This window comes from Halichoeres trimaculatus, unplaced genomic scaffold (genome assembly GCF_033239565.1).
Source record: "Halichoeres trimaculatus isolate MK-OKI-2021-1 unplaced genomic scaffold, fHalTri1.1 fHalTri1_scaffold_19, whole genome shotgun sequence".
In the NCBI taxonomy this organism is placed as follows: Eukaryota; Metazoa; Chordata; class Actinopteri; order Labriformes; family Labridae; genus Halichoeres; species Halichoeres trimaculatus.
This window is the reverse complement of record NW_027437197.1, coordinates 12058751-12202929: the sequence shown is the minus strand read 5'-3', so window position 1 is coordinate 12202929 and position 144179 is coordinate 12058751. Positions and strand designations below refer to the sequence as shown.

The 144179-nt window shown below is 40.5% G+C and overlaps 1 protein-coding gene across 3 annotated transcripts; it reads left to right on the top strand.

Moving 5' to 3' along the window:
* Positions 1-27630: 27630 nt before the first annotated feature.
* On the top strand, positions 27631-133811 carry LOC141807958 (neuropilin-2-like). Of its 3 annotated transcripts, XM_074694168.1 has the most exons (18): positions 27637-28647; positions 43117-43297; positions 57830-58011; positions 66840-67067; positions 71362-71517; positions 71604-71773; positions 77397-77552; positions 88172-88316; positions 92053-92228; positions 92969-93142; positions 94501-94645; positions 106921-106995; positions 107750-107914; positions 113323-113591; positions 113690-113786; positions 116579-116611; positions 127449-127511; positions 130360-133811. In XM_074694168.1, exons 1-18 carry the CDS (start codon positions 28572-28574, stop codon positions 130683-130685), a joined length of 2817 nt encoding a protein of 938 aa, XP_074550269.1. In that variant the 5' UTR covers positions 27637-28571; the 3' UTR covers positions 130686-133811. The 3 variants fall into 3 exon arrangements, with proteins under 3 accessions (XP_074550270.1, XP_074550271.1, XP_074550269.1); XM_074694169.1 differs by lacking the exons at positions 127449-127511; positions 130360-133811 and adding an exon at positions 120755-127039 and having other exon boundaries at positions 27631-28647; XM_074694170.1 differs by lacking the exon at positions 116579-116611 and having other exon boundaries at positions 27636-28647.
* Positions 133812-144179: the final 10368 nt, after the last annotated feature.

The window sequence follows — 144179 nt, the reverse complement described above, 5'->3', positions numbered from 1 at the left end:
GGGGGGATAACCCGCTCCGAAAACGGTGCCCCCCCCACAAAACAAAAAAAAAAGACAGATTGCACAAGATCTCTCTTCCGATCTTATAGTTCAAGCAGCACTTTGATAGTTTCTTGCTGCTGTCCTCTAGTGTCTGTATTAGTATGCTTAGCACTGAAGAAGATCCAAGATGACTCATTAGTTGAATCATTGCAAGTTGAAAACGTTTGACTTTTCAGTGCAGTATTTAAACTCTGTTTTGTCACACTGCTGAACTGCGAGCACTTCCTGAATGGTGTATATTTGTGCTGTTTCCAGTAGTGTTTCTGAATCATTTATATGAACTCTGCAGAATGTAACAATACAGATCTGTTGTCCTTGCATGTAACTTTCTTGTTATCGTGAAATAATCATATTATTTTCTGCACGGATGTGACAGATCCTTAAATGCAATTTAAAGTGGGGTTTAAAAACCGTTTTGAACCTTTCTCCCAAAGTTAAAAAGTAAAAAAGACATAAGAAAGAACAACCTGTTAATATAATTTGCCATATTTACAGTAAACAGAATTTACAAATCAGATATCTTAGTGTTGATGTTTTCTAAGTTGGAGGATGACTGAAAATGCGTGTGTATTGTTGAAGCAAATTGCCCTGAACAAAGACATGTTTTTTTCACATTTGGTTTGCACTTTTATGTGTAACTGTGGGAATTTCTTTTTTCTTCTCTGCTTAGCGTGTTTGTTAAAATCACCTAATTAACAGTAATTTACTTTCTGTTGTTGCAGATGTGTACACTGGGAGAGCAGTATGAACGCAGAAAGCGATTAAAGCAAAACCAAAGCAAGAGGACATATAAATAGCTTGAAATTAAACCAAAGAAAAAAGAAGAAAGAACTTTCTGCTGCTGGCCGTCTCACTCTGATGTTGTAAAGGATATTGATTCTGTGAAAGTTTTCTGTTGGTGTTTTTAGGTCATTAAAAGTTTGGGGTCAACTTAAAAGCAGTGACCGCAGCTTTTTCTTCAAATAGTGTGGGCGGACAGATTTAACCTCCCTTTGCTTTACTTTCACCATAAAGGTCTTTGCTGTCTCCATCATAAAGACTCGTTACAGAGCAGCGCATCACCCATTACTGGCTTGACATTGTTAACCTGTTGCCACGTGGTAAAATTGGTATTTTAGTCACAGGAGAAAAATATGCCAATTAATTACCAAACCTTTTTGTGCACAAAACACCTTGTCAATGCTATTTCTTCTCTTTGTCTTTGTTTGAGTTGTTTTGTCTTTGTTCTCTGTGGTTTGTAATGTCTCTTTTATTTTTGCTGTGGAATTATCTGTTTTTTTTTTCACATTCATACTAGACTTCCTCTTCATCAGTAGTCTCTGGAAAAAAAAATAAAAGAACACAGAGTCCATGAGCAAAGACCTGTGGCGCTCATTTATTTGTTTATACTTCTTTATTGAGATACAAACCACTGGTGGAGTCCAATCACCCTTTTTCATGCTGCTTGCATCAGTGTTCAGATCTGTGGTAGTATTTGGTTACAGTTTCTCAGAGGAAGACGGAAATTCATTTTAAAAAGAGATTCAACTTTGTTTTCCTCCTTAATTTGCTGCTATTGTCTGAGTTTTATTACTTCTGCCTTTTTTCTACTCCCCCCACATGCATACTCACGAACAAAACATTTAAACCATTGGATCGATAACAGGTTTACAAAGTAAAACTGACTTTAATTTAACTACTATGACTGTAATACAGGGAAGTATTGTTTCCACCTGCTGCAAAAGGACTCAGACTTAGTAGCTAGCTTGCCTTTAAGCTTTTATCCCAATGTATGGCTTTATTTCAGAGAAAATTCCAGATGTAAGCGTGTTACTTTAGGTAAATTTTACATGCTTTTAAATTGTAAAAAAAAAAAAAAAAATGATAAAAACAAAACAAAACAAAAAACTTATCAGAATATTCTGGCATATTTATATAAAAAAAAAAACTGAACTAAGTTTGTCCCCTCTGTGTTTTGACAGCTGCTGTACACTTAATATTGATTGACATGTTTAACAGAAGGACTTAAGTTTACAAGGTCAATTTTGAAACCACAACACCAGGAGCTGACACAGACACATTCTGGTAATCAAGTTAAAAAAAGATGATTGTTTTGGAAACATTAAAGCCAAGTGAATCACAGCTGCGAATAATGATATCGTGGACGGCTGATTAAGTAAACTGCAGATACTCCACCATTTAAAAATCTTCTGCTGGCAGGGTCCAGGACTGAGCTTCCTCAGTCATGCTCCATCTCTGTCTCCTGGATCCTGTCTGCTCACAGCAGGTGGGGCTCTTCCAATGTGGCGTTGGTGTCTGATGTTAGCTCCGTTAGTCATGTCTGTGAATAGCATGATGCTACTCTGTCCTCTGGTATTCCCTCTGTTGCTGGGTTAGCACAGCTAGCTCGTCCATCTTATTGGAAATAGATCTTATGTTCCCACAACAATGGATGGAAGGACAGGTCCATGTCGTCACTTTTTAGCTCACACCTGCGAACCAGCATGTTGTCCTCACCTCCTTCTCCTCACCTTGTGGGGAAGACATCAGGCCTTACACCAGTTAGCATTGACATGCTACAGGCTGCTAACAGCTGAGTTCACATGTAAACAATGCAGCCATGGTTACATGTAGGATCTCCAGACAAACACAGGTGAAAAAGTAGTAAAATATTGCTGAAACCACAAAAAGTTTGGTGTCCATGACCAACAAATGAGCCATACAAAGTAATGATCCACTCCAAATACAAAGATGACGAAAAAGAGATGAAAAAATTACAAGAAACGGACAAAGAAGGGAGAGCTGCTGCAAAAGGCAGCCATAGCCAACAGGGCGGTGCCTAGCAACCTAAAAAAAACTAAGATAAAGTTAAGCAGGAGAATTTCCTTGAAATGTCCAATGGTGGTATGGGCCCTGTGTCATCATGTAATCCTTACCTGAGTATGGAGCAGAGTGTTTTCAGATGAACTGAGCCGCACTGCAAAAGACTGCCAAAAGCTCTTTGAAAGACGCACATTTTTCCCTTTTATTTTAAGGAAGGCGTCTTCTTCTTTCATTCTTGAAGAGTGAAGCATGGAAGAAGTGCTTGATGCTACTCTATTGTGTAGTTTTTTCAACTGAAGAGATAGATGCAGGTAAATAAATCCATATAGTCCTTTCTGTCCTAACATTTACTTAGGACAGAAATGGTGGATATGTGCTCCATCAGATTGTAAGTTTGTGGGCACGCATACCTAATACCACTCCTGAAAAAGTCAGTTCCCCGTGGACCACCTTAGCAAATAAATTCTGGACGCGCTGCTGTTTTCAGACCTTCCACCTACTGCTTGATTAAGCTTCATCCACATTCTCAACCATTTCTAGGTTTTAAACAATTGTCATTACTTTTTTTCATGGGCTGTTCCCCCTTCATGCAACTAGATTTACTGGTTACTGGCTGTTTTAAAAATAAAATCTGACAGTATTTGTGTAATACAAACATTGTTTTTTGCTTGTGTGGTTGTAGCGACACATAAAACATAAAATCTTACTAATCTATAAATGCACCAGAGTGTGTGCTTGTTGTTTGTAAGTGGGTGTTAATTGAAGAGCACTTCTCATTAATTTGACACTCACACATGTGTGTGGAACAAGAGAAAGAAAGGGAGATGGAAGCAGGTCATTATAATACAGTGTGAAAGGAGAAGGGAGGTTGTAAAGGACAGAGAGACAGAGAGAGCAGGAGAAGTGCAGAGGAACACAGCTTTACAACAATTACTGCGCCTTTGAAAAAGCTTTTCCTTCAAAGCCGTTTGATATTGAAATGAAATGCGGGAGGTTGTTGGAAAATTAGCTTAACAATACATTAACTGACACACACTCACACACTCTTTATCACCTGTGGAGGGCTTTTTCCCTCTTTCCCAATCCAGTTATTCCAAGTAAATTGACTCAGATTCACTAGCTATCAAATAAATTCATATAAAAAACAATCTACTCAAAATTTGTCCTGAAAATTATGTTTTTCCACTGAAACTAATGCTTAAATTTAATCACTTTGTTTGGTTGGGTTTATTGACCTATCACTTTCATTCAGACAGCTTGATCAAGAGCCTTTTTTGGCCATTTTTCATCCTTCCTTATGTTAAAGCAGCAGTATAAGAGGTGACACCAAGTTTTGGCGCAACCCCCAACTTTAGTTCATAGTGGCTGGATGTTCACTACCATGGAAGAGTTTTCTCATCTCATTGTGTGGACTCACCAGCACAGAGCAAATCCCCAGAGAAATGTAAGATATAGAAGCCTTTTAGAATTTAAAGGTGACCATCTTAAGGGGTTGTAACTGCACCTGTTGTAATGAAAACTTTGAAGGCAAAAAAAGGTCAGAGCTGAGGCCACACTCTGTTGGAGAGGCACACTGTTAACATTTCTAAGCAGAGCATACCATAATTGTGCACTTGTTTCTTAGGATTGAGCGCTGTTTGGATTCTCAAGGAAGATTAGAAGCTTGTGGGTAACAGGGCGAGGTCCTGGTTAGTTTGGGTGTGGAGAGCAGGAGAGAGGGATCCTTCGGCTGCTTGAGTAAAAGATTTCATTTTGCCACAGTTGGCAGGCTCACTGTGCTGCATCTGCAGTTATACAAACTTTCCAGCTGTCATCAGATTTAATAGACTTTGGTTGATCTTTACTGTCTTGACAGCGTTGGGTTTTCAGCCAGTTTGGCCCCTGACTGCCACCCAAAGAAGACTTTTGAGGGTTTTTTTGCCTTGAAGCCACTACGAGTAGTTATGCTAACATCTGATACTGCAGCGAAATGAGCTGTGTGCTCTGTCCAGCACGACTCATAGAGACACAAGAAATAACCTTAAGTGCCTATATTTATTTGACTTGTGGTGGATTCACTTTAGCTTTTACATTTCTATCATAGTGCACCAAAAAGATGTTGTATGAATAAATTGAATTATGCCATAATGCTATGTATTATGCTTTGTGTGTTAAGACTGTATGTCTATACAACTACATAAAGAATATAAATTTTTTAAAGATGTATTTCTTTCTTTTTTAATGTATTTTAGTGTAAAACCTGAAAAAAGTTTTTAATTAAGTTATGCAAATATACAAAATTAGTTTTCTTGACCCTTGAGGAGTTTATGCTAGCGAAACGTCATCATTATTATTAGCAGTGAGCAGGTTGGATAATCGTCTTCCCACTGGCAATATTAAGTATTATTTATTAAGGGGGTATTTTTTTAGATTGCATACCAGTGGGGTATGAGGCCTCAAGCCTCTGGCGCTCTTACTTTACAGGTTTTTGGCTGAAAAAAAAAAGGTAAACCCTGGGTTAGCTTGTACTTGGCAGCACCAGTTCTTCTGTTTAAGGGTTTAGCTGCACAAACCATATCAAGAGTTTATGTGGGAACAAGACAGTGAAAGAGACTACATCTCGGCATGCCAAGGATCAGAAGAAGAAGGTGTTGATGAAGAAAAAAAAGCCACCTTGGATTTCAAAAAGAATGTTACTGAAGTTTCCATGAAGAAGCTTTTAGGGGGCATTTAATTTCTGACACCAGAAAGTGTGGATTGTAAATTTTGCTTGGATTAACATTGCTACAGAAAATGTGGTCAAATGGAACAATATGTCTTGAAGTTTGCAATGTTTTAGCTTTGGGCAGTGCTCAATCGGGGCACGAGACCTCAGAGACTGATATTCAAAGTACTTCAGTCTTCTCTTACCACATGGTTTGTGTGTTTGTGTGCTTAAGAGTCACAACCCATTAGTCTTGATTGATTGGGGCAGCAGCAGGGGGTCACACCAAGATAACAATGTTTAATAGAGAGTCTTAGGTACAGTTGTCTGCATAAGCTTGTGTTTCTGCTTTTTTTGGAATAATCCCAAAAAAAAGAGAAAGTCTTGTTTGTTTTCTTATATTTGTCTTTGCATTTGTTTATGTGTCTCTGTACTTATTCTTTTATTTATTTTTTCCTTGCTCCCTTGGCTTTCTTTTAAAGCACATTCATCAAAGTAAATCTTGGTGCTGACTGTCTGGACCACTGGTCTGGCAACCTTCTGTTTGACTGTATGGTCCACTGATTGACTGGCTAACTGACCAGCTGAAAGACAATGCGACCAATAACACCCCCTTGTAGGAGCAATTCTTCACTGACCATTTGTCTTTTGTCTGTTTTATTACACTGCCATAAAACTCTGGAGTGAGAGGAGAACCCTAAAAAGATGAAGCAGTAAACAGAGAAGCTGAGTGTGTGCCTCTCTGTGTGTATGTGTGTGTGTGTGCGTTAGAGAGTGAGAGCGATGCTTCATTAAATCCTTTGTATTTCATCCTGTGCCTTGTTCTAAGGCTATCCAGGGCTATAAAGAAGAGAGAGAGGCAGATTGAAAAGAGAAAAACATAAAAGATTGAGCTACAGTGGGCTTTTCCCCTCTCATCGACTCAATGCATCTTCCCTTTCCCATCTTCTCCCCTCTTTCTTGTCAATAAATCTGCAAAATACATCCTTATCTCAGGAAAATGCATTTCTCATGAGACAAAGAATAGGCTGAAAGATGAGGGAACTGAAATTGAAAAAAAAGGCACTCAAGATGCAAGTCAAGAAAACTTTAATTATGAACATTTTATGTAGACTGCAGTGATTTGAAGTCTCAACACTTTGGATGAAATGACTCTGATTGGCAACCAAAGATCAAACTTCATATCACTGTCATGTAATCTTTTACTGTACTGTTCCTTTACTGTTTCAGCACTGTAAACCACATCCACACCTTTTTTTTGAGCCTACTTTTTGATTAAATGTTTTATAAGCAAAGGGGGGAAAATCCTGAACCTTCAATTTCTTTTGTCTCATTAAAACCCCAAATCAGAACCTGAAGGAAGGAAAGGGGTCATGTTCTAAGAAAACAGAAAAAAAAACAGCTTTTAAATTAGAGAAAAATTGCCCCTTGTATTTTCTGAAAGGTGTTGCCGGAGGTATGACTCCATACAGACATCCACTGGTTCCATCAAAAAGACAAACTCAAAAAAACTTGGGATGTTTGATACCACTTTTTTTCCAGACCAGTACGAGTACTCCATCTTGAGTTCTCGCCAATACCGAGTACTAATACTAGTAGTTTTGATACATAAAATTTAAATTCACAGTGACAGATCATTTTGATCAAAGACTGCACAGTCCCTCTGCCATTATGTCCAAACTAACACACAAACAACTCTCTCTGAGTTTATGATTTAAAAAAAAAAATAGCAGAAAAGCAAAATAAAAGGAACAACCATCAAAGTTTAAGTATTTTTTTTTTTAATAAACAGAAGTGCAAAATAAAAGAGTTTAACCGTTCTCTCTTCCTGGTTCATTCATGTCTAAACAGGGCCTGACGCACATTTGCTGTGGTGTCAAACCGCACAAGTAGCGCCAACTACTGGCGAGGAGGACTTGCTCGACATAAGATTTATTTGCCTTGAGTATTGGCTGCTGGTATCAGCTGGCTTCACGAGTACAGATACCTGGAAAAACAGGCCAGTATCAGCCCGATGCTCGCTACAGATACCAGTACTTGCCCATCCTTAAAAAACCCCTAAAAGTTTCTCTATTAATTTTTTGTTTGTTCCAACAACATGTCCTTGTTGTTTGGGCTGTCATTTTGTATTGTGGACAGACAAAACTTAAGTTGTTTTAAATTCAAAGAAAATCAGTCCTGGCTGTTCCTGACACAAATCCCTTTCAGTGCTTGGTGTGTACTTAAACATATACATCTTAAAGATGAACACTTATGAAAGAGCAGTACAGTGGTGTTCCTGTTCTTGTTATTGTTCTTGTTCAGTCATGACGCTTGCAGCATGTCAGCAGTATCTGACAATGTTTGAGTCTTTGACCCAGATTTAAGCCTGACAGATGAATCATCAGACGCGATCATTCATACTGCCTGTTGGCAATTTAAAGATGACCTGACAGTGGTGCATGTTACACTCCCATGGTCAGGTTTTATCTGTGTTTTCTTTATTGTCTGCGCTCACACAGTGCACGTGTTTTCTTTAATGTGCTCACTGAAGCTTCAATGATAGCATTAAAAGGACACAAGAGTGTCCTCATATGTATGTGTGTGTGTGTGTGTGTGTGTGTGTGTGTGTGTGTGTGTGTGTATGTGTGTGTCTTTTCTTTTCCATGTCATCCAGGCCATTCAGTGCCACATGACAACCTTACCCACTAGTAAAAGTGTGTGTGTGTGTGTGTGTGTGTGTGTGTGTGTGCATGAGCCTGTGTCTGTTTGTTCAGTTGCTGTTAACACACTTTAGTAGGTCTGGGAAATGAAACAGCTGCTGACCCCCACATCTCTTCTACGCATCTCAGACGCTGTCCATCAGCCAACACTCCTCAATCAATTAGCGTTCAGTAATATCTCCTTGTGTGTGTGTGTGTGGGGAGGGGGGTGGTGGGGGGGTGGAGGATGCGGTCAACCATCTCATTGAAGCAGCAGCTTCCAAATCAAATTTGTGGGCCAGAGGAGGAACTGCTCATTTCCCATTCTCATCTTTCTGTACACACACACACATACACACACACACACACACACACACACACACACACACACACACACACACACACACACACACACACACACACACACACACAGAAACACTGTCATCGTGTTGAGTGAAGAGAAGTAATTTCCAAATGTTCATGTACACTTGCATGCACAGACTTAGAATAGTTTTACCTGCATTAACACTGCAAAACACACACACAGAAACACACACATGCACACACACACGCACGATGGGACCTAAATTTAGTTGTTTCCTCAAAGTAGATTATTATGGTAATTTGAGGACTCCAGGTGCTAAGTCTAACAGCTGCAGGAAATGGGATTTTACTTGTCGCAATTCCAATCCTCAATCCATCGACTCACCCTCCATCTCTCCACCCATCTATCTGTCCATCTCTCCACCCATCCTTCCCATATTCCATATTCGCAACCTTTCCCAAATCACAATGATGATCTGTTGCCCACCTACTGACCCACCCAACCATCCATCCATCCATCCGCCCATGAATCCATACATCCATCCGTCTAGCGTTCCTCCGTCTACTTCTCCTTCCAGTCAGATAGACAGCTAGAAATCCATCTGTCTATCCCTACCTCTTTACCACAGTGAGAAAATAGGATTTTCTCCAGAAAGCAACTGTGTACTCCTCCCTTCCCCTCAATCCTCCATCCATTCACATGTTCCTTTATCTCTGCCAGACAGCAAAAATAGGATTTTCCCTGGAAGTAACTCCAATTATTATATCACTCCCCCCCTTCTGGCCTTGGCTCCCTCTTCCTCCCTGTTTCCTATAAATAGATGTGTAAATCTAAATTTGTTTCACTGTAGATCCCGCCTTAATTCACATCATCAAAGTGGTAATCCCTAAGTTTGTCATTTTTAAATTCTGGTTTCTGTAGGTGGAGTTATTTTCACTTCTGCAATTACAGCTTGGGCTGACTTCCCACTCCTGCTTGTATTTATTCTAAACAAACACAGCACTTCCTGTATACCACAGCATAAACCACCATTGTTTTATTCCACATTGAATAAAGTAACACTGACGTAACGATACGTATATGCACACTGAGTTGAGGAACTGTGGCACCCTGGTTACTGCAGAAGATAGTAATATTTCCTACCAGCTCTTGTCTTTACCTTCTAATTTTGGACTGGTAGCTAAGCAACATTTCATAAGTTACAACTAATTGTAAAATTATATCTAACAGGAAGCACATCACTTCTTAATCATGAGCCAGTTGTCATAGCATCACAAGGTGCAAAAGTTTATCCAAGATTGTTTTTCTGGCAGGTCTGCAGAGTCTTTAAATAAAGACACCTTTTGCATTAAAGTGATTCTCCGGGATGGAACAAGTTGGGTCCTATTACAAGGTTTAGGGCAGAAATTACCCCTACAGCAGTGTTTTTGTGCAGCAGAAGCACAGGGCGCTTGCACCAAACACCCCCTCCCTGCTCCTCTGCCGCTTTCCTCTGCACCCAGACGGGGCCATATTTTACTTGACCAAAAACACAAATAAACGGACTCCCACCAAAAAAATCTAATATCAGTCTGCATTCACACTTTATTGAGAGAATTTTCAGCGCATTACTTTCACACAAAAACACCGCTAAATAAGGTTCTAGTTCTCATCGTGTCTCTTCGTCCTGGCAGACTACCTGCGTTTGTTTATATCTGGCACGCCGCGCGTGTGGACTGATACACTAAGTGGCAAGCGCCTCGTAGCACGCTGTGGCTCTGCAGCGGAGGTAGCGCCATTTTATGACACGATGAGAACTAGAGCCTTATTTAGCTGTGTTTTGTGTGAAAGTAACACGCTGAAAATTCTCTAAATAAAGCGTGAATGCAGACAGATATCAGATTTTTTGGGTGGGAGTCCGTTTATCTGTGTTTTTGGTCAAGTAAAAAATGGCCCCGTCTGAGTGCAAAGGAAACCGGCAGAGGAGCAGGGAGGGGGTGTTTGGTGCGCGTCCTGGGCTTCTGCTGCACAAAAACACTGCTGTAGGAGTAATTTCTGCCCTAGACCTTGTGATAGGACCCGACTTGTTCCATCCCGGAGTATCACATTAAACTACTCTGTGTTATCAGCATATGTAACACAAGAGATGGCTGTTTTTAATTAATAAGATGAGACAAGATTCACTTTATTGATCCCAGATTGTGGGAAAAAAAAAAAAAAATTCGTTCTTTACAGCAGCTTACAGCAAGAGACAAATGCAACAATGTACTTGGAGAGTTAAAAATATTACAGATTGAAATAATATTAAAGGTAAAAAGATTAAAACCAAGCCAAAAAATCAAATATAGTAAATATATAATCTATGGACAACACCTACATATGCATAGACAAGATATTTCAGAAACATTGCAACAGGATGCTAAAATACATATATAGTGTGTGCCACTGTGATACCATGAGGTAAAAGCTGCAGAGACAACACAAACCAATAAAATACAGACAATGAAGTATTTTTGCACAGAAATGATTGAGATGTTTGGACTATCAGTAACAGCTACTTAAAACAGAGCTGGTGTTAAACAGTCACATCGCAAATGGGATTCATTAAGCCTTGCATGGCTCCATGATAATCCTTTTCTCTGCAGATAAAAGTCTTAATAAAAACCATTCTCATGAGGCTATTCTCCTTGCCAGCTCTCCAAAGATTTGCAAGCCCTGAAACATCCACAATAACATAACCTTGGTGATCACATGACCCCTATGATGTACTTTTCAGATGCTGAAACCTTATGTCTGGTGGCAAAGAACATGCTTTAACACAAGAAGAGGTGGAGACATCAAAACAGAATAGTTAAAGTAGACTCATTAGGTGTTATTCCTTCAGGTTTCAGTGTTGATGCTGGAGGGGCGGTCAAAAAGGAGCTTAAAACAAGATAATGACTATAACCATTTTTAATGTTTGTCCTCTGGATCATCAGCAAAACTTTAGTGTTTCCTCTCAAGAAAAGTAAGAAAGACTTTAACAAGCCAACAAACTTTTTGGGGGGTTAAGAGGAACACCTGATATTATTTGTGCTGCATTCATTCACGTCAAAACTTTGCTGCCACAGAAGCAAAGTGCAAGCACAAATTCCTGGGTATAAATCTCTGAATGTAACCTTGCGAAAAGTGAGATGTAGGATTAAATGGTGGTGTTAAAACTTGCCTGAACTGTAAAATTGTATCCACTAGTATTATAAACTGCTGCGCTGTGTTTCGGCCTCTGATAAACCCTTAACCTCATGGCTATATTACCAAACTGGACTTTCTGCTAGTATTTAATCTTCTCCCTGGTACCTTCAGCAACACTCCCAGACTAACACAGGCCCACTGTTTTTTTTTTTCTTCTACTTTTTTTCAGTGCATTATTTTTCAATCTTAATATTGTAGAGTCCAATATTCCTCTCAATCTCCTTCACTCCTACACGGCAAGGCCATTTCTCCATCCCTCCATTCTGCCAACCTTCCATCATGCCTCACTCCTGAAACCGTCAATCCTTCCCTCCAATCCTATAAGTATGGTTGCATAAAGGTCAAAATATTTTCCATTTCAGTCCCCTATAGGAGACTGAAATGTCACCCATACTGTGTGTGAGCTTTAGAAAAGCCTGAAAAATTAGCTGCGTGAAGACTGCGGGCTCAGTTGAAGTCCTCTTTGTGTGTGTTTGAGTGTTTCTCCCTTCTCTTTTATCCATTTCCCAGGTTACCAATGCGTGATCTTTGAAATCAACCACAAGTCTTCAGGTACATAAAACAAGCTTAAAATAATTTCTAGGTTCAATTACTACATTGAAACCTAGCTGTGGGCTAAACCTGATTCTGTTTGTGTGTGTGTGTGTTTGCTTGTGAGTAATTGACTATTGTTTCCTTTAGTACAAGCTAAGACAACAGCCAGATCACTTCAAGGTGTTTACAGTCGGCATTAGCATACAGGGGGGTACTGGGGGAGTATCGAAGGAACAAATCTTTCACTTGTTGTAGGATACAAGGACAAAAGAAAAGGAAGAAAAGGGAGGGAAAGAACTGGGTTATAAAACATAACTATTGCCAGTCAAATTTCTGAAAGAAGTCAGAAAGAAGTCATCATATCATATCATACCATACCATATGGAAAATGTGTCAAGAGTGGGTTAAGGGAGATATAGCTTTTATCATGTGACTGGTTCAAAAATGGAAGAGAGACAAAGTAACAGGATGAGTGAAAGCAGCTGGGTTTAAAAAGAAATTTTAAAAAGACTCTGTCAAGATCCCATTTCTTTATTTGACTGCAGACAACCCCATGTCGTCTTCCATGTTAAGTGCACCTAACAACCCATAATCTGCGTTTGATGATGTCCAGATGAATTACGTAAACTCAGGTGGGTTTTAAATGCCAAAAAGTCCAAGATGATGTGCTTATCTAGGTTTAAGAGGGCAGTGAAAGATGATCGTCACAATTTATTAGAACAAATGCCCCAACTTTCAGAGTCCTTGTGAGGCCTTTCTAAGGCCCCGTTTACATGACGCTGAAAACAGTCAATTCCGCAAACATTTCGTTGCGTTTTGGCCTTCCGTTTAGATGAGACCACGTTGCGTTTTCAGTGACAATGCAATCTTTTGAAAATGCTCCCCAGAGTGGAAAGGTTTGAATCCGCTCCTCCGTGAAATGCTGACGTCACCGCATGCCCACTAGCAGTTTCAGGTGAAGACTCCATGCGCAGCCTCATTTCCAATTGAGCCATTCCGGTCCAGTAGGTGGCGGTAATGCGCGTCATGGTTGGATTGCCGACCGTCTCACACAACAAAATGGTAGAAAAAGAAATAACAGAAGAAGTGACTTGTCCTCCTGTAGTCGTATGAACGCGGATCGTTTTCACGCCGTCCTCATGTAAACGCGGGTGGCTTTTGGAAACGCAAAGGAAGAATCTTTGCGGGAGTCTCAGTGTAAACGGGGCCTAAGTGGTTTCGAAAAAGTCTAATTTCTAGATAGATGCCTGATCAAAATATGCATTTTAGAATAAGATTATCAAGGCCAAAGTAGGTTCACTAAATTTTATTTCTCACCCTTCTGGTCAAGTTGGGCAGGATTAATTTGTGGCACATACTCCCTATAACAACGCCAGGCCGCAGAATGTTCTTGGTGAAGTACAGGTTAAATAAGAAAGAAGAACAGTGAAGTATTTGTATATCTGTGTTTTTCTTCGTACTGATAAAAATTCAAAAGCTGTCATCAATTTAAATCTCTGTTGCTCTAATCTTTAGAAGCACTACTCCATGACTTTCTTAGTGTGTAATCAGCATCATTTCCTGATTCTAGATACTCTTCTCTCCACCTCACCTTATCCAACACAAGAGACTTCATGTTGTGAGGGACATGTGTGAACATGCAGCTCTGGAAAAATCTGAGAAATTGTCTGAGATGATGAAAAAAAACAAACAAAAAAACTAAATCTTAATGGCAGCACCTGCAGCCGAATAACTTGTAGCACTATTGTCGCACTAACCAGGTTTTTCTTCTGTCTGAATTCTTGCTTGTGTTGTACGTCGCTTTGGATAAAAGCGTCTACTAAATGAAACTGTGAACTGTAGATGGGTGTTTAGAGAGGTTTGGGGAGAGGGAGACTTACAAATAGAGAAGTAAGGGGCTAAAGGGATGTAAACAATAATGAAAAAACAAGATGATTATAGAGCAATAGAGTCAAGGAAAAGCTTTATACTGTTACATCACACACACACTCACAAGCCTAAACACACACACACACACAGTGATGCAGTCGCTGTTATCAGCCCTCTAAGGGGTCACAAGCGACTTTATCAGTGTTAGGTTTTGTGACCCGTGGTCTTATCAGTGATCAGAGATCAGCCCGTCTCTGCATTTGTGTGAGTGTGTCTTTGTGTGAGAGCGCTGGTGTCGTCTGTGCCATTAAGCCATCACTGATAATCCTATCAGTTTGTGTCATCTCAGACAACATGAGATCCCCCCGCCAAGAAAAACACTGATAATGTTCTTTCCACAGCCTCAAGGATCCACTCCCCCTATCACGCTCACACTCATCTCCCTAAGGCTGATGTTTGTGATATGGTCATCCCGCAGAAAACAATGTGGAGATGTTCTCCTTCCTGTCACCAAAAGTTGTGTGTGTCTTAATGACTGTACAACATACTAGTGACCAGTGACCCGTGTGTATCTGTGCTCCCACTGTTCCAGCTGAGTGACCTGCCCATAAACAGGTCTGTCTTTTGTTCCTCTTTAACAATACCTCCATACATATGACTGTACTGTCTGCAATTCAAAGGTAGCGGATCGTGAAAACTGTGTGCCTGTGTGCATGTGACTGTGATTCCCATGCTCAAAAGTACAGTTAGTCCCAATTACTTACTTTCTATTGGTGGTGCCTGAAATAGAGAAGAATGGAGCGACTAATGAACTGGTCTGAAGTTAGAATAATAAAGGAATGAAGACAACAGAGGAAGGGGTGAAAGGGGGAGTGGGGTAGAAAGCTGTGAAGGGGGTTTTCTCCCCTCACCCTCTTTCTTTTCACTGTAAGCTGTCTTCTCTCACCAGACAGTGACTGATGGTACTAAACAAAACACCTCAGCTGTCACACCCAAACCATGTAAGTGTAAAATGTCAAAACAGTGAATACAAATCCCCCAAATCACACTTTGTTTGCCAGGGTTGTCACCCATGCATTATCCAGGCAAATAATTATGCTAGTATTTATACTTATTTTCAGCTTTTTAAGGTCATTCTAAAAGCTTTATAGTGGAGTCTACATGGCATAAAGTTTAACTAATTATCAAAGCCTGCCTTTAGTCAGGGGATAGCACAGTGAATAGAGCAGGAAACTGTTTTTGTTAAGTTGAAATGATGCTTTTTGTGCTCTTGGTGGGGACTACACTTGATGTCACAATTTGAGCAGATCTTGTCCCATCGGTTCATTTTCTCTAGGCACTTCTTTAATCAAATTAGAGCTGAAACAATTCCTCGAATGATTCGAGGTACGCGATTTCAAAAAATACTTGAGTGATTTTCTCCGCCTCGAGGAATCGTTTAATTTTTAAAAAGATCAAAGAGTGGCAAGAAGAGCTGAGGCCATATTAAGAGATTTTTCAGACCCCTCAAGCTACCTCTTATACAAAATAGCAACTAGCAACAAATGTAGCTTCTTTTCTGGAGTTTGGAGACTAATGGGTCATTCTACAAAACGGGTACCATTTGGGTCCACAACATTTGATGAGATGTACAAGGCACAAAAAATGTGTCAAAGTGTTTTAACAAATTTTGGAACTACCAAAGCAAGTGCTCTTATTGACATGCTGTATCAGAAAATTCTATTTCTTAAAGAGAAATATTTTCATTTGAAAAATAACTGCTCTTTAACTAAACAAAAATGTATTTTATCAGATTACTCGATTAATCGATGGGATTTTCAGTAGAATACTCAAATTCTAAAATATTCAATAGCTGCAGCCCTAGAGCAAATCATTCAGAGGAGCCTGCAGTTTCATTTCTCCAACGCACATTTACATTACGATTTGAAGCATTCCCCATGCTTAGTATTAACAACTAAGACGTCAACACAATGTTTCTCATAAGATATGAAAAAGTATAATACCACTTCTTTAAAGAGTAGCTATGTATCAAGAGCATGTCTACCTGCAGTTTTCTGTTTCCATTTGAGAGCACTAAGCGGAGTGACTAACAGGAGTGATTGATGCAGTTAAGTGACTTTGGGAGGAATTTGATGAGAGTGTAGGAGAACTTACAGTTTCACCTGTGCAGCTCTGTACATTTTCACACCCCTCACAACGGGCCTGACCTTTACTGTGTGCTGGGAAAGCAACAAAATTGAACACTCCTGTTGTGAAATTTTAAGAAGCACTTTGAGTCCACTGAACAAATTGCCTATATGTCCCATAATTCCCCAAGACATGATAGTCAAACAGAGTGAAAATGGTCTCTTGAAAGTGCAGAGTATTTCTACCAGTAATAGCCATATTAAAAAAGCACACTGAATATAAAGCTGCAGATAGGATCAGTTGTAAACAGTCGTCAAAGTCAAAGAGTGTCATATAGGGACAACCTGAGAACAGAGCTCAGACATTGTTTGCCATGTAGATTGGTTAATGGTTATTCATCCCCAGCTAAACTCAATCTAACTATAAATCTGTATTTATATCATACAGCAATTCCTAAGTTAGTACATAAGTTCACAAGTTTTGGTATTTTTATGTGGAGACTGTAAATGTGCTAATTGAAGTGCTGGGTAGTGGGTGGAGCATGGGCATGTCCAGACTTATTTTACTCAGACAGCTGGTCTTTTGCAGGGCTGGCATGAATTCATGAGCATACAAACACACAAGCACATCTCAACATACCAGAATAAGATAAAAATTTAATTTACCTAAGTAGTTCAATTCAGAATTTGAAACTCATTGTATATAGATTCAGTGCACATAGGGTGAAAGATTTCAAACATTCGATTATTTCAATTGAGTGAACCCAGCCATTGGGAAGCACTTCATGCTTCTCTCAGATGACTGGTGATGGGAAGTTTGTCTCTTTTCAGAGAGCTGGTCATTTTGACTCGACTCCCAAAGAAAAGCCTGCCCTTTCGGCTCCTAATTTGGTATTATTTGTGGCATCCTGTTTTTGCCTAATCTGGTAAATATGAATGGTTTGTGTCTTGATAAACCCTCCTGCATTCAGTGTTTTCATGAGAAGCCTGATAACTGTCTTGTTTTGTGTATTTTCTCCATTACACAAGCAGGCATTCTTAATTTTGTTGAATATTTTAATCAATCTCCTTTGCACAAATAAATTAATTTAAAAAATACTGCATACAAACCCACAAAACAGAACTAGGACAGAAACAGAAATAATCTCAGTATTTAGACAGTCTGTTGTCTTTTAACCGCAGCCAGATGCTTTCATGTGACTGGCTACAATGCTGTCAATCAAAACAAAGTTCTGTTAAAAGCTGGAAGCCAGGGCCCTGTTCTACGAAGCAGGATTACTGCCTAGCGAGGTAGCTTTGAGGATACGTTCCGGATTCCCTGTTCAACGACACGGGATCACTCCTCAGCGAGGCGAGTCTCCATGGCAACATACGCTGAACGGCTAACCTGCTCCGGGGCAGGTTAGGTTCCAGATTGAACTCGCGGACTATAAAAACCCCGCCCACTGACCAATGAGCCCTCACGAAAAAATGGCTTGTCCGTTCTTAGAGGATCCCGTGGACATCGGAGCGCGCATTGTCCAAGGAGCACTCCGGCGCGCGAGAGTTTTCAGGGACCGCACTGACCCACTCTCTTATTCGGATGACCACCTTTATGAAAAGTACCGGTTTTCCAGGGAGGGGTTGGTAGTACGTGACACTTTCTACAGGTAATTAAAGGAAATGAAGAACTCTCATTGCTGTGATAAGATCTTCAATGCCAACACTTCTGTTCCATGACAACATTTTATTGCCCGTCTTAAAATTGTGACAGGAATTCATGTAGGGCTCATGTGGGCTACATATCACACAAAAAATGTGAACACGATAGGAATGAACAAATGAATAAATTCATCTAAGAAATAAATTAGATATGTTGCATGTTACAGTAAAAGTGCATGGTGAACAGTGCTATTTCAGGATAATGGCACAAAAGATTTTTTTTGCACTACACTTACGCATTTAGACTGTCAGCAATTTTCTGCCTGCACTCTTTCCGTGCTTTAACAGCGGCGACGGTGTTGCTTTTAACATTAATTACATGTTTCACCTCGTCGTACTTCCTCATGATCACCTCCTGCTCCTCCTGTGTGAAGTATGCGGTCCTTCTCTCTCCGGCCTGCTCTGACGCTCCAGACTGCTCCATGTTTGCGATTGGTCAGATGCAGCGGGCTCCGCCTTATATACGTGCATGCGGTCATTGCCTAGCTGGATCAACTTATGAGCTTGATAACCAGCGTCGTCAAACCGTGTAGCGAGACCGCCGGCTACCGCGCTCAGTTCAGCGAGGTAGCTCCAAGGCTATCTCGCAAGGCTGAACTTGCTTCGTAGAACAGGGCCCAGCTCTCACATGATGGGCTTTTCTGAATTTACTACAAAGCACCGTCTCTTAAAGCCACAGCTTTTGAGCATGACATATCACTGGTATGATCACCAGCACTGTTTCATCAGTGACAAACATCCATAACCAGTCTGTGGTCTGTATTGCTGTTAGATCTAGCTAAATAAAAGTCCCATTCCAGGTACTTTGGAAAAGCCAAAAAAGAAGGTGCAAGTATCTCGAGTTGAGTGCGGTCGAGTTGAGCTGACTGTGCAGTGGCAATGAGGCATAAGCTGCTAAATGCTGCTGCTGTGCTACCAGCTGAACCAAACACCCAGGGAGGACATCCTTATCGTCTAACACAGAGAGACAGAGAGAGGAGACAGGGAGGAGGGCGAGAGAAAAATGATGTTAAAAGAGAGCAGTTAACAAGAATGTCAAACAGAGGGGAGACGAGTAAAAGGTGCAGGATGAAAGAGGATGAAACCCAAGAGGAAGAAAGGGAACGTATAAGAGAGGAGGAGTAAAGAAAAACAGAACAGAGAGTGTGAGAAGGAAAACAGTGAAGAGATAAGGAAAAAACGGTGGAAATAAAGTTATTTAACGGAGCAGACATTTTTCACAGACTGCCCGGCCCTGAAAGTGTGCTGTGATCCCTGGACACTGCTTATTTGTGCAGTATGTGTCTATGTATCACTGAACGTCTGTGCCTGTATATGTGTGGCGTGTGTGTGTGTGAGAGTGTGTGCGTATTTGTCTCCCTCTATCACCTTTGTGTCCTTGCTAATAGCTGAGTGGACTCCCTGCAGTCTCTACAAGCTGTACTGTGATTATCACCACTTAGTTGTGCGCCACACAGAGACACACTTTCACACATGGTCATAGTATGAAGTGTCCACACACACACGCACACACACAAAAAATACTGTTTTCAGGAGTGTATACATATAAGGTACAGGAAATTGTTGATGCACATCCAGGGAAAAAACGAGTTTGTACATGTGTGTTGATATTGTTTGTGTCCCCTCTTTCTGTTTGTGTGCTTCATGACACATTCATGTGGGTATGTGTCTGCAAAAGTGTGCATCACTGCATGTGTGTAAATCTTCACAGATCTCAGTGTCTATATCTGTACTCTGCCATGTGTGCATGTGTGTGTCCCTGCAGCATGCCTCAGCCCCGCTCCTGCACTAAATGAGCATGTCAGTGCAGTCCATGTTAACTGTTGACACACTAATTTACTGTGGCTTCCCGTAAGACCTGCTCAGTAATATGGCTTATTGATGAGGCCACAGGGAGAGTGCGTGTGTGTGTGTGCGCATGTGTGTTTTTGTATTACAGAGTGTTTTCAGTGCTGGTGTGCCCACACTGAAGATGAAATATCTTCCACACAGCGGATAAATATGGCCAGTCCGTGGGTGATGTATGCACACATAAATATTTATTCTCCGAGTGTAAATGTGTCTGTTTGTGAGTCGCTTTGATAGCTGTGGGTCAGCTGCAGGATGAGATGTGTAAATAGGGTATTATGAAGGATGTTTTTTTGTTTTCCAAGACATTTCGAACTGCATATGCAATTCATTTAGGATATTCCATCTTGGGAGGAGTGGAAACATGATCTGTGAGAAAAACTTAAGCAGGAAATTGGAAAAACTGCAGAAACACTGCACCCCTGGAGTCCAGAGGTGCTAGAGGCTTGATGATGCACATTCACAAAAAAAGCAAAAAAAGCAATCATCCAATAACAATAATGAGCTTCCTCAACTTCAAACTAAGAAATCTTTGAACTCCGACATACAAACCCTGATTCACAGCCTCACACACACACACGTATGGATGTGAATGAGGAGTGGTTGATGGACACAGAGCTGCTGGTCCCTCTGAGATCACCACATTCTCCATGTGCTATTAACCTCCATGACTGATGGAGGGAGGTATGCAGGGGTAAAGTTTTAATCAGGAAGAGTGGGAGAAATCTCTGTTGGGCGGTAACATTTTGGTGACTCTTTTGGATTACTTTGGATGTATTAACATTACTGACCTTTTGCCGCCTGACGGCACACAATCAGACTCTGTTAGCGCCGCAGCATAGTAACCCACAAGGAGATTAAGGATTGGAAATAAAACTAAGAACTGATCTGTAGTGTGCGAGAGGTGTTGAAACAGAAACATTAGCACAGAGCTGGAAAAGTGTGGCTATAGTATTTCATTGACTTTCAGGTTTTAATTTGAAAGAGTTGCATACACTGCAAAAACTGAAATCTTATCAAGTGTTTTTGTCTTATTTTCAGCAAAAATGATCTTACCATACTTGATATGAGCCACATTCACCTGATCAGTCCAGAAAAAATGTCTTGTTTCAAGTTATTTCAAGACAAAAGATAAGGTCTGAATTGCCTGTGACAAGTAAAAAAACAATCTGCCAATGGAACAAGAAACATTAATATGAAAATTTGCTTGATACTAGAATAATGTCTTAATGCAGGTAACTTTTGTCTACTTCCGTTTGCAGATTTTATTTGACTTGTTACAAGCAATTTAGAGCTCATCTTAGTATTTAAATAACTTGAAACAAGACATTGTCTGGACTGATCAGCTGAATGTGGCTCATATCAAGTTGTTTTACTGAAAACAAGACAAAAACACTTCATAAGATTTCAGTATTTTGCAGTTTACAAAGCGGCCTTTTACACCTTTACAAGTTTACAGTGGTGCAACCTGTTTTTCAAAGATTCATTTTTAAGGGCTTTCGACACTCCAGGTATATTTGGGTAGTTACAAATAGACATCTGTTGGATTTTTTAAGGGTTTATTATTTACAACCTCAATGATAACCTTTTGACATGACCAACATAGTTAAATATGCATCTGCAGTACTGTAAATTACAGGAGTCCTTGCAATTATTGTGACATGCTAATAAATGAGGCAACGGGGATCAGTTTTTGTCAGCCAGAGAGACTATTTTTTAATTGTTTTTCTTTGTAAGTGGAGGTGAGGCACAACTCAGGTCATGTAAGGCCTTTATTTGTTTTTCCTATAGCCTCAACTGACCTTGTTTCCAGGGACCTTTAATTTTTTTCTGCTTTGAGAAGTAACTGTTTTTTTTGTTTGTTTGTTTGTTTTTTTTTTCTATTAGGAAAAACAGTTTTTTTTTTACATTACACACAACTTTCAGTATCCATCAGACTTTCTACCATAGGTATTTGTCCATGTTGTTGTGATTTTTTTCTATTATTCTACTTTATTTTTTCCCTACTTTTCCCTTATTTTCCTTTTGGGATTCAGGAAAGACTAGTGCAGAAAGTCTGAGTGACCATTTTTTTCCCTTTTTTCCCCTTTTTTCACCCCTTATTGGTCGTTTCACTATACACTATAGCATGAACCACAGGACCAGGGAGCTCACTACTTCTAGATTAAACAAGAAAGAAATGAAAACCAATATGCAGAGGGTTTCTCTTAACAATTCATAACTAAAGTCAGTTTAAGTCTGGTCTTACATGTTTTACATACTCAGTCCATTTAGACCACATTATATTAAACTTGTTGTACTCTGAGGGGAAATGTTATCTTTTCCATGATATAGATCCCATGAACAATTTCCATCCATTCCTCTAAGATGGGTGGATCTACTTTTAACCATTTTCTCGTCATGGCTTTTTTACTAGCTGCCAATAGTAAACCAAGTAGTTTTTTATTATTCACATGAGAAGTAACTGATTTTAAAACAATGAAGAAATAGACACTTGTGCATGGGGAGGGTCTCAAGGCAGTTGGTTTGCATTGCTGAACTCCCAAAAGAGAATCTCACTTTGCCCCTGGAGGGAAGTAAATAGCCAAAGTCAGTGGAGTGAAAGTGAAAGAGAGAGTGGGAAGAGCACACACGGATAAATAAATAATTACACAAAATGGATAAGATAATCCAGTAAAATAATTCATCAAACTGACAGAAAATGAGTGCGATTGAGGATGCAGTGCGTTGGCAATGTGTGGACAGGACCAGACGTGCATGTCGACAGGCCAGCAGACAAGTTCTTCCCCTGACGCAGAGCAAGGATCACCTTACCCTCTGCTGGTTTCACAGCTCTGTTGCAACACACACACATAGAAACACACACATACTCAAGAATGTTTTCATGTGAGTTCACTTATCTTGTACTTCTCTCCACGCAAAGTCTGAACCCAGCAGCATTAGGTAGAGCTTCAAATAAAGAGATAAAACTGTTTTGGCACACAGGCAGTGAGTATTGAGTAACAGCAGAGGCACAGTATTGATTGAATATAGAAATAAGAATAAACGTTTTCAGACTGCTCCTCCTGGAAGGCATTCAAAGTGTTGCGCTCGGTGGTTCACTGGAAAGGAGTCAGAAATAATCTGTGTCAGGAATAAAAACCAGAGTGAGGGAGAAGTTCAAACTGTGGCTGCTTGCTTAGCTCCACACAGCGGGCGAAGCTCCACAGGAAGTTGTTGAAAATGTCAGATTGTTGTTTGGGACAGTAACAGAAATGGTTAGATTCAAGTAGTGTCTGAAAAATGGATTTTTCCAACCAAATGTTAAAACAAATGCCTGAATGAGAAGGAATGCTCAAGACTTTTATCGCTCAAAAAAGTTAAATTTTATGAAATGAATTACAAGATCTATCATTTGCTTCAGCTGTTTGTGTTGGCTAATTAATACATCTGTAAGCAGATGCAATGTTTTCAGCACTTTCAGTAGACTATATAAAGTCCTGCATGGGGATGGGTACCTTGAAATGATAGAGCACCGATGCCTGGTACCTGGCAACTGGTACCAATACTCAAAGGTACCAATTTTCGGTACTTTTTTATGTGTTAAAATATGAATTTGTTGTATAATAAAATGTAATTTTTGCAGTTTAACATATAATTTCTTCAATATATAACCTTGCAATGCTGTGTTCATGTCCAGCATGGAAAATCGCCTACTCTTCCACTACCTCACAGTCACAAGGATGCATTTAGGTATTTTGCGAGAATTGGTACCTGGTATCCGGTACTTTTGACAGAATTTGGTCGGTACTTATAAAAGCACCTAATTTGGTACCCATCCCTGCAAGCTCAGGTTAGGTTTCAAATGACTGAAGGCAGAAAACATGTCATCTATTGGACTGCCAGACGTCACTATTTCACAAAGTGCTATAGTTGTTTATATAAATTAGATTACCTAGGGCAAACTGATTAATTGTCATAAAAGATCTTATTACAAAGGAAGATGTTAGAATTCCTTTGAAATCTTGATTAAAACACCATTAAATTAGTATTTTCTATGTGCTGGTACTGTAGATGGGGTCCACTTAGCAATATGACTCAGATCATGTAAAGAAAGTCCAACCATTACATAAATATCAGTGTATGTTATGTTTAGATTTTTTTGCCTATATTCAAAACAACTTGACCTTTGCCCTGTATATTGATGTAATTTCCTAAATTTTTGCATTTCACTATAATAGGATTCCAAGCAACAAATGCTAACCACTATCCAGTTGACAGAGTGGATTTTGTTATTTCTGCTCAGTGTTCCCCTTCACGAGCTAACACTGTGTATGGTGATGAGGTAAATATATATCCTGTGTACCATCGGTCTTGTCATTATGCAGTAAAACACTGTGAAAGTAGAGACTTGACTTTCCACACAGTCTTTTTCTGATTAAACTTCAGAAGTTTGTGAAATACTGGTGTTCAGTTAGAAAAACTCTGGATGGTGAGCGATGCAGACTGCAGCTGTCCGTGAGTCAGTGGTATCCTCTGATTCAGAGATCCTGTTGTTACCAAGTCCAACTTGTGACAGTGAGTAGTTTTCCCAGTCAGTTGGAATGAGCTCACAGTTTAAACACCTGCACCAGCAGGTAACACAGGATCTCCCCTGCTCTCCAGTGGGCACAGAAGTTCCTCTGCTTCTCTTTTCTGATCAGCTTACAAACGTTTGAGCAAGCTGCTCAGTGAGCTGCAGGCAGAAGAACACAAGTGCATCTGTAAGTGGGGCAGAATCAAATGGGGTTTCTGGCTGCCAAGTATATAAAGTGTACACTGACATTAGAGTTGGGGTTGGACTTTCATAAAGTGAGCTGAATTATGTGGTGAGTCTGAGCCTGTCTTCAGCTGTCAAATAGTTGTGGCTCCCTCTGATTTTTTAAAAGGATCTCTCTGATTGGCGTTTCATGTGTGCAATTCATTTTCTTTTACCTGGTGAAACCTTTCTTTAAAAAAATATTTAAATTATTGACAAATAAAAATGTTCTATGCATTCCAAGTCATACAAACCTAGAAGGCTGTCTGCTGTGTAGTTGAAACAGTGTGACTTTCTGCAAGCCCAAACAGCTTCTCTATCTTTTTTCCTAAAACGGATCTTCAGTGATGTCAGTGGTGACTTCTGGGAAACCCAGTCCGCTGCTTGGCAAGTAGAAAAGGTGTCATGGATTAGCATATCCTAGTTTCACAACATACTGTGGCAAGTAATACAGAAGAATGTGCGAAGGGGAAGTCCAGAAGGCTTGAGTCCATGTGGTGGGTTGGTGTGAATTCAGAATGATCCGCAGAGGTTACCACTTACTTTTTCTGTCCAGTCTTCCTGCCAATTTGTGGACTCTAAGATTTGAGAAAGTTTTTTTTCGCACTTCGCCAGCTCTGTTCCCTCGTGAAACCAGAACTTGAACTTTTGTTCTATTTCCATTATCAGATAAATGGATTGAATATCTTTCTGTTGATAAAGTGTATGAGAACGAATTCTGACATCTTCCTAATTTTTCATGGTCAAAATATATTTTTTTAGGCTGAGTGAATTATTTTCAGCATGTTTTAGATGGATTCATGTTGAAGGCAACGTCTAGCGTCAGTGGAATGAAACAGGACCAGAGGAGTGGAGGGGATAGAGAGATGGGTTACAGGGGTCATACGACAAGAGGGGACCCAGGGAATAGGTAGGGTGACAACTGCACTCTGTCTCTGACACACATGTAGAGACCTGTCATGGAAAAAGAACTCAATACCTCCAGACCTCCAGAGATGTTAAAAAACATCTGAGTGACAGTTTAACGGTGTGTATGTGTGAGGGCATGTGTGTCACATGTCACTTTCCAGAACTGAGACCAGTGAGTCATCTGCGTAGTTGTAAGCGCACTGGCAATTTACTGTAAAAGTAAAAGTGATCAGGAGCCACTGTGATTCACGACTAGTGACTTAGCTCTCACAAAAATCTTTGTTTAGAAAATTTATGGGGCTAAAAATAATGACGCATGATATAAAAAGAAACATCAGCATTTGTGTGACTTTTTTCCCCTGTCATAAAACCAAAAAGAGGTTTCAAAGGGGTTTTCTTCCCACGAGATAACTGAGTGCACAATGCAACTTTTACAGAGTGGTCAATGGGGAGTTCGGCTGTGTCATTATGGGCTGGATGTGTGTGTGAATGTGTGCAGGGTGTGTCTTGGGAAGGCACTGAGCGAGCCAGGGTTTGGTTAGCTGTTCAGACCACGAGCTTTGGTGTTGCTAAAGCCCTAAAACACACAACCCACTAACTTCCACCTTGTTTTATGCTACCATGGGAGAAAAGTGAGAGTGAAGGAGGACAAATTAAAACAAGAGTGCATTCGTGTTGTGGTGATAAAAAGATGGGTTTAAGAGTTAAGTCAATTTAAAAGGTTTTTTTTGTGGTGCTGAAAACAAGTGAAAACTGGTCCCGATCACATAACGGAATCTGATGCTAACTGATCGTTCAAAAATAGCCATATTGGGCACCGATACTGGTCAGTGTATTGGAGTGTGTGTGGGTGTGTGTGTATTTATTCCCCTTGGTTGAATTCCGTCTATCACTGTACTTTGGTTCTACAATGTTTCACTCTGGTCTGCATGTTCCAGGAAGTGCGCAACACTGTGTAAATTTAGCATTTATTGGCTCGACCACTGTTACCAGATTGGCTCTACAATCCAAGAAGATCATTGTTTCCCACTGAAAAAGACTATTGTCTCAAATATTAATAAACAAGGAAAATTAGGTTTATCTGGAGACTCATGATGTAGGGGCTCCTCAGATTTAATTTGATTAATTTATACGTGCATATGTTCATTGTTTCCGCAGTCCTGCTTTTAACAAGCAGCAGGTTCTTTTTACAGCTCCCAGTACTACTATAAAGAACATAAAACTGAGGTGTGGGCCCCTTCTTTGTCTGTCTTTTCCCCACCGTGTTCTTTTTTTCCCCTTTTTTCCAGCAAAAAAGTAAGTGATAATATAGTGATGAGATATAAAGGGTAAATAAATACTGATAAAAAAGAAACTACGAAAGCGCTCAGAGAGTGCAGACCTCCACCAAGCATAATGTGCTTGTCACCAACACTTTAGTCCTACTTTAATGTTATACTCCCTTTCAGCAGACTGTCTGCTACAATTTGGTGTCAGTTGCAGGTTTGTATAATGATTTGTTACCTGGCAGTGTTGAAAATGATGATGAGCCAGTACATATTTCATATTCCAGATCTTAGTATCCAGAATATTGGATCATACTTTTACATCCGTCAGAAATTATGGTGGCTTTGTCTTGTATTGTTTTTCAAAGCAATCTTACCATTTATCATTGAGTTATATACACATATGGTGAAAACGGTCCTATTTCACAATTATAAAGAATCCTTAAAAAAAAGGGGGCAGATGGTGATCCCAATCACCTCCAAAATTTAATCATTTCTTCCTTATCCCATTTTGAACTTTTACTGAAGATTTCATCAAGATCCGTTTGTTAGTTTATCAGTTATGTTGTTCACAGACGAACTCTCACAAAAACACAACCTCCTTGGTGGAGGTAATAAAAAAACGAGAAGGAAATTTAGGAAATAAGGAGAGAGGCGCTTTTTTTAAACGAATCAGATGGATAGAGTTGGAAAGGTAAAAGAGGGAAAGGCAAAGAGAGAGGGAGAAGGGTGTGAGCGGGAGATGAAACTGCTCTTTAATCAGTGAGGGGGCTCTACGGAGGCGGGCCGAGGTGCCTACTGTAATCCGATACACGCTCGCGCGGTCGGCGTGCACGCACACGGAGACAGGGGACTGAGTGAGCAGTCCTGCTTGCTGCCACAAACCCGGCGGAGATCGGAGGGGAAAGAGCGCTGCCGGTGCTGCTGGGAAAGGGAATGAGAGAGAGCAAGAGAGACAGCGTCCAAGAGTGAGAGAGAGAGAAGGCACACGGACACAGCAAAGCGCGTTTCTGCAAAGAACCCACAGTTTGCAAGAGGAGAGCGGAGCGGCTGCACGTTTATTTTCTGTTGAGCAGTTTTACGCACGCCGGAACTGCCTCATCTGGGGGATCTTGTGTTATATTTTGCACAAGAGCACACTTTTCGGGGACAGTTACCAACACTAAGAGGAGAGTCGACTGGAAAATATTTTTCTGCTCTTTATCATTTGTGCTTTTGATGCGCAAAATTGAGGAGCGAGCCAGACAACGAGCTTTTCCATGTTTTTTTTAGAGACAAGGAAGACTCTCTTCTTACTTTTTATATAGAATTTGTAAAAGTTGGTGGTTATCGGCGCATGTGATCGCCATCTCTTAGTTGCTCCAGCTGGGGATTTTCGCTGTTTGTTCAATCAAACCTTGTTGGTCACGGAGTGTGTCACCCAGGTCTATAGACCCACGCGCGTTGTAACTGACAGGATCTATCGAGTGTGCGCACCGCAATGGATTCCGAGGTTTTAATATTGTGTTAAGAATAAAAATTGGGCTTACTGTCAGAAGAGGTTTCCCAGTTTGGTTTACTAAAACTTAGCAGCTTGAGTGAAAACAGTTTAATAAGTGAAATATTCCTGGAAAGCGCGGTGAGCGCAACCCGGCGTTCTTCAGTGGATAATCGGCACTACTCGTGTCGCGCCTCTGAGAAATAACGGACTGTGAAAGAGAAGAGGAAAAGTTGACTTTGGACTGCGCCTTGTTGTCAAATATAAAACAATAATACAGAGGAGGAGGAGAAGTGTTTTTTCTTCACATCGGAGGGGAAAGATGGATTTATTCGTATGGCTCTGTGGATCTTTACTGGCTTTACTTTTACCTTCAGCAGTCAAAACAGAGGAGGGAGGTAAGTTTGACACTTCTCAGTCACTCTGTCACACGTAGGTGATGAATTTAAATCAATGCTATTGGAGGAAATGTTTTTCAAATCAAGACAACGTGGGTCTTTTGGAGATGGGGAATCCCCGTTACTCAACGCGCGTGAAAATTCAATTTTATGGAAACAATAACCTTTACGCATATCGAGGCTGCGCGGATTACCACACTCAAATGATGCATTACTGCCGAGGGACACTGATTAGCTGAATTTAAGTACAATTACCAGGGAGAATCCCGCTGCAGGATGTCCTGTCCTCTTCCAACTCTGCAGCATCGACCCCATCGCGCTCGATCGGTAGCAGAGGTGTGGAAGAAAAATGAAAACTTGGCACACGTGTAATAAGTAAGCAGCGTAAACAAAACAGGCTATGATTTCTCCTATACGAGTTATGTCATTACATTCCAACAAGTCGTATTTGTTATGAATTTGTCACGAGTTTGTCGTTCTGAAATACAAACAACTTTCTAACAGCGTGATGCAATTTTAAAGGAGCATCTTCCGTCTTCACAGCTGCTTTGTATCCCTTCCGCAATAACAGGAGGATTCTTGGCTGTTGGTTTAGTTTCACTATTGATTTTTGTCTCCTTGATAAACATCTTAACCAGATCCTGTGGATTTAATCTGCAGTCTGATCAGTGATTGTTCCCAAGGGAGCTGTTCGATAAGGAAACATCGCCGTGATGTTTTTTCTTTATAATATTCCTTTAGGGACTAATGTCAGTGTAGGGTCTGAAAAGTAGAGACTCCATTGGAATGATTTCAAGTGTCTTCCTAGTTTGACTCCGAATATCGTGCTATCCGCTGCTGGGTCATACTTTCCCACAGAGTTTTAAGTTCGAGTCAGACTGATGCATGCAACGCAGCTGCCTCTTTTATTGTTAATAATGCCAGTTTTAGAGGTGGCGGGAGTCTGTCCCCGTCAACTGGAGATCAGTACCGAGGTGGCTGAGGCGAGGACTCCGTCTGATCAGCCTCCAGCCGCTGAGGTTGCGGAGGGCTTTTGCTTACCCACCCCTGTGTGCGCTGTGGTTTGATGCTGCATGAAGACCCACGAGCAGTCTGTTTGAACTCCGTGATATCGACTGAAGGGAAGGTTAAACGCTCACTGTGCGGGTTAAGAGCTCAGATAGGACGGGTTTTGCGCGTAAAACGATCTTTACGCACAGAGCGGTCTCACTAAGCACATGTGCAAACCCAGCAGAGAGATGTTTCAGTCTGCTAGGTTTTGAAAAACTTGGGGTCCCTCTGGGTCCAGGCACAAAATCTCATACTTATGGTCCATGCCTTTTAATGTTAACTTAGAAATGATACATGACTGAGAAAATAAGCTTTATTTGATTTTTTTCCCCAACTGCATTTGTGGGGCAGCAAACTTATAAGACTCCTTCACCACTTCTATTTAAACTCTATTTATCTATGAAAATAAATCAAAGTAAGGCTTAAATCTTCAGGAAAATTTTATGATCTCTGCTTAGGGCATGTGTTCTCCTCTTAGGTTTATTAAGTGCATTTGTAAAACCTTTGAAAAACAGAAGACTGTGAGGAGTAGCTCTAAAGGGGGTGGTGGCATTCTAAGTTTTATTGATTTAGGGTATTCAGGAGTCTCGCTGGCGCTTTTGCAAACCTCATGACTCTTATTGAGTTGTCTGTCTGCTAAGTGTTGTTATGGAGAAGAACATCCAGAGAACACAGTGAACACATTCTCTACATGCCGCTTTAATTCTGAGAGAAGTTACATGTGCACTGATGCCAACTCAGACTATTAAAGAGTATGACAGTATGATCTAGTTGTTGAATCAGTTGCTGGAAAGAAGGCTTGTGTTTAGATTTACTGCAAAAGAAGGAAGTTGGGGATGCATTGCACAACAGTTATTCAAAGGGAAGTTGTAGTGTGAAGGATAGATGCACAAAAACGTTAAGTTTTGACAACAAATGGAAACTTTTCCCTTCTGGCTCAGCAGCTTTTCTTGGTCTAAAAACTGACAGGTTTCACATGGTTCATATGTGTCAAACTCGTCATTATTTTTTTTATCTAGAGCTTGTTGATTCATTGTTATTTTTTGACTTGGAGAGTATCCGTTGACTAAGATGAACTTCCTTTTCTGGGGACTCCCTCCAGCTTCCCCACTGGTTCACTGAGAAGCACACATGCTCAGCAGCACGCTCTGCAGGATCAAGCTTCCTCAGCAATAAACTCTTACAGATGCCTCTGCTCCGTTTTCTCCCAAGAGATGAGCAGGAAAAGCATAGTGAGGTGGAGAAGAGTGTATATATAGATGGAGGCAGGAGGGGAGGGATGGAAGCGCAAGCAGGGAGGAAGCAACAGAGACAGAGGCAGGCAGAGGGAATCTGCAAAAAGAAGTGAACGAAACGGAAGAATGATTTTTAGCCGTGCTGTTTGATCCTGTTTCTTTATTCCGTTTGATCACAGCTGTGCCTGGAAGGGAGATAAACGGACATAATTGGCCACTCAAGACCAGCTGTCTGCCTCTGTACTGTCTCAGCTGAAATATGCTGGATGATGAAACAGGCTCACAGAGATGCTCTGTGTGAGGAGTTGCCTAGCAGTGGGGTTGAGTTGCCTACAGGTATGCGCTAAAAAGTAGCTTATGGGACAGTGTTTGATGTCTTCAACAAGTCCAATGTGGCTGAAAAAGTCTGGGACACAGAGGGAGGAAATTTCTTGTCCTGGTTAGGTTGTGAAAAGTCAACAATGCTCCTCAAGTAAAAATAAGGGGTAGACAGAAAAAAAGAGGGATGAAGTTTTAAGGTAGTTCTTCATATTAAAGCTCTTGAATGAAATGAGTGAGTGCAACAGAAGTGTGCATTAGCCAAAAGCAGATTATTTTACATACTTTGCCACATATTTAAAATACAGTAAATTGATTGACTACAGGAGCAGGAGTGTTTTGCCCCATGAATAAAACAGCACATTGGGTTTCACCAATGCAAATATGTCAATCACAGACCCCTATAACCATCTCTTCCATATCATTACTCCAATCAAATCATTAAAAGAAGTCAAAAAGTTACGTAAAGTTGTCGCCAAAATTTTTAGAGCTTAAAGTAACATCTTTAAATCACTACTTTACCAAGCGAACACTTTGCAAAATGACAAAAGCAGCTAATTGGTACACCTAAGACATTTTTGCTAATGTAAATCACCAAAACAAGACAAAAAATTTCACAATAATTGGAGGTGGGCTTGTTTGATCCATTAGTTGAATTGTTCCTACTGCACTGCAGAATTTGAGGATTTCCACTTGTCCCAAAACTATTGAAGATTTTTTAAGACCAAGTAGTTTTCTTTTCTGAAGTCCCACATCTCAAACACTCAGGCGTTGTGACGCCCTGTGGGACCAGCTTGTAACAATTAAAAGTTACATTGTGTGGGTCATAATGCTTTGTAAGTTCCAATTGGCAATCAATAAAACAAACCAACCATGTCATTCGTTCGCACAATGAGGTTATACCCGGATTTGGCTCGGCACATAATGAATCGACTCGCTGCAACCGACACAGTTGTTCTGCTATTCTTTGTTATCAGTTGTTTGCTTGAAGTAATGAGGGTATTGTTTTCTAAAAATACGAATCTAACTTTATTTTCTCATCCCACTTTAATTACTCAGCGCATATAGAGACTCGTGTGGAAAAGGATAGAAATACATCAGCACACATCGAGTAACAGACAGAGTGTGGGAGCTGATTCTCAGTGTAAGCAGCAGAATGTATAACAGCTGACTATAAAAAGAAAGGACAATTAGTGTTTCTGAAATCTGCTTGTCCACACATGTCTGTTTGTGTTTCCCCATATCTTCTTGTTGTTTTCTATGATCCCCCATGTGAGTCGTTACTTTTATTACTATCAGATGTGCAAGAAGATTCCCTGTAAAGCCAGGAAATGCTTCATTAATATGTGTTTGCTGACTTTTCCCCAGTAAAAAACACTCAAACAAAGAAGAAAAAGCTGGGGTATGAGGATAATAATGAGAGAGGCTCAAAATTGGAGCTTTTGGTGGTATTTAATAAAGAGGGAAACTGAGAGCAGGGAGACAGGAGAGCATGAGAGGGCATTAGTGCAATAAGAGGGGAGCAGCAGAGTGTGAAGCAGTAGCTGAGTGGAGCCACCTGCAGAAAACCCAGCCCGGATTTATTCCTCTCCTGTGTCAAGCACAACAGGATTTCTGGCCAAGGTAAAGCATGTTGTTAACAGATACTCTGATGAGAAAACATTTTTGGAATAATCATCATAATGACCCTGTGTTAAAGTGTAACAGATAGTGTTCAAGCTTTCAGGGAGGTAAAGTTTGACCAAAATATTCCTCGCATGAAAGAATAGAGGCTAAAGTGAATGAATCTGCTTTCTGCTGCCCCTGTACTCAGATGGTGAGATTTACATCCCGACATGTTACAACTGCATTTGCTAATCTACGGCAGGTGACACTTCCAAAAACAGCATCTCATTTCAGTTACTCTGCAGGTAGCAGGTGTTCTGCAGGTTTCAGGGATTCAGGGTTATAGTTGCTTAACCAGAGATTCACACTGCTGTCTCCTCTTTGAGTAATCCAGTTACAGCTCCAGAGAGAACTCATTTAGCCAGAAATGTATGCAGAAAATGAAGTTTGGGTATCATTAAGAGGACATTAGCCCTGCTGTTAGAATAATTGTGGTTAAACAACAGAGGGCCAGGTCCAGAGACATCAACATCCTGGTTTTCAGTGACCGAACAAACATTAAGCTAATTAACCTTCCTCCTTTCTCCCTCTCTTGTCTGTAAAAGGGACAGGACAATTAGTGGCTCTGGCGGGATGTTCTAATTACAGTTATCATGTCATTAGTAAACTGTTAGTATTCCTGTGTCTTCATTGGTAATGGCTGGAGTAATTAGAGAGGAGGGAGAAATCAGTGTGTGTGTGTGTGTGTGTGTGTGTGTGTGTGTGTGTGTGTGTGTGTGTGTGTGTGTGTGTGTGTGTGTGTGTGTGTGTGTGTGTGTGTGTGTGTGTGTGTGTGTGTGCGTGCGTGTGTGTGTATTGGTCCTCTTGAAAAAAAAAAATATCGACAGAGAGAAATGAAGATCATGAAAGTCCTTCCAATGAGGATATTTGCCTGTCCTGACTCCTTCTACAAAAATCCTCTCACACAGAGAAAAAAAATGTGTGTGTGTGTGTGTGTCCTGAGTGGTCCCTCTGGAGCAGTGCCGTGAGAGGCCACAGGTTGTTTTCCTTTTTGTCTCTCCCTTCACGCTGAATCATCCTGTTGTTTCCCTCTTTTCATGGCACTTCACCTCTCTCTGTTTCTTTCTCCACACCACTCTCTGTCAGTGTTTTCCCTCGCTCCGAGTAAGAAACCCAGCTCACCTTCTTTACACCTCACTTTGTCACGGTGGGAAAATCTCTTCACTCTTTCATCCACTTCTTGTTTTTTGTCATGTTTATTCTCTGCCAGTGTATGCTCATAGATGTTTTCCTATCCCTGTTCTCAGGGGGTAACAGGAGAGAGGCTCAAGAGTTGAAGGTCCATTCAGCTGGCTGCATTCAGACATAGAAATGTGTTATGGTGTATTAACTATGCTGCATTTACCTTTTTTTTAACAGCCTCTTAAAGCTCCTCTGAGAAACTGTCTGTTGGATTTATTTCAGTTTGAATTTCCTTGTAGTATCCCTATGGTAGCTTTACATGATTTACAGCAAAAAAAAAAAACCTAACACTTAGCTTGTCTCAGCTACTGTCTTTTTAAGGCTACCTTGTCCACAAACCCTCTGACCCCTGATTGGCCAGCCCTTTAAAGTCCCGCCTGGGTGAGAGCTATGAGCAGACCTCAGTGTATGAGGCCTGTTCCTCTAACCCAGTGGTTCTCAAATGGGGGTACCTGAGGGCACACCAGGGGATATGCAAGATTCAAAAATACATAAAAAAATAGCAACCTAGCAAAATTCCTTCAACATCACTTATTCAATCCAACATAAGTTTAGGTTAATAAACTGAATATTATATCCAATAGACACTAGTAGTACAGCGCTGTGTTTCAAGTTTTTTGTTTGTTTGTTTTTTCCCAAACAAAACTACTTTGTGTTTGTTAAGGGGTACTTAGTGGAAAAAAAAAATCACCAAAAAAAGTTTGAGGACCACTGCTCTAACATGTCATGAACCAGTTGGACGATCCGCGATGACCTCATAATTTTAGCAAGTATTGTGAAGATCTTGTGTGATTTTTTTATTTCAGTTTTTTTTTCCAATCAGGTCGTTTTGAGCAGTTTACAGACTTCATGAATTTCTACAACATAAGAACAAGTAGTGGTTTCAAAATCTTCACATTAAGCATAGAAATCCAGCACACTGGAAAGCTCTTTAAAGTGATTCTCCAGGATGGAACAAGTTGGGTCCTATCACAAGGTTTAGGGTAGAAATTACCCCTACAGCAGTGTTTTTGTGCAGGAGAGGCCCAGGGCGGCGGAGGTAGCGCCGTTTTACGACACGATGAGAACTAGAGCCTTATTTAGCGGTGTTTTTGTGTGAAAGTAACGCGCTGAAAGTTCTCTAAATAAAGCATGAATACAGACCAATATCAGATTTTTTCTGTGGGAGTCCGTTTATTTGTGTTTTTGGTCAAGTAAAATATGGCCCCGTCTGAGTGCAGAGGAAACCGGCAGACGAGCAGGGAGGGGGTGTTTGGTGCGTGCGCTCTGGGCTTCTGCTGCACAAAATCACTGCTGTAGGGGTAATTTCTGCCCTAAACCTTGTGATAGGACCCAACTCGTTCCATCCCGGGATATCACTTTAAGGTTTTTGCTGCCAAAAAATGCTGCTTTGAAAAAGTGCTCTCAGTTACTTGGTTGTACACCTCACTGCTTTATACTTTGAGAACGGGGAACCTGGCCTTGTGCTGATGCTCTCTTTTGTGGGTCCTACAGAGGCCTCTGTTTTAATTTCAGCCTGTTTCATAACCAGTGAGGAGCTCCTCATAGGAGCTCTAAATAAAACTTAAGTAGGTTTCAGTAATTAATGCAAATCACTTCCATGAGCTGAGGTTAAAATAACAGGCTGCAGAGAAGACAGATCTTTCAGGGATAAAAGGTCAGCGGCTTTCTTATCTCATGGATGCAACAAACACACTGTGATGGATGTGGGTAGACAAAAGTATACACTGTTGCTTTAGATGTAAGTGCTTTTTAACACGGGAGATCTCAGATGATAACACTTTTTACTGCTTAGAAAACAATTCTTAAGATAAGGCTGAAATTACTTTTATAAGGTACCATGATGTTTTATTACTTCCCAACACTTGCTAACCCAAAAGACACAAGAATGGAGTCAGTTTGAAATTACTTTTATAAAGGTTGAGTCTAAGTTATCTAAATGATCTCTGCTTTAAAGTCTAAGCCTGAACAGGAATACACGAACAGTGTCTCCAAATCTCCAAATAACCATTTGTCTTAAAAATTAAAGCTGCTGTACACTGAGGCTTTAGCAGGTTTCTGACAATCTGGATTGCCCCAAATCATCATGCACATATCTCTTTCTGCCCTCTTTCAGGTGTTTTTCACTGCTCCCCTCCAGTCCTCTTCCTGCTCCTTTCTCTTTAATTTACCTTAAGCCTTTACTGTATCTTCCCTTTACTCTTACTCTACCGCACAGATCAACTCAGTCTCCACTCTTGCGATGAAAAGCTTATTCTGATGTCAGTTCTGCCTCTGTATGACACACTCATCCCTCTTTTTTATGAGCCAACGTCTCTCTTCTCTCCCTTTTCCCATCACTCCTTGTGTTTCTCATATCCTTTGTAATCCTCCGCCTTCTTGCTCTTTATTTTACAAACATCAAAACACACGCTTACACACATACACACACAGGTTTTCTCTGTAGTTTTCCACTGTGCTTTAATGCAGGGCACCTGGAGAAAGAACAACCCCACCTGTTAGTGTGTGTGTGGGTGAGTGTGTGAGAGTTGTATTTTCTGTCCAGTGGGCTTTCTGAGCTGCTGACTTTCTCTTTTCAGATGATGGGAGACAGATGTTCTGGCATTACTCTGCTTTCCTTTATCCCGCTCTGCCTTCTCCCTTTCTTTCTCTCTCTGTCCATTCCTGAAGTTTCCCAGGTTTTAGTGGCTAAACGCTTCCCTGTTTTGATCCAAAGAAGACATTTTAGGCCTTTATTTTCAGTATCCTCTGGGCCAAACCAAATCTTTAACCTGCAAACGTATCTGTGTTTCTACCAGTCTGAGGCAACGCTGCTTGAAGCTTTTTCTGTGTTTCATGATGCTGGAACCAAGCCATCCTACTTAAAATGCATGCTTAACAGTAGAAAATGAAAGAAATCAATATGAAAATTAGCATTTCATCCCCTCAGGCTTTGCATTTCGATTGTTAAATTCAGGAACCTGTTTTCAACAAGGTCACAACATGAAAATGTAACACAAACCGAACCATTATCTGTATTTGGACCCATGCTGGTGGATACAAAATTATTCTGCAAATAAAAGCCTCACACTTCACAAGCTTTCTTGTTAACTTTGTGAAACATTTCTTCTTAAACAAACCTGCATGCTTTCATTACCAACTTTGGCCAATGGGAATGAATGTGGCCCAACACATTAGCAAAGTTCTCACTGGCTAGCAAATCGATCGTGACGTGCTGGAAAGTGTCTCCTTAGAGTCAGATCAGACTCCCTGCTCAGAGGGGAAATGAATCGGTAAGAGTTTCGAAACAAGGTCAGAAAATTTGCATTTGGGGGCAATAAACAAGCTCGGTGCTTTTGCAAAAACAGCTCCATGAGAAAGTGTGCATGTTTTTCTGTGTGTCTGGGACTTTATGCGTTGGATTGTGTGCGTCTCCTTTGTGCACTTCGCTGTGGATGCACTTCTGCAGGCGTTTTTATTACATTTCATATAAAAGTGAGAGTGTGTGTGTGTGTGTGTGTGTGTGTGTGTGTGTGTGTGTGTGTGTGTGTGTGTGTGTGTGTGTGTGTGTGTGTGTGTGTGTGTGTGTGTGTGTGTGTGTGTGTGTGCGTGTGTGTGTGTGTGTGTGTGTGTGAATGCATTCAGGGATGTGCATGTGGGGAAAAGTTGCTGAATAGGTGTTATCAAGATGCAATACTAAACGTGGCAGAGAGCCATAAATAATGCAGTGACCTGTCTTATATCCCAGCTTGACTGCTTAGCGCCGTTTACTGCTGCATTTTCAGTGTGTGTGTTTGTGTGTGGGATAAGCAATCTTCTGTGGTTTGAGTATTTATGAATATGTGGTCTGAACACAACTTCTCCCTGAAGACAACACTCTGATGCGGTTTAGAGTAAAGCTGTTTGGTTGTTCTGTAAACTAAGGTCAGAAAGAGGAAAGTGGCTTAAGCTGTGTTCATAGAAATTGAAGGTGTGATAACAACCCCTCACCCCCATAATGCTTTGCTTTTTAGTATGAATGTGTGACAGAGGCTTGCATCAGAGACAGTTACAGAGGCAGGGTGGGATCATCATGAGCAGACAGGGCAGGAAAGCGGTGTGTGTGATCACGTCTGAGTTGTGCTCCCACCCTCTGTTTACCTTTCGTGCTTCTGCAACAAAGGAAAGAAAACCTCAGACGAAGGAAATGGGGCTTTCTTGGATCTTGCCTTTATGTTCAGATATTGTTTGACCTATATAAATTTCATGTGTTGACACGTCACCCCAGTAGCTGAAAACATTGATTTTTTGGTTTTGTTCAATTCTGATCTCATTTCAAAAGGATTAGCCGTCATCTCCCCCTTGGTTGAAGTGTAACTTTTGTACTTGCTGATAGTCAAAGAGAAGCATAACAAGCATAACAAGCATCTCTTCTTCCACCTCCTCCTTCTGTTCACCCTCTCTACCTGTCTTTATCACTCTTTCAAGTTTGATCAATCTTGACATGAATTCATACTTTCTCCCCCCAAGCTCAGCTTTCTCTCTGTTCTAGCACATAAGCCATACATTACACATTCTTTCCAACGTGCAGGTCAGGGTGCTGCGGGGTTGAATACAAATTAGTATTCCTATAGATTTACATCTGGAAGCTACACACACTCTTAGAAACAGACATACAAGTACGGCTCATTAGCTCTGTTGTGACGCATTTTACTTTAATCCTCAATTTTAGTTTCATCACATCAAGCACTACATCATAATATCTAATAAGCTCATACTTTAAAATGTGTGGGTGCTATTTGTGTGTTTAAGTGTGTGGGTCTGCAGATTGAAAGACCTGTGATGCAGATCACACACACACAGCTCTGCCTTACACCAGCCTAGGCCTGTCACGATAACACATTTTGCTAGACAATAATTTTCCAAAATTATATTGCAGATAAACGATATTTTTGTCAATAGTATTTTGATTTTTTTTTTCCATTTTTTCATTGATGTAATTATGATAATAAAGTGAGTACACCATATTAAAAGCAAGAAACTTTAATTTCTTAAGAGTATTTAACTGTAATTAAAAGGTCAGGATCTTTTAAATAAAATGAATTAAACAAAAAAATATAATAAATATAACAAACAAGAAAGAGAAAAAAAATACAATGAAAATGAAATGGACTCTCTTTTAAAAAAAAATACATGTCAATGAAAATAATTAATAATACTAATCAAAAACAATAAAACATGGACCCTGTCTCTAAAGAAAAAACGAAACTCCAAAAAAAACAACAATAAAAACTATAGCCTAAATAAAAGGGAGTTTATACAGTTCCTGAATTGTTTGTAACATGAACTTTTTCCCAGTCAATCCGTACTGTCTGTCAAACCTTTTTAACATTTCTGGCTATCAACCGTATTGAAGGGCTGCATTTCTTTGGCAATGTAGCTGTCTTTGAGCGCCCACCATTTGGTGCTTTTATTTCTATTTACTTTGCCGACCAAAAGCCTCAGTAAGAGCGGATTGTCGAAGAACAAGGCTCCGCTGCACCTCCCCTTCTTCTTCGTCGCCACTATTTTCAAACAAATGCGACATATCAGCTCGTTGGTGTTCATGAGCTCACACTTGGTTCATTCTGATAAAAAAACGAAATATTCCCACACTGGGACTGTGGCAGGCGGCTTAAGAACCGTATCTTTTGTGCCATCACTCATTTTAGCGTGTGTTTCCTCCTTACCCCTCAGGACGCTCGCTTCAGCTCTCTCCGTGTGTACGCGCAAGCAGCCCCATTGCAAAAGATGCCAAAGATTGCATTTTTGACAGATGCTCACTCCGCTATAAATCTGCTAAATCCGCTATAGAACCTATGCACCCTGATGTTAGGAAAGATAGACATAGTGAGCCATCTTCTCATTTAGCCTCTTTGGTCGAAAGAGAGGAGGAAAACAAACATGCATGCGCGTGTCAGTTTATCGAGGCTGGCAAACTTACCGAGGACGTTTTTATTTATCGTTTGGTTAATCGATTTATTGATTATCGTGACAGGCCTACAACAGCCTCATTCATCAGACACTTTGGGCGTTGTTTTTATGTTTTTATCGGCGTCACACCAGAGGTGAAGAGTGGGGGAGGTCCTGATGAAAGTCATCAAAAATAACAAAGAAATGTTTTTTGAGCAAAAAACAAACAAAAAATACACACAAATTTTGAGAATAAGAATAATCATGGATCTTTAGGGTGGTCATGTTACTAGGTTAACGGTCATGGCTGTTTGGGAGGTTGTGGACACACTGGAGGAGTTTAAAGGGTGAAAGTTATCCTTCATAAAAAAAGAAACTAAATCCTCACTGTATCTAACTCTCATCTAGGGATCAACTCTAATGAAAACATTTTCCATCCCTCATTTAAAAGCCCCTTCTGATATCATCTGAGTATGCTTTATGAACCCAAAGCATGAGGTTATAAATTTGTGACATTATCCCTCAACCCTGAATCTTTCCCCTCACATCGCCTCTGCATCACCCACATTTTTGTTCAGAGACAGTTAGCTAAGCAGAGAGCTAAATGTGGTGTTTGGCTGATGGTGCTGTGAGATTCCTCAGTGGTTAAACACTAATCCAGGTGGTGCTGAGATGAAATGCGTCTGGCCAGGTTACATGAGCCTTGTAACCCTACTCCTGTGTTACTATATGTCACCAGGGGGATTGGAAACTGAGATGGACTGGACTAGTTGGCTCACAGCATGATGCAGGTGGGAGAGACGACAGAGGCAGAGAGATAAAGGGAGATACTGAGTGCAGGGGTCGCTAATTGTTTACATAGAGTGTGCGATAGATGCCAGATTTGGATGCCGTAGGTGTCACTCACTGTGTACAGAGATCAGCCCTTTACTTTTATCTTCATCTGCTGCTACTTTAGTGTATCTACATCAGCCCATGTGTGAATTTATTTACTGGCATGTGGAAAGCGTGAGATTTTAGGATGCTGCGCTTCTTTTTTTATTTTCCCATTTGAATTTGTGTGAAGCCAGGAGTGTCCAGAGAGCGTTAACACCATGTGTGTATGTGCTAATGTTTGCGTGTGACTGCTCTTAGAGTTGGCTTACGGTAGCCGGTCTATTTAAAGCATTAAAATATGTTGTATTCTGCTGAGTAGTTTGACTTGGCTATGACACCCTACTCAGCACACTGGTAATAAATAAAATGACACGGCACTGCAGGCTGGACGGTGGCACAAACCATTAAGTCACTTAAGATTTTCACATAGAATTACAGCTCTTTGCTTATTTTCTTCTTTTTCACATTTGTTCTTTGGCCCTGATTGAAACCGTATTACAGACTGTCAGGAGTTTGATGCTAAGTTTGTTTTTTCTCCAATAAACAGGAAATTGTCTAAGAGGTTGCTCACCGGCCAAGAGATTCCCAGCAAGCAGCCGGCACAAACAGATGCTGCTTTCATTAAAACCACTCAGTTCATGTGCCCATCATTTAGTCCAAAATGTTTATTGGAAGATGCATCTAATTGTGTACAATTGTTTTGTAGCTTATCAGCTTGGTGCAGACATAATGAATCGGATAAAATCATCAAAACAAAGATCTAACAAACAAAACCAAGCACTTATTTACAGGTTTCTCCCATAACAAAGACCTCATTTGAGACACTTGTCTAAAATAAGTAATGACCCAAGTCTTCCACAATGTTGTCTACCCTGCAACACTTCCAAACTATTTTTGTAAGCTCTGTAGTAACTTGTAAGATTAAGTTTCACCAACAGTTCTGTAGTGATTCACACACTTCAAAATAGTGCTTTAGCAGATTTTGTGATGCAGTTGCTCAAATGTTTAACCTGTCAGCTGAGCCATAGGATTTTTTTTTAAGTAAAATGTGCCCATATTAAGTAAAGTGGTGGTATGTTTTCCATCATGACATCAAGGGGAAGCAAGAAGACAATGCAGCAGCTTAACTATGGTGTGCCAAAAGGGACAAAAAGTGCATATTTCTTACCAAGACTTCAAATTACAAAAATAAACTGTCAACAGGTTGCTAACAGATAATCTTACACCACTTTTATAATCCTGCTCAAATCTTTTTATTACACAACAAATCATTGCTTTTAACAAAGATTGTAATCCCTTGTGATGGTTTAACTCCAGATTTGTGAGTTTTAAACAAAGACAGAGTTCATCCTGAGTAGAAAGTCTGCACAGTCCATCAAACAGGACAGCCAGCATGGTGTACAATAGGTGCCATAGATGTAATACAGTGGAGTTGTGTGTGTGTTATGTTGTTGAGTGTCACAGATACATATGAGTTACCCATCAATGTCAGGGTACATCTGCAGCTGTGAATGAGCGTCATTGTGTGTGACATGACGCAGACGTATGACTACCGACAAGTGGATCCGCGCTGTGACAGTAACTCTGGCATCTGGAAGGCTTACTCACTGTGTGTGTGTGTGCCTGTGTGTGTGTGTGTGTGCCAGTCCTCATAGGTTAGAATGGACTCTTTGTATGACATGATGCTGAGTTGACCTCTGACCCTACATCCACATTGTCACTTATGCACACATGCTTCTTTGTTTCTCATATCCTGTCTCAGCAAACACAACTCTTATCAGCATTTTATCCGCTTTGCCCACTTTTCCGGCGTGAAATCATGTTTAATGATCAAATATACAAACAAAACTTTGATAACATTTATTGTACACATTGTTAGAGGGGGTTTGTCTAATCAGGCATACATTGTCTCTTTATCAAGGAAAGATTCTCAGGCTTTCATTTTCCCCTCCCTAGTCCTCCCATATTTCCTCAAAAGTTTGCTTACTTGTCTTTTCTGCCTTCACTGTTTTTATCACATTTGAACACGACTGATTTGACTCATTTCAGGCTTAAAAATTCAATTTGTTTGGACATGTTCACCTCCTTTATAGGTAGACTAAATGCAATTTCTCTATAAGGGTCTAATGGTGAAAAAAAACTAAACATGTCTTTGCATCAGCTTTTCTATTTTCTTACATTTATGTTATAGTTTCACTTTCTCATTCACCCCTCTCTGTCTTTTCCTCCTCAGCATCTGAGCCATGTGGGGGTATTTTGGACGCCAGTGATGCTGGCTACATCACCACCCCTGGTTACCCGCTGGAGTACCCACCTCATCAAAACTGTCGATGGCTCATCACAGCTCCTGAGCCCTCACAACGCATTGTCCTCAACTTCAACCCCCACTTTGAGATCGAGAAACTGGATTGCAGGTAAGAACTGATTGGATAGATAGATGGATGAGTACTGGGTGGGTGGCAAACAAAGATAAAGAGAAACAAAGAGGAGAGAACATTTGGACTCCATTACAGGTTGAATTGCAATAAGGAAGGGTGTGAAGTGAGAAGTTTTCACTGCACTTCATATTTCTCTTTGGAGTTTGTCTCCGCCAGGCTGTCTCAGTGTGAGAGTTGTTGGGTGTATTCGGTGAACTTCAGCCCACTCTCCTCCTGTTTCTCTGGCTTTGGCTATCCCATAATAGTCACTTTGAGACCTCCCTCTGTCCCTTGCCTCTAATTATCAAAGTCTAATTACAACACATTCACTGTTCCAGGATGGTTTTCACACTTTGAAAAGAATTAACACAGATTAGAGGATTTGGTGTTGATCAGTGTTTTTTGGCTATTTAGCTTTGGTTGTGGGTGAGACTGAAAGAAGGGAGGCAGTGTCTGCAGCATGAATAAAAGATACAGCACACAGGGATGGAGACAGACTGAGAGGCATGCTGGGTAATAAGGAAGGGATGTTTTAAAAGGGATTAATCTTATCTGTCTGTCTGTCTGTCTACCATCCATATGTACATCCTTCCATCTTATCCACCTTGCTGATTACCCACATACCTACCTACCTAAACCTGTCTGCACAGAACTGTGATTAAAATAGAAAAACACTGATATATTTGTAGAGCCACATTTCCATACAGTAAAAATTCACAATATATAGTTTGAAACATTAATAGGGGTGGGTACCGACCAAATTCTGTCAAAAATACTGGCTTCCGATTCTCGTAAAATCAAAAGGTACCATGTTTAGGTACCTAAGTGCATCCTTGTGACTGTGAGGGACCGGAAGACTAGGCAATTTTCCATACTGGACATGAACACAGCATTGCAAGGTTATGTACAGAAGAATAAATACGTTACATTGAAAAAAAAAAAGTTATACTTTTTTATTGTTAAACAAATTTATATTTTTCCCCATATCAAAAATTGGTACCAATTGCTTGGTCTGGCATCGGTACCATATCATTTTAAATGTGAAAGGTACCCATCCCTAAGCATTAAAACCTTATTTTAAAAAAAACAACCATAGTTCATTTTGGAAACAAAAATAGATCAATTGGTGTTACTAGATAAAATAATAACTTTTATTTTGGAAACTACAAGTAAAAAGTCTTTCTTTTCTTTACCTCATCTCTAGTGTAAGGTCGTGTCATGTGTAAAGGCCTTAGACTTCTGGCTGTCCTGGTTCTAATGGGCCCTATCAGGGCCATGAATATAGACCCGCTCGCACAGGCAAGAAGGCACACACACACACATATGTGTACATATGCACACACACATACACTTACAAAGTTTACCCCCCTCTGTTCTGGTGCTTTCCAATCCAGTTACCAACATTTCAGCTGTATCAATTATAGATAGGTGAATTTCCCCACTCAGATGTACCGAAATCATTCAGACATTTCTTTGTTGGAATTGAAGCATCAATATTTCACCGGCTGCCTATTTGTTCAGAAAGGCTGAAAGGTTGAAAAAGGCCTGCTGTGCTCTGCTCTGTTTTATTTTCACACTGCGCTGTGGAAATGAAAAACATGTTTCTCTGTCTGCCTCCATGTCCTCCTCATCTTCTCTCTACTGTTCTTATCCCCAGATCAGTTTAATGGATGCTATCCATCTCTCTTTTTCTTCCTACCATTAATTCTCTCCTTCCCCCTCCTATTTCTCTCCCTCTGCTGTTGCCCTTCTTTCCTCTTCCTCTTTGAATTTCTTTTATCCTTTTAAAGTCCAGTGGTTTCCCAGAAGGAAGAAATCTGGGTGAAACAACAGGCACTGATTTATTTATGAAGCATTGATGGCTGCTCTATATTGTAAGGCTCTTTAGTGTGTGTCCAGATATATTTTTTTTAGTTCTTGTTTTACTTCTCGGCTACATTTTTGAAAAGTATTTGTTTAACCACACCTGTTAAAGATTGATTTTTGCAGTGTTGGTGGCTGCAACTCTAGTCTAATAGGTTGTTATTTACAAGTGTCATGCTGCGCAGAGCTATTTCAGTCCACAGGCGTCCAATGCCTGGAGCGTGTGTGTCTGAGTGTGTGTGCGTGTGCAGGGGGTAGGCTGAAATTGAGCTGTTAGGTTCAGAGGGCAAAGAGGCCAAGGAGAAGAAACAGAGTGTGTGTGTGAGAGGAAATGGTGGTTGTGCAGGACGGCAGACGCATGACACGGTGATTGTCAGCTGTGGCCCTAACACACACACACATGCACACATGCACACACCAGTGTCTCCGGCTCTGTCTGTGTCTGGCTGTCAAATTTAGCCTCTTTCAGAAATGTTTTCCCCTGTTTTTCTTTCTTTCTTGTATTAAACACTTTAATAGAATCGTTAGATGTACTTCATACATCGTCAGCTGTGATTTTTTTTTCCTTGTCCTGAAATTGTATATTAAAGATTAGAAAACTAGAAAACCACTCAGAGAGCAGACCTCTGCCAAGCATATTGTGATTGTCATCTAACACTTTAGTCCTACTTTAATGCTATACTCCCTTTCAACAGACTGTCTGCTACAATTTGGTGTTAGTTGCAGGTTTGTATGATAATTTGTTACCTGACAGTGTTGAAAAAATCATGACGACCCAGTACATATTTCATATTCTGGATCTTAGTATCCAGAATATTGCCAGGATCAGGATCATACTTTTGCATCTGTCAGAAATTATGGTGACCTTGTCTTGTTTTGTTTTGCAAAGCAATCCGACCATTTATCATGGAGTTATATACACATATGTTGAAAATTGCCTTATCTCACAATGATGAAGAATCCTTAAAAAAAAATCCTGGATCCAGACGGTGATCTGGATCACCTCCAAAATTTAATCACTTCTTCTTAATCACATTTTGAACATTTCCTGAAAATTTAATCAAGATCCATCGGTTACTTCTTGAGTTATGTTGTTCACAGACAAACAAACAGACAAACGCACCAAAAAACATAACCTCCTTGCCGAAAGTAAAAATGCAGTAAATTTTCCAAAAGGCACACTATCACACACACATTGACTGTTAAAAGGCAAGGTGTTTATTTTGTGTTATAAAGAAACTGCTGGTGTGGTTGCATCAGTCTCTCACACTGGCAGAAACAGTGCTGCTATATATTCGCTTACCCTGGTCTCACAGGGGTTATTTATTAAGTCACTATACTAAAGCATTATAATCTATTATGGCCCTGATTGCAATTTAAGATGGTAATCTGTAATCTATAATGCATCACATTTTGTCAAGCACTGCTCTGGCTCTACGGGAACAATCGATGAAGAGGTGGTGAGACTGAGAGATGTTTTCATTAGGATTCATATACAGGAGCAATTTAAGTGCAGGAGACAGCTGCAGTGGTTGCAGAAACCACTGTTGGTGCAGTCACTTGGCCTGACATGACTTCCTTTTTCTTGTCACATGACAGGCAACATGTGAATACATGAGAGGTGGCAGTGTGTGATGGTGGCATTGTTGTGTTTTTTTTTTTTTGGTTAATGTGGGTAAACTGTTGTTAAGAACATGCACAAGTCTGCTGTTGTCATCTTTCAGATGGTCACAATAAGTCAAGTGGTTTCATGCTTGATGGTTTACATTTAAAGTTGCTTAAAGACTCTTATATGCATCTCTTATGAAAATTGAGAGTCTTAAATTTGGTAAAACGAGGAGTTTCATTTAAATATGCTCTCAGGGGAACTAACAGAGGAACTATCCTTAGTTTTTAATCTTGAGTAGTAACTTTAAAACACACTCTTAGTTTATGTTTTAACTTGTAATAGTCCTCACTCACTTCCAATTTTTTCATTTAAGCACACGGTTGAACAGCAGCTCAAAGGAATGCTATAAGCTTTTACTGTTCTTTAAAGCACTCGCCTCTGCTTCCAAAAGCCCGTCCAAAAGTCCTGTTGCATCCCCACATGAGTATTCGGAGTTCAATTATCAGGAGAATTATAAACTACAAAAATAAATGTATTCTGCTCCTCATGACGGATAATCACCACTATAATAGGGCACATCAGAAAACACCAGTTGCCGCACCAAGGTGATGCCTACACAGTTAACATAAAAATTTCTCTATAGACCTGCGCTGTTTACTGATATAAGTTTACATTGTACTGTGTTTGTCCTTTCCTCCTCTGAGCTGCCAGCTACAGACAAAGCATTACTTTGTTTACTCAATCACTGCAGTCCCACTGAGAGCTGGAGCAGTGCTTACACACAGTAAAAGAACAGGATTACAGGAGCGTGTCACTCTCTGAGACAGAGATGTGTCACTGCACTGACACACACAAACACACACACGGAAGATGACTTGAATTTAATTTTTTAGGGATGCACAATATTGGATTTTTGTCGATATCCGATGTGCAGATATATATCGTAACCCCCTTTTGGCAGATACCGATACCGATACCGATACCAATACAGATACCGATAATCACAAGTTTGTTTTTTTCACCGTATCGAAAGCTAAGTCTATCCTGTGCTGGAATTTATATGTTACTCTTATTGTGACGGTCTTATTTGTTTAAGAAACACACATAAAACAAGACAAAAAACATTTGATTTTACCATAAATAAGAAATGTATTATTTTTTCAAACTCAAGACATTCAGTATTGAAATACAGAAAAATAATTTCTTTAGATCACATGAACTTTAAATGTACAATGCATTTTTAAACATAACCGAGTTGCATTTGATTTTTTTAGAGCTACTGTAACAACCTGGTGACAGACACAGAGCTCTGCAGTGCAAATAAATGAAGTGCTGCATTTTATTTAAGGAGCTTATTTTTCAGATGGAAAATAATAATAATCCTAACTGAATAGCACCTTATCGGCTGTGCCTATCAGCAGAAATTTAAATATATATTTAATTGATGTAAGACAATGTAAAGATAATAAGAAAGTTGTAAAAAAGGGCATCTTGTACGTGAGGCAGTTTTTCTTACCCATTAGTCCAATAAAGAAAAAAATAAATGGTTGTAAACTTCAATAAAGTCAGTGTTTGAACTAAAGCTAAAATAGTGAGCTCATATTTGATCTTGCCATAGCTTCAGTAGGTGGTTGTACCTGAATATCTTCATAGTGTGATGTAATTTAGTAACACTATGTCCTATTTTTAGCCTTTGTGCTAAGCTAAGTTTAACTCCTGCCAGCCTCACCTTCTAATTTACTACACAGACTGGTCTTACTTTCTGTTCTGTGATGCCAAAACTGTTGCATTTATACCTCAAATTACTGGAAGGCATCAACATCCTAAAACCAGGTCTCCACCAGGCCACAGAAAATGATCTCAAGATTTCCATCTGGTGGCTACCAAGACAGCTAAGGTCAGAAGTATGCTTAAAGTCCTTTTTTAGTGTGTGTTGCCTTTTCAAGCGGTAGTTGGTTGTCTACTTCACATTTTCCTCTGAGCTCACTGCCCGTCTCTGCCTCTGGAAGCAAGATCTCTATTTGGAGTGTTTGGAAAGAACGCACCAACACACACACGCACACACATACACATACAGCTGCTAAGGGAAAAGTGCAGAGTCAGGGTCCGCTGAGGGCAGGCTCAAATCATCCTGACAGCTACCTCCTCTCTCTTTCTCCTCTCCTCTTTCCTGCTGGCTCTGTCTCTCCTCTTCCCTCCATTCATTCTCACCCTTTCTATCCCCTCCCACCCGTGCCTCACCCCCCTGCCTCACCGCTGTCCAATGGGTCCCATCCATCATCCTTCATCTGCTTTGCGTCCTCCTCTGTCCCACCCTCTCTGCCCTCCTCCTTCTCCTTCCTGTATGCCTTTTTCTTCATCACCTCTCCTGTTTACTCTTACCCTCTTCCCTTCTATCCTCCACCTCTCCTCACATTTATCCTTACCCAGCATGCTGATCCCTTATAGGCCAAATCATTATTCAGCATATGAAAGAACACACAGGCAGCGAGCCAAATGCCACACTCTCCTCCATTTCTCTCTGTCTTTCCTCCTCCTTTTCTTCCTCTTCCTCTTTAAAATGCTATTCTACTCTCTTTATCATTTCCCTCAGCCTATATCTGTCTTCATCCTCTTTTATCCTCTAGTCTGTGTCTATCCATCACTTAAATCCCCTTCCTATATGTCTGTCTCTTATTCTCATCCTCAGTTCATTCTGCATCCTCTTCAGTCCTCCTTTACCTCAGATCACTCCAAAGTCAGATGTTATCTTTAAAATCGTGTGGGAGAAACACATATATGTAGAAAAACACACACACCGAGGAACGTTCTTGTGACTTTTCTTACAAAAACCATCAGTGGTGGGCCTCCTCCTACCTCCCTGATAGACTAATATACAGAAAAACAATGACAAGCAGACAGGCACGTCTGCGGCTTCACGGTGATGTGGCTTACACAATAAGTGTGGAGTAAAGCAGTGAGTTAAGAAGTGATTTATATGACAGAGAAGCTGCAGTCAACGATAATGGTTTCACTAATGATTTAGACCTTGTCTTTGTACTCCGCCTCAATCAATCATTTAACTTCATGCTGCCTCTGTTTTCTGTCCTCGTCTTTTCTCTTCTCCTTCTTTCTGTCCCCTCCTATCCTTCTTTTTCTCATCAGCTCTCCTTAACACTCACCCTTTTCTCTCCTCTCCATTTTTTATCTCATCTACTCTCAGCTTCTTTCCTTTTCCTACTTTCTTCTCTCTCTTTCCTCTCCGTCGGCTCCTCTGTTTCTCCTATCCTTTCCCATCATCTTTGATTTTTTCTCTGCCTTGACTCCTCTTGTCCGCTCTCTCTGCTTCTTTTCCTCTATTCTCCTTTCTTCTTTACGTTCTTCTTCCTCTACATTCCTCTTCTCATCTTTTTTTCTATTCAATTGATCATCTTCTTTCCCCTTCTATCACATCTCTCCTTAGATTATCCCACATTTAAAAAAGGTGTACGAGTTTGTCTCTTCATTTTCTTTCAAGAACCCAGTGAAACACACTGCACCTTGATAAAGCCCCATGCATTAAGTTCGAAATCTTTGAATATTAAAGCTTAAACACACGCACACAGAGACTCGTCTTCCTGGTGGTTTAAGTCTTAAGGACATGACCAGGAGCAGAGCAAAGGTTGGATTGATGTGATGCGACAATAGCCTCAGGGCAGAAAAGGCAGAGGAGGAAGTTGGAGGAAGAGATGAAGAGATTGTATGACAGAGAGAGGAACTGCATTTGGAGTGACAGTGGATGTTCAGTTACCGACTGTGGACATTTAGCAGCTGGCTGCATGTTTGAATCAACATCAGAGAGACTCCACCAGCAGGAGAGTCATCTGTCCAGACAAGCAAAGCAGAACAAAGCTGAAAGACACAGAAAGAGGACCTGAGAGGAGCTGAGAGATCACATTCTGGGGACTGGATTTGCAGAACAACAGTTTAGTTTTACTGTCCTGTTCTAAATCACAATCCGTCAGCTAAATCTTTTTAGGTCCTGAGTAGATGCCTTTGTAAATGGTGTGAGTAATGCTGTCATCTGCAGACTTGATTCCTGTATTTTTTGTTCCTCTTGTTAGGAACCACACATGTATCAGACATGCAGGTACATTAGTCGTTTAATTCAAGCAGACAGCTGCTTGAACGAATAAAATAAGTTTTACAAGTTAACTTGCAAATCTAACTATAAGTTTGAACATTTGTGAAGAAAGTCTTTGAGAAGAAGTGACTCAGACTGGTCTGAAAAACAAGAAATATTGAGCTTTCTCCTCATTTTTGTGGTTGATAGTTTGGACAGCGAATCACTTCCATGTGTTTTAAAAAAAATCAACAGAAAGAAGGGGCAGGGGTGATGAGAAAGGTCTAGTCTGCGTAAAGACTGGGCACTTTATACTGGTTGGAACTTTAAAGAAGAAGAAAATTACAACCTCTATTGTTACAGTGAAAAGCGTTTGACCTTGTCAACTAAAGCATGTCCACATTCAGACTTCTGGTGTAACAAGTGTGAAAATTAATTGATCTATAAAATTTTCCTTGAACCATTTTGAGTTAAACCTCAGCAGCATTATAAAATGTCACTGATTAAATCTAGTATTTGTAAGCTGGCACCAGTGACCATTCCATACATGTCTTGTGTTATTGCATTGTGGATTTTTATTTGAGGGCTCTTTTTATTAGTTAAATGTAGGGATCCGATTATCGGGGCCGATATTTGGCATTTTCGGGCATATTGGCTTCAGCCTTTTTTTTTTTAAAATCCAATGGTGGATTAGAAACAAATTTAAAACTGGGTTGTTGCAGCTCTGATGCAGCCGCTCCACTGTCTGCAGTCACTACTCAATCCCCAGCACTGTCCCACCCCCAGTAACATCTGATTGGTTACAAGCAGAGCCATGGCTTAGGTAACGGCAAATCAGGAATGGAAATTGGGAAGAAATTTTTTACTGTCCATTACCATGGGAAAAAATATTTGAATTACTTTACAAAACTACGGAGGATGTGCAAAATTGATTCTTTCAAATTAAAATCATATATAACTTTTTACCGACAAGGAAAATATATAGTCACATAGTGACATTTGTTTTGGAAAGATGTTGAGGAAATGTGTTTAGAAACTGGCTTGTCTTTAAAATTAGATTTTGTTTCTGTACTTTTGGGGTAAACGATTTATCTTTAAGGCCATAAATAGATCTTCACTTGATATTATTTACTCTAAAAGAGTTATTCAGCGACATATAGTTTTAGAAGGTTATATGGTCGAAACTGACAATGATGCCAAAAAGTATGAAAGGAGATGGGAGGTTCTCAAAGATTTATTTTTGAAAATGTAAATTTAATTGGTCTTCAAACATACTTTTTTTTTTGTTGTACGATGATGTATAGTTATGTGTGGGAGGTGAAGGTGAGTGGGGTGTATCTTGTGTTTTTGTTGTATTGTTTGTTTGTGTCATAAAATTTAAATCAAAAGAAAAAAAAAATCCATATCGATCTATCTCTAGTTAAATGTAGGGATACTCTGATACTGATTGGTGGTATTGATTAACTTTTTTGATGGTAAACATTTAAATATTTCGTAGTTTAAAAAATATTAACTTCAGTAAATCCATACTTTTTTTTTTAACTTTAATCCCCAAAATTACCAGTCTTACCCCACAGTAGAGCATGCAGGTTAACACTGGTATCGAATCGGTATCAGTGTTGGTCAATACCAAAGCCCAGGTTTTGGTATTGGCATCGGCATTGGTATCGGAATCAGAAAAGTACGATCAGTGCATCCCTAGTTAAATGTACAGACACAGAACCCCAAGGTGTCAAATTGATGCTGTATACTGAGTTATGTGAACGAGACTCTTAACCGTAGAGGTGTCAGGTAAAGATCTTAAACCCAAATGTTTGTTATGATCCAAGGTCACTTCTTAGAGATTCCCTCTTCCTTAAACACGCTCAGGTGATACAGGTAATGATGATGATATTAGTGGTCTGACTTCCCCGCTCTCTGAGGCCTGAAGGTCTGCCTGATCAATGTCTACAACTGTATTGCTTATGTGTATGTGTGTGTGTCTGTGTGTGTGTGTTTGAAGGACTGACCCTGATCAATGTGTGTTAAAGCCTTAATGAGGAATCGATTGGTTGTTCAGGAGACTTCTGCTGGACACACACACACCTACACACACTGTCCATCCATCTGCAGTAACAGGGCTATTACTTGATAACAGAGGAGTCAGTCATCCTCCTGACTCTGTGTTATCTGCTTCAGTGACTGACTACAGCTGCTTTAACTCAACATAGGTGTACACACAGATGGTGAGTGTGTTTACTGTGTGGTCTACGCATCAATGAATAAATTCATTGCTTATTTTTTTAAAGTGAATTCATTAGCTATTGATGACATTTAATGAATTACCCAAGGCCCTTTAAAGTGTTGATATGGGTGTTTCATGTTATTTTTCTTCACCTGTCAGCTTGTTAGTAAGAAAATGAATCAGCTGATGAATCAGAAACTGCCATGCCTCTTGGAAAGTATGAGTTCAAAGCTGTTTTTGACAGTCAACAGGTTTGACTCAACTTCCATTTCCTTAAAAAGTGCAAAACATTCCATTTTTACTTCCTCAAGGCTAACTTAAAATACATTTTAGCGATGGATTTCACTAAAAATGGTCAAACAACTCACATGACTGGACCAGGAAGTGTGTGTGTAAATATATTCATGTGTCCTCTCAAAGTGTACAGTTTCAGTTCTTCTTTAAATGTTTTTGCCACCAGTGATTTCACTTCCCTTCTGAACTACATAGAGTGTCTTGAACTGCAGTTAACCTTACAAAAACCTTTGTTCAGGCAATGATTAAAATGGCTTTTCAACAAATACAAAAAGGGATGACTAAAAAAAGGATTCTCAAATTAGACCAAAGTAGTATTTACAGACTTTTTCAGAGTGTGGACAGCTTCAAGTAAGGAAGTCAGACCTGCTTTGAGCTCCTGTGATCTTGTTTCCATGTGTTTGTGTGTGTCTGGACTGTAGACGCTCTGTCTGCTGCTTAAGGCACCCCTGATGTTTGAAAGAAATGTGCAGGTGTAAGAAGACAACTCCTGACCCAAAGACTTGGAGGTGTGAAAGGCAATTAAAACCAAGACAGACAGAAGGAGCAGGAGCCTGGGAGGAGGGGTGGAAGTGTATCTGTATACAAACCTTTTCCTTGGTTCACGTCAGACTGCCTTTAAAGAGCTTTCTCACACTCCTACCCCCCTTACACATGTACAGTCACACATGAATCCCTCCTGAAGTCACATATATTACTTCTGACTCCTTCCTCCTCAACTAAACCAACAATTCCTCTTTACCTTGTTACACATTTTGGAACCAGCATTTCTTTATCGTTCCTTTCCTGTAAGCAAAGACAAAACATCTCTAAACCCATTGTTAACAAGAGAATTTCAGGGAGAAGTGTGGGAGAAACAAAATCAGAGGGCTTGTCATTCCCCATGGCAAGTCTCAGAAAATCTCTGATTAGTTGCAGTGAAATATATGAGAGAGGGTGAGAGAGGATAGGATTAAACAGTTTGTTAGAAGCCGTGTGCCTCCTACACAGAGACAGATTGGAGGGAACCTCAAAACCCTTCTATGGATCCGTCTGAGCACATGGCCACAGGCTCTGTGTGTGCATCAGTGGGTCTCTTGTGCACGTTTGTGTGCCGACTTCGTGCGTCTCTGTGTTTTTTTTCCTAAAGGCACAGGGCTGTAGGGAGGGAGGAAGGGATGGAGGGACACCTGTCTCTGTCTGTCTGTGGGGAGGAGTTGGCGGGGTGAATGCAGTGTCATGTTCTCTCTGACTACCGCCACAGTGTGCCGGCTAAATTTGAATTCTGTTTCTCTTTATTTTGGCGCTGATTTCACACTTGAAAATGGGGATTTTTGGAACGGCTGCCACAGTGAATGAGTCTTGTATAATGACAGCCCCATGCTTTGTGGGACAATTTTTGTGATTCTTTAGTGAGGCCCAGCCCATGATTTGTAAATCAGAAGTGCCATCAAAGCCCAGTGATCCACTTGAGGATGGAGGTTGTGCTTGTGGGGGATACGTCAATCAAACTTACACAAGGAGTCTTAACCCCCAAGGACTGAGGGTTTATTCCTATGTGGGGAAAAAGGCTTAAGGTTGACTTTTTTTAAGTTATAGAGAATCGTGCTGCGAATTCAGAAACAATACACGCAAAAGCCTGAAACAAATGCAATGAAAGGAGATAAAGTATGTGCTGCAAAAAGATGAAACTACTACTCTAACAAGGGCTGAACGATTTTGGAAAATAATCTAATCACATTTTTTTTAGGACCAATATTGCAATTGCAATATGGGGGGGGGGGTGGTATAGACTTGGATGTCAGTCCTAGTTCTTAGTTTTTATTTATTTATTTTTATTTGTTTTTTCATTTTTTCTGTAGTGTACACTTGTTGACATTTTACTTCTTCCATCTGTTTCCTATCTTCAGGAGAAACAAAAACAAAACAAAACAACAAAAAAATAAATAAATAAATAAATAAATAAAAGCTGTATCTCATCCTCCACTGTAAATGTCAACATTGTAAATAAAGAGCAGTTTTACATTCAGATATTCACAATTTCTAATATCCGTTCTGTCCCCCTTCCCTGCCTCATCCATCTCACCCACACATTGGCTTTTGGCCACTGCTTATGCGCCTGACAGCCCATTCCACTGAGCAAAGAGGAAAATAGGGCATGTAAAGGAAAAAAAGGAGAGTAAATTTTTCTTTTTTTTAATGAAAACTTTGGAAATTGAAACACTGAAAACTAATCAAGGGAAGAGTGAGCCTGGAGAAGAAAGAAGAAAAAAACAAATCCTGCCTGGATAGGGGTTGCCATTAAATAAAGTTGTCAGAAGAGAAAGGAGGAGGAGGAAACTGACACAGGGATAAGGCATTCTCCTGGGGAAATATGACAGGGACTGGGAGATATACACATGCTTACATACCCACACACTGTGGACACAAAGTAGACACACAGCATGATGGGAGAGTGGGAGGTGTGTGACCCTCATTATGTCAGGGGCTTGCTCACCTGTCAGAAGAATTGCAGAAAACACACACAGACAGACTTGAACCATTGATGACTTGAACCAACAGTGTTGAATATTGCTCAGGAAATGACAGGCCTTTGAGTTTGTGCGAACAAGTTAAAGGGGAACTTATTCAATGTGTCTGAAGTAGCAATAAGTCACCAAGAGCTGTACTTTTCTATTCCATAGTAAATGAAATTTTCCTTCATCAATCTGCCTGATTGTGCAATTCTAAAGCAAATATTAATGCTGGGCCTCAATGAAAGGTCAGACAAAAGTAAGAAAGAGGGGATGCCTCAATGTCTTTTGAGGTAGAGAAATGTTGAGAGCTCGATAAATGAGCACTTAACAGCACAGTGGTCACAGCTGATCAATAAGACACACAAAGATGTACAAAAAGAGGCCAGCCATAGTTTTCTTTTAATGTAGGATGCCTTTAATTGAAAGTTAATCGACTGAACTCTCAGTTGAACCTTATAATGTCTTCTTTTATGGCTCTCTGTTCAAGGAATTTCTTACCAGGAAGCTATTTCAGAGGCGGGCAGGTGTGTTCCTTGGTATCCAGACACTGAGGCAACACCCCTGCTGGGAGTCCGGAGACAGAGTGTGACATTTGTGGTCAGAAAACATGAAAGAAATGGGAATGGAAATAGATTTCATGCCAGGAACTTCCTTTTAAGGGTAGAAAATGTGCCAGGCAGCTCCTCTGTGGACATGAAGGGTTAAGAAAAACATTTGGATATCATCATGCATCTTTGGTGCTGTCTTGTAAGAATGAAAAGTCAGAATGATTTGTCAGGAGGATTGATATCACCGATAATGTGTGTTGAGTCATGATGTAATGAGAAAGTCTATTTTCATTCTGAACAAACATGATTGGTAATGTTTCACTCTTTCATGGATGGAAAATCGTGTGGGATATTTCTAAGGAAGGAGGAATCAGGAAAAGATGCCAAGGCTAACTAAATTTGCTTTAAAAGTGTAAAATGTGAATTTGTCTGAAGACTAGCTGCCCTCAGGCTGCGTTACAAACATTATTGAATTAGACCTGGGCACAGATGTAAACTAGAGTCATTTGTTCCACATCAATCCCTTTTCTAGCTTCAAAGGCTGGAGGGTTCAAGTGCAGTTCAAAAGACTTTATCATCACATACATTCTCACACTCTAGTTTGACCCTGTATAACACAAAGCAGAACACCTGTGGGTACATTTTCCTGTCGTATATCGATTTCCTTGCACCATACAAAGCTCATTTGGCTATAATTTCTTTTGAAAGCATTGCTTTTCTTTGAAAAAAAATCACTTGTAATTTGCTTTAAAAGTAACAAGCAGGAAATGAGGTAAATTAGTTGTGTGAGATTGGGAATCAGTTTCCCTTTGAATCTTTAATGCAGTGCACATGAGACTCCACTGTTTCCTTGTGAGAGCTGAACCAGAGGACGTCATTTAACATTCACACTCTCCTTTTGTTTGCATTATAATACGGTTATAATCCATAAAATAGTGTTCAGTAGAGCGTGAAGCTGGGAGCAGTTGGAGTGTATAATCACTCCATTAGAGTACAGTTGTAGAATTTGTAGAAGGTTCCTCTTCATTTTTCATCATGCAGGTGGTTCTTTTCCTCCTCCACCATCTGCGTGCAGCCAATGTCTTCTGCTGCATTCATTTAGATTGAGTGACACCAGTGATTCAGCTGATGGTTGCTTTGCGTTCTAAAGTTGCAGATGGATTCAGATAATTAGCTTATTGGTTCTGCTTTGAAGCCAAATAAAATTCAAGCCAAGTTATTAAAACTGTTTGGAGAATTGAATAGTTCTCTCCTCCATGAATTGAAGTCTCTTCTTCACTCTCAAGTGCGTTTAAGACAACTTCATATGTACCTGTCTCTATGGTGATGCAATCTACTGAAAAAGATGAAAATTTAAGCCTACTCATAAAGTAGTGTCAAAAAGGTGTTCAGTAGTGTCTGTTTGTCCTCTGCAGGTACGATTATGTGGAGATCCATGATGGGAACTCGGAGTCAGCTGATCTCCTGGGGAAGCACTGCAGCAACATTGCCCCTGCACCCATCATATCGTCAGGGCCCTCACTCCACATCAAGTTCGTATCAGACTACGCCCACCAGGGGGCGGGCTTCTCGCTGCGCTACGAGATCTTCAAAACCGGTAATTTTTTATTTATTTATTTTTTTCTAGAGACACTTCTTTCATTTGAAATATTACTCTGTTTATAGAGTTGAGATTATCGCTAAACGGTCCATCATATGATAAAAGGTGTGGCTAAAAACTTAAGTTTCCAAATTCCAGAGATCATGTATAATACTCCACCAAATGTCATGCAGTAAATCAAGTGTGTCACAAGTAAATATTGGATTCTTTATATTTAACTCTAGTAAGATTAAATAGGATATCAAAACATGTACACATCCTTTTTCCTTTTCTGCCACTTATCCCTTTGTTAATGCATGTAAGCAAAAAAGAGAATAGATAAGGAAACAGATTTAAATTTTTAAATGTTTGAAATAGTTTTGGTGATAATTTAATATTGAATGCACATAAGTTTTGCCAAATATTTTTCTTAATCACCTCGAACTTCTCGGGGCCCTTCCTCCATTATAAAACATTTTTGAAATAATTAGAAATATTTTCTCTCTGGGATTAAGTGGCAGACTATCTCTGTATTTGAGAACCCGAGACTCAGAAGAAGCTCACAACCCCAGTCAATGACCCTCATCCATGGACAGACTTAATAAAAGAGAACATGATATTTGAGGGATTGCACCTTTATAAATGGGCTATTAGGAGCTTTATTACAAGCTCCTCATAGAGGACTCAACATGCTTCATTAGGTGATCAAGCCTGCTTCATCTCCCTGCTGTCACTGGAGACTGTGAGTAAGAGACATGAGACACAGCACAGGACCCTGGAGAGCCCTTTAGACCGTCCAGGCGAGACATCGCTCCCCTTCATGGCACTTTATGTGTGTGTGTGTGTGTGCCTGACATGGCTCCCCTTCACGCTGCCATGGGTCAGCCAAAGCGAGACCAATTGAGATCAAGGGCGAGTGGGACAGAGGGGTGCATAGTGTCGGCCCCACAGCCATCTTGTCCCGTTCCCCCTGAAAGCATTCCACACATGCCTGCTTAATTGAGTCCTGAGCCCCGTTCCCCTGAGACACACACATACACGCACACACACGCACATACAGAGGGCTGAGGTTACTAACACAACACGTGCGGTGTTTCTCGCTTACTGACACCAGCCTGTTGGGATTTCTTCTGTGCTCTTGACACAGTCCACCTGATGGACTTCAAAACAACAAGGGTGTCAGTGTTCACACCCCAGCACCCTGGGGAGAGAAAGACAGATATACAAGGGGGAGAAAGATTGTAATCCAAAAGACTGACTTTGGAAAAAAGAAAAAAACAACAACCATGACACCTTATAAGTGCAGGTTTATGTTCTCTGTCCTGTTTTTATTTGCCCTTTCCCCAGTCCAGTCAACTTTTAGAGTTAGCTTTGAATGTTTCTGTTTCTTATTGAATATTTAGGGAAGGGTTTTATCGATGCAAGGTGGTAGATTATACTCTACCCTGAAATGGCATACTCCATACTCCAAAATTACCAATTAAAAATGGCAGTTACTGGATTTCAAATACAACATATTTTCACATGATAATAATCTTTATCTAATTAGTTTTTGGCACTTTTTCCTGAAATGGCATTAACACATCAGTTTCATGTGTGTGAAATCCTTTGTTTTACCAATTGTTTTAAAGCAGACCTCATTTAATGCTATGGGTAAGGTTGAATTTGGTTAAAGCATAAAACTATTTTTTAACAAGTCTGAGCATTATACTGTGTAAACTTTGTGTTGATGCTATACTCAGTTGGTCGTCCATGCAAAAGAGATCCCTGACTTTCATAGGACTAGCCATGATCGGCTACTTGGCTTTTCAGGGCCAGATACACATCTTTCCTGAGGCTGATGTTCTCTAAGCCAATGTATATGAGGGCTTTAAATGTAAATGTGAACAAATGTTGTTTTAGGTCATTTGCTGAAACAGCAGATGCTGTCATTATTTTTGCTTGGGCAGTCTCTCTGTTAGAGTGAATCTTCCCCGGCTGGCTACAAACATAAAAAGAAAGTCTTCTGCTTTTGATTCATAAAACCATAGAACAGCGTACAGCCTTTCCTTAGGTTTCTCTTTGTAGTGTGTGTATAAATGTGTATTTGTGTGTGTTTGAGATCAGTCTTCCCTGGCAGTAATGATGGCGCCATTTGGAAGATTCAAGCTGTTGCCATACTGCTAACAAGATCTTGTTATCCTGGAAGGTGCTACTGAACGTCTGGTTGTGTGGGTGACTGAAATTTGTGTGTGTGTCAGGGTGTGTTCATTTGTGTGTTGTACATACAGTGTACCTTGAGGCAAACTGTCGAAATATGTATCTATCTCTGCTACCCCTGAACACGAGTGACAAAAAGTATCTTGTCTTCTACCCTTTCCTTTCTTTTGTTCTAGTCCACGGTCTCTACTTTCTTGCAAATAAAGCTGTAAATAAAGTCTGTCGCTGCCAAACAGGGTGAGAAACAAGGATGGAGGAGTTTGTAGTGATGCTTTCAAGCACTGCTCTAGTTGTGAGATTATCAGTTGTATTGCATTGTTACAAGTCTTTATTTTGGCCTTTTTAACTCTGTGGAAATATAAGTTGCTCATTGTTTCTCAGTTGTCCAAAGGCTACTTAAATCAAAGCACAATACCTAATGGAATTACAGAGTATATGTGGGAGGAAAGAAATCAATCTGCCCTGTAACAACTATTGCTATTTTCTGTTTAAATATTTAAAGTCTAAAAGAAGGAGCCTTCCACACTTTGTCCCTGTGCCATGTTGCTAGGGGGTAATCATGGTTTTGCCTCCTGATTTCTTCAGCCCCTTGACTGAATATTTATGGGGGTGGGGAGGGGGGGTCTCTGCCACAATCCCTCCCTGTTACTGGGGTATTTGGAGCAATGAGGAGGTTTGTGCGTGTGTGTTTGTGTGTAGATTGGATGAGATTGTTCCCCCACTCTCTGGGTGTCCTAATTATCCCTCAAACTGACCCGTCAGAGATTAACAATCTAATCAGTCTGGATATGACACACAGAAAGAAACGGAAAAACAGTGCTGTAAAAGAAAAGATTAACCTGAACCATATATATTTATACCGCCGTCATATTTTATAGAGCTTTAGTTATACATCTGTATAATATAATAAGACACGCTTAGTCCTGTATTAGCAAATACAGTATGTGAACATGAACAAAAGATTCATGCATGCAAGTAATACACACGGGAACCAATGGCCAACAAAAACTTACAAAAACACAAACAAACTACGAACAAATACCCATGCCACGCTTGTTTTTGTTTACAGAACTGTTGCTATGGGTACTGTAGTAAAATTCCAGCCAATACGAACAAAGACAGCAAATGTAGCAGCCAATCAAAAGCTACTGTCTAGGCAGGGTGCCCCCAGCTGTTATTGTGACCTAGAACTCACCAGACACACACACTCACTCACACACACACACACGCACACACTGATGCTGACAGGATGGCTAGTCACCAACGCAGGGCAGAATGCACGTCTGCCCGCACTAACGGTAACTCCTTTTTTTGGAGGGGGGTCACCATGAAGGAACAAGCTTTTGACCCAAATGAAAAGTGAGGCCCCATGGTGCAACTGTGTGAACAGATTTTTTTAAAGCAACATATTTACACACACGCATATATGTGCACACAACACACTCCTCAGGCGATGTGATGTGAAAGCTTTCGTGACAATCATTCCAATGACTACTGTTGTTTGTATTGTACCAAACGCCTGAAGGCAGTTCCTCTTTGCCTTTGTCCGACTACACAGCAAGTTTGTTTACTACATCGTCCACCCAATCACATGTTTAGCCCCGCCTCTCCTCTGAAGTTCATTGGTGAGACTGGTTACTGATCAGAACAGATGAAAAAGGATACATGCTTTTTGGAAGATCTGATGTTACAAACAGCAGAGCAAGGAACTGGTTTCTAGTCTGTAGCTGACCTTTGCCCTTTGTCTTCACCAAAATGTAGAAAAGACTTTATGGAGGGTGTTTTTAGCTGTGTTTTTTTGTTCTTTTGTTCTTTGTTTTTTCATTCATTATAAGTTGCATTTTGAATATTTACAGCCCCGTTGTGAGGAGTTTTAAACTGGTTGTGAAACAGAAGTAAATCAATACTTATGACTGTTTCTGACCTACAAAAGCAAATGAGACCACTAGGAAAACAACACTGAGGGGCGGTTTCTGACAAGATGACCTACAGTTCTCTGAAGGAATTCTTTTCACTTTTTTCCCCTTTTTTGTTGCACATTTTCAAGAAAAATAAGAAGCTTGGCTTTGCCTACAAGAGGCAACAAAATCCTCTGAAACCTTAAGTTTCTTCAAAGCAGTTTTGAAAAGAAGTTTGTTGACATATTGCCATAATAGGGACAGAAACAGTGAAAAACATATCAAACTGCATTTTGGAGCATTTCATGGAAAGATTTCCCCACATCTTTTTAAATAAGCAAATAAAAGAAGTTTAGAGTCAGAACAGAAAGTGTTCAAAGATGCCTCAATTCAACCTACGTACCAAATCTATTAGAGGAGCAGAAAGTATTTCTGTGGTTGAATCATAACAAGCTAGTTTGGAGCTTTTAGCAAATTGTATAAAGTAAACCAAAGTGGTAAGTGACTTGTTGCGGTTTGATCTTATCTGTCAGTGCTAAATTGATTTAATAGAGAGTGTGTTACCAAGATAGATTCCTGCTGTGATTCAATGACAGTGGCTTTGCTTTTGTAAGAACCTGTTATGTGTAAGAGTATGTCTGTCGGTGAAGTCTGCATGTAAGCTAATATTTACATTTATCTGTTTCTAACACAGATGAGACAGAAAGAGAAAGGAGTCAGAAGAAAAGTAGGTTTTTGTCAGCCAGTGTACCTCAAACACACACTTTTTAGATTTACAGTAACACACACACACATGCAGACTTTTCCTTGTCTACCAGACCAGTGAGCCATAAACACCAGCGCCAGATCTACCCAGCAACACTCACACACTCATACACACAGCCACAGCCACACTCATTCTTACTCATACACCACCTCTGACCCTACCCCATAGTGAAACACGTGTTTCCTTTGAACATATCCACTACAGACAGATGGGAAGTGAGGAGAAAAGAATAGGAAATGAGACAGTGGGAGGGAATTAGGAATAATAGAAGTGTGGAAGATGAAAAGATGTACGGGAAGATGGTAAAGAAAGAACAGCAGGGGAGGAGGGCAGAAGAAAGACAGGAGAATAAAGGAAAGAAAGGGAAGGAGAAATGAATGAGGTTGAAGTTGAGCGGGACAAAAGGGAAGTCCTGGAAATCAGACAGATGGACAAAGATTACAGGGAGCTCTAGCTTTCAAACACAGCTCAGATATTTGAATACAGAGTTGTTTTTTTTTTTCTTTGTATTTGAGGAATTAAGGAGAGGACAAGGTGTTGACTGGGTAAGATGGTGTGAGAGGGGACAGTCCTGAAAAGGAGAGACAGGAGAAAGGAGGGCAGAAGTGTTTTTGTGCTGTTCATGAACATGAAGTAATGAGAATGGAATAAAATCGCTGCCGGCAACAGAACTGGTCAGGCGTTCATGCTACACACTCTCTCACACACACACATGCTCATAGTCACGCAGACTGGCGCGATCCAGTGACTGACTCTGCAGGGGGGCCAGACGCAAGGGGAACCCCGTGAGAGACAGTGTGTGTCAGCATGTGTGTGTGTTGGTTGCATCTGAGGTCAGTGCACAAGGGAGAAGGTCACAATAACAAGCAAATCACGCTGGAAAGTGGGACAGAAAAACAGGGAAACGGACAATCTGGTTGACACTTAAAATAGATGTTGCTGTGGAAAAAGATGGTTTAAAGGCATTTTGATAGATCAGCCAAAGAACTGGGGAAGGGAATTGAGCCTGTTTTAATTTTAGCCATTTGTCAAAGCTGATTTGTAACACAGTCAGCATAAATCAATCAAATTATACTACTGACAAGCTGTATCAGAAAAGTTGTGAGTCAACTTGAGCTAATTTTAGAGAAAAGTTGCAGAGACTGAAAAAAAAAAAACAAAGGACAAAAGTCTGCCTGCATTTCACAGCATCTTTCAGCCCACCAACCGACTTCCTCTCTACTCATGCTGGTCTAAAGTCACAGTTTCTATGGAGATTATTTTCCAAACTAATACATGTCATTGTGGTACAATGGACACTACTGACAGCAGTCTGAACTAAATTAATTTGCATGTAAAACAAAGAGATAAAATCGAAAATCACACACTATTTCAAAAACATGAGCATGGGGCAGAAGTTTTATTGCTGACAGTGTAAAATATGATAAGACTTACTTTTATTAAAACCTGAAAGGAGACATTTTATGTGTCAACACCAGCAAAGAAACAAAAAAGACAGCGTACAACATGCACATATAGCAATAAAGTGATTGTAAAAGGTGCACAAAAAAATGAATAATACACCTGCATGAAGACTTTTAATGCATTCAGCAATGCCTCATTTCTCTGCAGATGTGTAGCTCTTTTAAGTATCATCTGTGATCAGCACTTCCAGGTCACCATTATTTGGAATGCACAATTTAAAGAATACATAGAAAACAAAACGCAGCATGCTTTTTAAAGATTAAATAAGTTCCCAATTTTGTCCACCGCCCTGACTTTTACCATTCACTGATTTAAAATTTCCTTATCCGTGGTAAAAGTCACACAAACCAAGGAAAGACAATGGGGATCAAGTTTGTTTGATGTAAACAGTTTCTCACAGTCACAACTGTACATGTAATTTTAATAAATTCACTCATATTATAACTGCACTTTGCATGCCAGGATACACACTCTGTCATTGTACTGCACTCACTTTCTCCTCATCTACTCATGCAAGCACGCAAGCACAATAGCAGACACCCAAACAGACTGGAGGGAAATGGGTTATCATAAGAGGCTTAGACAGTGTGTGTGTGTGTGTGTGTGTGTGTGTGTGTGTGTGTGTGTGTGTGTGTGTGTGTGTGTGTGTGTGTGTGTGTGTGTGTGTGTGTGTGTGTGTGTGTATGTCTGGGTATTTGGTCATACATGGCTGGTTAGACTGGAATAATAGTCCAGTTGCTTTTACCGTATCCCCTCTGTAACCCATAGTTGTGTGTGCGAAAGTATTAATAGAGAGGGTATTACTGTTGTTCAGATATGAAGAGCTCCAGATTACCCCCTGATCACTTTGTGTGTGTGTGTGTGTGAGAGAGAGAGCGAGAGAGAGTGTGTGTGCTCTTATGATAATAGCCAAAGCTTCTCATAACTGTTTGACCACCGGGTCATGATACTGTCAACAGAGTCTGGCTGGCTCCTATTTCACATAAATATCACAAATCATTGCACTTGTTCACCTCATTTTCTGTTTAGCACTTAATTTTTTTTACTGGATCTTAGGTCTGTCATTGATGAGGTGAGCTCTAGCCCAAACAGTCCCTTCTCTCTGGCTCTACTTTTGTGGGTCTTGTGGTGGGCTAGGGTAGGTCTTTGAGTGCTGCTGCAAAGCAAGATGGGTTGTGTTGCATCATGAAAAAGGTACTACTAATGGTTGTGATGGACAGTAAGAATTGGCATCGAGAGGGGGTGTTGTGGGCCTAAATTAGGAAAACACTGATGAAAGTAGTGGGGGTTGACCTCTTCCCATCTTTGGCTGATTATTGAGGCTGATATTTGACATTTGGCAGATTATCTGTGTTAGGGATTTAATATACTCGTGGATAAAATTAACAAAATTGACAGTGTGCTTCTTTGGCCCTTAACCCCTAAGGGTCTAGTTTTTTCACTACTATGTCTCAGTACAATCTGATTGGATAGACATCACTCAACTGTGTGTTGTAACTACTGAAATTGTTGCTGGTTAAGTGGCAGTTTCTATTTTTGATTTTAACATTTGATAGAAACATTCAAAGTCTTGTTTTGGGGTTTTTAGTATTCAGCATACCACATTTTTCAATAATAATAATAATAATAATAATAATAATAATAATAATAATAATAATAATAATAATAAAATATATATTTTTTCTCACTCTATATCTGGGATACCAGTTAATGTTTTCATGAACTTTAACTAATTGGTGCAAGTATTAGCCCTGAAAAACCAAATAAGTCCATCCCTAGAGGGTAAATGTCCTCTTGATAACCCCAGTGACACACTGCCCATCTGGAAACATGTAATGAGCTCTATGGCTTATCAGTGGAGTGTTAATATGAGGCCATGATGGGATGGTATCTTCACTGAATACTCAATATTCAAAAGAGAACTGTCTTTTAGAGATACAGTACCTTGCCCAAGACATGTATGCATGTTTCTGCTATGAGTGACAGAGTTGTCCTGGAGGCAACAGTTGAGAGGTGACTATTTTACCTCTTGAAAAGTCTGCTGGTAGAATTCTTTCATTTCCATGCAGCTGAAACTCCAGAACCAGCTGCATATCAGTGTTTTTTTACTCCCCTCACAGAAATTTTAGTTATATCACTCAAAATTCTATCAAGGTTAAGTTACATTTTCAGCATTTTAAGTATTCATTGTGAAGTCGGAGTTAATCTCACATACCCAGGCTTTTATCTAGTCGAGGAAACTGAATGAGTAATTGTTCCATTTGCTGTGAGTTTGAAAGCACCCTTCTCTTAAACATCACTTTCGAGTGTCTGTACTGAATAGAGTTTTTCCTGGTTTGAAGTTTAATCCGAGCCTACACTCTTTGAATATTTTTTGGGGGGTAAAGGATTTTTGTGGTTTCTGAGAGGTCACAGTCTTATGAGGTCACACTCTATCAATGTCAGACTGTTATGTTTCTGGTTTTCCATTCTATTTCATTCGTCTCTTAATACACATTTCGTCTTTTTTTCCCTCACAGGTTCAGACTGTTCCCGCAACTTTACCAGTTCCACGGGTCTCATTGAGTCCCCAGGTTTCCCTGACAAATATCCCCACAACCTGGAATGTTCCTTCATCATCATTGTGCCCCCCAGCATGGATGTCACGCTCACCTTCCTCACTTTTGACCTGGAGAACGACCCCCTTCCTGGGAGTGAGGGCGACTGCAAATACGACTGGCTGGAAGTGTGGGATGGGCTCCCAGGAGGTGAGGCATGACAGAATGGATGTGTTTCCTTCACTTACTCAGGGACAATGAATTTTTGATAAGCGTTGATGATAATGATCCTGACAAAGATGTGGTACAATCATTCAGCCTCTTCATGAGTCAATACTCTGAGCGAAGTTAAAATATTGTGCTTTCTGCCCTGCCTACATCATTATTGACTTAGGTGGAGCAGCAACTATTTTAGTACCTATGCGTTGGTAGATGAAAGCAGAGCTTACAGGCAGGATGCTGGCACCCACTGTGGAGAAACAACATAAGTTTTCAAGGGGAAAATAAAAAAAGTAGCTGAGAGGAGGGAGAAAAGAAGGGAGGTGAGAGGAGGAACAGTAGAGGGTTGGGATATTTCTGGTCTTGCTGCTAGGAGGACTGGAAAAGCTTAGAAGGATGAATCTGAGGCACAAAGACCTTGGATCCAGTTTAAAGAGCTGGAAAATGTAAAAAGAAAAGATGGGCTGTGGAAGGGCAGAGAGAAGTCCTCTACTGCTGGGAAGACTGGAACAAAGGAAGAAGATGTTGAGATGAATAAATGAAGGTCAGGGGACCTCTGGTGTGCCCTCAGGAAGACGACTGGGAGGAGAGAGAAATAGGTTGAGTTGAAAAGAGTTCAGCAAGAGGAGCTGGAAACAGGAAGGGAGGTTTGTTTTGGAATACTATATGTTCTGTAATATCTTGAACTGTGTCACATACAATACTTTTTGTAGCTATACATTCTTAGGAGGCTGACTATATTGTTTCTCAGTTGCTGCATTCCAAAACCTCAGAAATTACTCTGAGGTGCTGTATTTGAAGTGGTGGGAAACAGAAAGTGTTTCTCTTCATTATAACTGTGAAATGAATGTAGCCTGCGGGGAAAAGTCAAGATGGTCAGAGAAGGTACAAGAAAAAGGCCAAATAGAAGTAGAGCAGAAGAGAAAAAACATGAAGTCCTGACACTTTCTTTTCAAGGGATTGAATAGAACACAAGAGAGGGTTAAGACTTGGTTTGTCCATTTAAAAAGTGGACAGAATTCTGCACTTGCTTCAGGACAACCCTGGTTGAAACGTTTTCCCATTTTAGAGATTAAATGTTGGAAGCTGACCTTTTGAGGACAAAATCTTTTTTTATTTCAACTGAATGATCAACTAAACACATGTGTGTTACTTTGATTTGTCAAATTTAAACGAGAAAATATGATAAGATATATAAATTAAGAACTTATTGAATTAGAAATGAATAACCTGCCTAAGCCTTAGATGTAAGAGAATCCCCATGTATTTAGATGTGTTTCCTTAAAAAATAGCCTGTCTCATATTTGGGTCAATATGAAGTGTCCATTCTCCAAAAGTCCAGACCCCTTCCTTCCAGTCTACATCCAGTAACATTTCCTCTTCTGCATACCCTGCTTCAATATGGCTGGAGTCCATGAGAGGACAAGAGAAGTTGGCAAATAGAGTACACCTAGCCTTGAGGAAGACTTGAGTCACCTGTAGGTAGGCAGGAAAACACAGGCAGGGTCAGGGATCAGGAAGTCTGAACATATCTGCCTCAGATTCCATTTATTACTCTCTCTTTTTTTGCATTGGGATATTTGTTCTCTAGGTGATTGACAATAAAATTGATCATGATAAAAAAAGGGTCTTCCAAAAGAGGAAATGAAGATAGCTAGAAAGGAAAACTGAGCTTTAAGAGAAAGAGAGGATGAAAGGCTTCTTCTCTGAGTGATGGGGGAGAGAGTTTAAGACAGATAACAGGATGAAAGAAAGGGGCAGGAAGGTGAAGTGAAGTGGGAGGAGGGTGAAAGGGAAGGAACTGTGCAGGATGAGAATGAGAGGTGAAGGACTTGGATTCATCCTGAGCAAGAGTGTGGAGTCCTGATCAGGAAGGGAGGATGAAGAAAAAGACCCCAAGGCTAAAACAATGACCATGTACTGCACATATAAGGTTAAAGGTGTAGGTTAGTAAGAGGAGAGGCTGAAAGAGAGGGAGTTAAGAATTTATTTATTCAAAGGAAGGGTAGTGCAGAAACAGAAGATGAACAAACGGAGAAGTGAGCTTTTTGCTAAGAGAGAAGAGGGAATGTCATGCGCAAAGGGTCACACATTGAGTTTGAACCATGGCCTGGGCCTGCACCTTAACTGCCCCTGTGCTCAAGGTACACAGTAGAGGCTGACACTTTTTGGGGGAAATCCTGTGGGATTCCCGCAGGATGGGAGTCAACATTGCTATTAATCACGGGATTGGGACAACACAGGATTAAAAGTTAACGGGAGCAGACGGTAGCGTGAACCAACCAGAAAAATATAATATGTGACATGCACTGCCATTTTGAAGTTTATTTCCAATAATGGTGTGCTCCAATTGTACTCAAAGTCGGAATTTCTGAGTCCAGAGTCGGAACGCTCAACTGGATTGCCCCCAAGGTCGGAATTTCCGACTTTCGAAGTCCGAGTACCCACATCACCCCAGAGTTCCCAGTCAGAAATTTCACTTCAGGGGTAAATAGTAATCCATCTCCAGTTGTATTCTTTATATTTTTGAATTTCTGACCAGTGTTTGTTGCAATAAATCGTCTGTATCCATAGTATTTTCCGATGTCTATATACAGAAACACTGCTGTTATGACAAGGTTTCGGGAAAAAATGTCATTTCCACTCCTGACTTCCCAGTTCCGAGTATAGAACGTAGCATATGCCTACACTGTAACACAAGTGAGAAGAACTACACTTCCCAGAAGCCAATGGTAATCTCAAAAAGAATAGGGAAAAAAATCAATCAAATTCAATTGCCTAAAAATTCAAAGAGGGGGAAAAATGGGAGCGGTACAGGATTGGGAGTTGTTCTGAGTAAAAGGGGGATGAGAGTGGGGGTCAATTTTCCTGGAGTGGGGGACGTGATTTTTTTTGTGGGAGTTGGATGGACAGGAGTGAAAACCCACCCCTGTGTCATTTAGGTATTGGTACTGAATTAGGTAGTTTTATAGGTACTGACTGAATTCTGTCAAAAGTACCGGGTACCGATTCACGTAAAATCAGAAGGTTCTGTATTTAGGTACCTAAATGTATCCTTTTGACTGTGAGGGAGTGGAAGAGTGGGTGATTTTCCATACAGGACATGAACACAGCACTGCAAGGTAATAAATTGAAGAATATGTTAAATTGAAAAAAAATGTGTATTTTATTATTAAACAAATGGATATTTTCTACCACATAAACACAAAAAAGTACAGAAAAATTGGTACTGTTAGATACCGGTACTGATTGCCAGGTACCGGGCATCGGTGCCTTATCGTTTCAAATGTGAAAGGTACTCACCCCTAGTGTCATTTGCACACAGTTTAACTGCAAAGCCAAAATGTTGCCTCAGCATCACTCCTGCAGTGGTGTAGCTTGTGTGTGTGTGTTGCTTTGCATGTTTTCAGGATCAAATAGGTCTTCTACAACCAAATTCACAAACACAGTCAAGAGAGACTTCTCCTCTCTCCTATTCTCTTCTCTCCACTCCTCCTCCTCCTTTTCCATCACCACTATCAGTAAAGAGTTATTACTGTTATTTGCTCTAGAGCCCTATTTCAAACATCCACCCGTTCCAGAAAGGAAGAAAAAAAATCAATACCACTGATCGATTGTTGGCTATTTTCTCGTCTTCTTCCTCCACAGGCCTCTTCATGTGTGTAACTGTTAGTGTAAGAGAGGAGTCAGAGAGGAACAGCATGAGTCTACTATCAGTGCACTCGGCCCTTCACACAAACACACACACATGCAGACACTTACACACCCTGGGGCTCTTTAATCACACTCATCTGTTTGTGTTGACATGTACAAGTTGTGGAATCAGAGAGGAAGACAGAGGAGGAATCACTTAGATCTGTGGATTTACACACGGACAAATAAAGCATGTATGGTACACACTGTTAAAACCACTTCACCACCAGGGATAGAGTGGATAAATGGAGGATAGAAAGGTGATGACATGAGAGGGTGGAGTGATGAGCAGCTGTCAGTGGAGGAGGGAATCAGTGATATAGATGAGTGGAAAAATACAGTGAAACTAACGAAGGAGGAGAGAGACAAATGTGAGGATTATGGGATAAAAGGATTTGTAAAAGAATGAAAACTCAGTGTACCGTTTTGACACCTGGATGGGAGAGATCTTAGTAACGTAAACAGGCTGACAGCTTTGTATCATAGGTCATGTAAAAAATAAAGAGCTGTAAATATGACATAACAGTAGAAGGCAGGAGTTTATCAGACTGATTATTAATCCAGTGCTTCTCCCTCCCTCTCTAATCTGCAGTTGGACCTCTGATTGGTCGATACTGTGGGACCAGGTTTCCTCCAGAGATCCAGTCATCTACAGGGATTCTGGCTCTTTCTTTCCACACTGACATGGCTGTGGCCAAAGATGGTTTCTCAGCACGGTACAACATGACACACAAGGAAGTCAGTGAAAGTAAGTGTAAGACTTTTATTTTGAAAATCAAAAGACATGCAAGACTACAGGTTCTGATATCTTTTTCTCCTGTTACCCTCCTGTAGCATTCCATTGCAGTAATCCTTTTGGGATGGAGTCGGGAAAGATCACAGATGACCAGATCACAGCCTCATCGAGTTTCTATGATGAACACTGGCTGCCCCGACAGGCTCGACTCAATTACAACGACAATGGATGGACGCCAAACAAAGACAGCAACAGGGAGTACATACAGGTAACAGCTTGCTCCTAATCTGAGTTTAGAAAACTGGGGCTGAATGAAAACAGAGACATATGTTTCACCATGGAGGGCCCAACAGCCTGGCTGATGGGAGCAACATCCATACAGGACGAATCCCTGAAATGTCACTTGCTTATGCTGGCATAAGACATCAAGAACACTAAGTTATTGTCTAATGTGTACATAAGACACATTTAATTCTCCAAATGTCCACATCAGCACTGAGCGTTTGTCATAGTCTAACAAAGCTATGCAAATATGTCTCTTGTAAGGAATGCCAACTCTTTTGTCATTCAAGTTAGGATGGATCGACTTCAAGCCAAGACTTTATTCTCTTTCAAGTCCATTACATCCCTCAGAGTAGCATTCGTTCAATCATTTCAAGCAGGTCTCAGTTCAACAGTGGCTTTATGCTTGCCTACTTTAGCTGTATAAGCCCAGAAAACATATATATCATTATTATTATCGATTGGTCTTTGTTTTTCATTGAGTAGAGCATAAAACAACTCAAAATAACAATAAATATTGTTAGAGGTGCTGTGGAGGTTGGATGGCTCTTTTCTGAACTTGAGAACTGTCTCCACTGATTGGTGGTGAAAGGGACAGGCAGATATATCACTAAAGTTTTCTCTTTCCATCTCTGTAAGCTGAACTCACAAAAAGATACCTGTCAACGTAATTTAATGAATTGTTATCAGATGGGAGTCAGGATTTAAGCTTTTAGTCCTCACATAGTTTTTCCTGCATGTACCAAACACAGCTGATACATCATGAGTCCATACTATTTGGGCTACAAATTGACTACACCATGCTGAAAAATCCAGATCCCTGAGTGCAGATTGTGTATTTTTTGTATAACCTGTAAATAGAAAGCACAAATCCAAGATCCTAATCTTAGAAATAAATCCCCCTCTCGCTTAAGTTTACCCTGCCTCACCTAAAAGCTGCCCGCATTCTTATTTTTATAGCATCCCTTTTCAAGTCACACATAATAACTCTACCACAGCTATATTTGTGGCACTGGATGTGTATATGTGTGGGAGAGAGTGAGTGAGAGCGAGTGAGTGGGAGGTGTAGTGATATCAAGGTTTAACAGCTACATGCCTGGGTAAGGCATTGTTTCCTGTATTCCATCACAGTGCCAACTTTGTGCCATCCCTGTGCCGAGGCTGAGTTATGAGGCTGTCTGGGTGAGAGGGAAAAGGCGGTGTGAGGTTCATACACAAGCTCAGCCAGAAATGGATTCAAACCAGCCTGCGAGGCACTCTTCAGAGAGACGCCTTCTGTAAACAGCACATTATCTGGCTTGGTGTGAACTTCTTGTACAGTAGCTCACAAAGACTGGATACAGGTTTTGCTGTACTCCTTGTTAATAAGCTTTTAAATAGGTATGAATTGGTTATTGGTGACATGTTTTAGTCAACTAATTAGTAAGACTAGAAAAGCACTCAGAGAGCGCAGACCTCCACCAAGCATAATGTGATTGTCACGCAACACTCAAGTCCTACTTTAATGTTATACTCCCTTTCAGCAGACTGCCTGCTACAATTTGGTGTGAGTTGCAGGTTTGTACGATAATTTGTTACCTGACAGTGTTGAAAATGACGATGACCGAGTACATATTTCTTATTCTGGATCTTAGTTTTACATCTTTCAGAAATTATCCTGACCTTGTCTTGTAATCTGTCGCAAAGCAATCTGACCATTTATCGTTGAGTTATATACACATATGGTGAAAACGGCCCTATCTCACAATGATAAAGAATCCTTTAAAAGAATCCAGGATCCAGTAGGTGATCTGGATCAGCACCAAAATGTAATCACTTCTTTCTTATCCTATTTTGAACATTTCCTGAAAGTTTCATCAAGAACTGTTCGTTACTTTTTGAGTTATGTTGTTCATAGACAAGCAAACACACAAACTCCCCCAAAAACATAACCTCCTTGGCTGAGGTAATGATAAGATCCTTCATTCCAAATTTTACCGAAATTTGGCTAGTAAGCTTGTAAGATTTAGACCCTTTTCTTCCAGATTACACTTGATAGCCCAAGATGTGTGGCTTTTAAAAATTGTGATGTTCATTTTGTGCTACAGAAAATGAGTCGGTAAGCGATAAGAACCAGACACACACCTCATTTGTTATTTTCCAGGAACAAAGACAAAGCCACAGACAGCCACACACAGATGTGGAATGGAAGCAGTGCTTCTGATTGTCTGCGCTCCGCTGTGGCCAAAGTGTGGGCCAGCAAACACAGGAAGGGCCTCGGTCCAAGAGTTAGCATGAGGCCAAGGTCTCCTCAGTCTCATCAGGCTTCCTTCCTGTCTCACCTCCACTGCAGCTGACTGCTCACTCTCTCCGGAATGATCTCAAAATGAGCAGACATTGAAGAATATGCCCAATGTGAATTAGTTAAATAGCTCCTCATTTATACTTTTTTTTTTCTTCAAAGGGGGTCCAGGTGGGCCATACACCTCATCAGCCTATGATAAGACCCCAATAATTCATTAAACATCAGATTTGAAGGCATAAAACTGTACTGACAGATGGCTTGAAATCAAGTTTCTGCCTCCCTCGTGTTGCCGTTCCATCTCTCTCTGGTCACCAGTGTTGTGGTCAGGTGGCTGCGTTCCACAGGGGCTCTCAGCTGTTCCCCTTCGTTAACACCTAGCAGCGAGCAAGGCCCCTGCTCGTGTGTATTTTCGTGCATTTGTGTTGGTGTGTGTGCAAGTTCCTATCATGACAAGCAGCTGTCATAAATGCCACTGTGCCTCTCCTTCTTACTCCTTGCACCCTGTTCCTCTTCGGACTAAGTGTGTGCGTCTGCGTTTCAGTAGTTGGGTGTGTTTTGAAAGATATGTGCGGTCCATGCGGCTCAGCATGTGTGTGTTGCTATGTTGGCTCAAGAGCCACGTGTAGGGTTTAAATCTTTCTCTGGGGTCCTCCACGTAGGGTATGATGCCATTTTCTTTTCTTTTTATTGAAGATGTATGCGGTCCACTAAATCTTGAAGCTATTACAGAAGGGTCCGAACTAAAAGTTTGACTCTGAACGTCTCTGTTTTATCCAAGAAATGTGTGATTATTGCCCTGCTGTAATATCTTCTAGCCAGTTTTTCGGTCACCTTGAGAAAGCTCAGGTGATCCCCAAGTCTTTCGTATCCTCTTTAAAAAAGTTCATAGCCTTTTGGTGATCAAAAATCTCGTTTGATTTTCCAATCAGAGACACAGCTCAGGTCACATGACTGGCAGGCGCCCTGTAGCTGTTGGAAAGGAAACTCACAGCTGGCGTCATAACCAAAATGGCTGCGTCCATGGATTGGCTTCATTACACTGTATCAGGAACAGGCGGGTGACGTAGCAAAGGCTACGTCCATATTTTGTACAGTCATTGGTCACACCTGTCACAGCAGCTTTAGCACTCTGCTTCAACTTTCTGTAGCCAAAATTCACATAATCTGAAACTCTCAGCTCAGAAAAGTCTTTAAAGATCATCTCCCTGAAACGATGGAGGTTCAACCAACAGATTTTGGGGTGACTAGGTGGGTACACCAGGACATTGTCTCTGTACATTCCTCCTCTTCTGATCTGCTCCTTCTTCTGTTTCTTCTCTGGTCCAGTGAGGTGTGGTGCAGATTGATGATGTGAGCTCTGGTGGCTCCGTTATTCTAACAACTCAGTGATTGATGAGAAGCCTTGGGAAGGCTCACTTAGCATCTCTGTCTCCCTCTTGCTCTCTTTCTTCCTCCCTCTCTTGCTTTCTTTCTTCCTCCCTCTCTTGCTCTCTCTCTCATTCATTTATTCCTTGCCTCCTTCACTTTTTCCTCCCTCTCTCCTTCTTCCTCTTATTCCCTCACTCCACACCCTTCCTCTTCTCATTCGTTCCTGTCCTCAGTTCCGGACTATCGATTAGTTGTCTAGGTGGATCTCTGTCTGGCCCTAAGCGTGCAGGGGCGTGTGTGTCAGTGTGTGTATGTGTGTTTGTGTCAAAGTGTGCGTGTGTGTGTGTGTGTTTGTGTCAGAGTGTGTGTGTTACAAGTAATCTAAAACACCTGTCTCTCTGACAGATAACAAGCGCAGCATTTTACCTCCCTCCGTGTTTTGTACTATACCCCTGTGGGACACACAGCATGCACCCCCCCTCTCACACGCGCACACACGCATACACACACACATGCACACAAGTTTTGATTAATCTACAGGTTTCAGCAGCTCCAACGGAGGAGAAAAAATGTTATAACTCACAATAAACCCTTTCTCATCTGCTGCTCTTTATTTGTCTGCAGGCCCTTTTTGTCTGAGGCTCTTTTCTCCTCCACACAAAAGCTTATTTTGTAAAGTAAAGGCCTGCATCTCCAATCAATAACCCAGTGTAGCAAAGGACATGTAAACCCAGGGCTGGAAAATGGGACAGAGTAATGTGGACTGTGTTCTTGGTAAAGATTAGGAATGGTAAATATGAAGTCCATTGAGTGCTCTGTACAAATCAAGAGATTCAATACCTTTTATCTTTCTATTATTACTTAAAGAGCTACTTTTTCTGCTTGATTAATTCATTTCAGACACTGTGGAGCAAAACAAATGTACATCTACTCAAGGGACCTCAAAATGAGAGAGTGTAAAGTTTGCATCCATTACACAGTGGGATCCATGTTCAATGCAGCACGGCTAGCAGCATTCGGAACACGTAGTGTAGCATCCACGATCAGGATAGGGAGGTGATTATGGCTATTGTATGGGAGGAAATTAAAATGAGCCCCGGGTCATTACTATCGATCTGCAAGGAGAGAGACAGAGAGAGGAAAGAAAAGCAATGAATGTGAGAGAGGAAGGCTCATAAATTTGGGTGAATAATTTTGTGATTATGGACGTTTTCAGTCAATGTAATGCTTTACACACTTTACAAGAGGGAAATCTGAAAGGTAAATAACTCAACATTTGTGCCTGATGATATTTCCAATTACAACCCTAGAAAACTTTTCTTTCAAGTGTTTTTCTGTTGTTACAGGTAGGCCTGGGCTGATAACAAATTTTGCTGGACAATATATTTTCCCACAACCCTTGATGATAAATGATATTGACAATATTATTTCGAGACCAAATTAGCCTCAAATATTAAAGTAATAAATAATGATTATGAAATACACACTTTTAAATGCAATAAAAATTTATTTCTCATGAGTATTAGTAGAACAAACGCACCCCGGTGCTGAGAGCAATGCACAGAGTGATCCCTCTTGACATCTCTGGGGTCCCAACTCCCACCGGACACCCGAGACATTGACTCGTTGAAACCATCTATTCCACCTGGCCTACTCAATCTGACTGTCATCCATCTTATCTTTAATATATATATGTTTATACATTTTTCTTTTTAAACTTTTGTAGTATTTTTAAACAGTGTTTTGTACAGTGTGCTTGGGTGTCTTGGAAGGCGCCTTGAAATAAAATGTATCACTATTATTAGTATTAATAAACAAACGTGTGTTGATGCCTGCAAAATTATTGAGATCATTTTTTTCAATGTACGATTTATTGGTTTATTGACCGTTATCCCAGGCTAAATTACAGGTTAATTTTTTATTTAAAACCTTCTCTCCCTTTATTTTGGACCAACAGGTGGACCTCCATACCTTGAAGGTGCTAACAGGCATCGCCACTCAAGGCGCCATTTCAAAAGAAACGCAAAAGTCTTATCATGTCACCACCTTCAAGCTGGAAGTTAGCACCAATGGAGAGGATTGGATGATCTACAGGCACGGCAAGAACCATAAGGTAGGCTCAGACCTATGCAGGGAACACACACACACACTTGCACACATATTGGTGCCATGAGTTCAACCACGAACTAATCTGGGTAGCTGGAGAAAGTCTGGATGCTCTTAGGTGACACATGCCTCAACATGCACCCACATGGAAGAGGCAGAGAAAAGCACGAGATGGAATATATGCAGCAAGAGTTGACCACAAGCCCAGAACCCAACCAGTGTCTGCAATTACAGCCATTCCACCACCGTTCACTTGGCTTCATTTAAAGGTTTACGACCAAGCCAGAAACAGCACACGTCTCCAAGCTCCAGAGTGATACCTTACATCACGCTCACACCGCACAGTCTGCTCTTCACATCCCATCTGGTTCCTGTTACTTACTGGTCAGATTCCTGCCTAATGTCGACCTGCTTGGACAGGTTTGTGAGCCGCTTCTCTCAGAGGCGTTAGAGCATGATGAATCATCGGTGAGTGTGCTGAAGACTGGGAGTGCTGGGTAGAAATGAAGCAGACGGTACCACAGGTCTTTAAAATGGTTGCAGCTTCAATTAAACCAGAAGAGCGTTCCAGTGGTTGTGGCTGTTTTTTCCATCACACTTGTGCTCCCACTGCTCTAGCGGTCACATATGTTTGTCCTGCGGTCTAACGCCACGTCTAGCTGAATGCCATAAACCATGACTCCTCCATAAAGAACACTAATGCATGCACACTCACTGACATGCATATGCACAAATACTTTATACTGTAAGGAGGAAACCGGAGATCCAGTCTTACCATCTGCATGTGGTTCCGCTGTGGACTTCAGATACCATAAGGCTAACAGTTTGAGCTGCGTCACTGATAAGTGATTGATGGATAAAACACAGGAAGATATGGAAACAAAATAAAGTAAGGGGGAAAAACATGTACAGGGATGAGGCACAAGAAAGTTTAAGACATGCTAAGGCAATCTGCTGAAACATGTTGTATTTTCATTGTATTTATTTATTTACTTATTTATTTGTTTGCTTTTTTATTTATACCTTTTATACAACTCAAAAATCCTCATTTTTCATCACATTGTTGTTTTAGAAAACCCTTATTTCAGCCTCTATGTGAAAAGCTTTGTTTTAGCTGCTGTCAGAGTTATGGGCAGACTTTGATGTTTGAGGCCCACCTGCTAACATGTCATGAACCAGTTTGGAGATGCTATGAGATTATCATTTAAGAAACTCGTGTAGGTCTCTACATTGACAATGGACTGTTTTACGCATTTTGCATACAGATTCAGAGCTTCACTACATATAAGTATGTAACACCTTGTTAATCTGCACATTGTTTAGGTTGGACATCCAGTTTTGCTGCTTCATACCGACTCCTACACTTATATCTCCTCTTTAAGCTCAATAGTTTGGATGAAAAACTGTGCAACTGACACAAATGTTTCCCAGCAAGCGAAGAAGCATTTATCCTTAGATATGGATTACATGTCATGGATGACATCACGTGTAACAACCAGACTCACCTAAGTCAAAAGTTCAATCAAATGAAAGAATAAGTTTCTATGTCTAGTTTGTTAATTCATCTCTTTCAAACATATTGCATGTATTCATTCTGCTATGTCATCAGTCATGGAGTAATATTCTGCCCCTGCTTCTGACACCAGGGGATATGATTTAATAACAATACATTCAGATTAATGATGATGTTTTCAGGTCAGCTGTTGGTGTCACCAACCATAATCCCCCTTGATTCCCCCTATAACCATGGAAAACTGCCTCAGAGCTGAATGCTAAGAGAGGCACAGAGGGTTGTGTGGGCGTGCATGTGATTATGAATGTGGTGTGAGTGTGTTGGAGGAGGAGGGGTTTTGAATAAATCAGCAGCAGCTTCTGGTTGAATATCCCTCGTTTGTCTACCAAACACACGCCTTCACACACACACACACATGCACCACCTCGCACCCACTGCTAAAGGTCTTTTGAGTGAGAATCGCTCCCCTGGAGGGTCAGTCTGTGCAGCAATCTGATTGTTCTGCCCAGGGCCATCAGTTGGTTTACTTGATTCACTGTTCTGGATCAGAATAAAAGAAGATGAAGAGGGAAGTAAGAGCAGAGGGAGCTGAGAAAAGACCAGAAGAATGATGGTAATCTGACTAAAAATCAAATGTTGGCACACCTCAGGTGGCCTCAACTTGCAGTTCTGGTCATCTCTGTCTGCTTTTAGGTGTGAGTTAAAGTTTGTGTCTTCTGAAAGTGTGTTGTGAGGAGGATATATAAATAACTCAAAAGCAAAAGCCAAGAAGATCTTTTGGCAGGATGTTTTATAGTTTGGGTGTGTGAAATCCCATGTCTGCGTTCAGAGGATAACTCAAGGAAATGTTTTTTATAATTGAGAGCAGATCTTGGAGCAGTTGTATGCATGTAACATTCTCCTTATTTATTTATGTAGACATGCTGATTTATTGATTTCATTCAACATAAGCCTCCCTGCCAACGCAAGGGATGCAACTCCTGTCTGAGTAACATCTTGAACCTGCATCAAACTATCCACTCATCCATGACTTTTACCTGACATTTTCATTCACTCACCTCTTCACTAAGTCCTTCAAAGTCTCTCCATCCATCTAATCTCCCGTCGCTGTCCCCAGTCTTCATATCTTCATCCACCTCGTCCCTCCACTCTTTCTCTCTTTTCCCATCCCTCTTCTTTTGCCTCCGTCAGCACTTCATCATTCCGTCTCCCTCCCCCCATATGCTCCTGAGAAAGTCATCATGATTTAGACAGGCAAGTTTATGCTGCCTGAACAAATGACTTTTCTGTGCTTGGCCTATGGTGTTGGTTTGGTGTGTGTGTGTGTGTGTGTGTGTCTATGGGAGAATTATTGAGTTTGTGTTTAATGAGAAGGGGCATTAAAGGAGGACAAGAATTAATGTGATCCACATGTATAGTAGAAAAGAAAAATATGAGCTTAGCACACTGTCTGCACTCACACAACGACACACCTGCGCACATCACAATTATAAATCAGTGTTGACAGCAAGTGCATGTGCAAACACATGCATTGTCGAATTTGGGATTTCAACCTTATTCAGCTCAATTCACTAGTGCATATCTTTCAATAAATCAGAAACTGTACCCCAAAACACCAGCACACACTCACACACACATACATGATGGTTTTAAACATCTGGGAGCCATAGAGGCGGAGCTAATGTCACACAGCAGCATAATGATTTGTGTGATCTCTAATGTCTGTGATAGTGTCATTAAGGCTCGCAGTGAACCAGATGGAGCATGTGGAATACATGTTAACTTGCAGGAATGTTTGAGGGAGAAGGAGAAGTAATGTTCATTCAACATTTATTACTGCGTTGTACTGACAGGCTCCCAAATGACAGGCACTGAATCAAGACGTGCACCCGGGTAAGCAAACAGATGGGCAGAGTGGAAGACGCAGGGCAAACAAGACTCCAGAATTAACTCTGCAGAAACAGGACACTCTTGAGCTTCTTTTTGGAAGTTAGAAGTAGCTGTTGGATTTTGTTTTAGTATTTGAAGGGTTTTATGATTTAGTGCACACAGGGATCTATTGGTTACGAGAGGTTTTATTAACTTGGGATTAAAAGTTGAAGATAATCAGGGTGTCCGCGGGGTCTTAAAAAGTATTAAAAAGTCTTAATTGTGGTTTTGAGGTATTAAGTTTCATAGGTATTCAAGCTTTGACCCAAAAAATATCCATGAATATTTATTTTCCTCCCTGCGACTGTCCCCTGATTGGGACGTTCAACATTCAGCCGATAAAGTTCTAAAATAGAATATAATAGAAAAGAATAGAGTTACATTATTGATCCCAAACTGGAAAATTGTTGCGTTAATAGCAGCAATCGATGGAGTCAGTAGAAAAATACAAAAATAAAAAAAAATAAAATAACAAAAAATACATAAAGACTCTAGTTACATTAAATACAACAATAAGGATTGTGAGCGGTATAAACACCAGCTATAAATTAACGTCATTTCTAGTTTCATAAAGAGAAATTAAATGCAACATCAAAGCAAATCACACTATCTCCGGCACATGTCCTAAATTTTAAAAAATGATTAAATAATTTCTAATTTTCTTCAGCAAGTTGGCCTTGAATAACTGCTGTTTCTTGTTGTGGGAGTGTCGATAAACCTGCCTTTAGTTTCATTTGTTCTTTCAAGCTTTATTCCTCCTTAGCTTACATCATTTCTGTAAAAAAAGTAAACTACAACTGTTAAAAAGTGGATGCCAACAACAACTGAGAGAAGCAAAAAAGCCTTAAAACTTTTTTAAAGGGTTTTGAAAAAGTCTTAAAAAGGTGTTGAAATCAACCTCAGGAGTTTAGCATATACCCTGGATAATGTATCCTCAAGCCTGGCCCACAATACTTTGGCCATTTTACACCGGATGCACCTCTGGTCCAGCTCTACTCCGTCACAGCACTGAATCAGATAGGTTTCTGTTCAAGTCAATGTGTCGACTCACATTGGCAATGTTGTAGACTGACTGAGTCCCTGCTCTGGCAAGTCGGGGTTGGACTTATCAGATATGCAAGCCTCTTTGTTTGCCCAGATGTCTGAGCTATGACATGTCAATTTACCAAAAGCTCATCAGGCATTACAGGAAGTCATAAACAGAAACCACCAAAACCAGCACCATATTTAGCTTGACTGTAACAATAACCCAACATAATGAGCAGAGCATGATGAGTTGGCCTGGCCTCTAGATATTAATTTCCAGTGGCTCTTTTCCTTCCATGGTTCTGATATTCATCTTTCTTTGTACTTTGTGACTTCAGTGCTGTGCTCCCATTTCTAGAAAGCCTGCTTCCGTGACTTTCATTCTATTTCGTGTAACAGTCTGTAGACTGCACGCACAGTTTTCATCGAGGTTCCCCCCACTCACTGGATTTCTGATCGTAAATATTGAACATGTTTAATATTAATGAGACAGTGTGACCCTGATTAACTTCTGAAGAGACCATGGGAAGAATCACTGCTCTTTTAAAAACTCTCACTACAGCAAATTCTGGCAAGATAATCTTTAAAACCATAACCTACAATTTTCTAAAAGAGAGGATTCTGAGAGATGAATTTGCAGTTAGTACTTTGCTTTAGTTTGAGTGTTCGTCTTATCTGGAACAAATGTCATCATTTAGCCCTTCTGACTCGTCCTCTCTGGTCATTACAACCCTGGACCTCAGCCAAGACCAAAACCTCCTATTCCCACCTTAATCTGTAGGAGGGAAGGATGGATGGGGAGGAGGGAAACGTGGGTTGACTGAGAGGAATGGTGATGAGGAGGGAGAGTAGGAAAGTTGAAAAAGAGAAATACCGAAGAAAAATACAAGCAAAAGGTCAAGCAGTGAAGCACAGAAGTGATAGAGCAAGAAAAAGTAAGCTGTGCGGAGGGAGGAAGAGAGTTGGAAACCAAAGGGAGAGGAGTGAGGTTCATAGGGGAACAAGAGAGAGGAGGAAGGAGGCAGAAAGGAAAGGAAAGAAAAGAAGCATTCACAGGGGAAACAGCACAAAAAAGAAAGAGGGATAGATGGATGGAAGAGGAATAATGAGAAAAGCAGACAGGGGTGTTGACCAGAAATCCCTCTGGAAAGATCAGAGGTCCCAGCAACACAGCCTGGAAGAATGTCAGGAGAGGGGATATTAAATGAATCGGCAGTGGGTTGCAGGAGGGTGGGCCGAGTTGAGGTGAGGGAGAGCAGGATAGAAAAGAGCTTGTGACAAATGGAGAGGAAAAAGTTGAGGAAAAAATAGTAGGAAGTGCAACCAAGGGGAGTGTTTGAGCGTGACTCGTGTTGTTGGGTTCAATAGATTTGCGGACTTTGCCGTCACACACCTGGATTCAGCTTTCAAACACAGGTTTCCTCCCTGAAGTCCATGTGTGTGCGTTTGTCCTTGTGTGATGAAATTAGAGGAGATAGAGGCTGTTTTACTATTTTATAGCTGTATCCACACAAAGACTAAAAACACTCACAGAGCACGGACATTTGAATAATTCAATATGTCTGAACCGGTGCTCACCGGTTGACTGACTGCCACCCTGCAGGGTGACACAAACACAGACACACCTGTTCTTTTCCTTCCCATGAGGTGGACCTTTTCCTCCTTGTGCTCTTTTTCTTTTCTGTAGTTACATGTTAAGCCTGGTTAGCCTCCTTCTGACTACAAAGCAGAGGCAGATTCACAGTGTGTGTCCTTGTGTATGGCACATTATTGTTATTCAGTAGAGCAGGTGTGTGTAAATGAAGGAAAAAACAGCATTCACTCCATGTCCGTCACCTTTGACCTTCACTGAATGAAAGCACCATTTGAATATGGAAGACTTATCTCCCTTGGCATTGTTCTTGTGGAGTAGATGCCAAACAATGCTTTGTGGATGCTTTGTGCAGTGATCAGATGCAGCCACCTGAGTGAAGAAACAAGGGAAGCTGACACCAGGAACAGATGCTGGACTTAACTCCGCTGTCTTTCTTTCACACACAACCCGAGCTGTGTTGTGGTTGTCTTCCATTAGCTGATTGCTGCAGAAGCCTTTTAGAAAGAGTCTGTTAACAGTGAATGAAGGAGTCTAAGACCGCTGAGAGGTTGCATATCCCCTTACACTGACTCCCTGTGATGAGATCCCATCTGTGTTATGAACTTTAGACTGAACCACAGCATTTTGCCAATTTTGAAAAGGTTGGCATTCAAGTTAGAAAAGCATACTGAGTCTCCAAACTTTGAGTTTGAGCTGAGTCTTGAGTGAATTGAGTCCAAATTGCCCATGATGCTGTTTTATTCAGATCTATTCGCTGTGAGAACCTGGACTTACAGTGTGAGACCTTTAGACACATCGGTGATCGGCCTATCCTTGCACATGAAACTGATCTTATATACCTCTGGGAAGGTCTGACACCCAGCCATTGTTGCTTTTTGTTCTAGGACCTAAAACTCAGAACACTATATTAGTAATTGAAGTTTAAACATAAAGATTTTATTGTTTCGAAAGTATTACTCAATGATTTTTAATGAAATAAGATTGGAAAATTGAAGGCATGCTGTCAGTTACAAAAAATTAAAAGTAAAAATTGGTATCGGCCCAAGTCAGTATTGGTAGGGTGGGTGATGGGCCAGACAAATGTTATCGATGCACCCTTAATTTTAATGTAACATAGTTTCGTTTTTTGATTCTTAAATTTGACACTTGTATGCTTACACATACTTGATGCCACAGCTGCAAGGTCTGGATCTGCCCCTGTCTATGATTCCATAGCTATGGGATCATTGCAGGTGTCTAATAAATCAAAAGGACATGCAATCCACCCGCCATTAATCAAAACCAAAAATTTTTACCATTTCCATTTTGTAGTAGTTTGATAACAGTAACAGTCCTCGTGACTGCAGCTTCGCACAAACTCCTCTGGTTACATCCTGCAGACGTCTGTTAATGTCTTTTAGGTTGTTTCCTGTCTTCTTGAAACTGAACAGAAGCTGTTGCCAAACAAGTCAGTCACACACAGCCAGGGAGTGAAGACCCATGCCAACCCTTGTTCGAAACTGGATAAGTTATTAGTGCTTTGTACAGATTACTATCCTTAATCTTCTAAGTCTTAAAGCAGTCAATGCTCGAGTCTTGATGCAAACCGTAATGCATATTGGTACATGTTTCACTTGAGCACATGCTAATAAATAACTCACACATATTCAATTTATTCTGCCTGATTGTTTCAACATGGGCTGATAAAATCCAACAGTGAGGTTAAAACAGTAGATAAAGTACCACAGCTGTGCAAACTGCACTCCATGCATTATGTAGGAAACATATTTACATGTTGACAGTGGGCCAACTTGGCATTGATTCTGAATATTTAAGACAATTTCCTGAGACTTTTCATAGAGGTAACAAGTGTTCTGTATGTGGTGATGAGCTCCTCTGGTATTTTCATATCATTTACCTGGCTATCAGAGGATTACTGAAGAGGCTGTAAAGCAGCATTGGTACCAATGAGAGGTTTGCATCAGGCAGAGGCTGAAAAGAAATTGAATGGTTGCTCCATTTGGAATGTATTTACAAAGTGAAGGGATAGATTTATGTTCAAGAATCTGTGTGTACAAGAAAATAGAGAGGGCACAAACATACAAGGTTCTGTGTTCACACAAACACATGTACACACACATTCAAAGACCCTGTATGTGTGTGATCTGTGCACACATTTTGTGAGGGAATGTTTCGGCGTGCACCAAGGGAAATCAGAAAGGACCCACCAGCCCCCAGCCCCTTAGAGTGAGACTTCATAATTACACTTTTACACACTGACACACCAGGGCACACACACACTTGTAATTACAGCTGCTACCACATTCCCATTAAGTCTTTTGGGGCCTTTCGGCATTTTTCCATCATTTAACCGGTCACAGTTTGTGGAATTAGGGGAACTATAAGGGCATGAGTGCACTGGGTCTGACTTTGTCGTACATCCAGTGGGTCACAAGTTCAATTCCCAGCTGGCCTGGTCGCCTGCTCCTGTTCCAGTAAGTCACAAAGTGTTTTCATCCATATTTTGGTCCCTGCTGTTTAATGGATTGGGAACAGGAAGATATGATGAACTTCCACACACTCCTAATACAAGTAAACATCTACACATGGGCGCCCAAGCAAGTAATTGCAAGGCCTTAGGCTCTGTTGAAAGAGGTTTGCTGCTCTCTGTATTAAACACTGGATGCTGTGTTTTCAGCACTAATGAAACATAATGAAGAAAAAGTTTGAGATTCAGCAGCAAAACAGCCTTTGAGGTTCTCTAATGAAACAACATGACATGTTTTTCTGCTTAGATTTTTACAGCAGTATATCATCATGGCAGCCAGAGGGGGAGATAGAGATGTCAAACAGAAAGACAGAGAGAAGATTGAACATGAAATGAGAGAGAGAAGAAAGGAAGCCCAGCTGTGTTTTCCTGTGGTGAGCCGACGGAGATGGTAGTCATAGACAGAAAGAGGGAGAGCAACATGACACTCTGTCAGAAAGACAAAGATGTAAAGTCTCAGTGTCAAGAGACAAAAAGAGTGCTTCTGGCCATGTGTGCTAGCATTCAATTTCCTTTTTAACTGTCTGTGTTTTTAGAGGGTGTGTGTATGTGTCTTTGTGTGTGAAGTATGTAGTTGAAGTTGGTCAGGAGTGACGAGGCTGGGGCACTTTGTAAAGCAGTGGGGAGATAGTGTGTTTTTGGTGTTGTGTGTGACACTAAGTGTTATAAATCAAGTCTTTGTCTTCTCATTGAGGGTGAAAGTGTGTGCTTTTCTTTGCCCTTCCATGTGTAAAGGCTTTAATATGATTTTTCCCAGTGTGTGAGGTTGAGTCAAAACAATGCACAATGCTTGCACACTGATTTTTCTCTGTCAGTCATTGTCGTAGGGAAAGTAGAGTTCCTTACTGTTTTTTTGTCAATCACTCTTGTGATGTAGCTATTGCTTAGCTTGCTCAGTTTATGATACCAACATGACCTGTTGCATAAAGTAAAGTGGGCTGACTGTCATGCAGAAACAGAAGGGCTGATTTATGCTTGACGCGTCCACCAGGTCTGTGCGGCTTTGTGCGGGTGAATGACATAATTTTCACACCTATGCCCCCTTGCGCGGCCCTTTTCATGCAGAAAATTTCCACACCTCGCACTCTCTGAAAATTTCTAACCTGCCGAACAAAGACGCACAGCCAAGATGGCAGAGGAACAGGATCTCTTATTGGTCAAAGTGTAGAAATACAATTATCTGTGTCTCTTCACTGTGATAACTGAGTGGTAAATAATTCATGGCGTGAAAAATTGTGGCCACTCAGCAGAGATGAGGAATCTGATAAAAGAACCTGGAAAAATCGCCGGGAGAGATATGTCATATTGTAAACCAAGGCAAACTTTTTGACTCTCGTTTAGAACTCTGGTAGATATAATTTTGCAAAACACCGCCCCCTGCAGTATGGGATGGATGCCAACGGACGCAGCGGGGTGTTAAATAGCTTAAAAGTCATGTGTCTCATTTTCTGCACATCATGATCATGCTAAAATCGTAACACAGCCTAACTTCTTCTTTTTTCAAACAGCTCTGAGAAAGCTTCAAGAAAGCTACAAATATGCTGCACTTCCTCTCAAAGAGAGTAAATACTGACAGTGGCTTGATACAGGATGGAAGTGGTACTGCTAGGACTATTTTTTCCACTGCTAAGACATTTTGCATGGTGTTGGAAGGTACACTGGTGACAAACCTAATTGCAGTTTGAGCTCATACATGTTTGTAGTCAAATGAAACTGTACTTATTCTGAGGTTTCACAGTTGTCATACTTAACTGTCCCACACTATCTTGATAATACAGTCTAATCGAATTAAAAAGAGTTTTACTTGAGTAATTTGTGTGGACAAAACAGTATAGATAAAACCTGGATGAAGGCTCAGTGATGTCACTTTGGAAACCCTTCAGTTTGGAACAACTCAAAAGATCTCTGTGCGTTATGTGTTGTCATGAATTGTCTTAGAAAGATGTAATACAGAGCCTTTGTGTGAGGCAAAACAACACAAATACAGAAAATCCCATAGGCTGTAAATCTAAATTTCATCTGTTTCTCTTTTTCCAGGTATTCCATGCCAATGTCGATGCCACAGAGGTGGTTCTCAATCGGATCCCACAGCCAGTCTTGGCCCGCTTTGTCCGAATCAGACCTCAGACGTGGAAGAATGGCATCGCAATGCGCTTCGAGCTTTACGGTTGTCAGATCACGGGTAAGAAAGATGAAGTGATTTCTTCTGTAGAGTTTCTCAGACTTTTTCTGGCCTCATGGGACTGAGCCTTGCAAAAACACTTCACTCTTCACTAGTGATAAACTAACTTTTATGGGGTCAGGAGGTGGGTTATAGTAAAAATAGATCCCTTTAACAACATTTCCTGTAAAAATTGAGAGAAGTTCTATATTTCATCATTTATATAACCTAATGACTTATAATTCCTTTGTTCATCCATCCATCAATCCATCCACTTTTTTTTTTTAGACTTTCCTTGCCTTTCCGTCATCTACCTCTCTTTCACTCACATCCACGCAGAATAACCCGCCCTCATGAGCACTCACACTCTTGCCCTTGCTCTTTCATATACATATCCTGCCTCTTTGTCTCCCACTCACACATTACACACATACACACACAAACACACACACACACACACACACACGCAAATAGAAACACACTCAGTCCTAATAGAATAATACTAGTGTGATGTGTGGGTGATAACATCAGAGAGTAACAGGCTCTCAGCTTTCATCTGCAGCCCTGGCAAACAAACACAATTTCAACCGGTATAATCTGCTCAATACTATAAATAGATAAAACTTAATTAGACTGTCTCTGTGTGTGTGTGTTAGAAATGGTAAAAGAGCGAGTGTTTCAATCCATTTGAGTGTGCACATACGTGTGTGTGTGTGTCCTAGCTTCACTGTATCATTATTAGGTTAGGGCCTCTCTCTGCTGCCGTAGTAGTGGCCATTGAGAGGGACAGATATGCTCTTATCTAGGAGGGCTATTTCAGCACCCACACAAATCACAATCACACCAAAACAACATGATACTGTCCAGGGTGTGTGTGTCTCCCTGAGTGTTGTGTCGGAAGAGTCAGAGCAAGCATAAGAAACAAGGATGTGGCATATATCAGGTGTCTTTACCCATGTTCCGGCTATTTTTACCCTATTGTAACACCTGGAATTGCATTATATATCACCCTTCTTTTCATGCTATACTTCACCAGTGAGAACCATTTCAACACATCCTTTGGCCATTTCTTTTCCTTGGGTATTGCCCATCTCTGCTGCCTTGTAATGTCTGCAATCCATCATCAAACTGAGAAAAACTGGCTCTATATGCAAAATCTTGACAGTTTATGTTTCATCTGATGGACAGGTTTTGTCACTTCAGAGGTTAGCTGAGGGAAAAAACACTGCAGAGAAAACTTTATATCTAAACATAGCAGATAATAGCTCTGCAGTATAATTTATTTTTCTTTTTTTTTCTCTGGTGCACATAGACATATTGACAAGCACACACCCGAACACACTGCCAGGGGGATTGTGATAATGCCCTACACAGGCCTATAAAGGCAGACATAAAGCAGTCAGTCAGTGACATGTCATTAACTTAAATCACACTTTTATGTCTCTCCCTCTACTTTTTCCCCTCTTTCTACCTATCCTTCTTCATTGTGGCTCTGTTTTTTCTTCCTTCCTCTCTGCTCGTTCCTCTGTCCTTCTGCTGCCTTTGCTGACAGCTTCCATTCCCACTTTTCTCCCACTGTCCCTCGTTCCTCTCCTCGTTTGTGCCTTGCCTTAAATCTTCTTCGTCCCTGTCTTGTTCAGCTCGCTGTCCCTCCATCTGTCTTTCTCTCCTTCCTTAATCTCTTTTTATTTCAGCCCTGCAGCACCTATCAATCACTTGTTTTTAGCACCTTTATCGTTTTTCTCACCAGGCTTGTGTAAGTGTGCGTGTTTGTAAAACTCTATGTGTGAGTGTGTGTGTGCGTGCAGGATAGGCTGGGCCTCAGTGGTGTGCTTTACAGCTTTTTTAAGATCCTGTTATCGGTAAAAAGCACTGTGGGAGTGTGTGTGCACTCATGTGTGGGCTCAACACCTGAGCATGTGCATGTTTCAGCCTTTTAACTGCGATTATTTAACTTTGTGCCGTTGTGTGAAGCAGAATGCATGTGTCTTAGTTCCCATATGTGTGTGTTTTTGTGTATGCATGTGTGTGCGTGTTGAGAGACAGAGCTTTCCTGCTGTTGTGTGATAGGTATTTCTGCTGCTGTCCTCTCCAGAGATGATATTCTAATCGACTCCCACGGCTCCCCTGTATAAGAAAAACCTGCTGGAGTGCAACTGCTGCTCTCTATAGATGCAAAAATAACCAAATTTGAATAAACAATTTTACAATACATATTTTTCTTTGCTAATCAACTTGAGTTTCTATTGCAAAACTTGAGGGAGCTCATTTAGCTTTGCTCGGCTTGTTGTTGTTTGTTGTTGATTCATTATTAACTAAAGAGAGGCGCGGCTGCAAACGTCACAGCATTAAACATTCATCCCCATGTGGACCTGAAGAATGTCACCATCAATCACCGTCACCCCTCACTGTCAATCTGCTCTCTCTGCTTCCCTTCAACACCCTCCCTTTATCTTTCTCACCCTTTCTGTTCACCCGCTCTCTCCTCAGACCATCTTTGTGTTCGACCTTTTGGTCTATCTGTTGATCTTCTCTTTGTGCGTGAACTCCTCTACCTCACTTCCTTCCTGTCATTTATCCTACAATTCTACAGTTTCATTTAGAAGACACTTGTGTCCTAAGTGACATACAACACAAGCAAGGATTTAGACAGAGGGGAAACCTAGCTAGTGCAACAAAAGTACTACAAGTTTTTCGGCTGCAGGTGCTGCCATTAAGTGCTGCATTTTTTTTTCAATAGTGTAGAATAATCTAGCCAACAAACCACTATTAATTGCTGCAACAATACACTTCAACCTTTAATAATTTTCAGTAATTAGTGCTGAAAATTCACTAAGAGTTGGGTCTTAGACCTTCTGTCTCATTCTCCCCCTGAGGACAAAGAGGAGAAGGGTCATCTTTAGTGCTTCAGTGTTCCCTGAACAGATGAGTTTTCAGACATCTCTTTTAAGTAGAAAGGGACTCTGTGGATCGTATAGAGTTAGGCAATTCATTCCACCATTTGGGTACAACAAAGAAGAGTCTGGCTCGAGATTCAGAGCCTCACTGGGCTGGGAGCACCAGGCGTCTTTCACAAGCAGAGCTAGATGGCAAGGAGGAGTATAGACCTGGATGAGGGACCCCAAGTGCAGGAGCTGTTCTTGTCAATGTTTTATAAACCAAAGAAGAGCTTTGAATTTGATTTGAGCTGCCACTGGAAGCCAGTTAAGAGAGAGATTAGCAGCGGGGTGACATTTGCTGTTATGGGCTGGTTTCCTCCTTTACTTCTTCCATCTTTCAGATAAACACGATCGCTGCTTTGTTCCCTTTGTTTTCTATCATTATTTATTTCAATAACATGCTGATGCGTGTTAGGCCAAAACCCATTTTTCAGTATCATAAGCAGAGTCTCTTTGATCTGCTGCATGCTTTCATTTACTTCCTACATTTGGGAGTTTGCTGGCTCAATTCCCCATGAAGAATCCCCCTTCGGTAGCTCGGTGAAAGTTATGCATCAACTCTGCAGCAGCAGGAAGGAAAATTAATGAAATGGGTTGAGGGGAAGCAACAGAGTGCAACACAACAGTCATTGTTTAACAATTCATGTCACAAACAAAGAGTTTTACTCCAAAATGAGATCAAGCGATGACGCCAAATCGTTTTTGACCTTAAGTTGGAAAGTCACCCATGAGATGTTTTTGAATCACAAATGCTAAGTTAGGAACGGTATCATTTAACCACTAATTAAAAACCTGACTTTTTTGTGTTTTCCATTCAGATGCTCCTTGCTCGGAGTTACAGGGCATGTTATCCGGGCTGATACCTGACTCCCAGATCACCGCTTCATCCATGAGGGACATCCACGGCTCCACAGGGGCAGCCAGGCTAGTGGCCAGTCGCTCAGGGTGGTTTCCAAACCCAACACAACCCGTAGCTGGAGAGGAATGGCTACAAGTATGTTACCTTTCCTCTTAATGAGTGGTTTTGTTTCAAGCAGAACTTGTTTCCATCACAGAGGAGCTTGTATTTAGACTCGAGAAGCTGCGGGTGGGGTGCAGTGTCTTGCCTTGTCTTGCATCAGGAGGATAATTTTGCCTGTTGTGCCTCATTAAATCTCAGTCTTTGTTTTTGTCCCTTTTTTCCAGGACAGAAACAAACATTATGTAACATCTAGCCGTTGTCGAGGTTCTGTTTAAATTTCTATCATTTTTGATGCTGTCTGGGGCAAAGTGTTAGAATTAATTTGATCAAAAATACAGTTTTCCCAGACTAAATCAACAAGCTGGAAAGAATAACCACTATTACCTTCAGTGAATGCAATGACAGAAAAGGTTAATGAGGGAAACACTAAACGCAATAAACACCAACAAGGTGAATAACTTTGTCAGTTCAAGAAAACAAAAGTTGGTGCTTTGGAATAGGAACAGTCAAGAAACAGAAAACTGCAAAAATACCCATTGATTCACATTGTGGACTTCTGTCTATTTTTAGTTTCTTATCTAAGTCAGCTAATGAAAAACAATAAAAATGAAGAGATGTTTCAGATCCAGATTTTCCCTGTAACAAAAGCCCAGCACTGATCAGTCACAGGCTGCAGACACAGTCTGAAAAGCCACAAGTGTGAAGGGGAAATGAGAAATGACCAGGCTCTGTGCTGCCATTACAATGATAATACTGTGTTGTTTGTGTTGCAGGTGGACCTTGGGGTGCCCAAAATGGTGCGTGGCATTATTACCCAGGGTGCAAGAGGGCTGGAGGGGAGCACCAGTGCTGAGAACAGAGCGTTTGTCAGGAAGTACAAACTGGCACACAGCTTGACGGGCAAAGAATGGACGTACATCATTGACAGCAAGACTGGGTTCGCTAAGGTAAAAGAAGAGAATACACACACACACACACACGCACACACTCTATCTCTGTCTGCTTGACACAAACATATGTACTCTCCTCTCTCTGATTGTCGCTGTCAGCTCTCCCTCATTTGTAGTTTATTTATAGCTGTCTTTCAACCCAACCTCTCCTCACTCTCCGTTTCTTTCTTCCCCTCTGCCTCTGTCTCTCACACTTTCTGTCACTCTTGTCATTTTCAGCAAAAAATCCTTTTTATTACCATCCCAGTTCTGATAATAATTCAATTTAATCACCTCACCTCTCATTCTCCCTGTTTCTGTCTTTCGCTGTACTCTCTTTCTCTGCTTTTCTCCGTGTCTCTTCCTCTTGTTCACTCATCCTCTATTTGTCTCTCATGGGTGTTAATTAAAAATGTCTTTCCTGCATCACCACTCAACAAGGCTGGCAGTCGAACGCACAGAGAGACGGGGCACTTTAAACTCTGTCCTCCTTTCTGAGACTGTGTCTTAAAGCGCTTTAATAGCACTACTGAGTGTCTGGCTTTCCTCCTGATGCTTAAATCCTGTTCTCTCTCATCTGCCTGTCTTGTTAAATGAGCATCCTGGGAAATTCATCTTATGTTACTTTCTTTAAATTCCAAAAAACAGGGAAGACAGAAGATAAATTCTAATTAATGAAACCAATATCACAACTTTCGCTGCCCATATTTTCAGAGCTTTCGTGGAGGAGTCTAGTCAGTTTTCAGCTTGTAATAAATCTTGTGTTTTGCCAGCGGCTGCTTCAAGCCGCCTCAAAAAATTACTTGAAAATCAAAGGAAATGCAGTCTCTGTTGTTATTTTTATGACACGTGTCATACTGTGCGTGGAAACATTGCTGATTAGAGGTGGTTTTATGACTGTGGAGAGACAGGCTCACTATGCTGCTATTGTTTTTCAATTAGACGTGAATGGTGGTGTGGTGAGATGACAAATTTTACTTCCTTTGCAGCGTTATCCATTGTTTTAAGATACTCATCCTCAGTGCTGCCAGTGCACCCACTATGACAGATTCCACATTCATCACGCTAACATGGAGTAAAACCTATCACTCATCGTTTTGTATCTCAGACAGCTTTGGCTTTCACACAAACTTTAGGACATGCAATGATACTTTTAACATGCTTCCCTTTAAAGTAGCAGTCTGACAACGCAGCAGGATCCCACAGTGGTGAAAAACAGACTTAAAAGAAGCTGTCATCACTGGAACAGGCCACAGAAGTTTCCCATCTTTTCCCATTGAGCGCACAAATTGAACTTGGAACTGTAGAAATTTACAGGGAATAAAAGAAACATCACATCAGTAACAATGTTTTTGTACCTGTCTCTCTGTTTTTAGATTTTTGAGGGGAACGGCCATTATGATACACCAGAGGTGCGGAGGTTTGATGAGATAGTGGCCCAGTACATCAGAGTGTTTCCAGAGCGGTGGTCCCCAGCTGGGATCGGCATGAGGATGGAGGTGCTCGGCTGTGACCTACCAGGTAAGAAAACACACAGAAGTGAGAGTTTCAGGGCTGCACAGATCCGCAACACATGCAAAGCTATATACAGGTGGACTGGCAGAATTGTGCAAATGCAAACAAACAAAGTAATTCCCATAGCTTTCCTTCGTTTATGACCTGCACATAAAACAGCACCTACTCTTGACCATTAAGATAAATGATACACTATCTGTGATCAAGAGCAATCTTTGCTACATGGTACATATATCATCATAGCTGTTATGATGCTTCAGCATGCATGTATATTACATGATCCATAAACAAAATTACAAACCAAACTGTGACTTTAATGTTCCATGTGAATCACGTCATTAATCTCTTTGACACAGGTGATTAGTGCACTGATGGGGGTTGTGTGCATACTTATGAGCACCAAGAATGTGTGTGTGCTTTCTGTAATCTCTCATTGTGTGTAACTATATATATGTATATGTATACGTACTTGAGTGCATATGTATGTTCTCTTCTCTGCTTTCTGCACTGTGGTCAAAGTTAATCATCTTGCTCTATAGGAGGCATTGCAGCATGTCTGGGCAGGGATTAACATGTCTAGGTCATGGGACTTTTACTAATAGTGACCAGCTGTGCAGCTGTAGTACTTTATTGTTTTCACAGCCTATTATGTAAATAACAAGTTGCAAGTGTGTTGTGAAAGATTGAGCTACATGGTCCGTTAAACAATCTGTGATCTATTCTGTTTTTTTCCTTTTAATATCTGATTCATTGAATGCTAAAAGATTAGTGTTGTTCATAAAGAGTGATGTTGGATAGAGATCATTAGCACTATTTCCCTGGACTGAATTGAGTGAGCACTATTTGAAACAATATGTTACTGTTGAATAGAGCTTGTTAACTGCAGCAAGTAAATTATTCTCAGCTGGACAACAACTTCAGTAATAAAGCAAGCCACTGTAACATTCCCCACACATTTATTGCTTTACTTTAGCTTTAATATGATGCATGGATTCAGCAGCATTATTCTGTCAAATCATCAGTAGACAAAGCCGTGATAGTTAGAAAATAAATATCAGCCCGAATGATGATATAACTAAAATGGTCACTATCTGTCTGCAACAAATCCAGGCATCTATACTGAGAAATGTTGAGTTCAGAGTGCTGTTGTTGTAACTACCTCCTCCTCTCTTCTCCTTCATGATCCATCAGATCTTACCGCTTTAGTCAGGTTGTGACATGTGAGAGGTGAAGACAAGAACAGGAAATGACACGGACCTGTTCCCACCGGACATGATGGGGGCTGTTTTCTGTATTTTCAGAACTTGTGTGTGTGTGTCTGACGGGTAAAGGAAAGAAAGGCAGAGGAAAGCGAGTAAGAGAGGTGAGAGAGTTGAAACAGAAAGATGAGAGAGAGCCCAAAGGACTAAATACCCTAGATGTGTCAGGGCTAGCCTAGGGGTTGGCAGTGATGGGAATAACAGGACATCCTCTGCTCTTAACATAAGTTCTAACATGGCTGTATGAAAAATATGAGGCGGGCATAGATCACATATATCATGTATAAAGGATTTTTTGAGTGCTTAAGCAACAGATAGTTGATAGTCAGTGAGCAGATTGTTATACCTGTTAGAATCCTGACAGGGTGAGCTGAACCCTGACCAGCTCGCAAAAAAAACAGAAAAGCACTTAGAGAGCGCAGACCTCTGCCAAGCATATATTGTGATTGTCACGTAACACTTTAGACCTACTTTAATGTTATACTTCCTTTCAGCAGACTGTCTGCTACAATTTGGTGTTAGTTGCAGGTTTGTACAATAATTTGTTACCTGCCAGTGTTGAAAATGATGATGACCCAGAACATATTTCATATTCTAGATTTTAGGATCCAGAATATTGCCAGGATCAGGATCCTATTTTTCCATCTGTCAGAAATTATTGTGACCTTGTCTTGTATTGTTTTCCAAAGCAATCCCATCATTTATCATAGTTATATACACATGGTGAAAACCACACTATCTCACAATGATAAAGAATCCTTTAAAAAATCCTGGATCCAGACAGTGATCCAGATCACCTCCAAAATGTAATCACTTCTCCCTTATCTTGTTTTGAACATTTCCTGATAATTTCGTCAAGATCTGTGGGTTACTGTTTGAGTTATGTTCACAGACAGACAAACTCCCCCAAAAACACAACCTCCTTGGCGGAGGTAAAAATCTTTCTACCTGGTCATCATCCAAAGCCATAGATGAGAAGTGTTGATTGATTTAAAAAAGGAATTATTCATAAAGCTTATAATTTTTCACTCTGATCACATTTTCCTTAGAAAAAAAATTATACTACAGTAAAGATGTTTTCACTATAAATACTATATAAACACATGATTATAATTAGGTTTTTCAGTGCAGCCTATTGCATGACAATATGAAAATTGAATTAAATAATTTGATTCACAATCAATCATGCAAACAGCAGCAAAGGAGTTGTAAAAAAGAGCATTTTAGACGCAAGCTTTGCTGACATCATCTGGATTGTAGAAAAGGATCCATTCAAATAACCTGCATGTTGTTTGACCTTCCAGGGGTCATGTTGAGTATGCTAAAGGATCCCAGTGTTTCTACCACAGTGTCAACAGGCAGAGTTAACATGCTCTGGACAAACTGGTTTGATGTTATGTCTGTGGTCTGGTTGTCCCTGCATTGTGGCACTCTTCCAATTAAGGGTGAAGTATAGTTGTTAGGGAGTTTTGACCAATCAGAATCAGGTATTTAACACAGCCGTGTGATAAGTATGACAGGTGGGTAATAACATCAAACACAGCACTCAGTGTAACAGCTTCAATTAAGTAAACCTTCAGGCAGAATGTTTTATCTTTTGTAATGAAAATTTTGATTCAAAAGAAACTGGTTCTGTTTGATATGCAATGGTAGATTAACTGTGTCGTTACAAATCAAGCTCTTTGTTTCCAAGCCCTCCTTTTTTCCATTTTACGTTTGAGCAAACTGGTAGCAAACAAAGCTGAATAAATGTCCAGTATATGGAAAACACATTGGTGGCACAAAACTAATTACATAGCTTTATAAGGTTGTTTATTATGATCAGAAGGAACAGGTGTATTTTCAGACAGTGTTAGATCATGCTGACGGCAACTTACGTGATTGCAACAGCAACTGTTTCATCCTGGCCAGACACATCTCCTGTTATTGGTCCTATCAGCATCACACACATCATATCCGCAGAGATCATCTCCGTGATCACAGCAGCGATCAACCTCCTAGCTATTGCAGGTTCAGTGACTGTCTGCAGGTCTAGCTGTCTGCGTCTGCATGCCAGATGTTTGCCTTCTGGACATAATCCGTGCATGAGACATGATAACAGTTCATTTCCACTTTACATGACCACTACAGCAGTAACAGCTCCTGCTGCCATTCCTAATACCCCACACAATCAGGACGATAATTCTGCATCGTACGGGCTTAGAGCAACTTGATTTTCCCTGGGTCTGGTTTTTAATTGTCTCCACACTAAGTGACTTTACCATAACAACTCTGAGCTGAAAAGCACATGATCTCACCAGCCATGCAGTCATTTTACATGTGCAACAAACAAAACAATAAAACAGAAAAGCACATCTGAGTGAAGATAAAATAGACTTTGTTATTCCGCTCTCCAGTGCTTTGTGTGTCTGTTTGTGTGCTTGCAAGTGTTGAGTCGTAACGGGAGATAAAATATTCAACAGAGTGCATCAGCTTCAGTCCACTGAACACAGCTGTTTACACATAAGTCACAAGCACACAGAGAGGCACACACTCAACTCTAGTGGACCTCTCCTATAAATACACACACACACACGCACACACACACACACACACACACAGGGCTGAAGAAAGGAAGTAAGATATGAAGTCATACAGAAAAAGCCTGTGATGAAATCATCTTTCATCCTCTATCTACTTCATACAGCAGCATTTAAAGTGTTTGCACTGATTTTTCTTTTCACAAAGCATTGTTTTCCGCAAGGATACACTTTAACCACATAAATTGCACATGTAGGAATTCCCTTTCTTTCCAAATGCTTCAGGTTACACTCAAAGCAGAGCGCTTCTGTCCCAGGAAGTAAAGAGGTGAATTGTGGTTGAATAAAAGGAGGCATGCTCATTGACACTCTCATAAACACACACTAGCCAGTCCTTTCTATTATTCAGTAGTTTGTCCCCGACCACCATTCCCTGATGAAGTAAATAAGAAATCCAGAAAGAAAAAAGTGAAATAACCCACAAGAAATAATGAAATCCTTGATTGGCATCCCGAATTATCTCTCTGCACAGGTGTTGGCACTGTGACGTTTTCCATAGAACAGTAGTTTGGTCTAAAACAGACAAAGAAAATGTGACACAGTGTCAAACACAAAACTCATATCCTCTGAACATCAGCTTTAACAAACCCACAAAGAAATTGCTTTTCCATCACCATGCCTGTATTGTTTTCATATTTTACAATGAAGCGCACTGACCTGGCTTCAGGGCCGTAAAACAATTTCCTCACATGGGAGAAACGATTTCAGCACCCACTTACAATGAAGAAATTTAAATTACATGTACGGGGTTCTTAGGGGGCACACAATCATGTAGTTTAGCATCTCATTATTGTGGCATACCCTGCGAAGCAAACAGAAACAAATGGCAGAATATCATGAAAGAACTCATTATTCACGCTAGCTATGGATGCAACATGTAATTTTGGTCGTGTAACCTCGACTATTGGAAGTGAAGTGAGAGCTGCCAAGCTGCCAGTTTTGTTCATTTGTAAATGACTAAGCTATCAGAACATCTGCTATGCTCTCATCTCTTTCACTCCACACCTAGTTGTTGGCAGGCGGGCAGGAAGGCACATATGCACACACACATACACACCACCTGTTTGGCGTACAGACAAAGGTTTGTTCTTAGTTGTGTAAATAAATGTGGAGGTTCTCATCTGCATTGAAAACTGACGTGTTGTTGGAGAGGTTGGCTTACTTTAGGAGAATAACAAAAGTGCATTCAAAGATGGAGAGACAGCTGTTTTACGTCCGGTCACTGAGAGGCACAAATCGTTTTGTTTCCATTCATGTGTTGCTGCTTGTTCAATGCAGCTGTTTATGAATTACTGGATTTTGCAAACTATACTAAAACAGAAATGATTGTCTTACAATTATCAAAGAAATGGCTCTGTATTGATTAAAAACATACTGTCCACAGCTAATGACTTCTCTTATAATCATTAAAATCAGCAACTTCCCATCTCAGTATTTGAAATGCCTACTTTCCCACAATCTTTATGCGAGTCATTCAGTGTTTGTTTGTTTGTTTCGTTTCATTTTTTGTTTTGTCTAAAATCGACAGCCCAGCAAGAGTTTTATGTTTTCTTTTTTTTTTTTTTTTTGGCATACAATCAGTGGTATTTATTTTTTTCCTCAAACAAGGCTTTGGTGTTTTTTTCACAAGTTTTGGGCAAATAAACTTATTTGTTTTGCATTAGAAAGGGCTTAAGACGCTACTGTTCCAAGTTCAACACAACTTTGTCCCGAACCCTGTCCTCCATCCTGAACAGACTTTCTCAGTCCTTTTTTTATGTCACTTTGAGTGGTCTGTACCTCTCAGGAAATAGCACTGACATAGAAATTGGACTTGCTAGATTAAAGCTGGATTAAAAAAATAAAAAGCTGAATTGAAACTATGCATCCTTTAAACAAAGGGGCAAAAAGACGCATTGCTTGTTCATACAGTGGTTTGATTCAATCACTGAAAAGTCAGCACTCTAAAAGAAAAATCAGTGTGGGAATGAATCATGAGTTTTATATTAAATTAGAAAATGATACTGAATTAAATTTTCATTTTCCTTTCAAAATTAAATGTCAGAATAAAAATGTTCAGGGAACATAAAAAAAAACTCTTCCCTGTTTCTGTCTTTTACATCATGTTCAATCTGGAAAATCCCACAACCATAGTTCGAGCAGCACTCAGGAGGGAGTTCTGTTTGGAGTTTTTCTTCCAGAACATTCTAGAAAGGTTCCAGGTTTCCAGCCGATCACTCACGTTGAGCCAGATATGTGTTTGTGCATTTGCGTGTTTCCCGAGTCCAACATAGCTGATAGCTTTCACATGTGAGTCGTGGCTTCTGTCCAGATCCTCTCATGTGATTGGTGGGATGTGTCCCGACTTACACCCACTCATTCGTCTCCTTTGCTCTTCTTTCTCATGTCTTCTGCTCCCAACACAGAGATAGCAAAGATATGATGAAGACACTACATTTAGCCACAGTAAGGGAAACTATACTAAAAACTACTGGGGCATCCTGCAGGCTGTCTGATTTCATGGACATTACTCATGAAGTTCAAACATGACTTTTGTCCTTGTGTGAAAGTTTGCAAAAAGAATCGAAACAGAACAGAAAATAAACTCAGAGAGGAAGAGGGGAGTTGTGCAAATGTTTGTAGCTCCTGTAGTACCCGATCCCCCTCCCCACCCCTATGACTCCCTCCCCATCAGAAGAATTTAATCACTCTCCTGTCTTCTGCCAAGGCTCCTGTAACAAACACCCCCTGAACACACACTCACATGCACACTCCATCTATCCTGCCTCTCCACCTCCTGTTTCTCCCTGACCTCATTGCCCTCATAGATTTGTTACCTCCCCTTCTTCTACTTCTTCTCTGTCACCCTTTTTCAAAGTTTATCCGCTACCTGTCACAAACTTTGGGAATTTAAAGCAAACATATCCTTGCTGCAAGTTTTTCTTGAACTTTATCAGATTTCAAAGCTAATACCTTGTCCTGCAGCAAATGTTTCATGACTCCACAGCCAGTCAATCTGCAGATCAGGTATTGTGCTTCTGTCCAAACACAAAGCTACGTCTGCAGTGGGCCAAGTAACAAAGATCTTCAACTCAAACTCTTATCCATTCTTATCTGAGAGATCTTTTAACCACATAAGATTCTTCACTTCACTTTAGGAGTGCATTAGTGTGTCACTCCTTTGTTTCCCACCTTCTAATATAACATGTGGAAACACTCAAGACTGGGCACCGGTTCATTGTGGGTGTTTATATGTGTCCATGGGCAAAAAGCTTGTTTTTCCAAATATTTAGGTGTGGCTCACCACCAATTTGCAGTTTTCCACAGAAATGCCCACCTCCCGTTTCTCTTTTTTTTTCATACCTATCTCATTATCCAGCACGAGAAGCTTCCATCCCTTATAAGGCTATTGAAAGCAGACTTTCAGCTGTACAGTCATAAACCTCAGTGGCTATCTCTGACTTGAATACTTTCTGATGCTTGTTAGCTTCTGTGATTTTGAAACCAGGGGAATAAAAGAGGCTAATTTCAGAAAGAAACACAATTCAACCGTTGTTCAACGTGACCCGTCTTTTACATTCACTCTGCCCATCGACCTGCATTATTGCATGGCCATAAAATACTGATTGCGCCTTGGAAATTGTTAAATCCTTACCTTTGTTAGCAAATCACTGCTTTGTAATCTGGTGAGCTGTCTGTCTTTTCTCCAGAGCAGTTAATGGCATACTTAGCTTAATGGTTTCTGCCACACTTAAACTCATTTGCTTTGTAGCTGACTACTGTTCACTGATGTAGTTAGCCGTTCATTGCCGGCAGCTTTTTTTTTTTTTTTTTCTTTCTTCATCTTGGTTGTTGTCGTACTTAGCTTCTCACTCAAGGCTACAATTACATTCACATACCTTATGGTGCTTTGTTGCACAATCAGCTAATGAGCAATTCACTGTCACACACACAGAGCTGCTTTGCTTTTAGCGTCTCAGCTGCGTGCTACATGGCTGTGCTTTTAAAGCCACACTTTATGTGCCATTATTGGTGGCTCTTTAACTACAGACGTGTGTTTGGTCTTTCATCCACAAACTCTCTTTCCCTTTTGCCAGACACTGAAACATGTGGTCTATGGCACTTAAAGAAAAAAAAAACATATTATTGCTTTCTGTACAATTGACTAATTAGGCTTTTAGTCCCCAAAGAGTTTCCTGCCATAAATAAGATTTTCTCCCACCCACTCATCTTCTGAAGAGGGAGAATAATTAGTCCAGCACTCAAAGCTACAGACAAATCAAACCTACACTTGTGGTTTTGAAGCCCATTTGATTGATTGAACATTCAAATCAATGGCTGAGAGTTTCCTCCAAACACTTCTTTTTCTTCATACTGTCTTACGCCAACATTTCAACCTCCTCACAGTTTCTTTTATTACTTTTTCCTGACAAAATGTCCTTACTTGTTTTTAACCAATTCTTGTGGTGTGAAGACCACAAAACTTGCATAGAAACTCAGGGGGGAAGAAATATCTGAGTGCTAATAGTCGTTAACTATCAGTGGAGATCCCTGTTTTAAAGAATACACACACACACGCACACACACATGCGCTAACAGCCATCCAGTACCATTCAGTCAATCACATGATCGTTAACTCAAGGAAACCCCCACACACAAAATCACAGACCATGTCACTAATAATTAAAACCCAAGAATTGACATTCTCTCACACACACACACACACATACACAGTCACAAACGCACACACTTTCATTCACACACACTCACATGCAGTGTCAGTAGTCATTATTTAGGCTGACATTGGTAGATTTATACCCAGAGCTCTTTCCATAATTGAACAGTTTTCGTCTCTCTGTTTCCGCCTCAGCCTGCTCAGTCAGCAGCTTTACAATCAGCCCCAGGGCCTATGACAGCGTGTGTCTGTGAGGGCGTGCATATATATGTGTGTGTGTGTGTGTGTGTGTGTGTGTGTGTGTGTGTGTGTGTGTGTGTGTGGTTAACCCAAGTGCACACCTTCCCAGTTACTCAGTTTGAGGTATGTTTAAGAAATGACAAGTCGGAGAGTCACGACTTGTTGATGGAACCAAGTGATGTTCAGGATAAACTAAACGTGACTTACTGCTTCTGTCATGCTTTCCATTTCACCCATTTGTCTGTTAACCTGCTATATACAAACACTAAATTCAACATTTTTAGTGTTGCTGTGTTTATTTCTTGCATTTTTGGACAAGGAGAAGAGACGCTTGAGAGTTGGTACGGTTTAGCGCAGTCAGGTGACTAAAAAATAAGTCATATATCAAATAGACAGGTGGTTCCCAGCCTTTCCATCTGGGAGGCCTCATTTTGGTATTATCAGAAAGCAAAGCCCCTCACATCTCAGATATCCTCACAGAAGAAAAAGGGCTATTCCCAAAATTATAAATTAGTAAAAATAAATATCCAAGTGGGTTGTTGTGATTTTGGTCAACGCTGCCTTTACACCTTTAAACTCGAACAATGCACTCTGAAATAACGCATTATTGGTGTCCTATTGTGTGATTGCAGAATTGTGAGAGGCATGGCTTGTTAACACACATGTAAGAGTGTTGCGTTCACTCATATACCGACATGGTCACAGGGTTGTTTCACCCTGCCCACTCTAATGCTACACATCTCCGCGTACTCAGACCCCCCCCCCCCCCCCCCCCCTCTTTTTGCATAACATTTCCCAGACAAGGCGCAACAGGAGTGTAAATATTCTGCCTTGAAATGGCATTATGTATTTCTAAATCCTTGCATCCCCATTGAGACCTCTGGCACCTCTCCCAGGGGGATCCAGACCCCGGATTAGGAACTCGACACAGCTGAGAAGGTTGAGATCGATGACTTTATCCACACAAATGACTCAACACATTTGCGTCTTACAAAAGTTTAATATAGATCAACTGATTAATGAAACCCTTTAAGTTAAGGAACTCTGACATCACATCTTTATTCATATTAATGACCGACCAGAGTTTAATAAATTCACATAAATGATTAAGCTGACCTTTACAGTAGCTAAAGCTGGGGCCTTGATTGATAGGAACAAGAGGGGAAAGGAGGATGATGAAGTGGGTGAGGAGAGGGAGGAACAAGGGAAAAGGAGGTGACAGGGAGCAAAATGGGATTAGACGGGTGTAGAAGAGAAGGAGACAAAGATGGGAGGCTGACAGGAGCTCTGTGTGGTCACTAATTAGGAAAGTGGTGGTGAAAGGTGGAGAGGGTTATGTTCCCTTCTTCATGTTTCCCTCCCTCCATCTACTGTATCTGTCTCTGAGTTTCTGCCTCTCATTTCCTTCCCTCCATCTCTCCTCCCTCCATATGGGGGGGCTAATTATGGAGGTAAAGGGCACCAAATTAAAACGGCTTAATGTCAGCAGCTGGGAGCTACTTATCTAATGTTAATATCTAATTCTATGTGTGTCTCTGCGTGAGTGTGTGTGTGTGTGTGTGTGTGTGTGTGCGTGTGTGCTTGGGCGTCAATATGAGGCCATTCTGTTTTAGCTTGCATAATAATCCAGCATACTTTCACTGTAAGCAGTGTGTGCTAACAGCTTAATAAAATTGTGCAAACACACAATACACACTTGACGCTTTAAGTGTGCTCACTGCTAAACACCACCAAAGGTTGAGAGTTCATCAACAAGACACACACACACACACACACACACACACACACACACACACACACACACACACACACACACACACACACGCACACACACACACACACACACACACACACACACACAAACGCGAAAACATGTGCAAATAACCAAAGTGAGTCATGGAAACATCCAGTAGAAACCAAACAAGCTGTAAATCAACAGTGGTCTCAGATTTACTGAGCTGGTGGTTAGAACTGACATAAAATAACACCAGACAGAGTCACAGCACGGGGAGAAGCGCTGAAAGGTTGAGAGGAGAGCAAAAAAAGGAAGAGACACAATCTCAACAAAGAAAGAGAAAGATGAGGAAGAGTGGAAATCAAAATATGCCACAGGGAGAGATGACAGAAAGAGCGAGAGAAAGAGTTATGGGGAAGAAAATTGTGGTTGTGGTAAAACAGAAACAACAGTAGATAGGGTTTCCCCCCTGCTTTGCAGCGATGGTGTATGTGAATGTGTATGGTGTGTGTGTAAGAGAGAGTGAACAAATTTCTGCATGTTTTGCATAGAAGAATCTTCCTGTGGTGTATACTGTGGTTTCAAATAGCAGAAACAGAAGTGGTTAGATTCATGAAGACAAATGACAAAGCGAAGATGGAAAAGAAGAGTGGGTTTGAAGAAAATAAAAAGAACTATATCAGTCAGAGGGAAGTCATTTCTAGGAATATTTGGCTATCATTTTGTGGTGACTGCCTTGTGCCACGCAGGCTCTTACGTCAATATGTGTGTAAGTGTGTGTGAAAGAGCATTCGGGGACATTTAAACCAGAAGTTTTTGGGTTTTAGTGATGTACTCAGCTGTTTACATGTGTGCATGTCTCTGTGTGTTTGTGTGTGTGTGTGCGTGTGCTTCTGTTTGATCTATCGTACACTGGTCCCAAGCCGCTGTGCACCAAGGTCAGTGTGAGTGCAGCATCTATCATCGTAGCAATATGAGCGTTTGTGTGCGTGCGTGTCCGTGCCAACCTGCAGCGGGTAAAATGAGTGGTGTTGCACCGTGTGTAGCCGAGTGCCAGCTCAGTGCGTCGGCTCACTCTGTCACTGTCAGCATCATGACAAACTTCAGCCTTAATACACAGTCTTAGAAAACAACAGAGTTGGGTGTGCAAACATCATTAGTCACTGTATGAAAACTAAATCTCACTTTACCCAAACATCACTGCTGGTCTGTGAAAATATTTCTCTTTTTCAGTGTGCCGTGAAGCAGCTGGAGGACAAATTGAGCATATTTTCAAGTGGAGTGCTCAGCTTTGGTTATTGTTAGCTCAGTACTATTTCAAGTTATGACACAGCTTGACAGTGAAACTTGATAAAAGCAAATGACTCATGCTAATGGTTGCTTAAAATATTGTTTGTATAATTAAAAGTGTGACACTCAATACCCTGTTTGTTTCACTGCTATCCAGCATGCTAATATAAGAGTTGAGTACAGTGATCCAGAGGCATTGAGCAGCCTTGAGTTTAGCATTATGGCTTTTCAGAGAAAGGATTGATCATATATCACTCATAGCAAGCCTCTAGTGGCCACTTGAGGAACTGCAAGTTATGGCTATTCTAAGCTTTGTTTTTTTAAATCTTAGACTTTTGCACCATCAGGATGGAAGGTAGCAGATTTTAGCAAGGATGCAGTGTGGTACTATTTTGCAAGCAGATACTAAAAGGGTTGTGACATCATTCACAAACTTGGATATCTTGAAAAAGCATTCAGAGAAAGTTTTATCCAGATTTCTTTCACTGTTTTCTAACACTGGGTGTCTTTTTCTCACTTACCAGAGACCACAACTATACCTGACACTGCCATGCCCACCCAGCCCAGAGAGGAGCAAACAACTGCTGCATGGAGACCAGGTAAACAAACACACACACACACTGTTTTCTTCCAAGCACACATACTTAATTTTGTCTCTGTCTCTCATCTACACACACTCCTGCTCTTAAGGTCAAGCTCATGATGTCATCGAGCACTGTGGGGGCTGCTGGGCTTTGAAGTCTGTTAGATTCAAGAGTCCCACAGGAAGCTCGGTTTGAGAGGAAAAGGCTCTCACAGCCAGAGCATCTCACCTCCTCACACACATACACACGCATGCATACACACGCATGCATAAAGTGAAAATGAGTCCACAGGTATAATGATGTAGTTTAACAGACCTCTCGTAGGTCAACGCTCTTTCAGTTTCTGTACTCCTTTATCGAGCGCCCCTCTTTAATTCGTATTTAAATCCCATTAATGTTGGGCTTTTTCCATCTATGTTCCCCCTGTTTGTTTTCTGTTATCCTCTCTACTAAATCTTCTGTCTAGCCCATTCCATCTACAAATAATCCTCTTCCTGCTGTGATATTTGTATTCAGCATGATTTATTGAGACGCCATCTACAAGTGTACCACTGCCAAAACATCTAAGCACAATGGGAATCACTGTCAAAGAAGTATCAAAATAAAGAGGCGCTGAACACTGTGGCATAAAAGGAAGAAAAGAAACTGAGAGAAAAAAAGAGTTTAAATATGATATGGAGCTAAAATGACTTCAAAAGTGTTGAGAAATGTGACAGGCAAAGAAGCACTGTCATACATCTTTATTTTGCTATCTGTGTCTCCTCCACAGCGACCACCCCATCGCTGTCGGCTGTGTGTGACTTTGAGCAGAGCTTGTGCGGTTGGTCGGCTGATCCTCAGTCCGGTGTGAGCTGGTCTCTGCACACAGCCAGCAGCAGCTCAACAGGACACGATACACACGGGACGAGGCAGGATCTGGCGCTGGGATCGGACAGTGAGTACTTATATGTTGTCAACCAAAAACAAAAATCACAAATACACATTGTCTTCAGGTAAGACAATAACAGTTTGCGTCAGCATCACACAGAAGCAGCATGGGAAAGTTCAGAATCTGAAGAATATTTCTTGATTACAATAATGTGAATACAAAACATTTTTTTCTAATTAGTTTATGGAACGGACATGTTCATTGTTGAGGAAAAAGGGCCTGCTAACAAGCAATAAGTTGGGCATTCCATCTTAATTTGTACAGATGATTTGATTTGAAAAAAATAAAAGATACTATTGTCTGACATGAAAAATTATGTTTGTGCCTTGTAAACAAGAAAATAAAATTTCTTATTCTTATTCCATTACAAAAAAAAGTACAAGACAATTATGGATTTTTATCGAGCAGCTCATAATAAGTCTAATCAAGTGTGACAGCCAACATGGAGCATTTTGAACGTGTTTTGTTCACTATGAGTTCTGTCACTTAACAATAAAAAAAAGAAAAACATTTAAGTGATACTCCGGGATGGAACAGGTTGGGTCCTATCACAAGGTTTAGGGTAGAAATTACCCCTACAGCAGTGTTTTTGTGCAGCAGACGCGCACGGACTGATACACTAAGCGGCGAGCGCCTCTAGCCAGCTGCGGCTCTGCAGCGGAGTTAGCGCCATTTTACAACCCGATGAGAACTAGAGCCTTATTTAGCGGTGTTTTTGTGTGAAAGTAACGCGCTGAAAATTCTCTGAATAAAGCGTGAATGCAGACCGATATCAGACTTTTTCGGTGGGAGTCCGTTTATTTGTGTTTTTGGTCAAGTAAAATATGGCCCTGTCTGAGTGCAGAGGAAAGCGGCAGACGAGCAGGGAGGGGGTCTTTGGTGCGTGCGCCCTGGGCTTCTGCTGCACAAAAACACTGCTGTAGGGGTAATTTCTGCCCAAAACCTTGTGATAGGACCCAACTTGTTCCATCCCAGAGTATCACTTTAAGCGCTGAAAAATTTGAAGTCAATATGCAATATGTGCAACGCTTCAGGTTTTTTTATTCTGACCCTAGTTAACAGTTTGCACACCTGCACCATTATCTTGGGGAACTCTTTTAGTTACACGAGTATCCTTCTTCCTCCCTGTACTCTCGTCCTCTTTTACCCACCAATAACAGCATGTTACTGCTTTCAGAATCACTTGTTTGTCTGTTTTAGAGCCTGCATACCCAAACAGCTGATTAGCATGCAGGGGGAGGAACAAGTATTTGCAAATAAATCAAATTAAACATTCCTTCATGTACACTACACAGAGTTCCCTAGCTAACATGATATAATTGACCACATCTGCACAGGTTAAGATTCTTGACAGCAATCAAATTGGGTAAAAGACTTGCTATTGATAAGTACCTAATACATCTCTACACCAAAAACAGAAAAAGAAACTTCAACCAAAGAATTGTCTCTGTAAGGGCAGGTTTTTGGGAGTTCTTAACTTCATTGTATTTCTTATTTCACAAACAAATAAGAAAGCACAGTCAAAGGGATGTATCACCGTTAGCACAAAGACTTTCTGTAGCTAATTAAGAGCAGAGGAGTTGTCCTGTGGTGGAATATTACACATCCCAGTGCTGGGGGGCAACCGCTGTCAACAACTATGATGCAAGGATTTTACTCTGATCTGCTTACCACTTAATTGGACTTTTTAAAAAGATGTTTGGTTTTACAGTTGCACTTTCCTCTAACCTAGTTTATTACTTTATTGTCTCTGTCCTTTTCATCTGTTTCTCTTTGATCCAGCTTTCTGTTTCATCCACAACTTTCTGCATCTTTTTAACAAGCAGTTGTTTTTGTGACATATTTTGCTTGCTCATATATAGTATTTACATCCCTCTCTGTCTTCCTCATTTTATCTCTTAATGTCAGTACAAGTGTCTCTTAGTATCCGGTCCTTAACATCTCATTCCTCTGTATTACCCTTACTATGGCCTTAACATGCTACCACACTCTACCATGTCTGTATTTTTATGTCATTTTCCACTTCCAGCCCTCTGACTCTATCACTGCGATCACCTCCTCCTATCCTCACTGACCCTTCTCCCATTTCCCTCAGTGGTACTTGTCTTTTTCCACATCTGTCCACCTTTAATAAGACAGCAGGAGGATAACCAAGACTGTTTTATCCATTACTCTCACTCACGCACATTCACTGCTTCACAAACCTCCCTGTATCACACTAACACACACACATACTGTACTTACACACCATTAAGCCACACACACTTTGCCCAGAGCAGTCAGATAACTCAGATGATGGCTTTGACAGAAGTGCTGCCTTAGCTCTACAGCTCCCCCTGAGGCTCCACACACACACACACACACACACACACACACACACACACACACACTATTCACAGCTACTCAAGGTGGGACTGACTGTGTTTTAAACGCACAAGGTGTGTGGGTTTGCTTTCTACACACACACACACACACATACACACACACACACACACACACACACTCGACCTTGCTACCCACCAAGGTTTTCTCTGTATCTGTTGAAGCCATCTACTTTATGGTTGGCTGAGCAGCTCCTTTATAAACAGACAGGCCATGACATAAGGCAGGGCTCTACATCACACTAAGCTGCTGTGTGTGATGTGTGTGTGCCTGCAAACACATTCATTTATATGTGTTACTCTGTGCTGTTATTAGTGTGTTTGCGCGTGTGTAATTGACATAGCAGCGTCCCTGTCTCTGTGTTAGACAGCAACATGACATTAAGTCTTGTTCAACAGCAACATTAGCGCAGCACCCTGTCTGGAAGCTGTCTCCATATGCAAATCAAATCCCCAACCCTTGTCATTGAAAGGGTTTTAAAAAAGAAAATCCAACCTGAGCAGAGCTCATAAGTTATTCTTTTGATCTCAGACAGGGCAGGAGTGAAACGCTGCACCCTGCAGAGATTTTCATCGAAGGAAACTCTTCACAACACTGCTGGGCGTAGTTTAGTTATTAATAAGAGGAGGAAATGAGAATAAGTGAGGGTTCAAAGACTGAAATTGATATGATAATATCTGCATCCAAAAAATACCACATGAAGAACTGAATGGAAACCATTAAACGATTTCTGTAAACATCTCCAAACAACCTGAATTTACATCTTTTTCTGTTTTCTGTGCTTGAATAACACAATGGCTCCATCACATTGGTTGATATCTGAAAATTTAAAGCACACAATTTCACACAAATTTTAAGGATTCTTTAAAATAAAAACAACCTGTTTCAAATGTTAATCTCATAAAATAACCTAGTTCTTAACACCCTTACCAACACTGTTAAAAAGGAGAGGGATGCTTTTTTTCTAAGCAATCTTCGTCATTGTAGTTTAAGATAAATAGCTTTGGTTTGCCAAGTGTAGCTAACAATAGCAGAGCTAGTACCCCTAGCCTTCTGTCCTCTTTGAAGATTAACCCCTTGATGCCTGTTGTCGCAAATTTGCAATATACTCTGTCAGGTCTTGATGCAGCTGAAATGACCTTTGAATCTCATTATAACTCATTTATATTCTACACATAACAAAGATCTTATCAGATCCACTCTGTCACAATATACTGGTCAGGAGATGAACTTTTCATGTCTATAATATAACTTAGTTATGACTATTGTGTGTGCTACTCAAATTTACTATCTCCACTTAATTTAAGATCTGTAATAATGCAAAAACACATAAAAACAATCTATTTTTATAATTGTAAACTGAAGCAGGAAGGGGTTAACATCCACATGTCTGTGCTGGTTATGCATAGCTTCAGTCGAGTGATAGCATACCAGTTGAACCAGGCTTGGCCTACACAAGTTAAACTTATGTATCTAGTTTACCAAGCATTACATGCATTTCATCCAGGCCTAATCACCTTAGTCTCTTTAGCTCTGTTCAACAATAGATCAACATAGAAAGATTCTTTATGAATCTGCAAAAATATACACTCGCACACAAGCAACTTGCAGGTACTAACACATAATGACTGACAGAGTAACTCAAACATGCACACACTCATACATATATATATATATATATATATATATATATATATATATATATATATATATATATATATATATATATATATATATATATATATATATATATATATATATATATATATATATATATATATATATATATATATATATATATATATATATATATATATATATTTATATAGACATATAAATGAGGCTCTTGCAAACAGTCACAAAAGCACAAACACACACACACACATACACACATTGCCCTCCCTCCCTCCCTCAGAGCCAATCTGCATCCCTGCCTCTCCCTCCCATGGAGACTTGTTAATTAATTCCCTCCCTTTGTACATTTGCCAAGATCAAACGCGGAGAGACAGAAAAACACTGCAACTTTCTCTAACTGTACTTAATGAGCAACGGTAATTTAGGTCCCCGTTTTCATCCCCTCCGAGTTAAGAAGCAGAGTTACCTCAACCCAGATCCATTATTCATTAAGTGTGATGTGCTGCAAAATCGGTCCGATGTTGTCCTGTTTTTGGAGAAGATGGTACATGGATAGGTTGATAGATGAATAGATAGATGGATGGATAGACTGATAAATGGATAGATGGATGTCTCTTTGCTCTTTTCTTTCTCTTGTTTTCTTCTTGTCACACACAGAGTCTGTATGTCGTTAAAAACACTATTTGCAGCTCCAGCGAAGCTTTTAGTCCCCGGCCATAATAGAAAAAAATAGACAAACAGCCAAACACAGCAGCAGGCTAATGATTATGGTCCTGTTTGGGAAGGGAATACACTATCGCAACTGTCTTTCTCTTTCTCACGTCATGTTTGCTCACTCTTTCATTCACTCACTCACCCCTCTTCTTTTCCTCTCACCTCCTCTGCTCTGGTTCCCATCGATTCTTTGAGCAGAAAGGAGGTAAGGAAAGTGAATTAGAATTAGAAAAAGGAGCTCCGTGGCGGTGTTTGTGTGATGGCTGTGCTGGCAAGCACGGGGAAAGCAACAGAGCGGGGTGTCAGCATTCAGAGTGATTAGGCCTGTGTTTGTATGTGTGTATGTGAACGTTCATGGCCATTAGTGGCCGTGATGAAAGGGCAGTTTCTGGTTTTGCAGTAAAGCTTCATACTGCAAAGTGATGGTGGTAATGCTTTAGATTCAAAGCATCCCACTGCATTACTGCATCACTCTCTGTATATGCTGGACCCGCAAAAAGTAAAACACACTGCCACAAACTACAAAAAATTCAAAACGAGAATCTATCAGAAAAAAAGAAAACCGCAAGGCATTGTATTTACAAAGTATGAAAAGTGATGATACACTTGCTTAAAAGTCATCAAATTAAACTTTTTGCAAATGATGAATGATTGTAATGTCTTCTCTATATCCTCTCCTCCAGATTTCTCAGGGAATTACCTCCACCTAGACGCAGGAGCTCACACTCAGCGCAAGCGAGCCCGGCTAATGAGCCCCGAAGTAGGGCCGGAGCGAGGCCCGCTCTGCCTCCTCTTCTACTACCAAATCCAAGGGGAAGCACAGGGGAGCCTTAGGGTGCTTCTGCGGGACAGCGACCAGGAGGAGACGCTACTGTGGGCTCTAAAAGGAGAACAGGGTTCTCACTGGAGGGAGGGTCGCACCATACTACCCCAAAGCCCCAGGGAGTATCAGGTAAGTCTTACTTCATATCTTACTTCTTTGGCTGCTCAAGTGATCACTGTAACTGTTTATTATTTGCTCTGTTTCACAAAGTCCTTCAAATCTTTCAGGTGGTGTTTGAAGGATTTTTTGATCACCCGACAAGAGGTCACATCCGGATCGATAACATCCACATGAGCAGCAGCGTTGAGCTGGAGCAGTGTACACGTAAGTCCCACAACCTGTCTGTAAACCTGCCTGTCTTTGTTTCTGTTGATCACAACAGGCTTTCTTCAGTCAGTCTGTCAGTCTTACTATCAATCTGCAAGATTCCCTCCCTCCTACACACCATCCTCTCGATGCTCTTCTTTCACCAGAGACCGCTTTAGAAAGAAAGAGAGAGAAAAGAAGCAGTCATAATGTTTCTGGTTTACACATAAACACACACACACATATAAAAAACGAAAAAGATATATAAAAAAATGAAAGTAGGCCACAAACGGCCGTTGGGCATGGATTCTAATCTATCTTTCATATCTTCCTCTCCCTACCTCCCTCAGTCTTTTCCTTCCCCACCCCATCCTGCTGGTTTATCTTTCTTTTCATTCTTACGTTAACTCTCTCCACATCTTCCTCTCTGTCTGGGCTGTTTCTAGCCACAGCGGACCACACCAAAACGCATGTGTGTGAATACATGAAAAAGCAACATGTTGTCTTATGTGACCAAACCGTATCTCTCCTGCGCTTCCACACACAGCCAACAAGACTATTAATAACCACTGGCTTCACTGATGGATGTTATTACTGCAACAGAGATCCAGTCTTACTTTAAACACACTGACTAGACACAGGATTAAGTTTTAAATGCTTCACATATTTGTGTTTGACCAATATCATTTGCACACACCCACACACACATGCACAGTTTGTTTCCCCCGTCATGTTAAATAATGAGAATATCTTTAGCATTTAATGTAGCGGAGCGCCTGTGCACTCAGCACAGCAGGACACTGATGGTTAGCCTGATGCAAGCACCCACACATACACAGAAACACACACTGGTGTATAATGACATGTCTGAGCAGCCACAGTTGTTTTACATTAATAACCGTGACACATCAAGACACACGCCCACGCACTCTTGTAAACTCACTTTCCTGTGTACAGCTGCTTTTCTTTCAGCTTCGTTCAAATGAGCCAAATGGTGTTAAACTGACTATTCTCCGTCCAACTTCTTTGTCAGTTAAATTCTTTAGTTTCACAGAAAAATCATGTTGTAGGTTCTTAGTCACCTAATCGTTCACATCGGTGTGTTTTACAAGTTCTGGAGAAAGCCTGTGCTAATTCTACTTAAAAGGATCGATTAAGTTGTTATAAAGACAACCTGTTAGAAGAGTTTTTTGAAGTTTTTTTAGCTCTTGAGAAGCTTTATCAAGTTCAATCTATTAGTTCCTCAAGTTTTGACACAGTAACACTTGTTTTATCTGTTGACAGTACGTCCTAGTCTCTTTTGAGTTGATTTACAAGAAAAATCACAAATTCAGCCTCTGGGAAGAATGTGCAGCCTCTGAGTTTCTAATCTCATCATCCATGCAGCAAATAAGAAGAGATGCTTTGACAGTGAGGTGCGCTGCTGATTGGCTGATATTGTCTGCAGAGGCAGAAAAGCACCAGAACAAATATAACAAGTGCTCCCGAAGAACCTGCACCAGTTCCAAGCCAAATACTTGGCCAAAAACTGTCAATATCATCACATAGTGGTGAGACTTGTCGTTTGTATGTCTGTCATCATCAGGCCATAAACAGTCGGCAAAGGAAAGCAAAGTCCTTGTACCAATTACAGATCTGTACATTCAGAGTTTCAGCTTTTCATGGGCTAAAAAGTGCTTTAATTCAATTTTATGATACGACTTAATTATCTGTTACTAGATGAGGTCCTCAGCAAAGGTGATATGTATCAGGAAAAATGTAATCTGACTCTCCCTGTTTTTTCCCTTCTCTTGTTTGAAATTATTTGCTTCACTTAAAATGAACACTATATTTAAGCAGATCCAGATTTCCAGTAGACTTTGCTTTGTTTACTTCCTATAAAATGAAATATTTAACTTTTATGCCACCATTATACTGTATATTCCACAGTTTCTCTATAAAGAAAAGATCTTTTAATCTCTAGTTGGTAACAGATTCTCATTTCCTGATTGGTGTTGAGGGATTTCATCTGTGACATGTTCATCAACATGTTTCTATACAGATTTTATTCCTCTCTCATGTTCTTTGTCTTGTGGCATTTTTTACTCCCATCTCTCTTTAACTTGTTTTATTGTGTCACCATTCTGTCTTGTTGTTTTCTCTCCTTTCTTTTATCTCCTTCCTTCCCTATCACTTTCATAATGCACACTCTGGCTATTTCCTCCAGCAAATAATAAACAGCTCTAAATTTCAGTCCCCGTTCCCATGACCCTTAACTTCCCTCCACCCTTCCTTCCTATCTTACTCCTCTTGCTTCTTCCCCTTGCCTCTCTGTCTCCCCCCACTCTCCTTGCTACCTTGGAAAGACAGTTATATTGCACAATCACAGGGAAGATAGACACAGGGTGATACAGCAAAAAGAAGAAATAGAGAGCGAGTCACATTTGACAGACACACAAAGAGGAAGACACGTCTTCTCTCCCAAATCTGTCAGCCCACTCTTGTGCCAGCTCTTCTTTGTTTTCACTCTGTTTTTGTGAAAATGACTGTCATCTTGGAGGAATTATGGAGCTTCACACTCCTACACACCTCAGAACTGCAAAATCTTTAATGATTTTCAAAAAAGGATAAACAAGCATCATAAACAGCATAAAGTGAAGAATTTATGAATGAGGTTTTGGTTGATAATTTAGCAAAATATAGCAGCATTATGTAGTAGTAGGTCACATCCTGAAAATTTTCCCTTGTGATGCTGCTGCCAGTCTTCAACACCTGACCATAAATCTCACATTCTATGAAAAATAACACTCCTTCTTTCTTTCTTTTTCCAGAGCCTTTCCCTGCTTTAACTCCCGGCATAACCAGTAAGTTCTGCTCTCTGTTCTACCTGTTCTTCTGTGCCAAATGTCTGTGCTTTCTGCTTGTTGCTAAGCTCAGCTCACAGCACTGCACTGGCTTAAGAACCCTTGTTAGCTCACAACATATGTGACGGACAGTTAAACAGACACCAACTTCTCTAGATGTGTCTCCAAAATCACCACCAAACCATGGTTTCTTAAATCTCTACTTCTTTGTATGACATATCCTCACAATGTTTTGTTTTGAGTCTTTAAATGTGCATTTTCGATGGGCTCAGTCCACTGTCAAGTACCTCCTGGTGACAGTATTGCAACCTGACTGATCCACTGCATTGTTCCAGCATGACTCCCTGCATGCTGGGTTGTTACTCAAGGTAATAAATACAGTTTGGTTTGTTCCTCACTGGGAAAATTACCATTTATCCTTCGTAAACAAATAGTGACACATGATTATTTACAAGAACAGTAACTTAAGCAGATGGCTGCCACAACATGTGCAGTTTCAGCAGTAACAACATGGGGGTTTATTTGCACATTACACAGTCTGATAAGTGTTTGGTAGTGTGCACCATGTTGTGTGTGATCTGTCACTGAATGCAGATTTATAATGAATTGGTTTGAGTGTGTTACTTCTTACATTTCTGAGAGGTTGTGCTGCTCAGAGAAAGTGAACTCACTCCTCTGGTCTGTAACTTTTACACCATATGAGCCCAAATCGTGCTTTTTGTCAGCGACAGAAGAGCACATTTCACCCACTCTTCCACCCTGATTTGCAGCCACTGTGTAAGCTTTTCCTTTCAGCATCCAACACCATACAAGGATCCATCTCCTTTATTCGCTTTGTCTCTTTTTTTCCCCTACATTACATGCCTCCCTCCTCTCTACCCTCCCCTCACCAAAACTATTCTCTTATTCCCATTCTTTGCCCTTGCCTTTAGTTTACCTCCTCTCCATTCCCCCTCACTCATTCTTGCTACCAAATTTCATCTCCACTGATGTCACTTGAATGAAACTCAGGCTTGATCACCATCCAATTTACTCCTTTTTTTCACTTTCTCTCCTCGTCATCGTTAGAAAAGCTGATGTGAAATCAGATAAAAAAGAGCTAAGGCACATTATTCGTTCAGATTTTGTATTTTCAGATACTCTGTTTGTACCTGTGATTTATCATCTTGACTCATTTCTCATTTATAAACCACCAAAAGATGAACACGGTCGGTGACTCAGTGACACAAATTATTCTGTAGTTGACCTCACTGAGGAAAATATTCAGACTGTCATGATTTTGGTATGTTTTTGTACACTTTCTTAGTGTTCACATTCAGCATAGATGGCTCAGACTAAGTAAAACTGAAGCTAACATCTTTTTCTTTTAAGTTTATATTAAATTAGCTGCTTGCATTTGTGATTCTTGATGCAGAAGCACAAGAGTAATTTTTCTTAGTTCCGTGTTTTGCATCAGTATTGCCTAATTTAGTCCCCTCAGTGTGGGTATGTTGATGTCTCTGTGTGTCCATGTGTTCAGAGTGTGTGTGAGTACTTCAAAAACATTCCTCAGATACTGTCAGATACTTGAACAGCTCTTGGTTTTGTTCAACACGGTTCAGTTCAATAAAGACTGAAATGCCATTTCCGAAAATAGTCAAACCCAAGAGCCAAATGCAGAAACCTCCAGCCACCTGACTCAGTCACAAGTGTTTGACCCTAATGCTTTACAGGTTCCCTAGACTACTGGATCCTGAGCAGATATCATATGACTCCCAGCATGAAAACAGTGGCAGCCCTAGCAACATGTGTTTATTAGAGTGAGAACCAGAGAGAGGGATTAAACATTTCTTTTGTGATTTGTGCTGAAATGTGAGCTAAGTGCAGGAGCGTTTTTCATTGGGTGAGCAGATTTAGTTGAACTTTAATCACGAATATGTACAAAGATGCTTCAGTTTAAGTTACATCTGATTTTTTTAAGACTTAATTGTCACATGGTTTCATACACTCATACACAAACACAGAGGGAAGGGGGCAAATGATGTCTTAAATGAGCGTGTACACTGGTATCGTTGAGACAGTAATCTGAGTTCATTGGAAGCCAGGAATTTTAAGCTTACTTTAGGAACATTGCTTTCTAGAAAAAAGGTTCTCCTTTCCCCTGTCCAGATTAAAAAAGTAGCAGCTGAACAGTGGATCCTTGCAGGCGTAGAACTCATCTGTGTCTTAATCCACTGGTGTGCAGACTGTGCAGGGTGCTTAGATCGCAGCTTTACACTGAAAGCAGATTTTAAACCTTTAAAGAGTGCGTCTGAACTCAAAGAAGAAACTAAATTAAGCTCACTGCTTTCCTGAGGTTACGGGTCTCTCTGCACACCTCTCCTTACTCTGTCCTCTCTTTGTCTCTCCTCTCGCTCCTCTCCATCTAGTTTATGGCCTGGTCAGCCAGTTTCCTCTTTCTTCTTTTTTTTCTTAATCACATTCTTTCATTCTCTCCTCTTTTCCCTGCTCCGTCTTTCCTCCACACCCTCTCTCTCTGTGGGTTTCTTTCACAGTGAGTTGACAGAGTATTGAAGTTTCAGACAGACCCTCTAATGCAGGATTAAAGATATCATGGCAGGATTAGCCCGCTCCCTTCCACTTCCCCTCCCTCCCACCCGCTCCTTTCACTTTCTGCTAACCCTCTCTATTTCACTCCACTCTTTCTTCTTTTCATTCTTTCCTTAATGCCTTCTCTCTTATCCAGTCTCTCCCCTGTAATTTCTCTCTGATTTCCCCTCTTTCTCTCACCATCCCTTTCTCTCTACACTCAAGTCCTTTCAGTGAGATCTTGCCCTGATAAACAACCACTTAACAACTCCCCACTCTTTGTCCCAACCAGCCAGTCACTGCATAATCAAAGCTTTGCATTCTGTGATGGAAATCTGGACGCATGGCATGAGCCTTTGCGTGTCAATGTGCAGCTTTTGCTTGTGAAGTTTTGCATCAGCCTAAATTTCCAGAAGGAGAAAAAACATTAACAAATAGGGCTTTTTAATTGACATAAAGACCTTAAATGACTCAGCATACTTATTATACTTGATTGTAAATAATGGAAAACTGAGATAAATCTGCCAGATGACCGTCCTTTATTGCTTGCTGGTCTGTTTGGATATTATATCTCTATGGCATCATGGCAGGAATGAATATATATTCACCATTTTATGCAGTAATTGACCATTCACTAAGTCCAGTGTTTGCAACTTGTAGCGTTAAGGAATAAAGCTGTAGTAGAGGTGGCAGTAGCTGAATTTTCCCCAGTGCCCACTTGAAACAAGTTAAAAAGACATAAATAAACACAAAACCCCTGAACAAACTGTATATTTTCTAAGACCCTTCCATTTTGAAGAAATTAAAGAGAGACAAAGAATTTTGCATATATTTGCATAATTGGGGGTGTTGTGAAGTTGACAGACTGCAAGAAAACTGCTCTTCAGAAACCAAGAGGTGACATCACTCTAAAACTCTTTTTTTTAGTAGAGGCTAAAGTGATGCCCTCTATTTCTGATTGTCTTCTATTGCTTTTTTTAACCAGCTCATGCAAAAGGTTTCTTTTAAAAACTAATAAGTTATTAGTATTTTGTAAATGCAGTCAATTATCAGACTGCATGTTCCAAAGACTCAAAAACTTTATAATAGAGAAGTCACTGATGATTTAAAGGCTTAAAGTTTCTAAGTAAGAATACTTGTTAGATTTTTCAAATGTCAAATTTTAAACCCCTCACCTAAGTTAATTATTTGATGTAAGATATTGTGTCATGTAGTGGTATTGTGTATTGTATTGTACTTTGGTTTGGACCCCAAAGTTAGTGCCATTGCAGGTTATAAGCTAGTTAGCAAGTCACGATCATGCTTCAGGTGTCAAGCAGAAAAATAGAAAAACATGCTCTTTAATCCATAATAAACATATCCTCAGCATACACAAATGGTACATTAGGATTGGAAGTGCTTAAAACAACCTTTCAAACTAAATTTCCAAAGTTTCACACAGGATTTGAAGAAGGTTTTTGGTGAAAAAAGGGTTAAGTGAATGGTCAATTCTATAGAATAATTCTCCGTAGTGGTCTGCATGCCTGCCTCCCTCGTCCGCAGTGCCAACCAGTAATGTGTCCTCCTGCCCTCCAGGGGGTGCCATATCTGGAATGGAGCCCACAGTAGTGGCCCACACGGTGGCGGCGCAGCCCCTCCCCGCCTACTGGTACTATGTGTTGGCAGGAGGCGGTGCCCTCCTTCTGCTGGTCACTGTAACTGTGGCGGTGATACTGTGCTGCCATCGGTACCACTGGGCGACCCAGAAGACCAGCAGTAGTCATCATCACTCAGTAATGTACCACAACAGCCAACATCAAAACCTGCAAGGTCACCAAAACTGCTACCAGAACCAAAACCTCAGCTATAATCTGATCCACTGCCCCAACCAAAACCACCTGTACCCAGGTACTGCGCAAAGCCTTGACCCCATGCTCACCATCAAGCTGGAGAAAGACGACAGCTATGACTCCCAGTGCTGAAAATGACGGGACAAGTCCTGAATGATAGATATTTTGGAATGCTTAATTCAACTAAAGGGTGTGAGAGTTCCCTGAAAGAAAGGATCTACAGCAGGAAACAGAATAATCTCCACTCTTCACTTATGGAAATCAACATGGAAAAGACTCTGCAGGCCCTGTTTATGATGAATGATGTATTGAACTGAAGCAGGAGGCAACTTGCCAGCCTCATTTGGAAAAAAGAACTCCTTATATCAAACTTAACCAACATCCATCACTGGGGAGATTGAAACTTCTTAAATGCACTTACCTGCACTCCAACTTGAATAGAAAATGGATTATGATCAGAATATCAAGTAAATCATTGGTGGTGTTGCTCTCAGACTGTGAAGATATGTGTATGCAGTGTAGAGTGTCAGCCCATTTTCCCTTTCTACAGGGATATGTCTGCCCCGCTGTGATCTGCAGCGTGGAGACTGCCTATTTCTAAACACCCTGCCTGACAGAGAGTGGATTTACACACAGGTACAAGGAGATAGAAGTCACAGTGTCTGCTGCATAAAGAGAAAAGCCTATTTCCTCAGCTGTCTGAAGGAAGCTGCTGTTTGTTTGTCCACTAGCCTTCAAGGGACTTGGAGCGACAGGGACAGATTGAGAGCGAAAAAGGTGGAGGAAGAATTAGTGTTGTCTGTCCAGGCGTGACAGAAAGACAGCACGCCATGAGTGGCCTCTTTGGTCCTTGGACTGGAGAGGTATCCGTGTTGTGCTGTTCTCTGAATGGTTTACATGAGGGCGAGGTGGGATACGACAGCTTACACCGCGCCCTGCAAGAGCTAGAAACACACACACACACACACACACACACACAGGCTCAAACATATGCACGGACACTGTCCATAACTGAATGTTTAACTGACTAATAATTGAGTGTCTCTTGTTACAAAGAGTGTATTTTTCATTCTCTCTTCTTTTTTAAATTCTGCTTTAAACTATTTCTGTACCTCAGAAATGTGGTTGTGCCTCAGTGTTGAATTAGCGTATGAATGGACTCTGTTTATGCCTGGATCTTATGGATAATCATATGCCTGTGTCTGTGATTGTTAAAAGCAAACATCGTAGTATGCCGTGTTCACAAAGAGCAGGTTGAATGAAACTGTTACAAGAGCCTTTGTGCTGAGTATCCAAAGCTGCTGTTGTACTTTTTTTTAATCGTCTGTGTTCAAATCTTTTTGTCCATCTTTTTTTCTGTTTTTCAATCAGACATTTTAATTATTTGTTAATCTCAGTATTTTTGTTGTTTTTATTCAGTTCAGTCAGGTCTTCTCAAATTGTGGTCCACTTGGTTGCAAAAATTAGCAAGTTTTGTTTTTATTTTTCAGTGTACTTTGAGAAATAGCTTCATCACTGCTCATTTCATCTCCAGGATTTAACAAAACACAGCCTGCTTCCTTTGCTTTAAGAGAGGGTATCGTGCTTTTTCATACTTAAACATGGATATAAAATAACAACTGTAGATGTCAAAGTACATGTGTACAGATTTTTTTTTTTAAATATCACTTATATATCCACATGATATAACCAGTCTGTTCAAAAAATATCATGAGAGGGAGTGTACCTAAAACACTAAGGTCTGACCATAGTTCCAACGGGCCAATCAGAGGAAAGGGGGGTTGTGGAGAGGAGAGTCTTAAAGAGACAGCAACTAAAATAGTTTGAGACACTGGCTGAAATATGGGTTTTCTATGTGACATATAGGGAGTTTTCCTTTAGCTGTAAATCTTGTTGGAGTAACCAGAGGGACAGTATACAACTTAAAAAGGCATAAAACCCCCGCTTTAACATGAACTCATCTGTGATTTTTTTACTATGTCTTTGCATTTTTTTCAGTAATTTTCCATAATCATAAAGTGAAAAATGATTTTGCTTAAGAATTGCAACACATTGAGTGTGCCATAAAAATTTTCATGGTTGGTCACGTTATTCTGTGATGTTGAGAGTAACTTTAGCACTTTTACGCTTCTTAATTATCATTGAAGGCTTTAATGATTTCTTACATTAACTGTGAATGTTAATATGAATGAAAAACTTTTGTCATGTACCGGTTGTGAAATATTTTTCCTTTGTAATCTCATATTTTAGTCGGCTAACAAAGCTAATTGGTGTATTATAGTTAAATGATGTCTATTTTTTATACTCATTGATTCACTGAGATGATCTTAATGACTCTTCTTGACTTTTATTTTGTGTCAAATCATCAAGTGGATTAAGCCATTTTGTGGGCCGGTGGTTAAGGCCTCAAGCCTCAAGCTTAAATGAGACATGAAAACGCGCCAAAATGTATAAATGCTACACTTGGTTTTAGATTGAGAGGCACAGTATCACCTTTTATTCAGATCCATGTCTGTGAAATTGAGTACACCACTGTGGAATTTATTTTTCTTGGTTTCTCAGCAGCTCACCATCTTGCTTTGTGTGCTTTCCCCCTACATCATTTTGTTCATGCCCAAATCCCCTAGCCTTTTTTTTTTTTATCAAATCCCTGCTTTTTCCTATTCTACTCCTTTCCTTCATTGCAAATCCTCCCAGCATAAAAAACACAGGAGAGGAAATGAGAGGCAGAAATGGAGGAGAGCAAAACCTCTCAGAGGAGAAGGGCCCATTAAGCGAACCCCCTTTTCCCTCCAAAGAATGCGCCCAGAGATGGAAGAAGATGAAAGAAGTAAAGAGAAAAAAACAGCTTTCTGTTCTTGCTAAAGATAGATTTTTTTCCCTTTACTCTGAAAGAAAGGCTAACAGGGAGGCAGGTTAGGGGTTTGGATTGAGGGAGGAGGAGAATAAAAGGAGGAGGGCAGGTTGTTTCAAACAAAAGCAGATGAAAGAAGTCTTTTACAGAATACACTGAGTGATAGAGACACATAAGCACAGCATGCATACACCATAACCAGCACTGATCCGTGTGAGCAAAAAATCCATCAATTCCAGTAATTCAATCATTGTTTCATCCATGTTCAAAAGTGCATCTACTCTGCAGCACTACATATTGACTTATTTCATCAAATTGTTTCTCATAAAATGTGATTTTGTGCTTTAGTCAACAAGTATTTTAGTTATTTGTTGCTGCATATCCATCCCCTCTGCCTTCCACTTCAATCGACTTGTATATGATTTACACATTACGTGACTCATTCTAGCAGCCCTCTGCTCTAACCCAATCAATATGAGGCCCAAATTCAAATAGAGAAATGATATATGACTGTATTTATGTTGTGCTACTCGTGCACTTTTCTCTTTCATTCTCTCTCCCTCTATCAAACTTTTTGCAAGATTTGGAAAATGTGCTGGCGCCGTCTCATGCAGTGCTTTTAAATCAACCATCCCTCACTTCCCCCTCTCCCCTCTCCATCACAGACTACTTTGAAGCCTTTTAATATTTCCAATTAGTTAATGGAGCTGATTGCATTCATAAAACCCTGCAGTAAGCACTTCTAGCCCTCGGGCCATCCCTGGTTTTTTTTTTTTTTTTTTTAATTCTGCCTCCTCCTGCTCTGTGTTCTGGAGAAATATTACGAGTGAAAGCACTCTAACAGGTCCTCAGGCCCCCACTGCAGCAGCTTATGGTGCCAAAGAGCCATCCATGCCTCTGCCTGAATAGAATAGCCCTCTTTTTATGCTTCTCTTTACTAATTGGACAGTGGAGACAAAATGGGACTACGGGGAGTTTTAATCTTCCTTCAGATCCACATGATGATGCTTTTCAGGATCCTAGCCTAAGGGCTTTAAGCCAGGATCATTAGGAGTGTTCAACAGTCGGCCAAAGAGTGTCCGAGTATCTATTTCATGATCCCATTTTATTTTTTTTCTGCCATGTCTTCATTTGAGAAAGATACATTTGCACGCTGGGGGAGTTTGTTGTTACCCATGAATCAAAACAACTGTAGGACAAGTGAAGACTGATGAGATACTGTATGAACAAAACAAACACACATATAAAGGTTACTTTTCACTCAGACCTGTGTAACACTACAACATACAGTACAGCGCAGCCATAATGAGGGAGCCAAAGTAGGGAGAGCAGGTATTTATTGTTTCAGGTATAAGCAGCGGCTCTAAAATTACGTAAATTTGTTTCACAGTCAACAAAATATTATCTGGGGGCACTTAAAGGTTTCACCTACTTGTTGATACACCTGTTGAATTCTCTCTGCACACGCGTTTCATGTCTTGTTCTTGTGACTTACCACTTTGCCCTTATTTTACATGAAATGTTGAACCACATGTTGAGTTTTTGAAATGTCTACCTTAAAAATGTTACTTTACTCAATAGTAAAGTGATCATTCTTTGCTTTACCTTTCTTATAAGTTTTTTATTAAATGGGCAGATTTTGTGTTGTTGGATGCCTTTAAGGAATGATCTTTTTTGAATATTGCTTTGGAAAGGATGAACTTTAAGGATATTGAACTTTAACATTGTCTAGTTTACACTTTCTGCAAGATTTGAAGTGGTTATTTGCATAAGCATTCTCACCTGGTTTCAGCCACCGAGCTGTTATGTTTACTCTTGAGTGCTTACTCTGCCTCAGAGAAGATGAGACCAGCACTCGCCAAGTTTAAACAAAGCTTGATGTCAAAATTATTTTTTGACTCTTTGTACTGCTTTTATTTTGGGGTTGCACCATAAGTTATGTCCAACTTAAGCATGATAGCATCATCTAAAAACATCCCCCTAGCTGTTGATTCAAAATACCTTCATAGCGCAGCTTTTGAAAGATGTGTTAATCGGAGGAGCAGATGATTTTACCAGCAGCAGTAGTCACCTTTTGTTACAGATATAGTTTCCTCCTTTCGATGTCAGTGGTATGTTACCACAATTTGTCATATACCAACACTTTTACGCAATAGATTGGTTGATTAAGGGTCACAGGAGCCAGTTGTTTTCAGCCTTTGGTCTGTTCGCAGACAGTCGACTGCGACAAGTATCCTATCGAGAAAATGTCACTTTTTGAAGAATATTACTCAGTTTTGGACAATATACTGCACTAGTTAAGATATGCTTTACTTCTCTGTGGTGCACCTGAAAAGTAATACAGCTGAAGTTTCAATCTAGCAAGTTTCAGCATATGGCTGAGTCTGGAATTTTATGTCTGGTGCGGCTCTGTACCCGCCCCAGGACTTGATGAACCTCTCTTTTGGCTTGTTACAGATTGCGCTGTCTTGCAATTCAAGCAAATTAATTATTGAGCAGGAGAAAAGGCCAGTAGAGGCACACATCCTCCCAATCAATTAATCCAATGAGTAAACTCACATCGAACATCTTTAACATGTTGTTTATAATAGACTTCATGTTGTTCTTAATCGTCTTAATCAGTTTGGAAGCCAATCTTGGTTTGATTCCCAACATTTGAACTTTTCAATGAGTCACACAAATTTCTTCTTACCATAACTCAGACACTAAGGAGCATTGGAAGTTCGTAAAGTCACTTTTTGGAAGGTATAATCTGGATGCCACAATGCTAAATTTGCTTCATAAAAACATGATTTAATCTCTAACAGGAAATTAAGATCAGTATCTCTTTCCATGAATGAGTTTTTCACCTCTTGTCTTTTGAATATCTATTAGAGTTTCACTCCATGATGTGTTTTTTAGGCTCTTCTGCCCCAGCAATAAAGGATGATAGCTGCTTATCAGATAAAGCTATTGCTCTATGATATATTTTTTTCCCCGAGGGTTGTAATATCAATTTCCTTGGATGAAGCAGAATTGAAGCAGAATTGAGCTTGGAAACCTTTCAAAGCCTTGCACTTCAGCCTGCCTGGGAATATAGTGTGGTATTTTAGCTTGTTGAATCTCATGGTCTTGGAGTAAAAAGAAAATGTATTGTGGGGAATGTGAAGGTAATAAAAGTGATATTTTTTTATGAAACAGTTTCTTGCTGTTTTTTTTTTTTCACACTTCACGCTCCTTCCAGCCTTTTTCTCTCATTCCATATCTCGTTTTTAAATTCTCTCAATCTCCTGACTCTGTTTTCATTTCCAAGTAAATAAAAAGGGCAGTGATGCCTATCACATAATGAAAATCCCCAGCTCTAAGCAGGTTGTCTTGTTGAAATGTTTAGTAACCTCGGATGCTATTTTTCCCTTGATGGCCTGACCATAGAATAACACTTTATGGAAGATCAGTTCCTGATTTCTCTCACTCTTTGAGCTTTACTTGTACTTTGATTTCAATCGTCTATTTGTAAGCTGTAACTAACAAAGAAGGAGGGATGTTATCTCAGCATGGACTAGACTGGAAGGTGGAGATTAATGCTGTTGTTTTCTGTCTTTAACAGATCCCCGCCCCATGGATTTTGGAAAAGATCCAGTTTTCAACCCCAAGCCCCCCATCGATAGAGGTGAGCTTTCTCCTCGTCTATGCTGCTCTTCTATTTTTCCTTCTTCTAAGCCTGAGGCGATACCAGCTGTTTTACAAGTCTCACCCAAAGAACAGTGAAATAGCTCTTTAAGCAGAGGCATGCCCACGGCTCTTCGTTCTACTTGTAGATCCACAATGGAAAAGCCCGTGGCAACAGTGACAGACAATCTCCGATATGTGCGCAGTTTGTGTGTAGACAGGGCAGAGTGTGTGAGAGCCTTCTGAGTGTGTCTGTGTGCACATGTGGGCATGTAAGTGTGTGTTTCCCTCTTCATCCTCTTTCATATTCTGTAGCAGACAAAGTGAGACAGACAGCTTCCTCCTGGGCACCTCGAAAACATCTGTCTGTTACAATCACCGTTTACTACCAGTGTGTGTGTGTCTGTGAGCAGTGTGTGCAAGCGTGTTCCCCTTGACAGATACAAGGAGAGTACTCAGCCTTTACCTCGCTAAACAAGTCTGTTTACTGTCTGTTTACTGCTTTCCTGTGTGTGTGTGTTCCTGTGTATGTGTGTTCCACCATAAAACACTCTAAATGCACTACTTAATTGCGGATTGGCTTGTTCATGAGTATACATTCATTAAGTGGATTAGCATGATTGCTTATGCCAACTTGATGTGCACACTCCAGCACACACAAGACACCAGGGAGCACCTTTACTGTAATTCTTTCATTATGTTTCCATATTTCTCAAGCCAGTAACTACTGAGGCTTTGGTTAGCAAAATGAGCTGTTTTTAGTATATCAGCAGCATTGTGGAACATTTTTCTTTAACTAATTTCCCTAAAGGTAGACTGTGGAGGTTAAGGAGAAAGGAAATACATATTTGATATCAAGGGCTGAAACCCAAAAGAATTGTTGCGTTTCGGCCTCTTGTTTACACAGAAACTGTGTTTTAGCCGACCTAAAAAAAAAAGACATACTCCACTTCAAGCTAGCGCATACAACAGGACAACAGTTGTTCTTATGATCGTCGAGGACAACCGTGTTGTACTTGTTCTGCTCAAACTGCAGAATCTGCTGACTGTCTTTATACAAAATGTGCATCTGTTTCCACTTCTGCACTTGGTATTTTCGCCAATACGCCAGATGATCAGCCCAACTCTACAACAGTGGAGATCACCCAAAGTTGTAAAAGATAGTTATAGCACCAAGATAGTTATGGCGCCAACTACAGGCTCGGCATGCTTACTACAGTGTTTTCAGTCCCTCAGCGTTTCCGTGTAAATGCAGATTTTTTTCTCTGCATTTACACTGTGTTTTAGCGTTTGCAAAAAAATGGACGTCCGCTTGCTCAGCTCAAAGTGAGGTCTCCACAAAAACTGCTCCCCCTGGTGGCTGGCTACAGTATAGGTTAAAAAAAATCCGGCTTTCCAGCCATTCCATATGGGCTGTGGTCAAACTTTAAAAAATTAATACTCCTCATAGAAATGTTTCTCATGTCCAATTGTTGTGGTAATTTGAAGATATTATTTGGCTGTCTTGTATTCAAGTCCTCTTTTTTCTGAAAAGTTTCGTTTTCATTAGTTATTCGAGGTTAAAAATGAGGCTTTACGTAACTTTTAACGATGACTGACAGATGCCGTTCTCATGTATTTTTTCAGGGACTGTAAAATATGTCGAGAGGCAGAGTCAAGAAGTGATTAGACTCTTGAAAGAAAAAAAAATATTCTTTTTGTCACCCAGCTCCACTCAGATTCTCCCAGAATCCCTCATTGTCTCTACTGCGCAGACTCTAGTTGCAATCGCTGCCAATGGCTGCGCCTGTGACGGGGGTATTTTGGCTTCAAAACCATACAATGATAAATGGCGGAGCCACACTGTCCACTCTATATACAGTCTATGGTTTTCACTGTGTTTTAATTTTTTTCGGATGAAACATTGTTGTGTAAACAGAGCCTTGTTTCCCTAAAAGGTGGAAGTAGTGAGGAAAGGAAATGCACATTTAATATCAAGTTTATACTTGTAAGCAACAAAGAAACTCCTGTTGAATGTATCTTCTTCATATAGATCAGATAACTTGAAAACTTTTTAAGATAAGAGGTTAGGTCGAGGTTAGATAAGATAAAACTTTAATTTGTCCCACAAGGGGAAATTTACAGAACTACAGTCGCAATAAAGTATACAAATATTGTAAATTACAGTGACTTATAGTTATTGGACATTTATCAGATCCAGGATTTCAACATGAACAGAGCTTAAGTTTTAAAGGTGATTATAAAGTCTGACCTTGGCTGGAAGAAAAGACTAACTCTCTCATACATTAATGGCCGAACATTCAAAATATTTCTGCTCCTCCAGCTAAAACTGCTCAGAGGTCATCAGTAACAAAAGATGCAGGCCTCTCATTTAGATATCTTCTTACATGTAACTTTTGTTACGCTTTTGCTATGCAAGATCTGCAAATTTGTGTAGCAATCTGCAAATGTGTAACACAATCCCCTGGTGCATGTGGTGAGGGTTTGTTTGCCCTAAGCTTGGTCTCACAGGCTTACCGTGTCTAACTTAACTTAGGCAAGCTCCTCTGGTCACCTGTTGGAGTTAAGAGTCTAAAAGTGGTGCTGCTGGCTTCTTACATTTAATGTTACCCAGAATGCTTTGATATAACGTCCATAGGATACTGATGTGGTTGTAAACTCAAACCAATTCAGTGTGTTCTGCAAGTGGCTTCAATTGCTGCGAATCAAGCTCCCAGTGCCACTTGTAACTTTAGTTTTTTCTTTTTTGTAAGAAAAATCATCTGTCCAGATGCTTGTTTTGGTAATTTTTTACATTTGGTTGCCATGTATTGAGGCTGATTTCTAAACTATCTTTTTTTGCTCTTCAGAGTACATCTTTCCAGGATGGCCTTCTTCGTTCTCCACTCCCTCCTCAGAATTGGACCCTCCATCTGTCACTCTTGTGTCAGAGAAAGACAAAGACAACGCCTGGCTCTATACGTTGGACCCCATCCTCCTCACCATCATCGTGATGAGCTCACTCGGCGTCCTGCTGGGTGCGGTTTGTGCGGGGCTGCTCCTCTACTGCACGTGCTCCTACAGCGGGCTTTCCTCACGTTCCTCCACGACACTGGAAAACTACAACTTTGAGTTGTATGATGGGATAAAGCATAAAGTGAAGATCAACCAGCAGAGGTGCTGCTCTGAGGCATGAAGAGGAGACAGAGACGATGTCCTTATCCCCTGCAGAAGTGATTTTATTCTTTTGGACTAAGAACATATGAAATAGAAGCACTATCTGTTCTTTCAACCTGTGTCCCCTTCCTGATTTCCCGCTCTGATGTCTAAGGGGGTGACATTTGACCCCACCTTTTTGTGAGCCAGTGGGAACATGTGACTTTGATTCCTGGACAACAGGAGGCCTAAACTTGGGGGGCAGTGACCTTGGTCTCCCTTTAGTAACCATTTCTCCTCTGCCTGCAGGAGAGAGCCTGCTTGATTCTAAAAGCCTGTGAATGAATGAAGGAATGAATACATGAATATGAATGACAGATCTACCATAGAATTTAACCCACCAGCCACTGCAATGAAGCTGCAAATGGAACGGACGACAGCACCCATGACAATCTGGACATTTGGACCACAAATGAGCGCAGAGGCTGGGCTGTTTGGTGGAAACGCTGGTAATGGGGTTTTTAATGAAGACTTAAATCTCACTGACATGTCTCCAAGACTTTGCAGAAGGGCAATGAGACATTTGTGCTTATTTGCTTGAATTTGAATGTGGTCAATAGAGATGGCATGCAAGAAAACAAAATGACTGTTGAAAGCTTTGGCACCGGTGGGAACTTGAAACTGAAATCAACACATATCAAGTGAATGCCTATGCCCCTAAAGAAGTTTAAAAGATATCAAACCACAGAACTCAAAAGATTTTAGATTTCTAAAGGCAAAGAAGGAAAAGAGGATGACAAAGGACCTTATTTTTTTTTTTCTGTTTCTGGAGGTTTTAGATATGAGTTCCTGGAGTTTCAAACGTCCATTAGCCTGCCATACAGCGCTTGCTCGCTCCTGTGTCTGCGTTTGGTCTGCGCTTTGTGAAACCAGTGGCATTGAAGAGTAATGGTGATTGTTTTGTTTGTTTTAGATTTGTGTCAGTATGGAAAAAGGTGAAGAAAGCTTCAGTTTTTAGCTGCCCTTTAGAGCTCTTGCGCCATTTTTTTAGACTTTCTTTAGCACCGCATTGGACTCCATGGTCTTAACTGTTCCTTTAGTTGTATTTCTATTTTGGCACATTGTTCCATTACAGATTATTGGTCTTCACAAAGAGTTGAGGAATGATAAAGGAAGACGGAAGTTGAAAATCAGAGGTTTATCTAAATCTAACATGCTGTTATGGAGTCGTGCTTTAGATTCAGTATTCTAGAGTTTGTCTTTGGTATATATCTATATTTTTTTGCTTTCCAAACTGTATGATGTCCAAATGAGGGACAGACACTGTGTGAAAAAAATGTCAGTGATTGTTTTATTGCAACCTATGGATTGCCAAAGAGCTGTGCATGTGCACAGGGGGTCTGATCAAGTGTTAAAAGAGGCTGAGAACGGACTCGGTTTGATCAATCATCTTGCCTTTTATCCACCATGCTAATCGTCACCCCCTGAATGAAGGACAGTCAAAAACAACAAGAGAAGGATTGACTAAAGGAGGAGAATGGAAATCTTACCGACAACTTTCTTGGACACACAATCGAGCCTTAAGCTAACTACAGTATACGCTGTATCGGAGGACAGCCATCGAGGAGGGCCAGTGCTGCTGGACAGACTGATGAGAAGGAGGAGACACACACACGCTGACACACAGACACACGAACAACAAACATGCCTTTAACACAAACACAGAAAGATGGACGGACCACAAGAATAAGAGGGAGAGAGAAGAAAAACAGCAGTTGTGTTTACATGTAATCGTCTCATTTGTCAATTAAAGTAACGTGCTGTCACATCAAAACAAAAAGAGGAACTGTTACACTCAGAAAACCAATGCCATTTATCCCCCAAGAGTTACATTACAACCACACCACGTTGGGTCATCAATCTATAAGATTATTTCAAATCATGAGAATCATGGTTTAAATCTATGAGAACTGGGCCATAATTTTGTCAGTAGTTAACATGTATCCTCCGTTAAAGTGTGTCATCAAATAGCAGTCAGCCGCCAGCACTAAAACAATTAACCTGAAGCATTTCATGGAGTTATTCTTTAAGCATAGGCTCCATAAATTAGCATCAGTCAGTCAGCTTGTGCTGTGTTAATCAAAAGTTAATTGCTGCGATGGGACATTGTTTGTGTTTGGCATATAATCTCTAAAGCTCATCACTCAATGCAAAGTAAGGTGACATGCAGAAATTAAGAAGTGATGACATAATATCTTAAATCTTTCATAGCTGGAGTCTGGAGGTGTTGAGAGAAATAGATTTGGATGTTTCATTTATTATTTTAAAATCAACTGTTGAATTATAGATTAGTTTGAAACCACAGTCCTTTTAACAATCAGTCAATTAAAAGATGCTCATTAAACAAACAATATCTGTTCAGCTTGTGTGCAGGTAATACTCAGCATGTAAATATGAAATATTACCACAGGCAAATAAGGCCACACAGACAAAAGTTAAAGAAAATTAAACTTAAGCATCACATCATCCCACTGAGAGAATGATAAAAGTGAAAACGTTAAAGGGAGAAAAGGAAAAAGTGCCAAACATATCACCCTCTCTCTGTGTTTCCCCTCATCTCTCGTCACTCAAGGACATGCATAAAAGAGGCCTGTTGAGGTTATAAAGCAGTGATGAAAGACGATCAGAAACACAAATACGAAGGGAGGGTGAAAACAGAGGGAGAGATGAAGAGGTTTTCCGTCCATTAAACTGCATTTTCATTGGACTGTTTTCCAAGTGCCTTGGAGCTCTCTGTTTAAGTCACTGTATCTCTCTCTCCTTCACTTTCATTATCTTATATACTCTTCTGTCCTCCACACACACAGACACACGTGAATGAGAAAGCAAAGGAAAATATAGGGAAACACAAATTTTGACGCAAGCTGCTGGTATCATGTCCTTTTCCCTCTCTCTTCTTGTTTTACACTCAATCTTCTGGAAATCCAGTTAGTATTACCTCTTCTGTCTCGATGGATACACACACACACATAAAGAAATATACACACACACATACACACACCGATGGCACTGGCCAGATAACTCAAACTGTTGTTTGTAGACTTTGTACAGAAGAATTTCTTTTTTAATGTTATTATTATTATTTAATAAAGGCTAAATAACAAGAGCTGTGGCTGTGGGTGTTTGATTAAGTGACTGTGTGCTGCATGCAGATCTTATTCCAAATAAAACAGTTAAAAAATTTACTCATATCGCTTTAAGTGTTCAAACAATTATGAATTCTTTTGGAAAAGAAAAGATAGGATTAAACAGGTTAAAGCCTGGATTACACATCTCTGAACATAAAAATGCAAATTACCTACCTGCTTCAAAGTGTTTATGATTCAATGGTTATCACAATAATCAAAGCTGTAATAAGTATTTGAATGATGTTTTTTTGTTAAACTTGGTGTTTATAGGAGATGCAGACAGAAGTACAAGGAAGAAATCTGCATCAGAGAGACTCAAAGCAGTGATTTTATTTCATGATACATGAGCAACAGAACTACAAGAAACAAGTGACAAGGTTCAGTTTGCTCTGTTTTACCCAGTTGTGGGACCTGGGAACTAAAGTATGACCGAATGGGTGTAGCAGAGAAGCATTTACTTGAATAATAACCCTTAAACTCAAGCTCATGAAGGTATTTTGATTCTTAAAGATGCTATGAGAAGGATCTGTTTTAAGTGCACTCCCACGCCACCTTGTGGCCCGGAGTCTCTGCACATGGATGGAATTTACTTTTAGTGAGGTGTGTGTTTGTTTTGGAATTAAATGGAGATCTAATCCAAACAAATTTTCTTTGTTCGAGACAACTTTTTACTGGATACAAGATGCCGAGGTAAGGTATTTATCAGTACAGTTAAGTAGCCTACCGTTTGGAATTTAACATCAAGCAAACGTTGTAGCAGCAGGCTATATGTTAGCCCAGTGCTCCCATGTATCTGGAGGCTAACGTGACAACAAGGAAACACTTTCAGTTTGTAGTTCAGCAGCCGTCTATATTTGGCACAGCTGGCAGTCCGGTGCTCTGAGACCTGTCTGTAATGTGTAACGTTAGTGAATCCTGGTTAGCTATGTCCTACCAGTCATCCACCAAGCAGAGCTAACTTAACCTCACTCTTCATTTTATTGACAGGCTCTCAAGTTTGAACAGACTACTGCAGAATAACTGCTGCATGTGAGTTGGAATGGACATTATCTCTAACAGCTTAGCCCCTGTGTTATAGAGTGATATAGCCCCAGCTAAAGGCTAATTAGCCTTTAGCTCCGGCTTTATCACTCTTTGTTTAGCTTTCTTCTGCTCTTTTGTCCATTTTCTGTCTGACAGTAAGGCCCCTGTGTCTACTATCACTACATAATTAATCACAGAAAAACACAGATCTCTGTGCCATAGATCGATCCACTCCTGGACGACCCCAAATGGAAGCTAAGAAGTAGCGATTTAAAATAACCTGTAACCAGCAATATTTGTGCTGATAGTCTCATTTTAAAGTGTGGATTATGATCAGGCATATATCTAGAAGGGAGCTTTTTGTAGGATCACTTTCAAACTCCTCACAGCCCCTTTAAAAAAATTATCTGACATGTGAAAGAAAGTAAATGTTTTTCAATGCAATTCAAATTGATTGTGATCAACTTTTTTAAAATACTGTGATTCTCCTGTTAATCACAAGCGTAATTTTTACAGCCCTGGTTTCAAAGTTTTCCAGTCTCCTGCCTGTCAGAATATTCTTCAATTTACAGGAATCAAGATCCTGATGCGGATGCTGACAGATCAGAGGCTTTTAGTTTCAGGCAAAAACATGAACAAGCTTGTAATTCTTGTCAACGAACAGGATGATACTTTTGATAACTCTCGCTATCTTTTTTGTTTTCATTTTTTAAGTAACTCATAAACTTCTCTTTGAAATAAAACCTTTAAAAATACTTGTTTCAACTTTTAGGGCCTTCCTCTCCCTCCCTCAGTCTAACTTATTTTTCACCTTCTCTGTCTTTAATTGTCTCTTTTCACTCGGTCTCTGAAGTCTTCTGGCGTTTGTACCCTTGAGATGCAGAAAAATGAAGGATCAAAGTAATCCATGTAGTCGAGCAGTGAAAGCTTGCTCCTAATTAACACGACGTACCCATGACAACACTCAAACCAAACAGCCGCCCTGCTGGAGATTAGCTGGAAGATCACACAAAAGAAATTTGTTGCCCACTCAACTCATTTATCTTAAAAGTAAGGAAGTGAAAGTAGTGATGGGGGATTGATTACATTTTGGATGAACAGTTGGAGACGACACACTGTCTGTGCACTTTTGAGTCACTCTGCAGAGGAGCAATTTAAGCTTTAAGTGATTTTCTTCCTTCAAAGAACCAAATAACTTTACTATAGATTACCCTGCATCCCTGACCATCTGCCCTACTTCACAATGCTTCTTAATTAGCTCTAACTGTATACAGTGCAATGCTAATTTGGTTTCAGCCCTCTAATTAGCTCCGAGAGAGCCATTACAAGTGATTTCTCTGCATCAGCATTTCTTCTTCTCTTTCTTCTTTTCTCATCACTTCTGCCCTTATTTATTCATTTCTTCTCCCTGACAGTGTAACTCATCTCCTCAAGAGACTGACCCTGTTCTCACGCTTTCTCTGACACAGAAACACACAGTTTTTACACACGTCGGCACAGATGAACTGAACGTTCTAACTGTACCCGCACACCCACTGTGGAGAGCAACCTCAATTTGTGAAGCTCGTACAATAATCATGTGTTACAGATCTCATCTCCACCATCTTGCTCCAGATCCTTGATGCTGTTATTGAACACAGGCGGATACAAAGTTAGACATGTCAGCGAGAGTGTGAGTCTGAGGATGCAAACACACTCCACAGGGTCTCTTGTGGTTAGCCTTTGCTGAGAGTGTAACCTACTGACATAGATTTTAAATCTCTGCTTAGTAGGACAGATTTTCTCAGACATTTTTGATCAAGCAGGCACACCAAACAGAGGTGGGGAGCAGCAGAACTAAGAGGCTGTGTCCGAAATCACTCCCTATTCACTGTATAGTGCACTATATAGTGAATACGCCATTTTGTAGTGCTGTCCGAAATCTGAGCGAGCATGGTCATTCACTATAAAGTCCACTCAATGTATCCCACAAGGCATTTTGAAAAGTAGTGTATTAGCGAGGCTCACTATATGAGCAATATATACCATCATAGATTGGTTCAAACGGAAGAAATGGCTGATTACATGTTAAATGATTACTAATAGCATGAAACAACATTAAAAACTGTCAGAGAATAACACTTAGCTCCCTGTTTAACTTTCGGACGAGCCTGTCTCACAACTTTGAGCTGTGAAACAAACAACACGGACGTTAGCCGTTAAACCGATCATCGCGGGTGATGCATTCACTGGACCTTGTAATTCTTAAACACAGCATAAGTTCCGCGCAAATATATGGTTTATTTATTTAAAAAATAAGGTGTAATAAATGTTTCTATTATATTTGGCTGTTGCAGAAAATAAGCTACATATAATATTAGGTATCACTAAAATAAATACTGTTTTGCAGTTTTTGTGAAAAGATATAACTGTATATCCCCAGCTGTCCGTGAGCGACGCGAGAGTAATTACGTCACTGTCAGCGGCTGGCAAATGAGTGAGTAGTGTCCGAAATGTTGTTTTAATTTAGCTGATTGAGTGGACTATATAGTCCACTACATCTAATTCACTAATATAGTGAGTAGTGAGTAGGGAATGAGTGAGTGATTTCGGACACAACCAGAATGTGGGTTGCACCCATGAAAACAGATCTCTGCCAAGTGCCACAGGTGCTGCCAATCAGGTGCCTGATTGGCAGCACCTGCTACAGTGGTCAGTGGGTTAACATTAGGTAATTTGTTAAAGAGTATGTTACAGGAAGGTTTAGATGTTTTAATGAATCATTTGAGGGTCAAGGGGTAAGGTAGTAGGTTTTTTTTTTTTTTTTTTGACTTTCTATTGACTCACACTCCAGTCCAGTAGGTGGCAGTAAATACACCTGAAAGCTGGTTGCCACCTACCAATAAAAAGAACAAAAGAACGAAAGACGGGCCATGAGGTGGGCACCCCAGAAAGATGACGCCAAGGAGACAATTTCATCCCCATTGGCACTAAAGAAGCAACCTTCTTCTGCAGATCTAAAGTCAAGGTTTGAACTGGAGGAAGATTGTGTTCACAAGAATGTAATGGATACCATCCCACAACAATGTGTGACCAGGCTGGATACCAACATGAGGAGGAGGAGGTGTCAGACTGCTGTGTATGTAAGTACCTTTCCAGTTAAAGCTGCTATCAGGAGGACGATTTTGATTGCACTTCTTCGCCACCTTGTGGCCCATAGTCTTCACACACTGTCATAAATTACTTTTAGCGAGGCGTGTTGTTTTAGAATTAACTGGAGATCTGACTGAAACAAATTTTCTTTGCTCAAGACAACTTTTTACTGAATACAACGCACTGAGGTAAGGTATTCATCAGTACAGTTACATAGTGCTACAGTTTGAAATATGACACCAAGCAAATGTTGTAGTAGTCTGCTATATGTTAGCGACATTGGCAGCCCGGTGCTCTGACGTATCTGTAGGCTAACATGACAACAAGTAAACACTTTCAGTTTGGAAGTAGTTTAGTAGCCATTTATATTTAGTGCAGCTGGCAGCCCAGTGCTCTAAGACATGTCCATAATGAGTAACATCAGTAAATCCTGGTTAGCTATGTCCTGCCAGTCATCTACCAAGCAGAGCTAACGTAACCTCACTCTTCATTTTATTGATAGACTCTCAAGTTTGAACATACCACTGCGGAATAACTGCTGTATGTGGGTTGGAATAAACATTAGCATAAACAGCTAAGCCCCTGTGTTATAGAGTGATACAGCCCTAGCCAAAGGCTAATTAGCTTTTAGCTCAGGCTGTTTCACTCTCCCATTTAGCTTTATTTTGCTCTTCTGGCCTTTTTCTGTCCAACATTTAGGCTTCAGTGTCCACCATCACTACAAAATTAGTCATAGAATTGTTTTCAGCAGAGAAAAACACAGATTTATGTGTTTTGTTGTTTTGTTTTATCTTTTCTCACTACTTAACTTAACCGTACCGAGACGTGCCATAAATGAATCTGGTCCTGGTCGACCTGATTAGAAAGCTAAGAAATAGCAATTTAAAATGATCTGTAACCAGCAATATTGGCTCTGATAATCCATCAGGTATATAACTAGAAGGGAGACTTTTTCAAGATCACTTTCAAACTGCTCACAGACCCTTTAAACAACTGAATGGTTAAATTCCTAGTGTGTTTTGTTTCTTCAAACTTCAATCACATATCCACCAAACTAGAGTTAATGACAGAATGAGTTGTTTGGCATTGGCAGAGAAGATCGGGCAAACTTGATAAACTACCAAAAACATAGCTTGTTAATTTTTGTGTTGAGCTTATAATTTTGAAATTCTAAAAACTGTATTAAAAGGGGAAATGATGTTGTCAGGATAAAAACACTTATTACTACCACTAAAGACATTTTTAGATTATTCAAAGTTAAAGGTTCTGAGTGTGCACTCATGTTACCTAACCGTTACATCACTTCCTTTTACTCAGCCTCCTCTTTTTCTTTTTCTTTTTCCATCTCTGCCTCTCTATTTTTATAAAACCAATCCAAATGCTCACAGCTCCGGCATAAAAACCAACAGGCCGCCCCTTATAAACGTGGTGAGTCTGGCACTTATTGGAGGGCAGATATACTCAGCAGCAGCCCTGAAAGCTGGGGGAACAAATTATGTGCTGCACGAAGCTATTATAGCTGTAGAGGGATATTATAGCTGTTTGTGTGTGTGTGTGTGTGTGTGTGTGTGTGTGTGTGTGTGTGTGTGTGTGTGTGTGTGTGTGTTTGTGTGTTTGTGTGTGTGTGTGTGTGTGTGTGTGTGTGTGTGTGTGTGTGTGTGTGTGTGTGTGAGCTCTATAATAAATCCATACCTGCCTAGGGTAAAAAACGCAACGGAAGAGAGGCAGCTCCAACAGAAAAGTCTTGGAAAGTCAGCAGCTACTGTATGTTTGCAAGCACCTGCTTGCTGTCGTGTGAAATGATCCTCTGAGTTGCTCCACTCCTCGTTCAGTCAGCTTCAAACTTTCTACCTGCATAAATGATGCCACCTTTTTATTTCTCTAGCAAGATTTTCTTTACAATTTTATTTAAAACTCATCTGTATAGGATCTATTTACCTAGATCTGTAATTCAGATACATATACAGCCTCCAGCTGAGGCAGAAACTAGAGACACACACAGGGATGTTCAGCCCTTTCCACTCTTCTTTTCCCCTCCTTGCATGTGTGCACTTTAACATCTCCCAGCCCTCTAATTTGTTTCCATTTGCTGAAATAATCATTTGTGTTGCAAACAATTTGGTCAAATATTTATTTAATTTCTCTCCTTTCTTTCACTCCATCTTTTGCACCTGTTCCACCTTGTTCCTTTGCTTTCTCTCCTCCCTGCTAATTCCCCCAAATTGATAAGCTTTAATTATTTTAATAGCATTTTAAGAGAACAAACAGAAGCGATGTTAGCAAACAGGAGACAGGACTTAAAAGCTTTTTTTTTTTTTTTTAAATAATGAGCTACAAATTACATTTGCATGCTCTGCAGCCGCTTGGTGAATCTTATTTTTCAATTTGTAAAAAACATAAAAGTAAGCTAAGTGCAAAATGTCTCCTTTCCCCTCGGCTGTATCAAATCCATTACATGTGTTTTTGTTTAGTTTTTTTTTTTATCTTTCCCCACCTGGGTGGGCGTCTGTGTGAGAGAGCTGTTCACGGTCTTGGCAGCTTCCAGCACCCTGCTCTCTAATGTCCCCAACTCACTGGCTGCATGCTGCTAAATCAAATTACATTTCATCAGACAAAAGCTTTTTTTTCTACTACACCAGTACAAATAAGATTGTTGTAAATCTAATCACAGTATAAGGTTTATTGCTTTTTCATTTCTGGGGTTTTCATTTATTTGGCTGTTCGCCAGGTGCTGGCAACTGTCCCTGAATTACTACCAAAATAAAAAGTTACAATAACGCTGCACCGCTCACCTGAAAAACTCATTTGTTTTGTATAATTTACTTTTCATTTACATGAATCCCCCTGTTCCCTCGTTTCATCCACCCTGGCTGTATTTTTTTTTTGGTTTATTGTTCTCTTTCTCCCTCTTGTTTTCCTTTCTTTCATTAACCCATAACTTCAAAACTCTTAGTTCACCATCTTTCCATCTTTCACTTTATCACCAGTGTCCTCCCTGCTTGTGTCTCTATTTGTCTGCTTTTGTCACCCCTCTCATTGGTAAAGAAAACATTTCATCAGTCAACATCACAGCGAGCACATTCTGTTATGATGATATCAGTCTTTCCGTTCAGTAGCCTTCAGCTTATCTAAACCAGCTGCTCAGCCACAAACACTTGTGCTTTTAGAGCCGGTTGTTGACACTGAGACTCTTAAACCATCCAAGGCTGCGGTTTCCCTCCTTCAGTGGAGTGTGAGTGAATGTGTGTCTGAGTGTGTGTGTGTGTGTGTGTGTGTGTGTGTGTGTGTGTGTGTGTGTGTGTGTGTGTGTGTGTGTGTGTGTGTGTGTGTGTGTGTGTGTGTGTGTGTGTGTGTGTGTGTGTGTGCTGAGACATGAAGATCCAGGCACAGTGCAAATGTAGCAAGTCTCGCTGAAATCTTCAAGTAGACATATTCTACCAAGACAGAGTTAAATGTAAACACCTGCGTGATGTGTGTGAGTTGCAGACGCACGCACACATACTGCACAGCACACACCAGCGTACCTCCTGCTGACTTCTTATTTTTTCTAAATAGCAACAATAGCACTCAACAGGGCCTCTGAGGGAGCCATGGAGAGAACGCTTTCATCTGGGTAGGTGGCAAACGTGTGTGTGTGTGTGTCCGTGTGTGTGTGTGTGTGTGTGTGTGTGCATTGCAGGGGTTGTTGCTGGCACCAGCTGCAGAAGGCCTGATTTGTACTCCCTGTCCTCACCCACACAGCCAACTTTACCTCACTGCAAAGGCTCGTGCCCACACATACCTGTCGATAAGTGTTGGATCAAACCCGACCTGCCCACAGAGCAGCCTCTCACTCTATGTGTGCCGCTCAGTGTTACATCAAATCTTACTGGAAGTCAGCATCTCAGAAATGGTTCCAGCGTGCAGTATTTAAACCTAAAGTGGGAGTTCAACCCCTGTTTGCCTCTGCAGCGTTTATGAGTTTAGAGACAGAATAAAGAGCAACTTTTAGCTGGAATCATTACCTGGAATCATTACTTGGCCAAATACATCTATGTGACCCAAACAGCTACTGTACCCGTAGCAGATACACCTCCCGTGTGTGTAGGAGTGGGCCTGCTCAGCTCAACCTCTCAGTGAACTCCAAACTCAGCAGAAACTCCACTTCTTTCTGTGATTTCCCTCCAGTCCCTCTCAATTTTCCCTCTCATCTCTGTAAATCTATGATGTGGATACATATGGCCCCAGAATACACACAAGTTTTGCTCAAGTGGACCTATTTTGAACTCACCAGGATGAATCTGCATCAATACACGCTCCCAGAGGCAGATCTGCGCCCAATTGTCTCTTTTATTGATTTTAATGCATCTCATTTCTCCTACAGTTAATCTGAAAATCCATCTGAAGAATACTTAAATAAGTTAAACAGTACTGGTTTTGACAGAAACACAATTTGTAAAAAAGACTTCCAAGTTTTTCGTCGAGACAACCTACGGTACATATAGAGAGATTATCAGTCTAAGTCATCATAAAGATGTGCAACCGGGTCTCAGACTCAGCAGTCTGTGTGCTTTTTTTTGGTCTGGGAGGATTTCTGATTTGTTGCCACACGTTTACGTCTTGGTATGTCACAGTCTGGTCCACGGATAATGCAGTCATGAGCATAGAGTAAAAGTTGTGTGTTTAAATTCCTCTCTGGGTACACGCCAGATTTCTCTGCTAAAAACGTCTGTCCACCTGTACATTTAGTTTGAAAATCTGTTTTTCCTTCTCTTCATCAACATCTTGAACAGACATGCCTTGCCCCAAATATTTTGATCTTTATTGATCATCTATACATTTCTAGTGTTACATCTTTTTAATCTAGTTGTTGAATACTAAAGCTTAGCGCGAGTGAGATAGACTGTTTGCTCACACTCTTTCCTTCTTTCCTGCTTCTCGCTATCAGCTCACTGGGGGCGTGTCAGCTTTTCTCTCTATCCAATCACATCATCACAGTTTAAATCTTAAGCCAATCATCAAATATCTGTCAAAATATAAATGCTGTCTCTTCTGATTGCCAGCTATCTTTCAGGCTCACGCCATTGTTGGAAATGAGCTGCTATCTTTCTCATCTAAATACCTTAAATATATTTTAATCTGACTCTGTGCCCTCTTCACCTCTTTCTGCACATTTCGTTGATGGGGAAGGAATATCAGGAGGCCTCCTGGTTCTCAGTTGAACATAAATTTGTTAACAATATGTCAAGGATATGCATTTACAGAGATCTCTGGTGCAGCTTCACTTCATGAGACTGACCTCTGTCTCTCAGCACCAATATATAGTGACTAACAGAGTTTCTCTAAGCAATGTACTTTGAGTTGTCTTCCATTGGCTCTTCAGGTGTTGTTTCCCCTCTTATTGGCTGCTGGCCGTCCTATGTCTCTGTCTCTGTCTCTGTCTCAGCCCCCTTTCACTTATATGTAGAGAAACTTTTACACACATGTTCCTGTGTTATCTGCATTTATCTTAATTGCGTTAACTGAAACATATTCCTAACCACAACTAAAGTAAATTACTAACTTGAATTATTAGAGTTACCCACACACACATTTTTTTATTTTTATTATTGGGCATAAACATTACCTTCAGCTGAGGTCAAAAGCACATCTGTATAATATTATCAATAAAAGCATGTCTACATGAGCTATATATTCTTACACCATGACCCTCCTCCTCTCTGTGCATCTCCAGTCTTCATTGCTCAGTTCTTTGCTCCTCAACGAATTATCAAGATCCTACCGTCTCAAGACTTCTCTACCACCACCAGTGTCTAGACTTCATTGGGGGATATTCATTCATTCTCTATACTTTTTGGTAATAGTTGCTGTATGAGGAATAGCTGTTTGTATCAGCCTCAATATTACATAGTATGACTAAACTTGAAAGTGAGGAAATACAAGCAGGAGACACGGTGGGATTGGAAACAGATTGGGGATCATAGCCCACATCACCATCATGCGTTTTGGAGGAGTATCACTGAGTGATGTGGACAATAGTGACAAAGCTTACAGCTGATTCAAGTTTGAGCCAGGTTTAACTATAAGCTTTATTAAAAAAAGAAAGTTTGAAGCCTTTAAATCCATCTCTGTCTTAGTCATCAAGTTACTCGTGAAACTGTAAAGGAGAGTACCAGACACACTGGTGAATTGGCCATCGCTCTCAGAGGCTG

Excerpts from the sequence above, each read along its gene's own strand:
- LOC141807958 (XM_074694168.1), top strand. The coding sequence starts at position 28,572 with ATGGATTTATTCGTATGGCTCTGTGGATCTTTACTGGCTTTACTTTTA. Across the intron at positions 58,012-66,839 it reads CTACGAGATCTTCAAAACCG|GTTCAGACTGTTCCCGCAAC; the intron begins GTAATTTTTTAT and ends TTTCCCTCACAG. Across the intron at positions 88,317-92,052 it reads TTACGGTTGTCAGATCACGG|ATGCTCCTTGCTCGGAGTTA; the intron begins GTAAGAAAGATG and ends TTTTCCATTCAG.